Raw genomic sequence first — 144,179 nt, forward strand, 5'->3', positions numbered from 1 at the left:
CAGCGGATAGATAAGGAGGACTTCAGTTTCCAGTGCTGCTAGTCCTTTCAACATGATCAAGCCCAAATATTCACTCCAAACTGTAAACAAAATCCTTTCTAGAGGGATTCTCTGATGGTTCTGTGTGATGCAAATATAGTAAATGTGCAGAACTTCACAGAGGAGGAGAAATTTAGAACTTGTTTAAAGCTAGGAGATAAAGGATATGTTGGGGAAAATAGAGGCTGATTATGAAGTAACTGTGTTCAAAGCACCTTTTAATATTATCTTATCTTTAATAAGCTATGCTAACTGCCAATTATCATACTTTGACTTCTTTTGTTTGAAAAGTCTTCAGCCATGGAAATTGCATAGTCACCAGACTGCAGCTGTATTTCCTGGGTTAACTCACAAGTTAATGCAATTTTTGGTTGCTCGGTGGATTAATGGAAAACCCTTTCCTTCTAATAACAAAATAATAGTTAATTGAGACTATGAAGCTTCTAGCTTGTAAAAGAAAACACTGCACAAGCTGGAGAAGCACGCAGGTGAAGACTTCCACCCTCTGAATCTCAGACCCATTTATAATAAATTGCTGCCACTCTGACATATCACCTTCACATCAAAGGACCCAATTTAAGCAGCTCTTTGTGGATAATCAAAAATAAAAGGGGGGGGGGAACAGAAGCTGGAGGCATCATGATGTTGCTTTCAACAGATGTGGCATGCACTGATTATGCCTTTGTGAGGTCTTTTTTTCTGGGTAGCCCTGATTGGCAAGTTTATCTTCCCTTTGACAATCAGCAAGGCTGAAGAGCAGTCTGCTTTTCTTCTCTGAATAACTGATACGTGCACTGTTCCTGAAATGAAGTCCATGGCCACAGAGCTTCTTTCATTTCCTTATTTCACCCACCTTGCATACTTTGTGTGTGTGCTTTTAAAGTTTAACACCTCCCATGTCTTGTGGGGGTCCTGGAGATTATACCACTGCATTATCAACTGTTTTGTTGTTCTGGGAGGACGTCATTGCATATTCAGCTCGACTGGTTCCATTCTCTTCTTTTCTCAGTGGTTTCCTTGCGTGATCACAAGTTCAAGGACAAATGGGGAAGGGGAGAAGAAAGGACAGAGAAACATCTTCATTATGAATATAGACTGAAAACAAGGACATTTCAGAAATGTCCTAGGCTAATAATTAGAATGTTTTCTAGACAACAAAATGTTTCATTTTACCCCCTCAAATCAGAAATTGTTTTCCTCCAATCTTCTGCTCACCCTAGAACGTGTTGATTCAGTTACTTATGTTGTATCATAGGCTCTTTGGCTTTTCAGTCCCAATCAGTATTTAACTATGTGAGCGAATTTGCTTGCTGGAAAGACAGCCTTTGGGAAAAGAATTCATGATTTAGCTAGCAAGCAGATACATCCTGGGCAGGGGCATTGCAAGTTTTCTCAAACCCCTGCCACCACAGTGCTTCAGATTTGTCCTGGAGAGAGTGCATCTTGGGTTGAGAAAGTAGCTCTGTCTCCATGCTTGTTCAATCCTTGGCCTCTCTCTTGAAAGCACCAAGTAATGCAAACTGTGATGATGGAGAAACAGGTCCATGAGGAACTGAGTTTCAACTCATTTAACATAACCCACTGAACAGTCATAATGTAGCAGTTTTCAGTTGGTAACTAAATGGGTTAGATTTGAACCAGCGACTTGAAGGTGAAAAGTTGTGCATACTGTGAGCCGTTCCGTCTGGTCAGGCTCACAGTTGAACCTGCCATTCTTTTTACCACTGTCATTAGCTGGTAACAGTCTACAACCTTCAGCTCTGGTAGTGGCGCACTTCCAGAAATGTGCTGCAGGGGTAGAAATCTCTACCAATAAGTAACTGAAACAACCACAAAGGAAACACATCAGTGTTCTGTCTTTCAGAGGGTCCCTGCAGAGATAGACTTGAGCACAAGGTTCATATCTGAACATTTTCCATCATGTAGGATAACCATCTGTGAGGCATCCTACCTCCCCCACGAATCCTGTCCTCCCAAGTGGTATACCCTTCATGTAAATATGAATGTTAAAGGTACATCATACAGCAAGGGCAAAAGCACTAGTGGTTTTCATAAAGATGTTGGCTTTTAGCTTAAGGCACTTCTACTTGTGTTGTATGGCCAAGAAGACTAGAGGAGCAAACATAATATACCATTAAAGTATCTGGTATTGTTTTGAGATGGTTTTGCACCATCACCTCCCTATTTCTCTCTTCCTCCCTTTTTGCTTTCTGATCTCCTTCACTACCATCTCATGTTCACTATCCCCGCTCTTCCTTATTTTTTTAAGTGTGAAGCCTATATAGAGCTGGCCTATCTATCTTAAAACTTTCAATGGGAAATTCAGAAAGACCTACCTTCCAGTGGGTGAGACCTCTCCAACATCAGTTGAACAGAGAGGTCCACAGAGACACTTGATGACTAGCCCTAATACACACTTAAACGTGTTTCCAAGAGCTTGAAAATAATGGAATGGGATGGCATCAAAGTCATGATGGCTTTCTCCTGTGATGGCATCCTATTTTCCCTCATGACTGCTTTAGGGTTAACATTAGTTAACATTCAATAATTAGCTATATTATTGAATATCAATGATATAGCAATTTGAGGCTTGTATACAATTGTAGTTGATAAAATAATACTTGGTCAGTCATTTTGTTGTGAGAATAATATTTAAAAATAGTAACTGAAACCATGAATTCACACTACTGTGGGTCTTTTGGGTAACGTTGATTGCTAATTTAGCTCTTGAATCACAGAGGTCTGAGTATCCCTGTGCTATAGCACTGTTATTTACACACTGCCACCTCAGTACACTTTTCACGGGGTAGGTGCTCCAGAATTAGTGAGGGTGTAAGTGGGGAACTTTTCACACCCATGATACTCACTCACTGGCAGGAGAAACAGAAGGTTCTCTAACAAGTGGTTTGCATCCCTTTTAAAGTGCAATTTACTACACACACAACGTTGATGTGTAGCAAATCAATCAGTGTACTCATCACAGGGAACAGTGTCAAATAAAATGTACATGCAGCTCCGCATAGCTTAAAGCAGGTGACTATGGCTCCCAGTACATGCGTGCAATGATGCTTCAAAGTCAGAGTCCATAATAACCTCTCCACCACGTCTGCTTTAATGTGCATATATCCTAAAATTAAGAGAGCATCAGAACAGCCATTTAATGGATACACTTCACATGTTTATAGAATCTAATGTTAAATAAAAGCTTAACATTGAATGGTAAATCATGTTTGTCAGATAAATATACATCCTCTTCTGTGCTAGCTCTCTGCAACACTGAAATGCAACCACAACAATGCAATGCAAGTGGTATTTTTATGTTCTTTCTTCAGCAAATTTCTTAAAGGAAAAGCATTTGGGACACTTGATCTTAGCGAACCAGTGAAAATAGTTTGCCTGTTTTACAAAACCCTTTAGGCCAGATCCTCAGCTGGTGTGCATTTGGCATAGCTCCACTCACTGTCTTCAGCAGAGCTATCTTGATTTTATACAGTGGATAGTCTGGCCCTATTTATCTCGTTGTGACATGGTTTTGAATGGGTGTGTAAGACCTCCTGGACAAAAAGAATAAAGGATCAGTGGATTATTAATTTAAACAAGAGATTATCATGCCCTGCAATATTTGCCACAAGTAGGTTTATTAAAACTTCAAGAGGATGGGACCACCTAGAAATGGGAATAAAAGTTTAGTTCAGAATGGCAACATGTAATTAATTTACAAATTTAGGGCCCAAACTTGTGAGATGCTCAGCTGCCTGAATTCTCTGTACATTGAAGCACCTTCGGGCCCAGTGCTGAAGAGGCTCTATGTCTGGAATTCATAGCAGCTACAAGGGTCAGGCTCTAAAATTCAATATTTCCCTAATACTTCAAAAAATTTTTTTTACTGTAGAACCACAAAAATGGAGTTTTCAGGGCCTCTGTGATGTGAAAGCAGGTTTTATTTCTATTGAGTTCAGCATACAGGAGTAAAAAAAAAAAAAATGCAGTAGTATTTCAGTGTGTCACAATTCCAAAATATGGTTGCTTAAAAAACTATTTAATATGAATAGAAATATTCTCTCTCTCTTTTTTTTTTCCCCCTTTTTTTGAGAGATGTGGATAAAAGTAAGAGCCAGCATAAGTGGCTTTCTGCTACCTTGCTTCCACCCCTCCACTCAGCCCTGGAGGCAGCTGGGGGGTCACTTCAGGCCATAGAACAAATTCAAGCAACCTCAATAATGACCCATTTAGGGTCTGTTCTGTTAGCCCAGGATAGCTGAAGAAAAGCATATTTGAACCCCTATGTGGGCTTTGGGCCAGGAACTGGTGGAGTAAACCTGGCAAGGCTTTCCCTTGCCAGTGGAATCCCAAACTGTCAGCACCATGCCCTTTGTGCTCTTGGTGCTGTACAAAGGGGGCAGAGCGAAGTCGAGGATCAGGACCTTAATGAAAACTGTTGCCATGAGGAGAGAAGGGCAAGGGATCGAACATTCCTCTGCAGTGTTAGAAAACCAAGTATAGATGAGCACTGTGCTAACACATAGCAAGTAAACAGTGAAGTCTATAGACTCCCAAACCAGTCTGCTCTCAATGGCCAAAGTGAAGTGAATGGAATGGAAAAAGTAAGCAAACAGCCCCACTAGTGAAAAGTACATATGATTTTTCATTTTCTTTCAATACTAACAATAAAGGTGTTGTAAATAACACACTAATGTGCATTGGACTTAATTCTCCTCACAGCAATTTTAGGGTGGAGCTGCTAACTTCAATGAAGATACTAGCGACAGACATTGGTATAAAGGAAAGAATCAAGTCTATAATTTGTAATTTTTGCCAGGCCTCTTTAAATAAAATGATATGCCATAGGGGGAAGAAAATGGAGTAGATAAATACAAGCATGAAGAGAACGGTTCTACAGGTAGCCCATATAAACTAGAATTGGAAATCGTAATTCTGGGTTGTCTGTTTCTCCTTTGTTCCTAGTTATACATTTCTTTCTTTCTTTAAGGAATGTGTCTCCACCTTCTCATCAGAATCTCTGTGTTACCTGTCAGGCATCAAACGGAAAAGTAAGGAAAGAGACAGTATCAGGAAATTAAATGATCATTTATATACAAGCACTTCAAATAATTAAAACTTCCTGCCTGGATCTAGAGAGAGAGAGAAAAAAATGACTTTCATAGGAATTATGCAAAATAAAAGCATTCACTACTTTGACTGCTATGCTGCAAGTCTAGAGAAGCTGACAGTTTTGTTATGGGCCTGCTTTAAAAAATCCTGATTTAGCAGAAGCAGGACAGGAACGGAGGAATAAGTATTATACTATTAGTTAATTATGTTACTTTTATTGGACAATCTCTCTCATTTCATATCAGTGACCTGTACATTTATAATAAGTTTAAAGAAAACAAAAGAGAAGCCATCTAAATTTCAGCAAAGACAAACAGTTTGAGTGCTGGATGTGAAAGCAATCATCCAATGTGCATGAACTGATAATGACTGATGGTGAGAAGTGAATTTTCATAAAATCATAAAAATGATCTGTGAATTACAGGACCAGCTGATGAAAGAACTTTACTGACCAAAGACAGTTATTTTCTGTGACAACAGTAAAACCTAGAACCTTTAGCTGCAAAAATCTCAGATCTCTTCCATTACAGCTAAAGGAATTTGTGCCAGCTGTAGTAATATTAGGATGTACATGTAGGGCAACCATATTTCAATTTTTTTTTAAAAAAAGACACTTTTCTGGCAACATTTTTCAAAATTATTAAATCCTCAAGTGATCAGCATTCTGGCTTCTTCTTTTGATCTGTTTCATGGGAGTCAGAAAGCTCCATCTGGAGCAAAAGAGCAGATCCAAAAAAGACTGACCTCAGCTTCTGCATCCACACTGCACTTTCTCGCTATGCTTCTGATGACAGAGAACTGGCAAGTACCTGCTCTCTATCTCCCCCACGCCCCCAGGGGCTAGAGCAGGAGGTTTGCACCGACTTGGCTGGCTTACTAACTCACCACACTCATATTGCAATGTGTGAGCTTAGGCCTTGAATAATGGTTAGTGTGAAACACACACTTGCTATGTGATGAGCGTAAAAGAGGCTGCACAAAACATTTTATATCAGTACTATCATTCATTTGTAGTTTATAAAAAAATCTGAACATTCTGATTGAAGAAATAAAAAAAAAACAGGATATTTTAGAAATTCTTGGGCCATGATATGGAAACCTGGGACTGTGGAGTAACACTGGAAGGTATGGTCTTTTTACTTACTTGCTTTTTAGGCCTCCAGCCACTAGAGGAAAACCGCCACATATATTAGAGCCGATTTGAACTTCCTTCCAGTGGAGGGCAGTGTTGATACACAAAAGCCCATACCTTACTTTTATTGAGAACTTCATAGATTCCAAGGCCAGAAGGGACCAGTGTGATAATCTAGTCTGACCTCCAATATAACACAGGCCAGGGACCCTCCCACAACTAACTCCTTTTGTAATAGAGCATATCTTTTTCTAAAAAGACAAATCCAATACCCATTTAAATATTGCCAGAGATGGAGAATCCACCATGATTCTCGGTAAATTATCTCATTCACTTCAGGATTTGGCTCTCTTATTAGTATGTTTGGTAGCTTAGAAAGCTTTGGGAAGTCAGATTTCATCTGTGCTGCTGGAATTTCTTTTACAATATATGTCTTGATCTTGGGGCTTCAGGCATTCACTGGCATTACAGGGAGTTTCTCTTCGGAGCAGCTGATGCCAAGGAATGAGAAGGGCAGATGTACTATAATTTTACCACCTCTCTGGTGACTCTAAGACATCTTCAATGCTTCAGGCTCTGTAGAACAATCCTGGAGGTGTTATACTAGGTCTTATGCCAAAAACTTGTGATTAGGTAGATGTGGCAAGGGGATAGGGTGTTTCATGCAGAGAATTATACATTAGTGAGACAGATTTACACACACAAGTCTTCCACTAATGCAGCATTTGTAAAATGCTGGAACATGAACAGTTCCACCATGTAAAAATACTGCACTGTATATACACAGGGTTGTGTTACATGAAACTGCAGACTTTGTGAAGGTCTTTGGAGAGAAATCGAGCCAAGTGTGAAGGAGATTTTATGAAACACTAACGTCTTTTTATTAAATGTTACAGTTAATGACCACTTAGGTGTCAGCAATATGCACCCACAGATCAATAACTGAGGTCTTAAGGTGTAACAGTCATACTATTAATTACGCTTAGGAAGTGGTTACCGGCTTAATCACCTCCCACTTTCAAAGAAAATGCTCTACAATTGCCATAAAAAGCACCTGCAGCTGTGCAAGTTTCAGAAGCACGCTCAGTACTGTTCAATTTTTTGTCAATGCCCAATCTTCTGAATTTCCCAAGGCTTTTGTACATATTCCAAGCAGTTCACTTGCCCAATTAGGCAAGCCAAGATGTTCTAGAGATTTAGGATTCTGTACCTAAAAAATAATGTTGTCCCAGTATTTATCATTGCAATATATCACCCTGTTAGCTTACTCTCAAATTAGAATGAAAATAGAAAAAAAAAAAGGATGATCTATGAGGAAAGATTGAAAAAAATGGCTTTGTTTAGTCTGGAGAAGAGAAGACTGAGGGGGACATGAGAACAGTTTTCAAGTACATACAAGGTTGTTACAAGGAGGAGTTAGAAAAGTTGTTCTTGTTAACCTCTGAGGATAGGACAAGAAGCAATGGGCTTCAATTGCAGCAAGGGAGGTTTAGATTGGACATTAAGAAAAACTTCCTAAGTCGCTGGGTAGTTAAGAACTGGAACAAATTGCCTAGGGAGCTTGTGGAAACTCCATAACTGGAGATTTTAAACAGCTGGTTAGACTCACACCTGTCAAGAATGGTCTAGTTATTACATAGTCATGCCTCTAGTGTAGGGGACTGGACTAGATGACCTACTGAGCTCCTTTCCAGTCCTACAACTTCTATGATTCTATGACATTACCTGTATGATTTAGATGGGTGTACATTTCAGCTACATTCTGTTTTGGACCATGTGGCTTGAGTTCTGAGTTACTTACATTAAGGCCCCTTTACACACTCTGGCAGTGTAAAAGGGGCTTTCAAATGGGCATAAAAGTAATACACACCCACTTTAAAGCACCTTTAAACTGCCAGAATAGGGAAAAGGGGTCTTTGTGTGTAAGAGAATTTGTTTTTAATTTTATAAATTTTATCTTGTTTAAATCTGATTTCAGACGTCACCACACTTGAGTCATTAATGACGATACATTTGGCCTGATTCTCTGGTGTAATATCAGTGGAAATCAGGAGTGACTTTACTAAAGTCAGTAGAGTTACACTGGTGTAAGAGGAGAATCAGTTCCATCAATGCAATCTTAAGGAAAATGATCACATTCTCACCCTAACTAGTAAAAATCTATTACCAAAATTGGTATATGCGGTATATTCCAGCAGGTAGTTTGTAGGTAATATTTACACTGATTCTGATCTCAATTTTACAGTGTACAGTAACACCCCTATTTTACAAACTAATTGGGGATGAAGGAATTCATAAAACTGAATATCTCATAATGATGATAGGTAGGATGCATAAATTACAGTATGGTACACTGCATCACTTAATTTTTGTTCAAACCATGGCAAATCAATTTCTAATGCATCAAAGACATCAGAATGTGAAAGGATGTTGACTTGTTCTTCGCCATCACTTTTCCTATGTGACATTTTGTTCCCTCCTAAAATGTTTAATATAACTGATTGTTCGTAAGATTGATGTTTGTAAAATTGAGGTTCTGAGGACCTTCAGAATTGCATGCCCCTATTCTATTAGGCTGTGAGGAAACACATTTTCATACCATTGCAAGTCACGTTGGTATCAATGGGCTTTGGATTAGGCCCCACCTGCCTTATTTCTTAGGGCAGGCTGTTCTACTCTGTTTGAACCCTAGAGCCTTCACACATTTTCAAATCGCCAGCATTTCACACTGACCTCTGCCCTCTCTGAAGGATGTTCTTAGATGGCCAATTTCTAGGGTGAATTTTAGCAGGCCCTGAAGGCTTCTGGGCTATTTCCACTTTTGGAGGCATCACACTCTTCAGAAGTGGCCAAATCTCCCCTTCCTGTGCAAAGACTGAATATGCACCCAGAGGCTCTCTCAGGGAACAAAATACTCTTAGCTGAGCTGAGCTGCTCTTCAGCTGTTCATCAGCATTTATAAGTTCCCTGACCTTGTGTTCAAAGGTGTCAGAGAGTATAAAATGTGATTGTCTAAGCTCTTCCTTTACAGATCTACCTAGTCCAGTCCACTGAAATCAATGGGTGTGCCTGAAGGGAAGTTCTGGCCTGTTTAAATTACAAATAACATTCTGAAACCTAAAATAAATTAAAGGGATGGGGATTTTATTCTTACTCCATTGTAAATCCAGAGTAACTCCACAGACTTCAATGGAGTTGATCAGAATGTAGTGTGGTGTGACAGCACAATCTCGACCAGCCAGCCAGAGATAATTCAATCATATTCCCTACTACCACTAAGTATTCTCCCTTTAAAACTAGTGATTTAACTTCTGTTCCTTGCTTACTGTCCACAGGATACCAGCCTTTAGAAAGAAAGGAGGCATTATCATAATACTGGATTACTTAATAAAGCCAATTTCATTAAAAAAATACTCATAGCAACCCAACCTAATCCGATCCCACTCCTTTCACCTCCTAATTAAAAAAAAGCCCCTCTAAAGAGAACTCAGAAAGGAATTTCTAACTAGAGAGATTTGATATACAGCATTATACCTCAGTTGTTTTCGGTGCAGAACACATCTTTGATAGATTTTTATGACAGTAGAGACTAACTGTATGGGCCTAAGCTAAAAAATGAACTCTGTTTGTTGACCATTCCACATGGTAAAAAGTCACTAAATAAAAAAATCAGAAGTCTCTACTAAGGGAATCTGAATGAAATAAGCTTGAGCAGTGAATTATGCTACATTATGTGCCTAAGGAAGGGCAGCCTCTCTGGAACAGAAATGAAACATAAGCTTCACAAACAACACTGAAATCTAAAGGGATCCCACATTGCAATTTTATTGATCTTTTTGGAAAAGGCTGGGCAAAACCACCACTCATCACTGGGAAGAAAGATGATCTTGTGACTAGGGCACAGGATACTTGGATTCTATTCCCAGCTCTGCTATAGACTTCTGATGTGACCATGGGCAAGTCATTATTATCGCTGTATGGTAGCACCTGAACAATCTAACAATTCAAATAGACAAGACAGACCAAGAATGCAGGAAAATGTCCTAAATTTAATAAAGAAGGGACCGAGAGATTAAGGTACTTGCCCCAGGGTAGATAGGAAACGTGTGGTAAAGCAAAGAATTCAACCCAAATCTCCTGTGTCTCAGTGCAGTGCCTTAACCACAAGCTCATCCTTCTTTCTCAAATCCTTTACTCTGTCAGTTTCTTCAACTATTAATTAGTGATGATGGTTTTCATTCATGCTGGTGCAACATAGCTTGTGGCAAGTCTGACTGGAGCAGGAATGTAGTGAAGAAAACTCCCTGTAGCATCTTAACCTCAGTCTTACTGAAGCTGAGTCTCAGCTACCTAGGTCTCATCCGACCCCTAATCTCAGCCAGACATTGGATGAATCACTCAACTGCACCATCTGGATCTTACGAAATAGAGATGACTGACGTCTGCATACTGAAGACACCATCTCCCCAGTGGTCTTGCATACATGTTGAACAGGTAGCAGAAAAGAGTTTTTGGTGTTCCCCATGTGCGAGATCCCATGGGGCCGACAAGCACAAATTTGGTGTTTCATCTGCAATACTGGAGGCAGCATTGACAGCTGGGCTCACTAAAGTCGGAGCCATGGTGTACATGTAGTGGTGGAAGAGGCTTTATGAGAAAACAAGCCCAACCCCAGATTCTGATTGTGTGTACTCACTGTTTTGGACCAGGCAAGACTAGTGGCCAGTATCCCCGAGCCCAGGAAGGTCTCACTGCCATGCCCAAGCCTGTTGCTGGACACGGTTTGATTCTTCAAATATAAAACTTAGGCGAAACATCAAAATAAAAGCAGTTCCTCTGCCAATCTTGTTCTACAACTCCCAGAGGCTTTTCCCCTTGCTTATCCCAGTGCTGGAATGAGGACACACCAGCCTTGCTCCAGGGTATCCTGCTGGAACCTATCTCTCTCCTGCAGCTCTGCTCACTGGGCTCTTGTAGCCCTTAATAGGGATCACTTTACCCCTTCTTAGCTGGGGCTGATAACTGAACAGGGATGGCTGGCCCCAGACTTCCTGCCCCTTGAAGGGCAGACCACCCTGTTACACATACTCACACAACCATAGCAGGTTCCTAACTCCCTGATCTCTGCAGGCAAATGTCGGTTTTGTGGGTGCAATCAGTTGTATGCACAACAATAGGTGCACATACACACACAAGCCAACTTGAAGGTACTGACAGTTTTGCCCTACGTGTCAGTAATATGGAAACTCCATTACATTATGCGTTAGAGTGCAAGTGAGAGTGCAAAATGAGAACCCTTCTCATTCTGTTCCTGTAACATTTTCAGCCCCTTCCCTCCCGGGGTATAGATTGAACAATGGCTACTGTTATTTATTATTTAGTAATTATACAGTGCTTTTCATCTTCAAAGAGCTTTACAAACATTTACTAATTACATCTGAAAAATAAGCTTTACACAGACCATTACAACTTACCAGTATTAATTGGTGCTTTGCTCATTTCTTGGATTTATGTGGGTGGGGCACATGAAAATGTGGGTTGTACAAGCTCGGAGAACAGGCTTTTTCTGCTCAGTGAAAGTAAGCACAGTAAAGGCTATTTATAAGCACTTTGTTGTTCTTTCTTTTCTTTTTCAAAAAGGTGATTTATTTTTATTTTTGCAAGGGTGGAAGCTACAGGGAATTGTGGTCACTCTGTACAGAAAATAGTCATTAGTATTTAAGTTCCGGAGCTTTGCTCCTCTTTATGGACCAAACACATCAATTAGCTTATGGCCTGTGTTTCCCAGGCCCTGGTCCCTTCTCAGTGGGCAATGGAATGCCATGGGAGTTACATATGTGCATCCAGAGGCCTAGATCTCTCAGAAATACAGAACTAACTGATACCTCAAGGATCACAGTTGTGCTGGGAATGGGAACAAAGTGCAGTGACCAAATGGCATTGTCTGGAAGCACTATGCCTGCCTATGCTGGAAGCACTATGCCTGTGCTGCATTCCACAATCTCAGTTAGGATTGAGCTAAGGATCAGACCTTACTGTATCTTAAAAAGTATAGCACTCTGCCTTCCCCAGTTGCTGCCATCCCAGTGCTGTCTACAGGGGCAGACTCCTTCTATATCCCCATGGCCATTCAGGAATGATGGCAATGCTATGACAATGGCTGAAATCCTGAAGCCCTTATTCAGGGTTTACTCAGTCCTTCTTCAAGCAAAAATTCCCTCTGAAGTCAATAGTTTTCTTCAGGAAGGATTTAGTACAAACCAGTGCCAATCTGCAAGGAAACTAAAAACAAAAACATGGAAGGAGAAAATTTAAGCTTGTTAAATAACTCAGCCTTTCTGACCAGGAGGAATACTTGGCATTTTGGGAGCAAACTCACTCTTACACCAGCTTTACAACAGTGGAACTCCATTGACTTCCATGGAGATAGAATCATAGAACCATAGGGTTAGAAGAGACCCGTAAGGGTCATCTAGTCTAACCCCTTGCCAAGATGCAGAATTTGTTGTATCTAAACCATCCAAGACAGCTGGCTATCCAGCCTCCTTTTGAAAACCTCCAGTGAAGGAGCTTCCACAACCTCCCTAGGCAGTCTGATATAAATGAGTTACTTCTCATTTACATCAGTATAGGAAGAGAACTGGGCCCATGAATCTAGAGCCTGCTCTCACCCAGTCTGGTGTAAATCTGAAGTAACTCCTTTGGAGCCAGTGATGTAACTGAGGATTTACATCACTGTGACTGGGTGCAAAATGTAGCCTGTAGTTTAGAAAGGTTATGGGGAGTTCAAAGGATTAACAGCTAGACAATCTGTGAACTTCTAGGTTACTGGTCTGAATCCAGCCCAGGTGGGTATCAAGAGTTTGGGGCTGGCAGTCTGGCAGTTGTTTGGGGGTCTGTATAAATGAGTTGTCTTTTCAGTGCTTATACGTCTACCTCAAACCTTTTCTCTCTACTTAGACCCAGCTGAGCAGAGAGGCAGAGGACTGGATAAACATGGAGGTTTTGCTTCCATCTCACATACAGAGTTGGTTCTTTCAGATCAGGAGTAAAACACTTTGGCCGGGGGTAATGTGGTGAACCCTGCAGTTCCAATGCCCATTATTATTATTATTATTATTAATTATTTGTATAGTGTAGCATGTAGGCGCTCCAGTGTGCTAAGCACTGTACTAACACATAACAAAAACAGTCGTGGCCACAAAGAATTTATAATCTGCCATGCTGTTTCTCTGGTTGGAGAGAGCTTCAGTCTTTAAGGGATTTCAGACCAGCATTTTTCAACAGCACAAAACCCACTTAAAATGTTTATAGACAAGCATAGTAGACAATGTGTGTGGAAGAATTTGGTTGCACTCAATCATGATGCTGTTAGAATAGATACAAGTGGGGAGGGGCACAGGGTTCTTCATGTCACAGCAAATGAACAGCAAACTGGGCTTAGCTTTTTGTTATTGTTCCCTAAGAAAATGGCCATCCTTCATACCGCTGCCTCAAAAAGCAGACATCAAAGAGGGGAACTCCATTATTTCCCTATCTGAGCCACTTCACATGATTAGTTTATTGCAAAGGCCCAGAATGGGAAATGACCTTTTCCCCATTCTTGCCTTTTTCTGGCTAACACACAGTTGGTTCCAGAGTCTTTACTCCTTTTGTTAGCACTTTACCCCATCACAGGGATTTAGCGTGAAGTGTGGCTGTTGTGTGATATAAGGATAGTGAAGCTCCACAAATGCTTTTTGACATGGCCATTTAATACTCTTCAGAGCCATTCAAAATGGAGCTGATGCTCCAGTTGAATATACCAATGTAAATCGGGAATAAATATATGTAACTCAGTGGAGTGATACTAGTCTAAAACTGATATAAGTGTATGGAGAATCACGGCAAATGTTAGCATACTCAAGCTACCTCCATCACAACTCTGCCAATACAGCATGTCTACTCGTTTTCTCCAGGATCGCTATCAGCTGTTAGCAATACACTGTAACACTGTAAAACAGTTAGCAGTACATACTGTAGAGGGGAAGGAAGATGGGGTAACAAAAATAAGATCATGTGGCTACGTAGGTAGCTACTGTACAATTTGATGGTTGTTGTGGGTTCCAAATCATCGTAATTCCACAACCCATATAATGGCCAGGCAGAACTGCAGCCTTTGTGCTTGGGGGATCACATGGGCTCCTTTTCTCTTGGTGCTCTCAAAGGAACAGTGGGCGTGAGGTGACACTCTGGCTTCACACACCTTATGCACTGGCCAGTATAACCAGTCAGCAGCGTAGGGGGGGAGTAAAGTAAGTTGATCCTATAAAGGGATGTAACAGCAGGCCTGCAGAGGCTGTGTTCCCCGTGGGGCAGTATGGCTCCATACCACCCATTACTAGGGACTATATCTAAACAATGCCATTGGGGTCTTTATCAGCACATTTTGGTTTAAACTGGGATATGTGTAAATTAAGAGGATCCTAGTGTCCTTGCAAATATGACTCTATTCCTGCCCTTGTAAAAAGCACAGGACCTGACTGTAGTTAATAGACCTGTGCAGATGTAAAAGCAGCATCACTGAGAGGAAATTCAGACCCATGGTATTCCACAGCGTGGTCCTGATTTTCAGACCTTCTAAGCATCCACATCTTCAGTTGAAATCAGTGGGAGCTGCAGTTGCTCAGGCCCTTGAGAAATCAGGCCCCAGTGGCTTCATTCCAGATGTTCTGTACCTCTTCAGTGGCAAAAAAACCCAGCTATTAAACCAGCTTAAGTGGCTCTCTCAAGATTCCTCTGTGTAAGGGGAATCCCTGGGTGGTGGAGAACCAAAGTGGTCATTCTGTGTCATGCTCTCCCCATCTCAAGGAGTATTCCTGGGAGAAAGAAAGTATGTCTAGAGTATCCCAGCACCTCAATGATCATTGACTGCTGGAGCAGGATCCTGCCTGTAATGAAGAGTAGCTCTGAATCTGCTGTAATTATACCAGGGACTGGACTGAACCCAGGATCAGGGAAAGATCAGGCTAAACACCATCTTGGCTCTTCCTACAAACAGTGCTGAGTGCTCAACTGTGCCAGTACTCTCAACCCCAAGTGTTCAAAAATCATTGGGGCCTCAAAACGCCTGAGATTGGCTTAAAAATGAGATTATTACAAAAATAAGATACTGGGGTCTTATTTGCCTTCTGATTTTGGAGTCTTTAGGGTACACTCATGTCATGATATCAAGGTTTCTCCACAATCATGAGGGCTACAAACTTACTTTAAAAAAAAAAAAAGAAAGACCCTATTCTCATATATTAACATGACTCCTGGAGAAACACCATTTGTGGTCCCTAGGTAAAATTATGAGAGTTGGCAACACTCCCTATTATCCTCAAAACATTACTATGATCCCGAGTCTCCACTTAACTACAGTGGTGCAAACTGGGAATACAGTGGATACCACTTAATAGCAACCCTGATATTAACAGCTTCCAATTAATAGCAACGTTTTGCATGGACCCAATCCCATCCCATTGTCCTGAATGTTCATGGGATTTTGATATTGGCATCGGCATGTGGCTTATTGAAAACTTTGGTTTAGAAAAAAGGCCGCGGCTGCAGGCAAGTTTGCAGGGCTTCAGCCAGGGAAGGACGCGCTGGAATGTAAGTGCTTGGCAGCGCTTCCTGCTATTGATGCAGCTCTGCAAATTTTCTGTGCCTGGGGACCACACAGGAGGTAAGGGTCTGGTGGCTCATATCACCGCCTCACTGGGGAGCCCCAGCTGGCGTCCCAACTCCGCCGACTGGGAAGGGAGGCTGCGGTCAGGGCTGCAGGTGGGATGCCAGGGCTTTCCATGGCAAGCAAGGGTGCTCCCGGAGCCGCACGGTACCTCTTTTCACTGCTGCCCCACCCACAGTCTCCCCTCCCAGCTTGTAGGGAGCGGTACCAGGCAGCTTCGCAGGCTCCCAGTCCCTACTGCCCCCCTTCCCACAGCCTCCCCTCCCTGTGGAAAGCCCTGGCATCTGGGCTGCGGCCCCACTCCCCACTGCTGCCCTGACTGCAGGCAGGTTTGTGAGGTGCAGAGAAGCCATGTCCCAGCACTTCCTTTCCTGGCTGCAGCCCCACAAACCTGCCTTCTGCTTATCGGCAGCTGCTGGATAATAGCAACTTTTTGCTGGCAACTGCGGCATTCATAATAAGTGGAATCTACCGTGATTCCAGTGAAGCCAACATAATTACACCAGCATAGAACTAGCATAAATTGAGCATCACATCCTCATCTTGCAGTATTGGTCCTTCTGCATTTGGTCCAAGTACCATCGAGTCCTGCAGCATTTTTTATAAGGATGCTGGGTGGACACAGCATTCTGCACATGCCTGTAGTCTCATTTAATGTACAACTCCACAGTACAGTGAAAAATGTCATATTCTTTAGTGCTAATGGCACAAAGTTATCGAGCCACAGAACTGACCATAATGGTCTATAGATTTCTATTGGCTTCTCAGTCAATACGCTGTAAATTAGAAGTCAACAACTGAACAACATTTTAATGGAAAATCAATTGTGCGATATGTGGGGCATTCCTCTGATGTTACAAAAACCGGGAAAGGCTTTCTGTAATTTGCTGTCATTCTGGGTTATGGGGAAACAAAGTGACATTTTCCTTTTTATGGCAGCACTCTTTCTCCTCAACCGGATGTTTGTGTAAGTTTGTGTAATCTTAAAGGAGACAAATAGAAGATGGAACCTACTCCCCCCGCCCCCTTTACAGCTGTGCAGAAATGCAGTGTTTATACAAGTTCCAGACTGACAGTCCTGGAGGACAGAGTCCAGTGCTGATCCACAGAACAAATACTGTGTGGGCAGCAGCAGAGCCAACTTTCCCACACAGGACTGCTGATGTGCTTCAAACTCTACCATCTGTAGGGGTGAAAGGATTTTTTATTTCCTATGCCTATTCAATCCTTAATCGTCCAATGAAACTGCTAACAAGTGGTAGCAGTGATTTTTGATGAGACAGTCACTTATCCACTGGGACTCAAACTCATGTCACATAGACCATTAAACAGCCATCAGATGGTACCAACTTTCAGTACGTGCAGACTAACACCCCGTTGTGCCACTGAAGTCAATAGAATGGGTCTCATGGAGTCCAGTAGGATTTGGATTAAGCCTTTAGTGCTCAGTTATGCAACACTTACTCTCGCAAGTAATCCCATGGAAGTCATTGCACAGTAGAGCCCACAGGCTGGACCTGAACTTACAAGTTAAGAGCTAAGAAGTATTTATACCATTACCCAATGCCCTGAGATATCCAGTCCCCCTCACACACAGCTTTATGTAAATTAAGGGTTGGATTCTGCCACTCTTATTCACAGTGGAATTAATGTGTCTACATGTGAAATATGATAAACGTAGGTTAGCTTAGCAAAGATGTGGGTCCGACGTGTTTTAATAGCCAAATTTCATGGATTGCTGGAAGTAAGGATAATTTTCTTTTTAGACAATACTCAATTTTAATTCAATTTGGTTAAATTCAGGTTCAGTAAATTTTGGTCAAAATGAAATAACACAACAAGAAGTGACCCGGGGAAGAGCTCTGAGTAGCTTGAAAGCTTGTCCCTTCTGCCAGTAGAAGTTGGTCCAATAAAAGATATTACCAAAATTACCTTGTCTTTCTCACATTTCTTCACAGGTAAAAATGACACTGCATGAGGTTTCAAGCCGAGAGTAAGACTGTTGTCCAGTTGTTCAGAATATTTAGTATGTGATCAGTGGGTCCACCACAAACCTGACTCCCAGGCGCAAGAGGAGACTAAATCCATAGTGAAGTGCTTAGAAATACAAGCCAAGCAACACATCCCTTGTCCTTTTTGCTGTGAATAAAGATGGCAGAGCACTCAGCCAATCCATTTATGATGCCCATAAAATTATAGATGAACTTTGTTGTGGAAAACCCTGAGGTACTCAGGCTATAATATGTTTTCTAGGACTTACTGGTTTTTTGATTTTCTGGCCACTTCCAAATCCTTCCAAATTCCTTTTCCACTCCCTTTTCCTTCCAAATCCATCTCTGAGTCAAAGCATTACTCCCTGAGGAACTGCATTTTCTATGGGCTGACTCCCTTCCATGTTGGAGGGACCTAGTTTTGGGTCCTGGAAATGGGGTTCTGGGTGGCAGAAACTGCTTTCATAAAGGGTTTGTCTTCTGTTTGCACAATCTCCATCATCACAGTCCTATGTCCCAGTCTTCTAGCTAGATGAGTTAGCTTGAGCTTTTTCCACAGCTTGACTAATGATATTCCTGCATTGGCCACATTGTTGATTAATTGTAACCCTCTCATCAACCTACTAAAAGCTATTCTAATAGATGATACATATTTTTCCATTGCACTTTAGAATACATTCTGCCTCCAGTCTATGTCATTTACTCAGTCCAGCCCATAATAAGCCATGCTTTTCCTTTGAGTACCACTGGTTCATTTAGCTAAATGTAGAAAGGCAATTCAAGGTTCCCTTGATTATTTAGTACATCCTGAAACCACCCTGTTAGGCCTGGGTACTGCAGCATGTAAGGTATTAAATGTCATATGTTGGATATTAGACCCTCTGGAATACCTAATTTATGAATTTTCTTGTTTGTCAGTTTAAATCTGACCAGTCACTTTATTTCAACATAGTGTTTTCCTATATTAGAATATGATTTGAAGGTGAATGTGCCAGTTATTTAAGGAAATGCATATGTAAGTATTTACAGTATCTTTCCCCATGCTATGGAGCGTATATGTAACTGTTGTAGCTTAGCAAAGTTACAAGAATGAGCACAACAGCTGTTATGTGAATTTGTTAACCAACATGGGCCTGCTTTTTCCTGCTGACTTAGCAAGAGTATTTTTTGTCCGCAAACCCTTTGATATACAATTGAGATCAGAGTTATTCATCCTACCACAAATCCAGCAGACCCGAGAAGTCACTTCCCTGGGCAAAATGGGCTGCTGAAAGGTCATCTCAGAGAGTGAGGTTGTGCTGTAGATTTTTAATACAGACTTTTCACACGCAGAAAAATAATCTGAAACATCTTCTAGAAAGTCCAGTACCGGGAGCATCCAATGGCACAGAGACTTGGAATGTTCAGGTTGGCTATTCCCTTCATGTCTCAGGAGACAGCTGCTGTCTCTTAACTTTACATAAGAAGTCAACAGTACTTTTAAAAAAATTTATATAAATATCTTAGTCCTCTTATAGTGAGACAATGCCATACTAGTGAGTTACAGAATAGGATTATGTAATGCATCACCCTCCCTCCCTCATCTCATCTATTTACTTACCAAACAATATTTAATCCTCCTTACTTGTCTATTTCCCCTTTCCCCCTGCAATCTTTCTGTTGTACTATGGGCTAGGTGCTTACATTGCAAGGGAACGTAGAAATGATCTTAAGACCCAACAAGATCCTCAGATGATTTAAATGGGCATAGCTCCACTGGGTTCATTGAAGTTACATTGATTTACACCAACTGAGGATGTGGGCCACATAGTACTGCTTAGACAACAAGCTCACATTGAATATCTTGAGTTCAACCAGCAATTAGAGTAATACCAGGAGGGTCAAATGTCCATTGTCCCTCTCCCTGCATGCTAAGCTATTTACTGATTTTTCTTGGCTCATCTGCATTTACTAAACAGGATGCACCCATTCAAGGAAAAGGGAAAGAGTTATAGGACTTCCCAGAGACATACTAGAAAAATAACTACAAATGTTTTCGAATTTGAACTGTTCATTTTCTCAGATATGCTGGTACAGCTATTATAATACATTACTAATAATAACTGGCTGTGTGACTAGCTAGTCTCTTAAATGCTCCGTGCCTCAGTTTCCCCATCAGCAAAACGCATAGAATAACATCTATTACATGTATTGTTCTGAGTTCTAACTAGTGTTCTGTACATTTTTTAGAAATTCCTGGATGAAAGATGTTACAGGTTATGGCTGCTCTTGGTATGTGAGGGCCAGTCCTTAAATTTGACCAGTTCTTAAATAATTTTCATGTGCCATTGAATAATTTCAGATGATAAATATCCTTCATTAAACAAAATATCTACCGCTCTGTCACCAAGAATATAAAAAGAAACTAATAGCAACATAACATTCCTGAGGTGTCCTTTCTGTCCAAAATATGACGGTGCTGCCACAAAATATATAACTGCATTACAAGCATGACACATCAGTGCTGCTCAGTGCATGCCAACAATACGTGCATATACAGATAGCGTACTGACAGCCAGTCATTAGGTGTTGAACATCACAATTTGCATGCACAGATATAAATTTCTCAGGTGCACAACTAGGCTGTGAAAAACTCTGTGCAAGAAATCCAATCTGCACTCACAATTTTTGAGGCTGTTTTGAGGCCCCTTTGGAAATCTGTCGCATATATGTCTTTCTACGCATATAATTTATCTGGCACATCTCGGTGGTGTTCTAAGCATTAAAGCTGATTGATAGATTTTGCCATTAGATCACATATGGAAATGAAAACTGAGGAACTGATTACAATCTCCGTTACGTCAAGTTTACACCGGTGTAACTCCACTGATTTTAACGGAAGCCAAGAGGGTGAGACAGCAACGTGCAGATTTGGCTCTGGCAATAGGTTTTCACATGAAAAGCACTAATGCACTGTATTGCATGTTGTGAATTAAAAAGTTAAAACTGATGCTCTCATGAACTTCCAGCATTAAAAATAAACAAAACCAAGAGATGCAGTTTTGATCCATATTCAGTAAAAATGTTGTTGAGTTACTGCTGCACGGAGAATGGTCACTCCCCCACTTCTCCTCTCAAACACATACAGACACCAGGCTGAGTTTGATTGAATCTGGCCCTTTGAAACTACCAAATGAGATTTAAGTCTCAATACAACAGGATTTTTCTTCTTTTTTCTGCTTTAAATATGATTCTTATGAAAGTGAGGGACTAATACAGTAGAACCAAGCGCTGTGCAAATAAATCTCTGTCCAAGCTTTCCTGCATATAACTTTTAACTCTTACTGTACCTGAGACCCATCTGACTCCTGTTATTTCATTGCTCAGCTTCCTCTTAGCACCAATACTGCTAACCATGTCAAACTGCATGGTACAGACGAACACGACATAGCAACCATTGATGGTGAAGGCTGTACAACTCACTTCACTTGTGGGCCCAACCAAATGGGAGCCCAAGATTCCAGAAGGTTCTTGCAGTAAGATTACTTGGAACAATGTCCACTGGAACTGCGACACTTGTGGATCTGCCACTGACTTTTCCCTTTTTCACACTTTGAGAGAAATATAAATCTGTATTTTTAATTCATATTGGGCAGCACTGTGGCGACTGATCTCATGCCAGATAGGCTTTTTTATTAAGGAATCAGAGGTTAAATTGCTGTGGATGTTTTTTATGTAGACTTTTCTTTTTTTTCCCTGTAACTGATGGGCTAGCTAGAATTTTTTAATTTTGTTTTAATTGCACAAAACAAGGAACATATGGTGATGATGTAACCCACACACCTCCTGGGTGTGGTGTTCTGTCCCATCTAGTGGCACTGGGACCACTTAGAAAGAGAGAGAGTTAAATGAGTCTGCTGTACAGCCTTAGCTAACAGGAAGCTGGCTTTTAGCTCATGCTGTAGAGGCTTATGCACTAAGCTCCAGAGGTCCCCGGTTCAGTCCTCCCTGCTGACGACAGGCGTCTGTTGCCCTTACAATGGTAAGACTTATTAGTGTTTAATAGTAGTAGTAATCCATATTTATATTGCCGTAATACCTAGATGCCCCAATCAGGACCAAGATTCTACTCTTGCTGGTGTTGTACAAACATGAAGACATGACCCGTCTGCCAAAGAGCTAACAATCTAGGAATGCTAGAGTGCCATAAGCATGTGCAAGATTTTAAAGAACATATGAAATGATAATAATACTTGACACTTGTACCCTTCAAATACTTTAATAAGCATCAGGTAATGCATCCCCATGACACCCCCGGGAAGTAGGTAAATTTTCTTATGCCTGTTCTACAGATGAGGAAATTGAGATGTTAAAGGCCAGATTGTTCCTAGTCCCAGTCCAAGTGCACAAGGGGAAGCAGTACAAGGAGCCTCTGCTCTTCCCAACTTGACTGTAGAGGGATCAGCTACACTGTGACAGGGAACAAAAGCCATGCTCTCTCTTAGCGCTAGTACAGGCTCTAGTTGCCTGAACTGGCATGAGGAGGGAAGCCCATAACGAGGGTCACCCCGACATGCGCTGCTTAGGGTAACTTCTCCCGGTGTGCCTGGCTGCAGTGCATCCACTGCACAGCTACTCCCGTTCAACTCAGAGAGCCGACGGCTCAGCCAAGCCTACAGAGGAAGTCAGTGTCAGAGCAAGGATTGGAACATGAGTGGTTCTGATTTCTGTGCCTCTATCTGAAGAGAGCAGGTTCATACCCCAATGAATTCACAATCTAATTTAGCCACAGAAGTATAGGATACATTGGTCAAATGAGAAAGGAAGCCATGCTGCACTACTGTTGGAAGGCTTCCTGAAGACAGGTGGGTATGGGAATGAGACTGGTTGGTGCCCAAGAAGTGGGCTTCAGTTCCAGGTGTAGGCTGTGATGTTAAAGAAGGTGCCAAGTGAAGAGTAATGGAAGATGAATAATGATATATAGTGAGGAGGAAGGCTTGGAGGGACTAGCAGGTTTTGAAAGGCAAGTAGCACGTTTTTCATAACACAAAGACCAAGACAAAGCACATTTACAAAGTGTTACTAAGGACTGAAAAGACACTGCTAGGAACAGAGAACATATTAGAATGGAACCTGCCTCAGAGGGCCACCTAGGTTCATTCCCTTAAATTCCTTTTGCGTACCCAAAAATGTTGTGTTTCTCCTATCTTTCTCTGGACAGATGAGAGTAAGTGAAACAGGAACAGGAAATACAGTTGGGGATTTCTCAGACTTTCCAAAAAACAAGCTGTTCAATCATAACAGATGAGTCTCCATGTTGAAAGTAATATCTTTTATTGGACCAACTTCTGTTGGTGGAAGGGACAAGCTTTCGAGCTCCACAGAGCTCTTCTTCAGCTCATATTTTGTCTAATTTCCTAGGGCTTACCAATAAATATTCCTGAAAGAGGATCAAGGCAACAACTATTGGGGAATATTGCCAACAGTTCTAGGTCATCCATTCAACATAATTTTTACTGAAAGGATTCATTACAGACGACAAATGCTCTAGTTACTCTGAAAAATACCCAATTTCGGTTAATGAGCTTCTCTTTTATAGACCTTCATCTCCCCTTTGAGCAGTTCTCAGCTTAGTGTTTGTCAATAATGTGATCATTAACATAAGACTCAGCAGCTAAACTAGCATTTGGCTCAGAGAAATGAAAACACCTGTCAGATCTTCCTGCAACAAGATGCACATAGGCTTTCCACTGACTTCTGGAGGCACGCAGCAGCTCTGAACTCAGGTTGGTCTACACTACCAATTTATGTCAGTATAACTATGTCGCTCAGGGGTGTGGGTATGTCATCCCTGAGTGATGCAGTTATACTGACCTAACTCCCGGTGTAGATAGTGTTATGTTGATGGGAGGGCTTCTCCCGTTGACATAGCTATCGCCTCTCGGGGAGGTGGAGTACCTACGCTGATGGAGAAGCTCTACAGTTGACGTAGGTAGCATCTTCACTAAGCACTACAGAGGTGTGGCTGCACCAGAACAGCACTGTAAGTGTAGCTAAGCCTTCAGTGCCGTGAACATCTTTTCTATACCCTCCCATCCACCAGGAGATAACTGCTCTGAAGAGAGATCCCTTGCTTGGTGAATGTAGAATTGGGGAGTTGCTTCTGCCTTGAGTGTATTTTACAACCGCAGCGTTTCTGCCAGTAATCATTCACAGAATATTTAGCATTATCTAGCCCAATTAAATGGGTGTTTGTGTGACACGGACACCTTATCCACTAAAATTGGACTGAGACCACCAATGCTTTTCAAATGAAGCCACTGAGCAGTCATGAGAGACCTAATAACTTTTAATCTATTGAGGTTGGGTTAGAACGATGCAAAACTTTTTACCAATTATCAATTCCATTAGCCATCCAGTCCTCTGCAAATTCTCATTCTAAAACAGTTCAGCTATTTAAACTGGAAGTTTTAAAAGTCCTTGAAATTGATAAATATACAGGTTTTGGCTAAACTATAAAAAGAAAAGTTGATTTCTGTATACTCACTAATAAAGTAAGTTAGCTACAGAACAATCCATTCTGCCCTCTGAATCCTCCCTTTGGCTGCAAGTTGTTACATTATTCTTCATTTCCTATCCTGATCTGCTGGATAGGTTTTTGTGGATGCTCTTAAAACTTGTACAACGTTCCAACACTGAGATGTCTGTACTTGGGCTAATTTTCCATCTGTTTTTGATGGAACATTGGGTTTCTGACTAAATGAAATATCTCACAAAAGTATCTTCTTTCTGCAGAAAACTTCTATTTTTGTCAAAAAAACCCACCACTCACACACCTGAAAACTGATTTTTTTTTTCAGTTTCCATCCAAAAAAACAAAAAATTCCCATTCAGAAATGCGGCTGTAATGCTTCATGCTCCTATTATTCTCTACAGGCTGGGTCTCCCAGCCAGATCATATGTCTATGGCCAGTGACTCCACTGAGGCACCGTGATAGCTCAGTAAGAGGGAAGACTGTGGTTTTCCATGGGAGACATAATCCAGCCTGGGAGTCTAGCCCATAGAAGAAAGCAGGAGCAGGAAGAGGAAGCACCATGAAGGCATTTCTGAATCTAAATTTTTGGTTTTAAACTGGAAGGTTTTGGCCAAAAATTTTCAACTTTTGATTTTTCACCAAAAACTCCACATTTTCCTTGGAAAATGAGACAAACGTGATTTTTTGGGGGGTGGGTGAGGAGTGGTTTTTTTGTTTTCTAACTAGATCTAGTCTGTACCAGTGGCAGCTGGCATGGTAGAGACAGGTTGTACTAGTAGCAACTGAAATGACTGCTGCATACAGTGTGTACATGGAATTAAATTAGGATACCCAGTTCTGCATTTGGGTCCCAAAGTGACAATTTGGAACCTAGAATTAGGGATAGTTTAAGAGCCCCAAATGAAGTATCTTAGGGTTTGAGTTGAAGGGTACTGTATCTGTCTAAGGGATTATTATTATTAGTGTTGGACAGTAACCTCAAATCTGAACACCTTTGAATTCTGGGGAAAATCTGAACAGGACTTGGATCCAGATTTGAACATGACAGCTGGCTCCTACCTCTGTGCTGGGCCAGACCAAAACCTAGATACCTATCCCAGCACTCACACTATGGACAAAGTTCCCATTCAAATCTGAACTTCACAGATTTTAATCATCCTCAGGACTGAATAGTTGTGCTTTGAACTTCATCGGTTACATAGGAAAAGAGTCAGGTTATAAAAACTTTATAATGAAAACACAGACAGGCTATTAACGGCAGTGATGTTACAGGATGAATTAGGGAAAGAAAACCAGGACACAAGATGACAGCCAAATATCTAAAAGCACTTTGAGGAGTAGGCTCAATCAGGGTGCTCACAGTCTTACCTTTTTATGGCTTTGTAGCAAATGATGACAACTACAAAGAGGAACACTAGTGTGGTGCAGCATACTGCAATGATTATAACCAGGCCTGGCCACCAGGTTTCTTCAGTGGGGCAAAAGGTAGACTTGGGAGCTGTAAAAGATAATGTGAAAAACATACATGAGTTCCCCCGATAAGTAGTTTGTAATCAGATAGGCTTCATTCACCCTGAATATATAACTGCACCAGGACCTGAGACATGTACATAGAGGTTATTTCACATCTGGGACCAGTTTTCTGAGCAGTAAACTCTACTTGCTGTGTACTGGATGAATATTGCTTGAGAACCACATGGTGCAGCAAGTCATCAAGTGCTGGCCACAGTTCTTTGTGTTGCTCCATCATCCACCACATAGCATTCAGACACAAGGGGAAAGGCACAGCTCTGCTGCCAGAGAGCAATGTCTTTTCTCTTGGTGATTGCCCATCTATGGCAGGATCAGTTTTAGTTTTATAGAGAAACATCATGCTGATAAGTTCAGGCTTTTAAACAAAATTAGGAAAGGTTTATCTGGGAGAAGTAACAATACCTACAACCAGGGATGGAGCTGCTATCATATTAACCTTGGATGGAGGATGGTGAATTCGTTTAAAAGAACGCAGGAATTGTATTACAGTTACTAATAGCTTTTGGGGGACTTTACTCAATTTTTTTTCTACTGTACGGTCACTTTTTTAATACATTTAATTAATATCCATTAATTGATGTAGTGCTTATGAAAATGTAAATTAAAAGAAGAAAAGTGTATTGATTTCCAAGGGCTAGATTGTGCTCGCAGGCACTGCCCACAGCAAGGAGTAAACTGCACCAGGAGTAATCATGGGAGACATTTAACTCAGAGATAAAGCTCTGCGGTACATTCATTTCCCTTGTGGCTGGAGAGGATAGCAACATGCTGAAGGTCTATAGATGGGCTTGGCAGAATTTGATTTTTTTTTAAAAATAATTTTGTCAGACATCAGTGTTTATTTTTAAGCATTTTTTTTCAATTTTTATCAATGTAAATTTTCACAATGGCACAAAATTGTGGGTTTTAATCATTGTTTCTGATTTTTATCAATTTAAATTGTTCACGGGAAATTATGGGCATGTTAGACAATAACTGTTTAATTATAGTAGATGTTGAGATTCAAAAAATCAAAACATTGTGGTCATTAAAACAGAAATTGTCAACATCACATGTCAAAATATCCAAGTAAATATCCTTAAAACAAACTCTAAATTCCCAAATAGCCTTTTTCTTATTTTTCCAATCTGAAAATTTCAACCATTATCAATGGAAATATTTTTCCGACGGTTGGTGATATGTTGAAATCTGTTTTTACTGACATCTACTGATAAAAGTGTAATCCTTCAAACTATCTATAGGGCAGCAAATTATGAAATTAGGATTGGATATTTTTCTAAACGATCTGCTCTAGAAATTATTTTGGGGAAGTTTTATGGCTTGTGCTAGACAGGAGGTCAGACAAGATGTTCACAGTTGTCCTTTCTGGCTTTGGAAGCTATGTATCTATGACATCACCTGTGCCAACACAGCTGGGACTAGGAAGAGACCAGTGAACTCCTTGCACTTGTGACCTGACCAAGATTATAATTCATTTGTCCATAAATAAATATTAGCAGTGCATCAGTCAATGGGAACATCTAGGTTAAATAACAAAACATTTAACATTCAGTTAAATAACAAAACGTAGCACCAGACACTTCTTAATGTCTTTTGAACGTGCTGATTTGATCTGGTGCATTTCACTCTCTGAGCCTAATATTATATCAGCCACTGACATTTTACAAATGTGACTCAAACTCTTCCCTCAAAACTGTTGTGATCAGATTCTTTTGTAATGACATGATCTGTAGGACAGCTAGGCACATTCATCCTAAGAGGGCTGCAGAGAGATTCATAAGAAAGCCACTATGTGTAACAGAGAAATCAAAATGATAAAGTCAGCCTGGAAATCAAAGAAATGGTAAATCAAAGAAATCAAAATAATAAAGTCAGGCTGGTAACTCTACTGGTCTACAGTTCATCAACTGGTGCCACTGAGGAAGTGCTACCCTTACCACAGACAACAGATCTCCATTAATATTAATGCATAAAATTAATGGAGATCTGTTGTCTGTGGTAAGGGTAGCACTTCCTCAGTGGCATCAGTTGATGAAATACTTCACAAACATTAACTGTGAGATAAGTGAATATCATCTCTGTTTAACAGAAGAGAAAACTCAGATTTTTCTCCTCAGTTTAAGTAACTTGAAGAGCCCAGGGTTCCCAGCTCCCAGCCCAGCACTGAGTCTACTATATCATGCATCTTTCAATTTATGTCCTCAGCAGTTGAATTTCTATTTTATTACCATAAATTCTATGGAACTAGTTCTCACTAAGCAGTGAACATGGGAGTTGTTGTGTCATGAGATGGGGTGGAAGTAAGCTTAAAATATTTTAAAACTATTTTAATATTATTTATTATTTTATTGCACCCCAAAGTGGACTGGGCATTTCAAAGGAGACATTGCAAGGTCTCAGCCTGAAGGAGCTTACAATCTAAGGGCCCCATTCTGCCACCACTGTGCAGTGCTTGCTGACGTGAGTAGCCCCATAAAACTCAGTAAATGCTACACAACATGAAAAAGTGGGGCAGGATTTGGTTTTTAGACGTGACATGATGAGTGAGAGTAACAAATAATATGGAGAGGGGATCCAGCAATATGAAAATGTGGTAACAAGGCTTAGCCAAGTGCTCATCCAACACACACATCTTGGTGGTTCCACTCTAGTATTATTAATATAGAAAAATACAGAAGATGAGATGAGATAGTGAATATTACTGCCAACACCGTGAATCATCATCTTCATATATTTATCAATTATAAGAACCATAGGAATTGCCATAATGGAGAAGACCGCTGGTTCATCTAGTCAGATTCCCTTTCTATGACAGTGGCCAGCCCCAGATGATTCAGAGCAACATGCAAGAAACCCTGCAGGACATCCACAAAAGAAAGCTTCTTCCTAGTCTCTATTAGTTAGAGGTCAATTTATGCCCTGAGGCATGAGAGTTTATATCCCTTCCAAAATTCTTTGGATTTTATTTTTTTAATCCTTACTATTACAATTCTGTTTCTCTTTAGAAATGACCAATCTTTTTCTGCTAAGCTCTTGGCCACAATGGTATTGTCTGTCTAGATTAGGTATTTATATGACTCCTGTTACTGTAGCATCTAAGCACCTCACAATCTTTAATGTATTTATCCTCACTACAACCTTGTAAGGTAGAGCAGTACTCTGATCCCCAAGTAACTTGCCCAAGATCACACAAAGTCTCTGGTGGAGCAGGAAATTGAATCCAGGTCTCCAGGGTCCAAGACTAGTGTCCTACTCATCATTCCTCAGGCTGTCACAGGCTAACTGCACGTTGTTGTGTGAAAAAGTATTTAATCAGTTTTGAATTTGCCACCTTTCAATTTCATTGAATGTCTCATTCCCTTCTCTTATTATGAGGAATGCTGAATAGAAATTCCTGATCTACCTTCTCACCTAAGTTTCCTCCAGGCGATCAAAGGCTGTGCAGATGAGGAGAGGCGCCTCTCCCTCAGCCCCAGTTCTAGCCCTGGAGCTGCGGCGGCCTGAGAGAGGCATCTCTCTCCCGGCCCTGGGCTGCTGCTGTGAGACACGGCTGGCAGGAGTCTTCTCTCCCTGCTGCAGCCCTGGGGCAGCCTGCACCCCAAACCTCTCATCCCCAGCCCCACCCCAGAGCCCACACCTCCTCCCGCACCCCAACCCCTCATTCCTGGCCCCACCCCAGAACCTGCACCCCCAGCCAGAGCCCTCACCCCCCTCACCTCAACCCACTGCCTAGCCCTGAGCCCCATCCCACACTCCCAACCCCTTGGCCCCATCCCCACCCCACATCACCTGCATATTGGTGCTCATAACAAAATTCATTCTGCACATGGATGTAAAAAATGAGAGAGAACATTCATTATTTTGTATCTCTTTATCATGGCGCCCTCTTATTTGTCTCCTTCCTAAGGTAAGCAGTCCCAATCTTTACAGTGTCTCTTCATGACAGAGTTATTTTCCATGTCTCTAATCATTCTCATTGTTCATTTCTGAATGGCCTTTGCTGTTTGTGCTATATCCTTTTTGAGATGGGGCGAACAGAACTGAACGCAGCATTCCAGATGAGAACATGCTTATTGATTCATGTAATTACACTGTACTGTTTTCACTATTATTCTGCATCTCATTCCTTATGTGTTTGAGGTTTTTGTTTGAGGAAAGGTCTTCATTGAGCAAAGGTCTTTTTTCTGAGCTGTTACAGTTAGTTTAGAACCCAGTAAGGTATATGATTACTTCAAATTATTGCTATCTAATTCCTACCAGCACTTTCAAATTAATCATAAAAATAAGCAATGGCTATTATTTGAACTCACATATGTTTTATTTTGTCATTAAAAGAATCAGTGAGCCAGATGCTGTTCTCACACTGGTGCATATGTGAAAAGACTCCGTGGGACTCAGTACAGTCTGTTCACATTTACACCGCTCTAACTGGGAGCTGAATCTGGCCAAATATTAGAGGTAGTCTGAACAAAAACTTGGAGCCAAATACCCTAAAACTGTGAGAAAGGTGCCTGAGTAGGATCCCATAGGGCACGTCTACACAGTGAGCTGCAGCCCGCAGCAGTGAGTCTCGGAGCCCGGGTCAACAGACTTGGGCTTCTGCTACCACGCTAACAATAGCTGCAAAGATGTTGAGGCTCTGGCTGGAGCTCAGGCACTGAAACTGAGGGAGAGGGGTGAGCTCCAGCCTGAGTTGCAGCACCTACACAGCTATCTTTAGTGCAGCAGCTTGAGCCCCCATGAGCCCAAGTTGGGCCGCCTGGACTCTGTGACTTGCTGCCATGGCTTGACACTCGTTGTGTAGACGTACCCATATTGGTCTCACGCTGATGGACCCCATTAACTACAGGGGAATTTATGGGCCTGATTCTCCTCTCATATCATTTTACATTAAATCAGAATCAGGATCCTAACTTTGTTGGTCCCAAAAGCTCAGGTCCAAAGACCTGAAAGTTTGGAACTGAATCTGCATCTGGACTTTGTGGCTCAGGCTCATCTCTAATTAATATTACACTCAAAATCTCCGCAGTATCCTTGATTCTTAAGTGGACAGGGAATCACTTTCAATTATATAAAGTGGCTCAGTCCTATTATCCAGAATTAGCTAAAACACACATTGCGGTAGGTCTTGCCATTCACCAATGCAAAATAAGTCAAGAAACTTGTGCTACTCTCCCAAGTTGTATTCAATCATTCTGCACATTGGACCTGATTCTCCTCATAGTCCCAACAGTGTGAATTAGTCATTGGAGTCATACTGGTGTGAAAGAGGAACCAGACCCATCATCTGTGGGTTGGATCATCAGCTGTGAATGACAACTGCCTTAGTCATTCAAACCACAAATCATCAGTTGGAAAGTGCCCACCCAGCACTCTGGGGTGGGGAGGGGTGCTGCATGCTACGCACCTGGCACTATGGGGCTGCGGGGGGTGGGGGAGGGGTGTGCACTGCCCGCTCAGGGCTGTGTGGCTGGAGGCGCTCAGGCAGCCCAGGTTTGGGGGGAGGGGGACCTCTGGGCTTCGGCGGGGGAGGGAAGAGGGAGGGGAGGGGCCTCAGGTGGAAGTGGCGGGCTGGGCCGGGGGCTAGCCTCCCCGTGCCCGTGGTTCACCCAGGGGTACAGGCAAACAAGTTGTGTTTCAATATAGTCAATTGTAAAGTCACACATCTAGGAACAAAGAATATAAGTCATACCTACAGGATGGTGGGCTCTACCTTGGGAAGCAGTGACTACAAGAAGGATGTGGAAAAATTGGAAAACGTCCAGCGGAGGGCAACAAAAATGATTAGGGGACTGGAACACATGACTTATGAGGAGAGGCTGAGGGAACTGGGACTGTTTAGTCTGTGGAAGAGAAGAATGAGGGGGGATTTGATAGCTGCTTTCAACTCCCTGAAAGGGGGTTCCAAAGAGGATGGATCTAGACTGTTCTCAGTGGTAGCAGATGACAGAACAAGGAGTAATGGTCTCAAGTTGTAGTGGGGGAGGTTTAGGTTGGATATTAGGAAAACCTTTTTCACTAGGAGGGTGGTGAAACACTGGAATGCGTTACCTAGGGAGGTGGTGGAATCTCTTTCCTTAGAAGTTTTTAAGGTCAGGCTTGACAAAGCCCTGGCTGGGATGATTTAGTGGGGATTGGTCCTGCTTTGAGCAGGGGGTTGGACTAAATGAGCTCCTGAGGTCCCTTCCAACCCTGATATTCTATGATTCTACGATTCTATGACTCTTGACTTGGGGGTCATGATGGATAATCATCTGAACATGAGATCCCAGTGCAAAGCTGTGGCTAAAAGGGTTAACATGATCCCTAGATGGATAAACAGGAATATCGAGTAGGAGTAGGGAGGTTATATTACCTCTGTATCTGGCACGGATGTAATGGCTACTGGAATACTATGTCCAGTTGCGTGACCACAATTCAAGAAAGATATTGAAAACTTAGAGAGGGTTCAGAGAAGAGTCTTGAGAATTATTAAAGGAATAGAAAACATGCCTTATAGGGAGAGATTCAAGGAATTCCATCTGTTTAGCTTAGCAAAGAGAAGATTAAGGAGCAATTTGATCACAGTCTATAAGTACCTACATTGGAACAAGACATTTTTAAGAGGACGTGTCCAATTTATCAGATGAAGGTATAATAAAATCCAGTGGGTGGAAGGTGAAGCTAGATGAACTCAGACTAGAAATAAGACAGAAATGTTTAACAGTGGGGGTAGTTAACCTTTGGAACAACTTGCCATGGCTTCTCCATCACTGGAAATTTTTAAACCAAGATTGGGTGTTTTTCTAAAATATATGCTTTAGTTCAACCATAGCTATAGGACTTGAAGCAGGAATTAATTCAATGAAGTCCTGTGGCCTGTGGTCACACTAGCTCAAGGGTGGGCAAACTTTTTGGCCCGAGAGCCACATCTGGGTATGGAAATTGTATGGTGGGCCATGAATGCTCATGAAATTGGGGTTTGGGGGGGGTGGGAGGGCTCCAGCTGGGGGGGCAGCCTCCGGGGTGGGCCTGGGGATGAGGGTTTGGGAGTGCAGGAGGGTGCTCTGGGCTGGGACCAAAGGGTTCGGGGGGGGGATCAGGGCTGGGGCAGGGGGTTGGGGCATGGGAGGGGGTCAGGCTCCAGGTGGCACTTATCTTAAGCAGCTCCCAGAAACAGTGGCATGTGCCCCAACTCCAGCTCCTACATGGAGGTGCGGCCAGGCGGGTCTGCGCACTGCCCTGTCCGTAGGCACCACCCCTGTGGTTCCCAGCCAATGGGAGCTGTGGAGGGCGGCGCTTGGGGTGGGGGCAGCGTGTAGAGCCCCCTGGCCGCCCCTATGCATAGGAGCTGGAGGAGGCGATGTGCTGCTGCTTCTAGGAGCCACGCGGAGTGGGGCAAGACCCCGACCCAACTCCCCAGCTGGAGCGGGGCCAACCCCAGACCCTGCTTCCTGGTGGGAGCTTGAGAGCCAGATTAAAATGTCTGGAGGGCCGGATGTGGCCCTTGGGCCATAGTTTGCCAACCTCTTCACTAGATGATAACAAAGATCCCTTATGGCTTTAAAATCTATGAATCTATGAAATACAAAGTATTATTAGGTTTATTCTTCATGGCCAAATTCTGTTCTCAGTTACAGCAGCATAAATCCAAAGTAAACACACTGACTCAGTGGTATTACCTCAGATTTACATTGGTGTAACTGGATCGGGCCTTATGAAAACAAGCTTATAAAAATAAGTACAATTAGATCAAAGGAACTGTGCAAAATAGTTCACTGTCAGAAAAAGCACACACAAGTTCTTTGCTTGACCAAATTATCCTTGCAACTCCTTTTGTAGATCACTGCAAGGAAACGTTCCAAGCCTCAGCTCCAGTTCTAATTTTATACTCCCAGCCAGTGAGTATTTGTATTCATTTGGCTGCCACCAAAAATTAACACACCATGGAAGAATAACCCAGCTACAAAATGTTAGTATGAATGGTCAGTCTCAAACTCTTCTGTGATTATTAGAAGTTGCAGGTTGTCTTTGGAAAGGAAATTTCCACAGAATCACCATGAAGTTTCAATTTTTACTTAACAAACCTCAGAGTTGATTTATGACCTCAAATTCTTCCTAAACAGCTAGGAGCAGAAAGTCCCACCACAGCGTTGGAACAGTTTGTAGACGTGTCTTCTGGGTCAGAGTTAAAGTCATAGTGTATGAGGTAAATTGTTACATGCCAATACTGTCCCTAATGGAATGTAGGTAGTTGTGAGGCTAATGGAATATTTATAAAAATTACCCTGACTGGTCATTACTATGCTTTATAATGCTTAGATTTTGTAACTCTAATGCTCCTGTTATTTGTTTTGCATGAGGGTTATACTGTATTCACTGTTACAACACTGACTATAAGCTAATTATGTTTGAGTGTGGGAATGTGCACTAAATGTGAATGTAATGTAATCAAACTTTAAGGAGGGAAGGAATACTATGTTCCCTGCGATGCAGAGGAGTACATGACTTTGAAGCTGTGCTCCATTCCAGGACTGCACAACTGTCATCAGTCTACTCATATACAAGACTAATGGAGGCAGTCACAGAATCAGAACACTGCTTATTCTCTGCCTGTCCGTTCTATTGCTCATGTTCTGAGGACACACCTATCCCAATAAAACAAAAGATGGGTCTGATCCTGAAAACAGATCCACATACCCAAACATCATGCCCACACAGAGTCCCATGAGATGCTCTCAGGACTACAGGTGTGAGCATATGGATCTTTTTACAGGATCAGACCCAAACAACTGGCAGGTGTGCACTGACATGACGTATAAAGGATGAATGTAGCCTCTTTTACCTCTTTACAACAAAAATGACTCCATGCCTTAAAGAGGAAGAATGCTTTCAGTGTAAATCAGAACTGATTGTTGTTTTAGTCTTGCTTTTATTTTGCTCTTACAGAAAAGTCAAGAGTGCTAGAATAGTCATCTCCAAGGAACATTTGCATATTTTTAGCAGTGTACATTCACTATGGGCTGAATCAGACAGTCTTTATGCCTGCAGAACTTCTATTGCCTGAGTAAGGATGGCCAGGTTTGGTCATATGCTTTCAATTAATATGCTTTGAATTATACTGTGTATATTTTGTTTAAAAGGCACTTTCATTTGCCTCTAAGGAACTGGAACATTTTCTTAGGCAGGTTGGAACTGAAAGGACCTGGTGTGGGATGATTTAGTTGGGGATTGGTCCTGCTTTGAGCAGGGGGTTGGACTAGATGACCTCCTGAGGTCCCTTCCAACTCTGATATTCTATGATATTCTATGATTCTATGATTTCCCCGTTGCCAATACAGAGCAGGGGTTTGAAATCCCTTGTTGGTTTTTCTGCCGTATTGCCAAATAGCCTTGGTCAATTCACATAATCTGTCTGTTCCTTGGTATCCCTGTCTGTGAAGTGGGGATAAACAGTACCTTACAACAGGGATTGTCTGAATGTGATGGACTGAAGGTCAGATAACTGATGAATGCGATAATTGAGGGAGTTTTAAATATGACTGACAGATCCTGACGTGTCAGAATCTATGAGCCTGAGTCAAATCACAGGGATGTTAGGAGAAGTGATGTACAGAAAGGTGGATTTTGAACACTGAAATTCGGGACTGTTCTGAGTGGGGGGGGGGGAAGGGAGTTGGTTCATCTCATGATAGTGAAACGGAACAACTGCGAAAGTGGAATCCTGGTTTGAATTCAGAACGCCCTTTCCCAATCTAAAATTTGGGGAGGGGAAGGGAGTTTGTGTCCTTAGATTTAGCTCTGGCTCATCATACCCCCCTCTTGTATTCCACAGGGGTGTTCGAACTAAAGATATGACAGAGCCACAACATTCAGATCTGATGTTTGGGGAAGTTTAAGAGGTCAGGGACAAAGGGTCCAGGGTTCTAGTTTAGACTTCTCTCTAATTGTGAGGGTTATTTATAAAGCACAACTTCGATTCGGACAAAATGAGCCATATGAGTGCAAAATAACGTGTATAAATACATAGACACCAACAACAATACCCGTCCCTTGAAATACAATGATGAGTTTAGCCCATACTGTACATGGTCAAAGCCTTAAACTCTGTATCATCTTGACCTCAGATATACTAATGGATATGCATTGTGGTTCCATCACTAATGCAGCTCTCTACATAATTTACAAAATATTGGCAGGCTGACACTGCTGCTCAGTAAGAACAATTTAGAATCCTAGTGAGTGTCCGTATCTTCTCAAGTCTGAATTACTGTCATTTTTTTACTTTGTGTATCTTCTGATCATATTAGCTCAAGGATTCTGTTTATCTAGAATGTCACAATTCATATCTTTATAGGTGTGCCAGGCTGGCTCAGTGAATCAGTTTCTCTCTAAACTCCTTACACTGGCTTCCTATAAAGTTTAGTCTTGAACAGGCTGGAAGAACTTCCACTGACTTTCAGATCCTTGAATAGACATAGGCCAGCATATATAAATGATGCCTTCTCATCATACACTCTTATGTACTCAGTAAAACTATGGTCAATTGGTTATTTAATCTGACCGGATTATAATCTCATGACAGTGGATGCCATACTTCTCTGTTAAATTGCTCTTTGTTGCACTTTTCTGTTAATTTGCACTTCCTATTACCTTTCAAAATGTTCAAGCCATGCTGGCATTTAAAACTAGTTTAAAGGAACAACATTTGCTAATGTTTATACCTGTTTAATTGCTGATCATTTTATAGGGTTGCACTCTTAACCAGCTGCATGGTGATTGGGTGGTCCCATTTGTATACATGCAGCAGACTGCACCAACCAAATGTGTGCACACCATTTTGCATGTGTGCAAATCCCACATATCTGCATACAAATTGTTCATTTGTCTACCCAGCTGTCCTGTTGGCAGAGGTATGAAAGTTGCATACACAAAACTGGTCTCATGAAATCAGAAACCAGAGCAGCAAATGTCAGCCTTAGTGTTTATCCTATGGTTTCCTGACACACTTTCCAAATTTCTGCTCCCAGTTTGTTTGTTTTTAGCTACACTGCACATCTGCTGTAATTCCGTATATGTGAATGGGATTACTTTGATGTATGCTGATGTGAATGAATACCGAACTTGCCCTGGTGGTGTTATATTTAATAAAACTGGGGTGAGATCAGGATTAAATTGTAAGAGCCTGAACCATGGAGTGCAATGGAAAGACTCCCATTGATTTAAGTGGGCTTTGGGATCTAGGTCCTATAAATGTAATTTGTTGATATAAGAAAGCACAAAAGAGAAGGAGAACTCCCCTGGGTAAGTGTTTACAATTCAAATTCTGCTGTTAAAAAAGCTGAATTCAGGACCAAGTCCGATTCTCATTTATACTTATGGTATAAAGTGATACAGAGGCACTGTTTCCAGGGGCAACACATGGGGCGGGCATGCAGGGTCATGTGGCTCCCCAGATTTCTGCCAGGGTTTGCTGGCTGGGCTCCCTCCCTATGTGGCAGCTCCTGGAACTGGCAAGCTGCATGCTGTGGTGGTGGGGAGAGGCAGCAGCAAACAGCTGGGAGCTGCAGGGATGGGCTACTGAGGGTAAGGGGAACGGCATTCCTGGGGTGTGTGACTCAAGCTGTTGGAGGGGCAAACCTTTAAATCGTGCCCCACCACTATCAGCAGGTACCAGTCATCTCTGGCTGCTGCTCCAGTGCAGCTGTGCTGCAGTAGCGTTTCCCTGCAGACACTCCCTATGCCAAAAGGAGGGGTTCTCCTGTTGGTGTTGATAATCTACCTCCCTGAGAGGTGGTAGCTAGCACTGTCTACATTGCGGTTAGATTGGTATAGCTATGTCTCTCGCTCCCCTGAGAGAAGTAGTTATACTGATGTAAATTCCTAGTGTCGACGAGGCCTTAGATTGCTGCATACCACTCGAGCAGTATAAAATAGCCTTAAGTAGGCCTCGGTAAATTAGCCTAGGTATAAATGAGAGTTAGGCCCCGAGTGTCTAAGAATAAAAGGCCTGATCCTCAGCTGGTGTAAACTGGCATAGCTCCATTAAGCCATACTGACTTATATCAGCTGAGGATCAGACCCAGACTATTTCATATTTCCATCTGTGGTGTATAAACATTTGCAGAACTGGTTCCAAGGTGCAAAGTTCAGCTCTGGATCTAAACCTGAACTTCCTCGAAGTTCTGGGCTGTTCAGATTCAGGTTTTTTATTTGGGTTTATTTAACCTCTTGTAATAATGGCAATGTTATAATATGTTCTGTGACTCAATGTTAGCTCAAGAGTCCTTGAGTTGTTTATTGTATTTTGTTATATGGAAACCTTTAGAAATGTGTTTGGAAAGTTAACGTAATAAGAACATGTAGTATGTATCCAAATTTGCTGTTACAGAGAAAGTCAGCCAACACGGGGGGAAAAAAAAGTTTTACAAAGTGCACTGGAATGAAATTTGTTGCAATTATAGATCTTCAAGTGTTACTTTTTAAAATAATGTGTGACAGCAGGAATATTACCCATGTTTTGCTTTGGAACCCATGAGCCTAAACTGTTTAGTTCATAAAATCTCACATTCCTTTCAAAGAAGGATTATACTGGGCTAAATCAAAGCTCAAGTAAACATTCACTTCCAAACCGAAAGCAGGCCATGGAAAACAATGCTAAAACTTTTCAAAATATACATATATATCTATATGTTTTAAGGCTAACCTCCTCCAAACACACACAAACAGAGTGGACTCCATTGTTCCTTCAACAAACAAATAAAAAGCCTATTAATCTTAGAGTTAAGTGTGCTCATTGAGGGGAACATTCCCCCCCCCCCCATTGTGTGTGTGTGTATCCAACTACTGTCAATAGTTTTGTAGCTTCTGTGTCATTCTGAATGACTCCAGAGGATTTAGTAAGGTTTTGTCCTACCTACAGTATATTTGAGAGGTACTTTCTCTTTCTCCTTTTTTAATTTTTCTTTTCTTGCCAAAAGTGTTTTTATGTGGGCTGAAAAGTTGAAGAAAAATATTTCAGATATAAGCATTTAAATAAGATTATCCATTTTTAAGATACGAGTAATAAAATATTAATGGTTGTGCTTCAGTGTCTCTCTGGCAGGTCCAGGATGTCACCTCATCAACTTCGCTTCACAGTTCTTTCCCCCTTAGAATTCATCAGGCGACACTTGATCTGCTGAGAGAGACATGCAGAATCACCTCAGACTGAATACTAAAGGTGATGCTGATAATGGCACAAAGTTCTCAGCCAGGTTTGTTAGATTCCAGTCCTCTTCACAGCCTGGCAGGTGACTGCCCTTGTATACAATTTGCAAATGGCAATAATAACCCATAGTATTTCTCTTCAAACCATTTTGAAAACACTGGCTAATTAATCCTAATGATATCAGTATGAGGCAGATAGTATCAATCCCCATTTTACATATGGGGAAACTGAGGGAAGAGATATTTAAATGACAAGTCTGAGTTCAAAAGGGGAGTGAGTGGAAGTCAGGACTATGGGGTGTCAAGAGTCAGGATTAGATCTCTTCTGTTCCTAGTGTTCAGCTTACTGTTCTCACTCTAAGAAACAGAATCATAGCAAAAGACAGCTCTGAATACTACAATAATATTAAGGGATGCCTCAAGGGCAATGGGCTCAATAAAATATGAAATTTTTGAAAGACCTTTGACTGCAAGAGAATCTGCTCCCCTGAATCAAATGATAAAATATCCCCAATACAGAGAGATGGGCAAGTTGTGCAGACAAAAGACAGAATTCAAACAAAAAGCCATTCTTGAGTGTCTGTCATTATTAACATGAAGGACTGATTTGATGCGCCTGGCACAGGAATATAAAGTAGGTTTGGATGTAAGGGTGAATAAAAGACAATAAAATAAAAGTCCACACCAGACAGGTTCATATCCACTGAACCATGTCCAAACATCATGGCAAGGATTTCGGCAATTGTGAATCCTCAACATCATAGTGTCATAACTCTGCTCCACTTGAGCCCACTCCCCAAGATTATATGATCAAGAACGTAGCAGTTGGGGAAGCAGCCAGCCCAGAGGAATCCTGCAAACCAGAAATATCACCATGCCATCAACATCCTGCCAGCTGTGCTCATCTCTGGGGTATGGATGCTACTGGGTGAGCTTAGCAACAAACAGGTTCAGATAAAATAAGAAGCAAACTACACTTGTCCCAAAATTAGAACCCAACCAAAGCCAAACTGTTGTGAGATTCAAAAAAGTTCATTTTTCTTTCTTTACTTTATCACACACCTCTGAACTTTCTGTAGATTTGGACTGAAGCCAAATCAGAAATCCCATGAGATAGACTATTCATACTATATATCCAACCCAACCATAGCCAGGAAGTAGCAGCAAGTTCACCAGAAAGTCTGCCCTGGTGAGATTTACAGCCTGATTTCTTGACCAGGAAATGTCCTGGTAATGCTTGTTTAAATACAGCTGGTGGAAATTTGCAGGAGATACTTCTGTTTGTTACACTGTGCTTAGAGTTGCCACTTTTCTAATTGCTGGTAACTGGACGCCCAATGCCCTGCCCTTTCCCCGCCTCTTCCCCCAAGGGCCTTGCCCCTGTCCCGTCTCTTTCCGTAAGGCCCCCGCTCCACCTTTTCCCTTGAGGCTCTCCCACTCCTCTGCCTCTTCCCCCAGTCCCTGCCCCATTCTCCACCTCTTCCCCCAAGATCCCACCCATGTCGCTCGCTCCTCTCCCCCCTTCCCTGTTGCTTGCTGGACTGCCTTTAGGAGCCTGCCTGCAGGTAGGAGGCATCCCTGGATGAGCAGGGGCCAGCGTGGGTTAGTGACCCGGTGCCTCCACCCACCCAGCGGTAACCAGACTTTTGGTCTGGGTGCCATTTAGGGTTGCCAGGTTCCCTTTTAGACTGGACTTTCTGGTAAAAAACAGGCACTTGGCAACACTAAATGGCACCCGGACACAGAAGCCAAAAACGAGACTGTCTGGGTAAAACCCTGATGGGTGGCAACCCTATCTGTGCTGTAGAGACCTCTATACCCTGCAAGTGCTGCTACTGTTTTAAAGGGATACTGCAATCACTAAGCAGTGGGATCTTCTGCTGTAATGAAAACATGTATGGGATGATGCTTGAGAAAGTCCTGTCCCCAGACTTTGAACTGTAGATGTTTTTCTACATGGTCCATTTTCCCTTTTTTCTTTTTCTTTTATTTTTCCTTTCTAAAAGTATGTTCAGGTGAGGAACATGCTTGGAGCTTGCAAGCGGGGTCTGAAAGGAGTGGTTCTGCAGAAGTATTGCAAACAGCAAGGAAGGGGGTGAATGGTTCAGCATAAGATTGGAAGAAGTGGGACTGTAAGTGTTGGGTGAAGAGTGGCAGATGCATGTAGTAGCTGGAATGTGGAGAGTGCAGACATGGAAAGTAGTAAAAACTGTATTCTAGAGGTTGACGAATCCCAAAGCTGTTTGGGTTCAGGTTTAACCACAAATTTCAGTAAACCCTCATTATGCTGTGATATATGGTTAGCTCTTGTATAGCGCTTTTCATCTGTAGATCTGAAAGCCCTCTACAAATGAAGGTTAAGGATTATTAGCCCCATTTTACAGAGGAGATAACTGAGGCACAGAGAGGTGAAGTGACTTGCCCAAAGTCATACAGCAGGTTAGAAGCAAAATAAGGAAACAGATCCAATGTCTTCTGACTCACAGCCAGTGTCCTATATTCTGAACCTCGCTGCATCCCCTTGTCATTGAGATGCAAACATTGTATTTATCCATAATTACATTACAGGAGTGGAGGCAGAAAACTTCTACTGACCTGGGGCTTAGATGCCAGGTTTCTGATCCAAATAGGGACTCTGATACCATGACAGTGATCACAGTATAAAAGCCTAGACCAGACAGAAAGAAATAATGTGTTGTCTTGCCTCGTGCAGGGTGGGTCTGGTGCTAGGCAACTATGGTGACTATTTAATCTGGTTTAGAATTACTGGAGAGATTTATTTCAGTTCAGATTATTTTTTGTCCTTAACTTTAGCCCCCAAGTTTGAAAATGCAAATTTTAATCTCTCTTTACTTAGGCAGCATGGCCTAGTGGATAGAGTACTGGACTCAAGTTACCTGGGTTCTATTTCCAGTGCTGCCTCTCTGTGTCTCAGTTTCCCCATCTGTAAAATGGAGATAATGATACTTATCTCTGCTGTAGACTGCTTTGAGAGCTACTGATCAAAGGTACGATAGACAAGGTAGGTATTGTTATTATTTTCCTCATTTGTAAAATGAGGATAAATGATGTTCACCCCACTGTGTAAGTGTTTTCTATTGATCTATGTACCTGCCTCGGTTAAGTATTATTACTCTTAATAAACTCTTTTTTCCTTATTTTTCTGACTTTTCTGGCACTTAACTATTAGGTAAACACAACAGTTGGGTAACAGTATTAATGCAGAAGAACAGTTACAAACTGCTGACCCAGGGACAGTAATTCTCAGTGCTTTAGAACAGTAAAGCAGCTGAGATGTAGTTCATGAGGTAGCACATACAGTGCCATCCACTTCATTGCACGCATACACATTCTCACATTTAAATGGCAAGTCACATACTAGGAAAATGCATATACCCCTCTTCACAACTGAGAATCAATGGATGGTATTATCCTGTGATCCCATCAAACTATGGGCATTGTTCATGCCACAGAAGTGAGAAGAGCATACTGAAAAAGAGCCATTAAGACACAAGACCTTCTAACTAAGCATTATTGTAATTTTGTCTCTTTGCTTCCTAAAAATGTATTAAACATGTTACCAGAAGTCACTGTTCAGCAAACAGTTGCATTTCTATATTTTCCCAGTTCTATTTTTGTCAGCACAAGTCCCCTAGGCAGGATCTAAAAATAAACACAACGATACATGGAGGTGCACTCACAATTTTTTAAAGGATAAATTTAATGCATGTGAAAGGTGCCAGACTGACAGCCTGGGAGGCTGATCCTCACTGTTCACAGAACCAGTACTGCATGGGTAGCTGTAGTTCAAGTTTCCTACGTTGTCCTGACAGTACACTCCAGCTCTGCCTGGGGATCACCTCTGTGAGAGGATAGTTCAATCTCCCTGCTATTTTAGTCCTTGGCCTCTCTGGTGAGACTAACAAGGGTAAAAATTAGTGCCAGCTGTTTTGGTCGTTTCCACGGCATGCCGCCTGCTCACTGTGAATTGAACTGAGACCTCACACAACTCATTATAGACAGGAACAATTTTAAGACAGGAAGTGGCTTTTTAGAAGTAGGCTTACGGAAACAAATCAATTGTGTGGAGACATATTTTTAGACTGCAGGTAAGCTCCTTGGGGAAGGGTCTCTGTCTTCTGCACAGCACTAGACACAGTGGCACTTAACAAATATGAAAGAATAAGAACAAGGATGGAAGAGACAGAGCTCTATCTCCAAATTAGAGATCACTGCTACTCTGAAAGCTGACACAAAAGGTGCTTTCCTACAGATCTTTCCCACTTCAGCACGTATCCGTATTACCCCCCACATATCCATTTACATCTATACATAGACTAGAGATTAGACCTCTGGAAGTTTTTAAAGACCTGCATCACTTGCTGTAATTCAATGATGTCTTTGTTTTTCTTACACTGTATAGCGGTACCAGAAATCAGCACTCTACACTACAGACCCAATTCAGTGCCCAATTATGATGCAAAAGCAATTGCATAACCAGGACGCTGGGGCTTTGTGTACAATGTACTGTAGCAAAACAGCAGGAAGGTCTGAAGTGGAGCTCTGCATTCCCTCTTCAGGGGCAACTGAGCTTTGCTGTGCAGATAGCAAAAGGCCTGGGTGAAGATAGTAGGCCTCTTGCTCCCGGTATCATGCAATCAGGTGTTCACAATGGCTACTCTAGCCCAGAACACTTACTTCAGACTCTGCATTGCAGTAACAGGCATTGCTCAGTAATGAACAACCTCCAAAACACATTGCTGTATTCAAGTGGTTTACACGCTAGCCTGGGACTTTGAAAACCCAGGTCTCTGTGTTGCCACAGACCTCCTGTATGACCTTGGACAAATCATGTAGGGCCAGCTTTTAAGTTTATTAGTTGCCTAAAGATTCACTTAGGCACTTAGTGTAATTTTCAAAAGCACCTGAGGTCCTCACTCCCATTGGTTTCAAAATCCCTTTGAAAATCCCACTATCTGCATTGTTAGGTGTCTAAATACCTTTAAAAGTTGGCCTTAGTCTCTCTATGCCTCAATTCCCTATCTATAAAATGGGGAGAATAGCACTTTCCTACCTCACAGACTTGTTGTAAGGATAAATACCAGATGCCCCCCGATGTACATTAAAGATTATGAGGTGCTCAAATACTATGGTAATTGGGGCTATATAAGTATCTTAGATAAATACAGTGACATCCCTTCCAGTTTTCTAATCCCCATGCCCTCTGATGCACGCTCCTCTCCCTGCCAGGTGCTATGGGAAGATGTGACCTCCGGTTGCCTTGACACTACACATCATTATTGCAATTGTCTGTACAAAGTGTTCCTGTACAAACTACCAGCAGGTGATTGGCTGTCTCTGCATCGTATGTAGAAGGAACTGACCATAACCACAAGCTGAAGGTCTCCTTCCCCAGGAAGTCCAAATGCCACATCCTCTTTCTTGCTACATGTCTATGTGACCTGCATTTTGATACTAAATATTAGTCTGAATAGTCAGTGCATTGTGTGCCAGCTACTCCTTGTTTTTGGCAAAAGCGCCGGATTGAGCCCTATAATACCAACCTTTAGTCCTTGTCATCCATATGTCTCAGAACAAAAGTGGATAAATATCCCTGTTTTACAGATGGGAAAGCAGTCACAGAGAGGTTAAATAACTTGTCCAGGATCATACAGCAAGGCAGTGGCAGAACCAAATACAGGACCCAAGTCTCCTGACTCCTAGTGTACTATACTGCCTCTCCTTTATATGAGTCATCATAAATCACAGTGAATTATTTAGAAAGCCTAACAGTCTTTGGGCTCTGGCTCAGAACTGTAGAGAAGTCAATAGCCTTTCAAAAGAGGGATGACATAAGCTGAAAGGGAAACAACTAAAAATGACATTGTGAGCCCCTATACCCATCCTCTGATGTTCAGAACTTTTCGCACTGAATGATTAATTAACCCCTCCTAAGGGGAGTTTAGCCTTGTTGAATCAGACATCTCTGTATTTTGTTGGGAAAGTTTTCAATATAAAGAACACTGAGGGCCCAATTCAGCAACCCATACTCAGGTTGAGTAACATTCACATGTATTGTTCCATCAAAGTCACTGGGACTACTGAATGTAAGGATTTCAGGGATTTCAATGATACTAACCTGATTAAGATGTTACCTCTGAAATATTAAACAACTTCTTTTGGGAACATACAGAATCCCCAGCTACTACCAAAGATGAGCCAAGCTTCAAAGTTTGAAATATAATTTTTCTCAAAAGTCAGGTGCTCAGCGGTGTTCAGATCTGGGACTTGGTTCAGCCAATTTTAAACTAAGAACTAAGAAGCTCATAACTTTCTAACATTTGGGAATACTTGGATCTGGGATTTTGGTTTGGGTGCATCTCTAGCAAAGGAATTGTTTATATTATGGGGCATTTAGAGACTATGGGTGATGATGGGCTTAGTATAAAATAGCAGATGGATTAGATTGATAATCACAGGCAATTTTAAAGTGTTAATTTTAGAAAGAAAAACCTGGAAATCTATTTACTTAAAATTGCTTAGCAAAAATTGACACACAATATATCAGGAAATATGTCTGTAATTCACAATATTGCCAGTTAACGGTGTAGCATCTATCTCTGTTAGTTTACAGCAACTACATAAAATAATCCCTTTTAATAGTATTTATCATTATCCTCTAAAAATATAATAGGTCAATATTTGCTGAAAGTAAGACCTCCATTTGTCATCTTAAAAGTATCTCTAAAACTGGCCAATTCACAACGCCAATGCATAGCACATTCAAGATACTTTTTTAAAGTGCATTCAGGTACCAACTAAAGTAATTTTTCTATACCTTAGCTACAGAAGAGAAGTACAACTAAATGAGAAACCAGCTGCAGTGAAATGTAGGTGAAACCTGAAATGTTCAGTGAACCAGAGATGTAATTAAGCCTAATAGTATTACATTGTATTTCCATGGCACTGTCTACTAATGGTTTCATATGCAAAGTCCATAAAACCCAGTATAGTTAAAACAGCAATTGAATCATATTAAAATATCAAGCTATTGCACCAGGCCAAAAGCCCCGATATAAAGTCTTTATTCTCCATTTAAAAGTAGCTACCTTCATGAACATTTTAAGGTTGAGAAACTGAGTACTGCATAGCCCCAGGGTTGCCGAAGAAAGAATATAGGCAGTGACTGCTCTATCTCTGCATACCCCCAGGACTCCCACCAACCATTCTTATCTAAAAACCAGAGCATCTTCAAGCATCTGAGAGCTTTCTTAGAGGTGCTGGTCACCCTTACCTCCCACTGAAATCAATAGGAATTGAAGAGAATCAGCACATTGCAGGATCAAGCCCTAAAAGGCTGAGCTATTGTACAGTGTCCAAAGCCTGCCAAGATAAACTAAGAGTCTGACCTTTACTTTGCTCCACTGATAAAGTCATTTCCTTAAATATGGGCTATAAAATAAGATTAAATATTGCTTCTGGACTGAAAGGAAGGTGTCCAATGTAACCCCAGTGGCAGTACAATAGAATTTACTCCACTGACTCCCTGGTAAATGCCCTGCTTAATAGCAGTGTTTTCCAAGGAATAGATTCAGTGTAAAGCATTTCTAACCCATGGATTGATGAAACACTAGTTCATTTTAAAGCTGCACTTCAGAGATGGTAAAATACTGCACTGTTTAATGGCTCATTATTACTTGCCAGGATTTATATTTAATTATAACGTGATATTTACTAGTATAAATACTAAGTTAATAGTGACAGCAATAATTGTAATTGTCATAAATTATTGTTATTGGATATATTGTTATTGGAGATATTAAGTTGATATTATTATTAGAGCTTCCCTGCTCTACGATAGCTGCTTAAAAATTACCCTTATCTAGTTATTTTAAATACATGCTCTTTAGCATTTTTTAAAAAAATAATGCTTTCCTGAGGGCGGTGGTCCTGTGAACAGAACAGTTGCTTCTTTTCTTTTTCCACAGGGGTTGGTGCCAATTAAGAAGTGTCTCATGAATTGTCGAAATGAGGCACTCCATTGCTGGCCTTGTTAGATAACCTAGGGATTACTCATCAATAACTTCACTGAAGAGTTTTAATTTCTTAATCAGTAGAGTGAAATATGTGCACAAATGGACTGTCATTCATACAGGGGAACAAACAGCTTCCGCTTAGCTAGCTTTAATAAAAAGAGAGGCATTCGATCCAAGCCACTGAAATATATACCTCAAAGCAGAAAGAGGAGTGTTCCAGTATAGAATCAGTTTAATACTTGAGATGCCCTCTGTCAGAGTTATTCAATCTCAAAATGGTGTAAGACTGCACCTTCTGCCATTGATAAGAGAACTCCCATTGACCTTAGTGGTGCACAATCAGGCCCTATGTTCTTACCTCCAAAATAAAGTAAAATTTATAAAAAGCTGCATTTTCAAGATAAAAGAAGTTTTAAGAATATGGATTTAGCAGCTACCAAAGATTTTAAAAAATCATCTGTAAGATCCTGATAACTGTAATGGAGGGGGCAACTTATCACTTGACTAATTGTAAACTGGACTGGACAAAACACTTCAAAATCTACTGTACCAAACAATCCTGAACAGGGAAGGTGATGGGCAACATGACCTAACAAGGCTTTTAGACAGATAGACAGTTAGATAGGATTACACACACCCCATAAATGTGGAAATGTTTGCCACATGATCAATTGCAGAACCACATGATAAATGTATTGTCATGTACCTTTCATGGCCTCATCTGCTGCCTGCCCACTAATCCATCTCCCTAGGGTTCAGTAGACAATCCCAAACTCCTGAACAGTTCAAGCTGCTGCCTTTTATTCTGAATCCACCTGCCTGAGAAATCTTTCCTCTTTCCCCACCAACTAAGGAATTTCCTCCTGCTGTGGTGAGGATTAGTCGCATTCAGTCCTGGGCCTGACCACTGTTCTATACATAAAATGTCATGATTTTTAAAGTCTAATATCTTATAGCCCTGCAAGGATAGAAAGGGAGCCTTACGCTACGGAGGGGAAAACTTCGCATCTTCCAAATGAGACCCAACTTCTAGCCCTGGAAGATCCTCACATAAAGGACTTTGAATTCATGGCATTTTTATGTATGAAAAAGCCGTTATGGGTCAACTTTAGAGGTTTTTATAACTTCTTCTGTGTTCTATACAATTGGACTCACAGTAACTAAGGCACCTGCCTTTACAGGTGGAAGGATACCAAAGTCTGATGCTAATAACATTTTTTAAAACTCTAAAACACTTGTAAAATAGTTTTTTTCTGTAATACATGAGACCCAAATACATGGTGGTGCTAAGGTTTTATTTAAAATGCCATTTTTGGTTGACATTCTCAGGCCTCTGTACCAGACTTTCCATAGACTGATCTGTATCACTGCCTGTTTGCAGTAAAGAGCAACCTTCAGTCTAGTAAAAAGAAAAGGAGTACTTGTGGCACCTTAGAGACTAACCAATTTATTTGAGCATGAGCTTTCGTGAGCTACAGCTCACTTCATCGGATGCATACCGTGGAAACTGCAGCAGACTTTATATACACACAGAGATCATGAAACAATACCTCCTCCCACCCCACTGTCCTGCTGGTAATAGCTTATCTAAAGTGATCATCAAGTTGGGCCATTTCCAGCACAAATCCAGGTTTTCTCACCCTCCACCCCCCCCACACACAAACTCACTCTCCTGCTGGTAATAGCCCATCCAAAGTGATAACTCTCTACACAATGTGCATGATAATCAAGTTGGGCCATTTCCTGCACAAATCCAGGTTCTCTCACCCCCTCACCCCCCTCCAAAAAACACACACACAAACTCACTATCCTACCAATTTATTTGAGCATGAGCTTTCGTGAGCTACAGCTCACTTCATCGGATGCATACCAATTTATTTGAGCATGAGCTTTCGTGAGCAGTGTTTCCAGTTTTAGGCTGAACCCAAAGAAAAGCCTGAAGACAAAAGTTTCCACTCTGTTTATACCAGTGTAAATCCACACCAAATCTACTCCAACTTCAGTGATGTGATTCTGAGTGTATTCCAGTACGAGATATTCTGCATTCACACCCCTGTAAGTGAGAGAAGAATTTGAATCTGAACATTCTGAGGGCTTTTTGTATGGAAAAAGAATTCCCACTATCCTTTGCTATTTTAAAGGCACACTCCATATTTTTAATACTGTTCACCTGGGATTTTTTCAAATTATATAGTTGTATTCTCTGCTTTTTCTATCATCCACCATACTCCTAAGATCAATAATGCTGTAAATAATGATGTTTTTTTCACCCAAGTAAAAAAATTGACAAGTTTTTGACCCAGGGCTTGTCTATATGAACAAGTAATACATGGGAAACTGGGGTATAAACCTACCCTGTGCTAGCCTACTGTACACTAACTGTCCATGTGGATCCTGCTGCCACGCACTAGAAGGTCCCCTGGTGTGCTTTGATCTACGCTGCTTTGAAACAGAAGTAGATCAAGGCATACTAGGGAACCTTCAGTGCATTGCAGCAGGATCCACACAGGCAGTTAGTGTGTGACAGGCTAGTACAAGGTGGATTTATACCCCAGTTTGTCGCGCACTAATTGTTCACCTAGACAAACTCACAACTGAATCTAAAGCTGAACCGTAACATGTGTCAACCAAACTTCAATCACTAGCCTAAACCTGAACCAGATCTAGAACCAGATGCCAATGCAATCACCTAGGACCATCTCTAGCTATAAGTATAATTTGCAAAAGACAAATATTCAGTGTTAAGTGAATTTAGTGCTGGTGGAAGCGGACAGGTTGAAAGCCCTAGAGACCAAAGTATTCCACACTCATAACAGTTATAGCGTGCAAGTTGCCTCACAAAGTGCCTTGTCAGTATGTCCTGGAGAGATCATCTCTAGGAAGTCAGAGACTAGGGGCCAGACTTCATGGGAGTTATGCACCTAACCTGCTTAGGTGCTTTTGAAAATCTCACTGCATGCCTATTTTCATCTTTCAGGATCTAAATTAGCTTTACAAATCTGGCCCTAGGACCTTACACAGGGAGTAAGGCTCCCCTATTGTGGCATCCTCATGTCAGGTGCTTGAACCCTTCATGACGGTGCAAAGAAATAACTGCTGAATTACACTAGCAGCTGGCTCTTATTTGCTCCAACCAGGATATCAGCAGGCCTAGAGCCTCTCTCTCTCTCTGTAGGAAGAGAAAAGTAGGGTCTGGGACAGAGAGGTCTCATACAGAAAACCACTGAAAAAAACCCCCAAGTTTAGGAATAAATCTTAACGTGAAGCTTATGTTTGGTTGTAATCTGAATTTCCAATAATACCAAACATCAGGAAGGGGGCCAGTCTGGGCTAAATACTGGGGGGTTAGATTCTGTTTAGAATTGGGATAGAACCACATATGGTTACAAGGAGTTTGGCCTCTTTTGCCTATTCAATCTTTATCATCTCTGCTGGCTCTGCCATCAAGGGCAGAACTTAGTGCCAATGGACATGGTGGTTTCTGTCATATGGAAACCTGATCCACGGCTCCTGGTTTAAGGTCACCAAGCTAATTGCACCATATTCTGTGAGTGCTGTTTCCTGGGCTGGGTTTTAGCTAGATGTTAAAGTCTCTGAATCCTGTTACCATTTCCTGGAGCTGTCAATCCCCAGAATAAAGAAAATATATTCTGGAGAAAATAGGATGTTAATTTTGTTTTGTAAAATACAAACACCACTCATCAACACAAGTCTATAATTCACAGCTGTGTTACCCAAAGTGAAATGGCTTTTTGAGTTCAGCATTCTGCTTGTACTTAAAAACCTTAATAATCTTCTCGTTAGAGCAGCCTTTGGCAAAATATATTCTGTCAATTTAATTATCCCTACCAGGACTTTCTAGTGGCATGAGTTTATGTTGACCCACCCATCCTTCCTGCTATGCCACAGTTCTCCACCATGAAGTCTCACTTCAGAAGTCTTATCAGATGGCAGATGTGTTCATCTCTGCAATGCCGGGCGCAAGGTGAAAGAATAACATCATCATCCCTCTATTAAAGTAACAATGTATTTGCTTGAAATTCTTGTGAAGGTCAGTCTCTGCTAAAATGTAAATCTGAGATTTCCCTGATACATGCTTTTATATCAAATTAGCCTCTAGCTCAAAACTGCTTAAAATTGTTCATTAAAATCCGAATTTTGCTGGGCAAGGTTTCCTATTTTAATGACACTACTCAAAACAATATCGTTATGGTCAGAATAGCTATGGAGTCAGATTCACCCAAGCTGCGTAGGGAGATGCAATTCCCCTGCATCCCAGAGGGATTCTCCCTAGGAGATGATGGACAGTGGGACCTTGGTGTTTTACTGGGCAAAGGAAGCTTTAGTTGAAAGTCAAGGCTCTGTAGGTGGCTGCTCAGGGCATATGCTGGAGCATTATTTACTTGACTGCCTAAGCAGGCCTTTTCACTCCGCAGCCAGAGGTGGCAGGTTTGGATAATTTTTGGTGGTGCCCAGAATGGGTCCAAGTCCTGCCCCCCTGTGACGCAGCAGGGAGGGGGGAGTGTTGACCTGGGAATGTGGCAGGGGAGTTTCAATGGGAGACCTGAGAGCCTGTAACCTGAGCCAGGAGGGGGAGGGGGAGGTGACACCTCTGCCCAGGAATGTGAACAGAGGCTGCAGAAGGGAGCCTGCAGGGGAGGGTTTAGTTTCAGTTTTGGGCTGGGTGATGGAACGCAGGGAACCCCAAGGCTGGGGTCTAAGCTCCCTGCTCCCCAGGAAAGGACTTGACTGAGGGGTTCTGGTTGTACCCACAAGCTCTGTTTGAGACTGTGGTCCAATAAACCTTCCATTTTACTGGCTGGCTGAGAGTCTCAGTGAATCCCAGGAAGAGGGGTGCAGGGCCTGGACTCCCCCACACTCCGTGACACCCCCCCCCACATCCCGTCTAAGGCTCTGGGAGGGTGTTTGGGTGCGGGAGATGGTTTGAGCTCTGGGAGGGAGTTAGGGTGCTAGGTGCAGGCTCTGGGCCGGGGCAGGGTTTGGGGTACATGGGGGGTGCAGGCTCTGGGAGGGAGTTTGGGTGCAGGAGGCGTGAGGGGTTGGGCTCTGGGAGGGAGTTTGGGTGTGGGGTGCGGGCTCTGGGATGAGGCGGGGGTTGGGGTGCAAGAGGGGGTTGGGGGGGTCGGTGCTTACCTCAGGTGGTGCCAGCTTCCGAAAGTGACCCGCACACCCCTCTGGCAACTGCTCGGTGCTCGGGCAGTGCATGGAGGCACCCCCCCGGGGCCGCAGGGACGTGCCAGCCGCTTCTTGGAGCGGCGCAGAGCGGGCGAGCAGGAAGCCGCCTTAGGCTGTGTCTACACTGCCACTTTCAGCCCTAACACTGTAGTCATTGGGGGGGTGTGAAAAACACCTCCCTGAGCAACAAAAGTTTTAGCGCTGAAAAGCGCCAGGATAGGCAGCGCTTTATCGCCGGGCGTGCAGCTACCACTCCTCGTTTGGGGTGGTTATTTTTTATCGCCGGGAGAGCTCTCCTGCAGCGATAAAGCGTGACTACACTGCCCACGTTACAGTGCTGCTGTGGCCATGCTGTAACGTGGGCAGTCCCACTGTGCTGCTGGTGGTGGCAGTTGCGGGCCCCTGGGCCCTTTCAAATAGCCCAGGGGCAGCAGGAGGGGCCAGGAACACGTGGGGGTGGCAGGCAGAGCCGGGGGAGAGACCCGGCCCGAAACATTGGTGTAGCTGGGCCCCCAGACCCTGAATATTCATGAAGCCCAGGCACCACCGGCCCATACAACTCGCCGCCCTGGTCCACAGCACCTCCTGCTTTGTAGGTGGAGGAGTCCACACTGGGTCCTCCAGCAGGGAGGAGATTGAACTTGTTTCTGCAACTGCAATATCCCTCCCACCCCACAGAGGACTATCTCCCATCAGAGGCCTTTGCGAGGACTTAGGTAGGTGGAAAAGCATAAACCCAAACTGTTCCTCAGTCTTTTGCCTCACAGTAATTTAGATTTCATCTTGCATTTTTTTTCTACAGGAAAAGACTAGTAAGAAGGATTATCCTATAAATGACTGAACAGCCCAAACGATAACATTTAGCTGTAGCTCTGAATTGAAACTTCCCCCCACGCTGGAGGGGGTTCAGCCTGAGTTGCCCTTCAGATCCACCTTGTCTACAAATCCATACTGTGACAATCTATACTGATGTGGCCAACTCTATTTAGCCTTCCCAAAGGCCCACTGAACAAACCATGCAAGCTTTCACAAACTGAACTATATGTTCGGCCTGACACACACGCGAAAATGCTGCTCCATTTCTAGAAGGGTTTGTGGTTGGTTTGGGGGTTTTTTTTTTAGCATTTTCACTAGCTCAGCTCATTAGTAAATTAGGCCCATTACTGTGGCCGAAATTCAACTCCAGGAGTTTCAGAGAGAAAGGAAAAGATTTCCTGTTGAAAAACAAAATAGTGCAATTATAGCCTAGAGATGTGGAGTCCCCTGCAATGATGTAATTCATTTTGGCTTTGCACTGAATTGATGGTATTGTTATCTCAACTGAGAGCTTGGGACAGACTTTTCATGAGTTGTAAAGAGCTAACCATTTATGCACATGCAAGTGTCAACAAATCAATCGCTGGTATACATGGCTTCAGTTCACACACTAGCAATTATTTCAGCTAATTGTAAACTAGTGAGTGTTTAACTAACTGAACGTCAGCCAAACCAATACACTCCCCTATAGGGCGGTCTGGCTCTACTGCTGGGGCAGGTGAGGTGGTGATACCATGCCAGGCCTTTTGGGAGTAGCTAGAGGAGAGACAGCAGATGTTGCTGATGCTGAATAAGGGGTGCAAGCAGAACAAACAGCCTTTTTGCCCCCTTTCTCCTCCTTGCACGCTCTTGCAGGAGTCAATCACAATGTGAACCTTGCTTTTTAGAGAAACAAGGTGGGTGAGATAATATCTTTTATTGGACCAACTTCTGTTGTGAGAGAAACAAGCTTCCAAGCTACACAGAGCTCTTCTCCAAACATGAACACAAGCTCTGTGTAAGCTCGAAAGCTTATCTCTCTCACCAACAGAAGTTGGTCCAATAAAAGATATCTCTCTCATCCACCTTGTCTCCCTAATATCCTGGGACCGCCCTGACTACTACAACAACCTTGTTTTTTAGTCAGTTTTACTCAAGAAAAACTCCCATTGACTTCACTGAGCATATTGTAGCAGCTGGGACTTAAAGCCTTGATTCCCGATTTCTGAATTCTTCCCCCAGCATCTCAAATGAAGTGTTATCTTTGCAGCAATGCATCACTGAGAATCTTCCATGCTCCCACAATATTCAAGGACTGCCGAAAGGTGTGTTTTAGTTTCTGCTCAGTGAACATTATCTGAATTATCTTAACTCTTTGGGTCTGTAAAGCTGTGCTAGAAACCTTGCCCTGATTTTCTGTAGAGGGAATTAGCTGATCATTACTCCATCAGAGAAAATACAACATTTGCCTGTAATTATGTCTGACATGTGGTCACTACGTTTAACTATAGGTTTTGTGCAGTCGATTTGTAATGTAATTATTCAATAAGAAAATAGTAGATGGAGCTCAACATTTGCCACATTGATCTGATACCCAAATGTCTCAACAGACACTCAATGCAATCTAATGCTCACATCATCCCCTCAAATACTCCTATTATTAACCATAATAAGGACATTCAAGGCCCACAATAACTGGATGTACAAAGAACTTAGTACTTACTGAACTTTCACAATTAGTCTCAAACCACAACAGCAATTTTGGAATGATCTGGGAGTTATTTAAACCTCTAGCAACTAATAGTTCTACAGCAAAGTGCTTTTAAGAATTGTGTCTAGCAGTTTGTGGCCTTTGCTTGGGAAGCTTGACAAAGAGTTTTGAGAATCAGGACTTAAATCTTTTCGAAGTGCCTCAGGGTTCAGACTCGTTATCTTGTAAACATAAAGATCTTGTAATCTCCCTAGGCTGATGCTTCTTGCTGAGGCCTCTCTAGTCTTTCAACTTTAATGATTTCACAGTGATTGCACAGTGTGCAATTCTAGCATCAACCATTTAATAACAACCTGTCCTGTCCCTACACTGGCCTCTCCCCTGAATGCAGTTTAGAGGAAATATCCATAACACGGATATTTAACAAGAATATTTGCACACTGTTGCAGAAGAGGGATTGCTGGAAACTCACATTAATTCGTGGCACTTACGGTTTTGCTAGTCTAAAATTTACTAGGGAATGGGACGTGCAATTTATTTTTTTGATACATTTAAAACACAATAACTTGTTAAAAAATTAGTCATTTGGGGTTAGATCACTTGGCTGTGTAAGGCTGGACTAGAATCTTGCCATCCAGTCTGAGTAAGGCTATCCCAGCAGCAGACCTGGGAGTCACAATTTGTTTTAAGAACAGGAGTGTTTGTGGCACCTTAGAGACTAACAACTTTATTTGAGGATAAGCTTTCATGGGCTACAGCCCACTTCATCGGATGCATAGAATGGAACATATAGTAAGATAGATAGATAGATATATACATACAGATAAGTTGGAAGTTGCCATACAAACTGTGAGAGGCTAATTAATTAAGATGAGCTATTATCAGCAGGAGAAAAAAACTTTTGTAGTGATAATCAGGATGACCCATTTAGACAGTTGACAAGAAGGTGAGAGGATACTTAACATAGGGAAATAGATTCAATATGTGTAATGACCCAGCCACACCCAGTCTCTATTCAAACCCAAGTTAATGGTATCTAGTTTGCATATTGATTCAAGATCAGCAGTTTCTCCGTGGAGTTTGTTTTTGAAGGACTTTTCTGTTGCAAAATTGCCACCCTTAAATCTTTTACTGAGTGGCCAGAGAGGTTTAAATGTTCTTCTACTGGTTTTTGAATAAAGAAAAGGAGGACTTGTGGCACCTTAGAGACTAACCAATTTATTTGAGCATGAGCTTTCGTGAGCTACAGCTCACTTCATCGGATGTTGTAGCTCACGAAAGCTCATGCTCAAATAAATTGGTTCGTCTCTAAGGTGCCACAAGTACTCCTTTTCTTTTTGCGAATACAGACTAACACGGCTGTTACTCTGAAACCTGGTTTTTGAATGTTATGTCAGATGTGTGTCCATTTATTCTTTTGCGTAGTCACTGTCCGTTTTGGCCAATGTGCATGGCAGAGGGGCATATATCTGGCTGGTAGCTGGCACATGATGGCATATATCCCATTGGTAGATGTGCAGGTGAACGAGCCCCTGATGGCGTGGCTCATGTGATTAGGTCCTATGATGGTGTCACTTGAATAAATATGTGGACAATTTGTTTTCTGCTTCCCCCTTGTAATCTGTACCAGCCTCTTTCCTGGCACAGTTCAGTCCCACTTTGCACCAGCTCAGCTGTATTGGCCAATATGTTGACAGATGGAACCACAATTCCACCTACTCCCACCCACCCGTGTGGGAAGGGGCGTAGCAACACAACAGCAGCTGTTTGCTCTCCTGTGCAGTTTGGCAATGCAGGTAGCCCACACAGGAGAGCTCCTTACATCCCTCCCTCCTTTGTGCAAGTATGCAGCCAGGCTCATGGTTGAGGCCTTGGTGTACAAACCTATCAGGTCAGGGTTCAAATCTCAATTAAGGTCACAACATGATCAAAAATGAGTTTGCTCGTATGACTCTCTGTCATAAATATAAAGGGAAGGGTAAACCCCTTTGAAATCCCTCCTGGCCAGGGGAAAGCTCCTCTCACCTGTAAAGGGTTAAGAAGCTAAAGGTAACCTCGCTGGCACCTGACCAAAATGACCAATGAGGAGACAAGATACTTTCAAAAGCTGGGAGGAGGGAGAGAAACAAAGGGTCTGTGTCTGTCTGTATGCTGCTCTGGCCAGGGATAGACCAGGAATGGAGCCTTAGAACTTTTAGTAAGTAATCTAGCTAGGTATGTGTTAGATTATGATTTCTTTAAATGGCTGAGAAAAGAATTGTGCTGAATAGAATAACTATTTCTGTCTGTGTATCTTTTTTGTAACTTAAGGTTTTGCCTAGAGGGGTTCTCTATGTTTTTGAATCTAATTACCCTGTAAGATATCTACCATCCTGATTTTACAGGGGGGATTTCTTTATTTCTATTTACTTCTATTTTTTATTAAAAGTCTTCTTGTAAAAAACTGAATGCTTTTTCATTGTTCTCAGATCCAAGGGTTTGGGTCTGTGGTCACCTATGCAAATTGGTGAGGCTTTTTATCCAACATTTCCCAGGAAAGGGGGGGTGCAAGTGTTGGGAGGATTGTTCATTGTTCTTACGATCCAAGGGTCTGGGTCTGTAGTCACCTAGGCAAATTGGTGAGGCTTTTTACCAAACCTTGTCCAGGAAGTGGGGTGCAGGGTTTTGGGAAGTATTTTGGGGGGAAAGACGTTTCCAAACAGCTCTTCCCCAGTAACCAGTATTAGTTTGGTGGTGGTAGCGGCCAGTCCAAGGACAACGGGGGGGAATATTTTGTACCTTGGGGAAGTTTTGACCTAAGCTGGTAAAGATAAGCTTAGGAGGTTTTTTCATGCAGGTCCCCACATCTGTACCCTAGAGTTCAGAGTGGGGGAGGAACCTTGACACTCTTCTCTGAAGAGATCACCACCAACCACCTCCATCTCTCTTCAAGAGAGGCCTGAGAGTAGAAAGCAGGGTTCTGTTCTCTTCAAAAGATGCCTACCAGGTGTCTTTGGGCCAAGTTTATCAGGGTGTGATCAATGGAATTCTTGAAGCAGGTCAGGTGCATGTATATTTTTGGCTGGCTCCCGTGAACGACCATAACCCTCCCAATCAACAGAGTACTTGAGCTTTCCTCAAGAGAATTTTGGAGTCCAAGATCTGCTTCACTAGATATTCCTCAGGCCCTTGGACTATGATGGGTGGAGATGGCAGTTGTTCTCATCCGAGGAAGGAGTTGTCAGTGTAATTTTTCCGCAAGTAGATGTAGTATACTGGGTGCATTTTCATCGCTCTAGGCAGTTGGAGTTTGAAGGCCACAGGGCTGATCGGCTGGATCAGCCAGAATTGGACAAGATATCGATAATCTAACTTCCTTGAAGGCTGGGTAGAGTCAAGGTATTGTGCTGGAGCCATACTTTATTTCCAACTGCAATTTGAGGGGTTGCCCACTGATGAAGTTCACTGTAATGCTTGTAATCTCTTTTGGCTGACTCTAGGTAGGTTTTTGGTTCTTCCTGGATGCAGTGAAGGTGTTTGAGAAGGTTGGAAACTGCAAGTACATAGGAGGCTTATGGCATGGATGGGTGAAACCAAGGGTGGAAACTGTATTTGTCATAAAAAGGACTCTGGCAGGTTGATCAATGGTCAAAATTATTGTGTGTGAATTTGGTGAAGGGAAGGAGGGCATCGGCAGTGGAATCAGAGCACCAATAGGCTAGTGTGGGGGAATCTTCATCTGAGCAAAAAAATCATGGGAGTCAATGTAGGACTTAATGTACACATGTAGTTTTGGCCACCAGAAATATCGGGAGAACAGCCTCAATATTTTCCAATGGTTAGCCAGGGGCAAATTGTAGCAGAGCTGGAGTATTGCTGAACGTGGTTCATCATCAGGGACATAGATCCAGTCCCTAAACATGAGAAACCCATTCTTGGCAGAGAATTTTGAGTCAGGAGCTAAGTCTTTACAGGTTGACATAAAAGATTGACATTTACTACAAATGGATCATGAGCTAGGAAGGGCTTCACAAGAGAAAGCAAGTCAATGTTCACCATCACATGGGTGAAATGGCAGGGTTTCAGTACTCTGGCAGGTTCAGAACCCTTATTTTTCTTGTCCAAGTACTCACCCTTTCAGGACAAGCAGCAAAGAGTCCTGTGGCACCTTATAGACTAAGACATATTGGAGCATAAGCTTTTGTGGGTGAATACCCACTTAGTCGGATGCATGTTGTGGAAGTTCCCAGAGGCAGGTATAAATATGCAAGCAAGAATCAGGCTAGGGATAATGAGGTTAGTTCAATCAGGGAGGATGAGGCCCTTTTCTAGCAGTTGAGCTGTGAACACCAAGGGAGGAAAAACTGCTTTTGTAGTTGGCTAGCCTTTCACAGTCTTTGTTTAATCCTTTCAGGACAGTTTATCTGGTTTACCATTCTGGGTATATGGGTGACAGTTCAGGGTTAATCTGAACCTGAATTAAAAAAAGGAACCATTGGATGCTGGTTGAGAACCCTTGAAGTTCACGGGTACTCCAAGTTCTTGTTGTCTGTATATATCTGGACCAGGAAATGTGAATCTTCCAGGTGGTGATGCCATTCCTCAAAAGCAACCTTGATGGCCACTAGTTCTTTGTCACAGAATTCATAGTTTTCTTCCATGGCCATCAGTTTCTGGGAATAAAATGCACAAGAGAGGAGCACATTCTGGTGCCTGTGCTGTTGTGACAACACTGCTCTGATCACATAATCGGAGGTGTCTGCTTCAGGTCCAAATGTACCAAGATTAGTGCTGATGTAAATGCTTCCTTTGATCTATTAAAGGCAAATTGGGCTTCATGAATCCAAGTAAATGAGGTATTCTTCTGGAGCAGCAGGGTAATTGGGGTCACTGCCTTCAAAATGTCCTTGATAACTTTTTGGTAAAAATTGGCAAACCCCAGGAAGCACAGGACATCATAGACATTCCTTGGGGCTGCCCAATCCACAATTGTGAACATGTGGCAGGGATCCATACCTATTCCATCAGAGGAAATTACATAGCCTAAGAAGTCAAGAGAAGAGCTGTCCAACTCACACTTCTTGGGTTTTCCATGCAGGCTGTACACTTGTTGTTGGTCATGAAGGGTTTGACTTTCCAAGAAGATGAAGAAATCATTTAGGTAGATCCCACGGTCTAAAACATTCCTGAAAATATCATTGACAAAGTGCAGGAATGTGGCTAGGGCATTGGAGAGACCGAAAGGCATAACTAGATATTCAAAATGACCATCATGGGTGCGAAATGCTGTTTTTCATTTGTTGCTCTCCCAGATATAGACTAGGCTGTAAACCCATGAAGAGTGAGTTTGTTAAATATCTTGGTGGAACTGATCCTTTCTAACAGCTCGTTGATCAATGGCAAAGCCTACTTGTTCAAGTTATGATAGTCCACATAAAGGTACAAGGAGCCATCCTTTTTCACAAACAAAACTGGGGCCTCAGCAGGAGATGTGGTTGGACAGATGAAGTTCTTTACAGAATTCTTGTCAAGGTATTCTCATAGGGCCCTGAGTTCTGGTTCTGATAAGGAGTAAATCCAGCCAAATGGAATTTTAGCCCCTCGGTGGAGATAGATGGGACAATCGTAGGGTGTGGGCAGGGCCAAAATATCAGCATTCCTTGAATCAAATATGTCAGCAAACTCTTGATATTTCACAGGGATTAATGAGCTGTTGGTTCCTTGAATCTGCTGGGCACAGAAGGCAGTTGGCTTCTCAGCACTTGTTCTTGTTTCATTTGCCCCTGACTCACCTAGACATGATTGTCCACAGTAGCTCAACTCAACTCATATCTTAAGCTTCTTCCATGAGATGAGTGGATCATGCACTGAGAACTAAGGAATACTAACCATGATCAGAAAGCATGGTGACATAATTAAATTGAACTGCAGAGTCTCTTCGTGATCTCAGATTTCAACCTAGATCCAGAGTGGGCTGAGCCACACAGAAATGTGAAGTTATGTATGTTTCTGGTGATTCCATTTCCCTCTGCCACTGTTCTCTCACGAACAGTTCCTGTCATAGCATTATCCTCCATAATGGCAACTATGGCATCATCTATCTTCCCAATTTGGTGTTTGATAGGTTTTATCGCCTCCACTTGACTTTCCCATCGTGTGGCACTCAGTGGTTTCAGTGTCAGAGAGGATGTTCTCAGATGTTCCTTCAAAATTTGCCATCGATGAGTTGATGCAGAAAAAAACAGATGCTTTGAATTACATAAAAATATGTAAGCAGCCTCACTAGAAGCTGATGCTGCATCACTGACCACCAAGTTCAGTGAATGAGAACTGCATGGGACAAAAAAAGCTTGAGGGTTTAACTCTTGGATCCGTGTCTGCACTCCTCTGCTCTTTTCTCTCATGTTGGCGCCATTATGGTAGCCCTGACCTCTCATGTCATCTATTGCAATTCCCATATCTTCCAGCTTTTTAAGAAGCACATTTGTCATGCCAGCTCCTGTAGTATCATCAATGTCAATAAATTCTAGAAAATGCTCTCTGACAGTCACCATTAAAGAGACATTTTCACTAGGTTCTGTTGTTGTTACAAAATACACTTTTAAAGTCATTTGTTCCATGTGGCTAATGTCAGGTGTGCAGTCCAGAATAACAGAGTAATATCTTGCTGACTTCAGATCTGCCACATCTTCCACTTCACATCTGCCACAAACAAATCTTCTGTTTGACTTTTGTTGCCAGTAACTGCATGATCTCATTTTGACTTGTTTTTCCAAGGTAGTGGTGTGTGTACAGTTCTTTGGTGGTGACTCTTCTTAGATGCTCCTGCAGTACAGCATCAAACTCAGCCATCAGCTCTGCAATTTTAAGGATGTTTCCATTGTTTGGCACATACAGCTGATCTGAAGTGCCATGCAGTGCTAGCTTTTGGGTAGCAAGCATTCTCACAATGGCAATGAGCCTTTTCATAACATTTTGCCAGTAAAGAGACTCTGATGCAATCTTCTCTTGATGCTGATCATCTATGGTGGCCTTTAACCTTAGTCTCATCTCAAGCTCTTTCCACCTATGGAATGCTCTCTGGTGATTTGCTGCCTTCTCATGGCATGCCAGATTTCTAGCCAGATTTTTTCAGTCCTTTGTTCCTGTAGAACCCAATGTGGCTGGAACATTAGACTGGAAGAGCTGGCAACAAAAACAGTATGCAGCATTCTGGGTTTTTGAGTACATAAGCCATGGCCTCTTCACTTTGTCACCACTGGGGATTTCACGCCAGTAATGTGTTGGATAGAAACTTCTATTTTCATTGTCTTTGGGGAACATGAAGTTTTTCACTTGCTGTGGCCCATGCAGTACAAGGAAGTCCCTCAGGCTACTGCTCAAGTGGGTCCACAGTCCTGGATCATCTAGACTTAAGGAACTAAACTCAGCAGCAGCTGTTTCTTGCACCTCCACCTCACTCTTCTCTGATCTACACTTTTCTTCAGGAATGTGCATGGTTACATCCATTTGAGATGAGATACGGATGCTGCAGTAGTTGCCAGGTCACCTGCACACTGATTAACTGGAAGATCAGGCATCTCCTCACCACTCCATCCTCACTGGGGCCAGAAGGCTCACTGTGAACATTTGTGTCTATGTATTTCAGGAGAGCTCCTTCCTGCTTAGAAAAACTTTCTTTGCTTTCTTTTTTTCCTGAATGCTGCCCCAGAAGGGCGTTTTCTTCTTTCACTCATGACTGCTGCTCTGTGCCAGCTATAGTGGATCTCAACACTCAGTTGAAGGGGACACATAAGCAGGCTGGTAGCAGGGCCTGAGTGAGGGAAGATATCAAAGTCTTAAGGGCCTAACTGGTTCCTACTACTTCAGTTGACTGCCTGTTCTCCTCAAGTGGGTTCAGGGAAGCAGCAGGAAACAGGAAGCTCCCTGAGAAGCTGGTGTTAATCAGTCCAGGCTCCTGGGGGTGCTAGAGAGGTACATAAGAGGCTCCTCCTCATCTCTCTCCCTGCAGCTCCTGCTGCTTTCTGTTATTCCCTCTCACCTTTTCTCCTGCCTGCCTGTTATGTCTCTTGTGCCCTTCTTTCTCCAGCATAGCACTCCACCATCTCTGTGCATCTAGAGCAGAGAGAATACATATGCACCAGCAGTGGACACAATTTTGTACACTCTGGGTCCTGGTTGTGCTCCCCCCACAGTCTGGCACCTTAGGCAGCCGCCTCTGTTCACCTCATGGTAAGGCCAGCCCTGAGGGCTTCAGCAGTCAATAAACTGATAATAAGCCCCAGCTTGGTCTGATCATCAGGATAGATTGCAGGATGCATCAGGAACAAAAGGCAGAACTGGTTCTGAAAACCACAGAACTTTTGGTGGTTCCAGTCAAATCTTTCTGGCAGTGGAACCTTCAGGTACCATAGCTGGCTGTACTAGGGTTACTGTGGCTGCCAGGATCTGTGAACAGAGGGAGGCATTCTCCAGATGCAACTGGGCAACTTGACCCCGAAGGCTCTGGACCAACTCTGTCATCTCTGGAGCATTGTCAGCAGGTGGAGGGAAGTGATTATTCCCCTCTATTCTGCACTGGTGAGGCTGCATCTGGAGTATTGTGTCCAGTTTTGGGCCCTCCACTATAGAAAGGATGTGGACAAAATGGAGAAAGTCCAGCAGAGGGCAGTGAAAATTATTAGAGTGCTGGGGCACATGACTTACGAGGAGAGGCTGAGGGAACTGGGCTTATTTGGTCTGCAGAAGAGAAGAGTGAGGGGAGATTTGATAGCAGCCTTCAACTACCTGAAGGGGGGTTCCAAAGAGGATGGAGCTCGGCTGTTCTCAGTGGTTAAAGATGACAGAACAAGGAGCAATGGTCTTAAGTTGCAATGGGGGAGGTCTAGGTTGGATATTAGGAAAAACTGTTTTACTAGGAGGGTGGTAAAGCACTGGAATGGGTTACCTAGGGAGGTGGTGGAAACTCCATCCTTAGAGGTTTTTAAGGTCCACTTGACAAAGCCCTGGCTGGGATGATTTAGTTGGAGTTGGTCCTGCTTTGAGCAAGGGGTTGGACTAGATGACCTCCTGAGGTCTCTTCCAACCCTAATCTTCTATTATTCTATCTCAGTGATGAGCATTCCAGGGGTCTCCATCTCAGCTTCTGGAGGCAGGCACAAAAGGAAGCAGTCTGCACAAACTGTCAGAAACTGAGAAGTGGATGGTTATGTCTAGTGGTTGAGGCAACAGTGATCAGGTCTAGTGGTTGGAGCAGCAGCTGTCAGGCCTAGTGGTCAGGCTCTGGACTGGAGCCAAGGGTCAGAGCAGAAATCAAGAACCAAGAGATGGGTTGCAACAAGGCTGGAGCAGGAGCAGACACAGGCTGGGACTGAGCCAGACTGTCAGGACCACCAAGCAGCTGCTCAATGGTAGCGACGTTGAGCAGACTTGGAATGGCTTCTCTCATTGGAAGCCTGTATCCCTAGCCTTGAGATCACCAGGTTAGACCTTCATCTATTGGCTGAGCTCTGGTTGATTGATGTGGAGCCCTCAAGTAATCAGGCTGAGGGATGACTCGTTACATGAGGGTGTGTGAGGGGAGTTCCGCAGCACAGAAATGATTCATCCAAAAATTAAACTCAGTTAAAAGTTAGATTCAGTTCCTATTAAATATTATTGTGGAACCTTTGCAGGGTTAGTAGAGGTGCCCCAGCCTTAGGTATGCCATCACCTGCCCTACCCTCTCGCTCAACCTCATGTTGTCTGGAGATCAGGAGTTCACAGAGGCAGCATTCTCCATTTTCACACCTCCTGGCTGGGGATCCGCATTGTTTTCATTCCCTCTGCTTGACCACCTTATTCCTGGCAATGTAAGACTCCCAAAACAGTGGAAACAACACATTTCTACTGTCCTATGGCGCAAGCTGTAGAGACCATTTCAGAGATTCACACTCCATACTCTAGAAAAATCTCTTTGTGGGAGTGCAGAAGCAATTTGGTATGGGTGGGCTGAGCTATTGTGTTCTTTCATGGTATGGGCCCAGCGGTCCACAAACCTGTATGTGATGGGAGAAGTGGCCTCCAACTACTACGCCTGCCTAAAGCTTGTGATAGCAATGGCATAATGGGCGTGCATGAGCAAAATTTCACTGGGCCTAGGGCAAACTCATAACACAAGCCTCCATCCCAGCCCACACAGATAGAAAAAAAGGTAAAAACATACTCACCGAGATTATATAAATAACATTTAGTCGAACTCAAACATCCAAAATTTAGCCTGATTTTTCCCCTCTCACAGTGATGGCCTTGTGACTGGGGCCTGGTAAATTGTACCCATTTCCCCCCATTTACTTGGAGTTTGTGTGCACCAGTTGGGTGGTGTTGGGAATATGCATTTTGTGCCTCCACGCTTCATATATATATATGGCTGAAAGCACAGTCTGCTTGCTTGGGCTTTTCACTCCTGACATGTCTCTCACCGTTACTGTACTTTTAAATAATCAAGTTACAAATAACAGACCAGGCCGACAACTGGCATAGCTCTATTGACTTCAACTGAGCAAAAACTAACTCCAGTCATATTGTTTATCTTTTAGGTTATTCATGGAGACTGGTTTGTTTGTGGTGTACATAAGGGAAGGTACATAAAGATCTCTAAGCTGCAGACCCAGTAACGAGTGAGTCGTAAAATATTTTAAAATGATCAAGCAAATCAGGGAAAAATATAGAAGACAAGGTGGGGAATACATTCCCTGAGGCTAGGTCATTAGTGAGTCATTTAGCGCAAGGGAACACAAAGCTTAATGAGGGGAAGGATTTTCTCTGGCTCCTCTACAAAAACAGAACATTATTAATTGATCAGCAATATGTTTCTCCCTTTACCAAGAACTTTTTTTCCCCATTCACTAAGTGAAAAATTACAACCAAGTTTAATTGTGCCCTCTCGCACTTTTTCACTTTCCATCTGTCCAAATGCCCCCTGTTGTCCACCCCTCCCTCTGATATATGGCAGTAGTACCAATCTTTACTTACTTGGGACCACAAGCAACCTAGGAGGTGGTGGGGGTGGTGGAGGTGGGGGTAATGGAGGAGGTGGTCTACACTGGCAGATTTGCTGGCAACTCTCCGTAACCTTCTCTGCTACAGACTTGGAACATGACTTCTGGGGTTCACCTTGAATGATCTGTAAAGAAAAATATGAATTATTTCCTAGAAACTTATCTCAAATTAAAGAGAGCTAATAAACATTACAAGATGCTTAGGGCCAAATTCTGCCCTCAGGTACACACATACAACCCCATTAACTTCTGTGGGGAGAATTAGGGTCCTTTTCCTTACGGCAGAAGTAGGTAAAAAAAAGTACAAGCAAATTTGTGAGATCTGATGAGGTGACTTAGCATCTGTGGGAAGAGAATGTCATTGATAGAAGAGCTCTGTAATGGAACGGAAAACTGCATTCAAGTTAATGGCATGCACATTGCATGGTTTCCTATCTCCTCGGGAGTTCGGCAAGGCTGCAGTCTGTCACCATTGTTGTTCAATATCGATACCAAGTGATTGATGGAAAGCTTCAGATGACAGCTGTCTGTGGCATTGAGCTGAACGCCATTCTGCTTCAATTGTCTTGTTGGTTTAGTTTGGTGAGATCACTGCAGCTGATGGCTGATCTGGTTGGTTATTAATCCAGATAAAACTAAGTCCCTGGCTATTACCATCAAGAAGCCTATATCTCCATTACAATCACCTCAGTATTAACCTGTTCGGCTGGGACTTTGAACAGATGGCAACTGTCAAATATTTGGGCAGCATCACAGACAGTGCTAGAGAATGCTTGAAATATTTGGACACTTGTATATCAGCAGCTGCTGCCATGTGTAAGCGGGGGAATAGTCCCGCTATTGTGGGGAACTTTCCTGGCTTCTGCACTACCCCGGTGAAGTGGGCTAGCAAAAGGATCTGAGTCCTCGCTCCCACTTTTCCTTTACCCAGTGGCCTCCCTGCCCTTGAGGACTCCCCTTCCACTCTCCTGTCTGGCAGAGTCCTCGTAACCCCAACAAGGCTGGGCCCAGGATTCCTGGGGGGCTCGACCCCCAACCCTGCTGTGGTCACCTAGGACAGGGGCTAGGGTGTCCCCATTCCAGGGTACTCTCTCTGCACTGGGCGCTTCTCTGACCCACTGGCCATTACATACAATTTAAAGCAAATGCAAGTTATTTAATCAACAATTAATTTTAAAAACAATAAGGAAAATGGGAAAGGTTAAAGGACACACATCAACCCACTCTGAGGCAGGGAACATCACAAACAGTGTCTCTGGAATGTCAGGGCAGTTCACAGTCTGTTCATTGTAAGTCCCAGGCCTCCTTCTCAGGCTCTGGCTGTGCTGCAGGGATGCTGTGAGTTGGACACTTGCTCTGGTGGTGACCACACGCTTTCAGGCTCAAAGTGGTAGGACCTTTCTTCCCAGTGTTGGCCCCGCCCTGTCAGGGTTATGATCCAAGCCTGGCCTACAGAGCCTCTTGGCTGAGGTGTCTCCCTGTGCTAAGCCAGCTGCCCAGGGTCCCCCTCGCTCTCCCCAGCTGCTCACCGCACCCAGCTCCGGACTGCTCCAGCCCCAGCTCCACCACTCTGACTCTGTTGCTCTGCCTCCAGCTCTCTGGGCTGCTTCTTTGGCCCCTCTGCCTCTGGTTGCTACAGCTCTGCTCCCAGGACAGGTCTGCTCTGCAGGCTGCTTCTCTGACTCTGCTCCCAGCACTGACCAGCTTTGTGGGCTGCTTTTCTGGCCCCTCTGGCTCTGGTTGCTGCAGCTCTCCTCCCAGGGCAAGTCTGCTCTCTCTGGGCTGTGCCTCTGGCTTTGGGGCTGCAGCTCTGCTCCCAGGACAGGGTTTGCTCTCTCTGGATCTGGCACAGCTCTGCTCCCCAGCTCAGCTTGGGCCCCTGCTTTCTCCCTAGCTGGGCCCCACTCTGTCTGACCCAGGCAATTCCAGCTCACATGGAGGATGGGACCTCCCTGGCCTCCTGACTCCCTGATTAGCCTGCCCACCCTGTCATGCAGGCTGACCTGGAGCATTGGCCTCTCCCCATTGTTGCTGGGGGCTGTTTCACTGTTTCAGTTTTGGCAGCTTTCTTGGTATGGGCATATTATAAGAATGGAAAACCAAAGCATTCCTAAGTGTGTATACCAAGGAACGCTGCTACTCAGCCAGCAAACACATGGGCATCTAAAGCTTTGGTGGCATGACAAGATATTGCCAGTGGTGGACATAGCAGGTAATTTGAATATACAATCACACCACCTTAGGCACCTTGCCAGAGATTGATCCAGATGGTGGTCAATTTGCCAGGAGGCCAAGTCCCGTTGGGATTTGCCAGGATGGTGATGATGGTGATTTATGGGAGAACTGAGGGCCAAATTAGATCTCTTTTCTATACTATGAAAACTACCTTTTCTTTATGTCCAGAATCTATTGAGTGATCCCTTTCACTTCTGGCTATTGTAAACATAAGACAAAAGGGCCCAAACTTTGTCCATCTGAGGACCACATGAATCACACACTCATTTCAATCAAGGTGGAATACCACATGCTGTGACCTATAGCCTGTGTGACATGCACTCTGTGCTAATGATAAAGGTGGCTATGGGCCTTTGTAGGATCCTGTAGGCACCATTTGCCTCATGTTTTTAATCTGGTGACCGCTGGTATAAAATATACTCAGCATCTTCATACAGTCAGGACAACTAGTTCTTACTCACATTTTTAGCATTACAATAGGAGTATAATATTTACACAATTATCAACTTTAAAAATATCGAAGAACCCTAAAATGACTCACCTGAGACCACAGAAAATGTAGAAAGATTAAGCAAGAGAGGTGAACCTCTGGGAAAAGTGAAATTATGCAAGCATCCCAATAGCTTTCAATGAGTATTTAGTTCTAGAGGTCAACTTCTTTTGCAATTAATTTAAACTCATATTTAAAATAAGAATCTATGCAAGTTCCTATTTTGAGGCGATAAGACTCAGAAATTAAGAAAAAGAATGTCTAACATGCATTTTTAGACCTTGATTTGGGAGAGCACTTAAGTACATACTCAAGTCCCTGTGAAGTAAATGGGACGTAAGCATGTACATAAGTGTAGTCTTGAATAGGAGTGCTTTATTTAACCGGGGCTTTATAGAGGATACTGTGTGGCAGTAATATTAGTCTATCTAGTAATTTAGTAATTTAGAAATTAGTCTATCTAGTAATTTTTGATTAACGGTCATTTGATTATAATAAAATGCATTGATCCTTCCAAAGGGAAAGTGTAGTTTATGCCATCTTCTGGCCATATTAAAGTTACATTATATTCACATATTTCTGGCCAAATAAAAAACTGCAGTTTTAACAAATGTACCACTGGTGCACCCAGTACAGTTCACATGCACTGTATACCTAAATACACCTTGTGGCTTTGGTTGTTTGGAAATAGTATTTTGTAGCTCAAACAGCAGAGAGTGCAAAGGGGAAAAGAAAAAGTGATGAGTTGGAGAGAGGCTCCAAACAGCATGCCTCAGAAGATTCAGTATCTTAAACAGTTTATCAAAATCTATTACCAAATATAGGAAAACCCAAATTTAATCACAAATACTTTCCAACTGTCTCCCTTACAATCAGGTAATAATGAACAGACTATAGACCATCCCAAAAAGTTTCCAGGAACTTACATGGACTCTTTGAATACTCTAATGAATCAAAGTGACTCAACTGTATAATCCTCCAGAGCTGCTGATAAATCTGATTGATAAGCAGGCTTCTTTTTCTCTTTAAATTGAGCTCCCAGAGCTCACAAGCCTCAGAAGAATCTATGTCATGTTCATTATTCTTACACTGCTTATATATAGTGTGACAAAGCTCTGTCCTTGCCTCCGTGGGTCCCAGTTTCCTGGCAGATTTCACTAGCCTCAGAGGCTCACTGTGACCCTCCACGTAACCCTTCTCTCTCTAGAGACAAGGGTCACAGTCTACTGAGCCATTTTCATCATAAGCCAGCAAGGGAGGTGAGGAGAAATTATCCTTCCTTGCACAGTCTCTGTTGTCTCCCAGTCTCAGTGATTAATCAGGGAGCAAAGGTGGGGGTGGGCCCGGTGGGCCCACCCTCTACTCCAGGCTCCAGCCCAGGGACCCTAATAGTATCAGCTATGGTAGCTGACCTTTTAGAAACATGACATGTACAATTCCCTGGGCTGCTTCCCACACAGCAGCCCTCACTTCCCCAAGCTCCACTTCACCCTTACCTCAGGGTCTTCTTCCTTGTGCCTGATATGGTGTGTACTGCTCAGTCTCTCCAACAGCACAACTTCCTCCCACAGCTCCTGACATGCACACCCACCTGACTGACTGGGAGGCTTTTAACTAGTTTCAGCCAGTCCCTGATTGGCTTCAGGTGTCCCAATCAATCTAGCATTCTCCCTGCCTTCTGGAAAGTTCTTAATTGGCCCCAGGTGTCTTAATTGACCTGGAGCAGCTTCCATTTCACTTAACCTGGCACCAGGGATTTGTTTAGCCTGGAGCTAATATATCTATCTCCCACTACTTTTCTATAGCCATCTGGCCTTGCCCCGTCACAATAGTATTGTTGTGTTAATGATTGTTTCAGTGATAGCTCAATAGTTAAAACACTAGCTTGCTATAATGCTGAACTCTAGTGACCTGTGCTGGGCTGTGACCTGGGGTCTTTCATGGCTTTGGTTGGTAGTGATAAAATTTATACTCATCACGGTGGTTGTGGGGCAATATCATTCCAATGCACACTGGCAACTAACTAAGGAAGCTATCAACTCATAGCTTGTCCTGGTATTCAATTTGGTGGTTACTTTAGGTCACTAAAATTACTTGGGAGCCAGGGTAAATGGAGGTGACTAGTCATGGGATGGAATAACACTGGAGGGATTTGGAGCAAACTCTTCATTTACAGCCTAGAATAAGTTTTGTGTATAAACATACAATGATAGTGATGGTATGGGAAGGCTAGATTGACTTATTACTCTAATTTAATATCAGCCAAGGCCAAAAGGCTCTGTCTATTTTTAGAACTATTGAATGCCTTTTAAATCCTCAGAGGCTGTCTTACCGTGGACTGGTAATAGCATGTCTTCAGAATCCAGTGGACATTTTTCTCAATTATTTTGCAGACAAGATTAACCCTATATGTGTCCAGCCATACTCCAGTGGTGCATCCTATTTGTGTTTTGTTTTGGGGGTATTTTTTTGATGCCTTAGTCCACATTGGCAATATTTCCTCACACTGATTTATTCTCAGCAAATGGCTGAGATTCAAAACTGTGGGCTTTCACTCCCTTGCCTGCTTTGTCACACAGCAGAGCATCTGGACATTTTCAGTAATTATGAACATTGTAGATTTCATCCTTACTCAAGGGGTTGTCTTAAAGGGAAAGATTTTTAAAAACACTAAAGATGTATAGGTTAACTGAAAGAGGACTAACGTGGGACTGGAATGAAGGCCTCATAGAGGGAGAGGATTAGTTAAATATTGTTACAAGGCGATTAACTAGGAGTAATGAGATAGAATTAGGAAAAGGAATATGAAAAATGTTGGCTTATTCTCAGGAAAATCTTTCCTTCTGATGATGTCTATTAGTCTTCTGATGAAAGGCCATTACTTGAGTCTTTTAAAGTACTGTAGGGAGCAATCCTGCACTGGCAGAGACTGATGAAACACATGACTTAATAGATCTTTTTCTATATCTAATGTGTATAATTCAAGGTCAGCTGCCTTTACAGAAGATGACAGGAGTGAAAGGTATGTTGAAAAAGTCTAGACCTTTTATGGAAGATTACTGCTAATTATGGACCTGTCTCAAACTTTACTGTTTGTTCATTTTGTCAAATGTTAACTTAGCTACAGAAAAACTTCAGAAGCACTTCATAAACAAGGAATTATCAGACTATATCAGTATGGCTTCCATTCAGTTTATTGCCCAAAGATTGTCTTTGCAAGGGGTCACTAGTGATCTGTAGATAACTTTTGACCAGGATTTGTTTCCTTGTCTTTTGAGCTTTCAGTGACACTTTCTATTGTTGGACATGGCTGTGAAGTTTTGTCTCATTGGCCTGCCTAAAAAAATTAACTCTTTGTTTTGAATCTGGTTTTCTCAATACATTCAGTAATTTGTCAGGTCAGCCTCTCACGTTGCCTGGACTTAGAGCTAGGTGAACTATCAGTAGCAAAGAATTTATCCTTTTTCTGTTTTCAAATTACCTATGGACAGAGCTGATTTTTATTAATGTTTTCATTATTCATAATTGTTTGAACAATTTATGTGAATGTATTTTGCATAAAGGTCAGACATTTCCTAATACTCAGGCAAAGAAAAATCTGTTTGCACAAACGTTCATAGAAAAGCAAACAAAAAGTGGTATAAATATATTCAAATTGGAAAGCAATCGCTTGCTTGTGTAGTCAGTTATATAAAGTCCATGTCTGTGAGGTTGTTTCTTTTTAATCAAGGATTTTCTACAGAAAGTCTGTCCGAAGTCCTCCATTACATAGCACGTGGGTGCAAAGGTGCACCTGTGCAGAGCCCCACTGACTTCAATGGGACAACACGTGATCGCAGCAGTTCATCTGCATGCTACATGACACAGGATGGATTCCACGTTTGAGAATAGAGGATTACATGCAGTCCCCAATTGATGGTCTCTATGAGACATTCTGAATCAAGTGCAAGGATGATAGTGTGACCAAAAAAAAAGGGCTATCGACTAATAGAGAATCAAGAACTCTTACTGCCTACTTGATGTGACAATAACTTTCTGTCATGACAGTTGTCTAGCGGTCTGATATCATTTCCATTGGTGTAAATCCAAAATAACTCCACTGAAGTCACAACAGAGTCACTCCAAATTTACATCAGTGAAACTGAGATAAGATTTCCCCCCCATTAATTTATGATGCCATTTATTATTTTTAATTATTTGTATATGGTGGCCCTCAAAGGCCTCAAGCAGAACTGGGGCCCAATGGCGCTAGGTTCTATACAAATACATAGAACAATATGGTCACTGCCCTGACAAGCTTATAATCTGATTTAAGACCAGTCCCAACAATTGAGCAAAGCGAACAACAGGAAGCTAAGGGGAGAGAGGACGAGGGCAGCAGTAATAATTAATGCAAATAGATGGGCCAGCAAAGTGTACAGCTTGATGCTTCCAAATCATTTAATAGTATTGTGAGGTTTGGTGGTTTTTGTTTTATTTTGTTTATTAAAATAAGTTAACATCAACTGCTCCTCACCTAGCCACCCTTATCTGGCTCATTTCTTGAAATAGGTCTTGGGGAGGGAATGAGAAGAGGTGATACCCTGACAGATTAGTTTAGGTAAAGTAGTCCAGGTGCAAGGAGCAGCATGCAAGGAAGAGCAAAGAGAGTGGTGGGAACAGAAGATAAATGAGAAAGTCAGGTGGGTATCATTTACAGAACGAAGAGGGTAAGGGGGCACGACAGTGAGAGAACAGTGGTTAAGTAGGGTGAGAGATAGCTTTGAAGGGCCTTGAAGATAAGGACAAGGAGTTTGAACCTGATGTGATGGAAAAAGAGACAATGAAGAGATTCAGATTCAAAGGTGACGCAGTTACAGAGACAGGCAAGGAAGTTCATTTTAGCAGCTGTGTTTTACATGGCTCTGAGGAGGGCAATGTGGGGGTCAGGAAGGCCAGAGGTGGACGATACAGTAATCAACATAGGACCTGGTGAGGGCCTGGAAAAGATTTTTAGCTGTGTAGACCGCATAAAAAGGTTAAGTTTGGAAAATGCTATAGGGGAAAAAGAAGCTGCATTTGGACTTGGACTGGACCTGAACCACTGCAATTCACTATTTCTGGCAACTCTGCCACTTTCCTCAGTTGTGGGTAACCTAACTGGAACAGTATTGACAAATGCTCATGGAACCCAGGGTCTCTGGGCATGTCCTACTTTTTTCCCTGAGAGTGCGTCATAAACTTCCTGAGAAACAGAAAAGTCGCTAGAGAATTATTCTGGTTAGTCTGGGCAAAGTTATGAGGCTTGGCTTATTTAGCTAAAGATTATGGATCAAATTCATCCCTTCTTAGTAAATGAAGTTACAGCAGGGTTGAATATAACCCAAAATCTTGGCCCATTTACTTCTAAGAACTTGCACCTGGGATGATTTTCCCTTTGAGTCTAATCTGTGATGGAAGGGAATTCTTATTTGTAAAAGAGCTAGGATCATATATGGATAATTGCACGGCTCAGTTTAAGGTTTAATACAAAGAATGTTCAAACTTCATGCCTCATTAAGGACACTCTTGGCTATTCCACACATGACCTTTGCATTATTATATGCATATGCGATCCGTATATTTTTATCATGGGGCGGGGAAGGCAAATAAAAACTCTAATATGAGCAGATTGATTGACCGGACTCACACAAGACACTAAAAATGTTGCAGTTATAAATCAAGAATCAGGAGAACTTCTAAACTATTGCAGAGGGAGGCTGAGCAACTCTGGTTTGCCTTTTTCACAACCTATTTAAATTATTATTGACTTATTTTTAATTAAATCACCTGAGTGACTTGTGTGAAGGGTGCTTATGCAAATTTTGTCGACTGCCTGATCTTTTGAAGGAGATGGTTTTCAAAATGTTGCTCTTTTCACATCATTGCATTTTCCTTAAAGGTGCACGCTTTCACTTACAGAAACTAGTTTAGCCATCTCAATTCTAGAGCAGGACAGTCAGCAGAATGAATACATGATTTATTGCAGTTGGAGAACTCACAAATCTTATAAGAGACGTTAAATGTTAAAACAAATAAAAAAATCTCAGTGTAATCTTTCGGAGTCCACTAAGTTTAGAACAGAGAGTAAAGGACATTAAGTCTTTGCTATGTTTTCTCCAAAAAAGAAACTGCAGTTGCTCTGTGCTGAAACAGTACTCAACTAGCTCATCAATTACTGCTTTGAAGACATATATTATAAATAAAGTGTAAAATATCAAAGGGATGTATTTTAGTTAGCTTTGCTGGTTTCCTGGTTGCCTGAATTGGAAGATCACTGTCCATTTTAGTCTGCTGTTTTTTCCGAGTCCATCTGCAGAAAGGTCACTGGTCACCCCACATTACAATCAAGGTCACACCACATAACAGTCAGAGGCTGAGACTGGACAAAGCTGATTCAGCTTTTATTCAGTGAATTCTCAGTTCAGAGACACTTCAGACACCATGCCAAAACGTTACCAGAATGAGGCTTTCAGCACTTCCCCAATGTGTTCCTTGTTTTGTACATATTGCCACCTATAATAATTACACTCTAAACCCTCTCACTGTCAACATGTTTAAAAAGGTCAACCACATCTTGCTCAGAAAGAACAACTTGAGTTCTACAGACACAAGGCTCACTAGGGTGTTGATCACTTAGACTCCCTAGAAAAGCCTCTATGTCTCTGTAATCAGCAGTAATCAAAAGGAATTGAAATTATATCTAGGCAAGCAAAAGCTACATATATTGGGCTATTCCTCCCTGCTTCGTGGACAACTGTCAGTTTTCAAAGTCAACAATTTTCAAAAATTAAAATCTGAACAATTCTCTGTGTGTACATACCTAGTCTATTTTATACACACAGAAATCCTGGCCCTGTGGAAATGAGTGTGAGTTGTTCCCATTGACTTAACTGGGGCCAGGATTTCACCCATCATATAAAATACATGCACATGTGCATTTTAGCGCTCTCTCTCTCTCTATATATATGTATATCATTTTAATATTTATTATTAAGATAGCTCCAACAGTGTGATAGTTTCTTTGCAGACAGAGATGGACACAAGGTATGTCCCTGGATGAGTTTACACATCGCAGTAAGTAACGAATGACAGTATTGGTTTTTGCAGTGTTGTTGTAGCCGTGTTGGTCCCAGGGTATTAGAGAGACAAGGTGGGTGAGGCAATATCTTGTATTGGAGCAACTTCTGTCTGTGAGGTGAGCTGAAGAGCTCTGTGTAAGCTCAAAAGCATGTCTCTTTCAACAACAGAAGTTGATCCAATAAAAGATATTACCTAACCACCTTGTCTCTCTAGTATTGTTATTTAACATTTGTACATATCACCATGTGCATGCTGTGCAAGTCCATCTGAACTGTTTGAGAGGTCACTGAAGTTCTCTGTAGCACATTCAAATATTCAGAAGTATATGAAAATAAGGAAACAATTTAAAAGTGGGTACCTCTGAGATGCCAAAAATATAAAAAGCCATTTAAAACCACCCACTTTGGAGTCAAACCCATGCAATTAGAAGTTGTTCTAAACGCACCATTTTGATCTGTAAACTAAAAACCATCTTCAGCAGTGATGACAGACTTTAAAGGTGTCAGGAGTGCAGCATTCGGAGATCTGAATGGCACTCTGGATTTCACAGGAAGTCTCAGAGTCTCTTTCTCGGGCTCTGTGTGACAGTGATCTCCAATTTCATCTTTTTTCACTGTAAAGGAATATGTATCTGTCTCTAAACACTCTCCTAAGCCAGGAGATGAAGCTATCAAACGCCACTTCTTCCCACACCCCACCAGGAGAGTATGGGGCAGGAAGCCCCAGGACCCCAACCAGCAGTGATTATTTTCAGCTCAAGAGAGTCCTCTCCCTTCTCCCACTCCAGGCTAGGGCCACAGGGCATCAGTAACTGACGCCAGATGTTCATTTGTGCTGCCTGCCCCCTCCGACCCAACTTCTGAGTTAGAAGTGCCTGGGGCAAGGTTGGGGTTACCTGAATGAAGCCCCAGAGGGGGTGGAGGGCACAGGGCAGCAGCAGGGAAGGCCAGCAGCAGGGGAGGAGCAGCAGCAGCTCTCTGATCAGCATCACTCCTCTGGGCCAAGGGGCTCGTCAGCTCACGACCTGTGTACCTGAACGGGGAGAGCGCACAGCAAAGGCGTTTGATCGCACTCCCATCCCCAAAGCGCGGTGCCTCCCCTCCCCGAGATCTTCCCAACTTTATTTCTGAAGGGGTGGGTGGGGAAGGGGCTTTTGGAAAGCTTCGCAGCTACAGGCAAGTCCTGGCTTCCCCGGTCACCAACTCCGCGCCGCCCCCCGGCCCTCCCGCCCTCGCTTCCCCTTCTCCCCTCCCCTTCGGACATGCCAGCGGCGGGGACCCCCCTCCCCAAGAGAACGGGGGTTGGTGATGCTCTTAGCGCAGCTCCTGCCATTCAGGGCAAGCACCCAGACCGCTCGCTGTTGTTTTCCTCCTTACCCTGGGGGCGGGCGGGGGGCTGGGCTCTGGGTCTCAGGTGAAGCAGGACGCTGCTGGCGCTTCCTTTACATGCTCTGGCGGGGCACTGGGTGCGGGTAGAAAAGTTTGCAGCAGGATCAGTAGCAGCTGCTGCACCGCCTGGCTCCCCCTTGGCTCTGCCTCCGCTCGCTGCTGAGCCGGATCCCTGGCGCCCAGCAGCCTCTCATCGGGGTGCGCGGGGGGAGGAGGTGAGGGGCTCCTTGCTCAGAACAGGAGCTTGCCCAGCAAAAGAAAGAAAAAAAGAAAAAAAGAAAACGCCCGGTCAGTCCTGTGTGTGTTTCTCGGGCTCCGAGGAGGGAGGGCAAGGGAGGAAATAAAACAGCCCACCCCACACCCCAGAGGTCCAGGCTGCAAAATGCCACTTGCTCTCAATGGCTGTAGGTAGGATGCGAAGCCCCAGAGGATAGTCCAAGTCTCGGAGCAATCCCTCCCTCTTTCTCTCTGCAATTGCAACCGAACCGCAGGCTCCCCCAAGAAAAAGTGCCAGACAAGGTGCCCAGGAGCCCCAGCGAAATCAGCTGTGAAATCCGCTCCCCTCAGTCCCTCTGCTCTCCAAAAGCGAAGAGATCAGCTGCTCCCGTCCGCACAGCGCTCCCTTCCTGCAAGTAGCAGGCTTGGTGTCTAGTGCCTTGCCAGTTCCTTTGGGTACCAGATCCTCAGCTGTCCATCATCAGAGCCCCAAGAACCAGCAGAACAGAGAGAGAGAGAGGTGGGCTATGCGGAGCCCATGGGGAGGGAGCAGGGAGGACAACAGGGCTAGAGAGACGCTGCACATGCAAAAAGGAAGGGGGTGTATGTGTGTGTGTGTGTGTGGAGAATATGAGAGCAAAGCCAGAGGCTCCTGGCTCGCCTGTGAATTTAATCTCTCCCCTGCCTGCTGCTGCTGCAGTGATTTTTCATGCCCATCTAGCGAGCCCATTGTGTGTCTGGCACTTGGCTCGGTGCTTTTTCTTCCCTCCCTGATGACACTCGATCGGGGATTTCTTCTTGGGAGGCTCGGGGGTTTTCTCCCACACTCATTAAATCATTAGATCATTGCAGGTTGGAAACTGACAAGCTTCCCCTCTCCTCCCTCCCCCCCTCCCGCCCCCATTGCTGCTCGAGGCGAGTGTGGTTTTGCAAAGAAACCCCCCCTCCCTCCCATGGGGCACCTCAGTGGAATAAGTGAAGCCCAGGAACACTTGCAGGTTTAATTGTTTTACTCATTTCTATGCAAGTGGCTACTATAGGAGACACAGTTATAGAAAATACAATCAATTAGTATGAATGTTTCTACAGCACCTACCATCTGAGGATCTCAAAGCACTTTACAGTATTAATGGATTTAGCCCCAGCAGGGTCAGGAAAGTATCATCATCCCTGTTTTAAAGAGAGGGAAACAGGACGAGAGAGGTTTATGGCCTGATTTTCAAAGGCGCTAAGCACTTGCTGCTCCTGTTGCAATCAAAGGGAGCTATTGGGTGCTCAGCATATCTGAAAGTCAGGCCCTAAGTGACATGTTGATGGTCCCACAGCAAGTGTGTGACAACTGTGGTTGTAGAACCCCAGGCTGGGCCTTCCCTATCAGAGATTAAAGCACATTAATAAAACCAAATATCGTAACAAAGACAACCAAGAGGGATAAAAAAAAAGCCACTCAAACCTTAAACATAGTCAGCGGGCCTCAATGCGTGCCCTCATGGCCATGCGACTTGGAGCCCTGAAGGTTTGATGGGCCACAAAGGGTACAAATGTCAGTCAGATGCCTTCTGCTGGGAAGCGACATTTCTTTCAACCTGGCATGTGGGATTATCCTGTCATGTGAGTGAATTATTTGCTGTATGGTTTTTTTTTTTTTTTTTTTTGGTGTTTCGTGAGATGTAATAATGAAAGACGCTTTGAGACATTCATTTCTATTGTGTTTCTATGTGATAATGAAGCACACTGGAACATTTAAGAGCGCGTGCAGGGAAGTGAATAAAGATTCCTTTATTGTAAGGGTGGCACAGTCTTGCCTCTTTGCAAAGAAGAAATAGAGTGGAAAGATCAAAAAGCAAAATGGGTCTAGTTTTTTAGTGAGCCTGTTAATGAGCAAAGCTGCGGGAGGGCCTGTGAATAGTGGCTGTTTCTGTAAGTTAAATTTATCATATGTCAACATGCTAATAAATATTTTTGCTGCGTCGAGAGCTTGAGTCAATTTTTAGTGTCACACTCTGTTTCTAATTACGTAGAGAGATGGGCCTAAATCAAAATGTCTTATCTGAACACATCCCAGACTGTGGGGGTGTTTGAAATCCAAATCTGGATCCAGAGCCAAATTTTGCAAATGGTCACTGTCTTTTGAAGGGACAAAGCAAAATCCTGTAGCTGAACATCTCAAATATTGCAGTGTTTGGGCTCCAGATGTGAAGTCTTAAGCCCAGCTCTAGTTATATATTTTATATACAGGTTTGAATGAGGGAGCGCGGAGATGCTAAATTAATTTTTTTCTCTACGTTTCTGGCACAAATTGAGCCTAGTTAAGCAAAATTACTATTTCATGACTCTGCTTTGAGAAGCAAGGATAAAAATATGTCAATGTGTTGCAAATAAGGGCTAGAATTTTTCTCTTACACCACTATTACATTAATGTAACGCCGCTGATTTCAGTGAACTTACCCCTGATTTACACTAGTGTAAGTGTGAAGGGAATCAAGCTCAGCAATGTCTTATAAATGTAAACAATCCAGGTGAACTTAGTGGACCAGGATGAATTTGTTCCAATAGGACTATGTATTTATTTGTAAATGTGTGTGTGTGAGAGAGAGAGAAAGAGAGAGAGAGAGGGCAGAATAGAGAGAGATGCATAGCTGATGACCTTGGATGCAGTCAGTAATTGTACAATAAATATATTTTCTGTAATAATGCTGAAAAAGCTGCTCTCCTTTTCCATAGGTCTACTGTGTAACATACAGTGCTTAATATATTGTCCTTGTTCAATTACAGTTTTACCGAACTGGAGTCTCAAGAGACTGCAAGCTTTTCAGGCTTTCTGGTGATTTCCTGAAGGTATTTCAGCACTTGATCGCAGTACAGAAGATAATAAATTGCATCATCTGTATACATAGTTCTTGGTTCCTGACAGAATGAGAGATAAGGCTTAAGGCATTGTAAGCCAAAAAATACAACACAGATTTCTTTTCTTTCCGTGTTTACAGTGACTTAATGTCAAAAGAACTGTGGATTCTCCTGCCCTTAGCAATTCTTCAAGTACGAGCTCTAAGTGTTGTTCCTTTGCCCCAAAGACACACCAGGGAACTAAGGGCACAGTGGACCAAACTCTACTCCCAGTTCCATGAGAGCAGCCACAGCTGGAGTTGCAGCACTGGTGTAACTAAGAGCCAACTTTGGCCTACCTGACTGGCACCTTTTCTGCTTTGGGGTGGTAATTTGGCATTAATGAAACCACTGGACTGTAAATATTTTAAATCAAATGTTGAACTGTGGGTCAAATCCTGCAGTCTATATTCAGGCAAATCTCCCATTAAAGAGAAAGGGAGTTTAGCATGTGTAAGTGCTGAGTATGGACCCTTTGCTCCTCCACATATGATACCAGTGTCCTCCATTAACTCCAGGGGGATTTACTGGTTTTCTACAGAGGGAGAATAGGGCCCCAGAATTTTAATCTCTGTGAGAAAGATAAATGATATGATTAGGTCATTAAATAATTATAGGCCCTGATTTAGCAGAGCTTAAGAAAATGCTTAACTTTAAGTGTGTAAAGTTAAGTACATGCTTAAGTGCTTTTCTGAATTGTGACCTCATCAAAGGACAAAAGCACATGTTTAAAGTTAAGTTAAATTAATTTTAAGCACATGCTTAAACCCTTTTGTTTAATGTTAAGCACATATTTAAGTGTTTTGTTGAATCAGAGCCAAAATTAAAAAGGACCGCATGATTTTCTGTGGTAGAGATACTATACGTATACTGAGAGACAGGCATAGCTGAGTGGTTTGATCCCAGGACCAGTAACCCAAGAATTCTTGAATTGTAATCTCAGTTCTAACAATGACATCTTCTGTGCCCTTGGTCAAATAACTTAAACTCCCTGCCTCAGTCTTCTTATCTGTTAAATGGCGGTGTAAAAACCCAGCTATCTGAGAGTGGTGTTTTGAGGTTGAATTAGTTAATGAGTCCTGTCCTGCAAGGTGTGCTTAGCACAGTGCAATGTTGGGCATTATGAACCTATAAAACAACATTGCTCCAGATTCTGGCTCGGTGTTGGCAAAATGAGCCTGAAAAGTGCCATGGAAATGCGGTTTGAATTCTAAACAAGATTTGTTTGAAAAAAGTTTAATCTCTTTCAGGAAAATGCTGTTTGCACTGTATTACTCAAATGATCTAGCAAAAGTAACACACAAACCAACACCAATATTTTACTCTTGGGGTACACCCAAGTAAATTGGCAACAACTTCAGGTAAACAGTTACTCCATATTTACACCAGAGTAAGAGAAGAATGTGACCCTGAATGGCTGTTCTGTGGGATATTTACTTAGGTCCTTGGTTTGATTAGCATTGATCAGACTAGTTTATCTTGTTGGGGTTTTTTAAACATTTAGTGATAAACAATACAGTCATGATAACATTCTGCTTTTCTGACTATTCAGGGAACATTACAATAACTGGAACACTGATTAGCAATAAGAATAATGATTGCTATTCTTATATTCCAGGTAGCCATTCTGGTTATGATTATCCATAAGAATACATTTATTTTTTCAGTATAGACTGATTTTATGATATTATTAAAGTGCTTTGGAGACTTGGACCAAGAGTCTTGTTCACAGTTGCAATGCTCTAAATCTGGAGTAATATCATGGAAATCATGAAAGTTACTATGGATTTACCCCCATGTGACTTTGTCCCCACCTCTTCTGACATAGCTAGCAGGCTTTTAGCTGGAGTGGAGACTGAATCAAAGAAAATGAAGGTTACCACATCTCAAGGAAGGGCTTTGTGGTCAGTCAAGGCTTGGAAGCTGCCATTTAACATTCTACTGTTTGCCAATGATATTTCTGGACATATGCCAATGAACTTAAGAAGAATTTAGTTAGCTTCTTCCTGAACCAACTGAGATACCTAATCTTCTACCTGGGGAAAAAAAATTAAAGAATACACACGCAAACAAAGAAAATTATGATTGATATTTCAAAGCCTTGTCATACCCAATAGCATATTCTCTCCATCAGTCTTACTTTGTCTTCTCCTTTTTCAAGAATATCATTGCCCCCTTTCAAGCCGAGAAGCTAGTTCTGCACTCATGGGAGATTCACAAAGGGGGGCACTAGCTAAAGGGGGGACATGTGACCTCCCCACGTGATCTCCCATGTGACTCCTCCCCACCCCATCCCCAGCCCGGGGCCCACATGTTCTCCCCATTCCCTTCCCATGATCTATCCCACACTACCTGAGGGGCGGAGGCTTTGTTCTCCTCCCGCTGTGCCGGAGGCTTCTGAACTACAGGGCTCTCCAGAACCACCTCGGCGAAAGAGCAGAACATGAGGCCGCGAGGTGGCCCCACCCTGGCAGCTCCTCCGGCACAGCTGTATTGCCACCAGCCCTGTCCCGTCCTCCGGCGGGGCTGCTGTACACATCCGAGGCAGGAGATGCAGCTGCGTGGAAGGGCTAGAGACAGGGCTGGGGGTGATGCAACTGCACCGGAGGAGCTGCCAGCGTGGGGTCACCCAGCGGCCCCATGTTCTGCTCCTCCTGTGTCTTTCTGGCATGGAGTACCGGCGATAAATATCTTACCGGTATGACGTACCGGATTATCCTACCATACTTACACCACTACCTCTCTCAAACACACACACCTCAATACTCAGCAAAAGCCTCCATCCACTCTGTCCAAACGCCTGTGCGGGTACACAACCGCTTTTGTCTTAGGTGGACTTTCACCTAAAGGATCCCAAAGTATTTTACTGCCTGTGTCCAAAAATATAGATAAAAGGATGCCTAAAGTTAGACTCCTGAGTCATATTTAGGCAGCTAAATAAATGGTTTTTTTCAAAAGTTCTGAGCATTCAGTAGCTCCCCTTGGCTCAGATGTATAGGGATAAGATCCCCAAAGTTGTAAGGATCTTTATTAAAATTTTAAAACAGCTGATTGTTGTATTTTCATAGTTTTAAATTAATAGTTAATGGAATATTTGAACTGGAGTTTGATTTTTAACACAAGGGGTTTCAATTAAACCTCTCATGGGTTTCCCCCTACATAAGTCCTGGGGCATCATGATATTAATGGAAATCAAAGAAGCTACACTGGTTTGAGTCAGAATAAAAACAGGACCTATGTATGAAGCTACATGACATAATCTATAGCTCGTGTTCATATGTGTGTTCTTTTCTGTGTGGGTATGTTAAATCAAAGACACTGCACGTGTATGTTCACGGTGAAAAATGTACTGTACGATGACTACACTGCATGTAAGTGTGGGCTTGCATTTTCAGATTTCTTGTTATGAAATGCTGCTTGGTTAAGTGCAAAAACACGCACTGTAGTCCTCTTTCTGTAGTTTGTCATGATTTGTTGTCTTCAGCAAATGGATCCGATTAGAGCATCATTGCTCTTTATTTATTAAAGGGAAAATATTGTGCCATTAATTATTAAAAGCACCCAAAGAAGTCCCGATATCTTGAATTACTGCCAAACCAGAGGATAATGTATAGTGCAATACTGTCTTTCTTTTCCGTGTGTTAGTTACTACCCAACTTGTGGCCTGGTTTTACTTTCTAGGATTTAATACCCCCCATTTGCACTTGTAAACGATTGTACACATATACTGCTTACACACACCACACTCTCTACCTGCAGTTCCCTTGCTAAGATCTGACTTCAGATAAAAGTAACATAGGGCTAGACCATGTCATTCATTTTCAGGCAGAACTCCTAATCAATTACATTGCAGACTTCTGCTTTAAAAATTGATAGTACATAATGGCCCGTACATATTCCTCTGGGCTATGAACATTCTGTAATTAGCAGATAACTTACTAAACATCAGTTAGCTAAATCTTTCCCAACCCTAAGTAAAAATACCTATTTTTTTATTTTGCATCACGCTGTTAAAGCTTTCATTTGTCTATTATATTTAAGGCTTTTATAAGTGAAAAATAAAAATAGGATGGTTATTGGCTATATTATTATTGAAACTGATAGGGTCTAAGACTGAGTAAGCTTAATCATGTGACAGTGCTAATAGAACTGTCCAGACATTGAGCATGAACAGGGAATCACCTTTCCCAGAGGAATGGATAATGATCTATGCGGCTCCTTTTTGAGAGACAAAGTGGGTGAGGTCATATCTTTTATTGGACCAACTTCTGTTGGTGAGAGAGAGAGAAGCTTTCAAGCTACACTGAGCTCTTCCTCAGGTCTGGGAAAGGTTCGACCTTGTATTTAGCTGTGGTGCTCTGAGTACCTTTCGCAGACCCGAGGAAGAGCTGTGTGTAGCTCGAAAGCTTGTCTCTCTCACCAACAGCAGTTGGTCCAATAAAAGATATGACCTCACCCACCTTGTCGCTTTAGGGACCGACACAGCCCAGCAACACTGGCTCCTTTTTATTTGGTTTCACTTGCACGCATCACGTATGAAGCTCTGCACATTTGATTGAGGATGCTGCAGGTGTAGAACTCGTTAAAAGGAAATGAAAATCTCTAGTTTTACTTTTCAATAAAATCCTTTTCCTGGCTGTCTCTTCAATGAACCCCTAGGAGTCAGAATCCTCTCTAAAACAAGCCAGGGGGCTTTCTATCAACAGCATGTATATGATTGAGCTACTTGAGATGGTTCCTTTCATATTGCTATGAGTGGTTTTTCTAGAATCTAGTGGAGAATTCAGCCTAAAGGCTATTAATGTGACATGACAGCAGCACCGAGGGCCTAATCCAATTCTTATTGAAGGAATGTGGCTCAGGCCCTAAATTCCTAGGATCTAACTCTCTCAACTGGAGCTCAACATGCATTGGATGAAAAAGTGAAAGTGATGCCCTGTCCTCTCAAAAGACAGCAAATTACCTGGTACTCTATGTTCCTGCCATTAGCTAGAGGGGAGATTACTTGGCTTGATCACTTTTCAGCTGTGTTGCAGAAATAATGGCCATGGCCTTTGAAAAAGTAGGAGTAGCAAGGCCAAAGCCCTCCTCCCATGATGAGCTGCCCTCTAAAGACAATGGAGGAACCAAAAGGGGAACAAGTTAAACACATCTGTCCCTTGCACATTCATATACTTCCAGGAAATAGAACAACATTTCCTCATTACTATGTTTTAAAGACAATCCATTTCATAATTCAGTTCTTTCCCTTTCTGTCCATGTCTTCTTTACACGTTACTTCTATTTTTATTAGACCTGGGGCCCAACCTGTAAAGTTAGAACCCAGATTTTAAATATCCTACCCTTCTGCAAAGCTCAGGGATAAATAGTTCAGCCCATCATTGTGATTGGGGCCAGCTAAACATCTGGATTCATAGCCAGATTCCAAAATGTATTGGGGTATTTGGCTCTGGGTGCTCAGATAAAATGATGAGGGTCCTGGAATAAAATCCTGTAAAGATACAGAGAGAGAGAGAGTGAGGAGGGGTTTTGTTTGTATCTATGTATGTCTGATTTATACTGCATTTTATTATATACCATTCTCCTGCTAAGCAAAGTTAGGAGAACTATTGGGAATAACCCAGGAAGAGTTGTTCAGACAGGAGTGGGCCAAACACAAATAAACAAGAAAAATAATAGCCAGTGAAATAGAGGTTCAACACACAAAAGAAAGACTCCCTTTCTGCCTACATACATCCATACCATTTATAGAGGTGGCAGGAACACACTGTGGTGGCTGATTGATTCCAGGTTTGGGTTTTTTTTGATGATACCATAAACTATAGGAAAAGCTTGAATAATGTATGAAATTATTCAATAATTAATAAAAGTAATCAGAAACACTCAACTGAAAGGCAGCTTTGCAAATTATTTCTCACCATTCTTCGTTTGTTTCATTTCACAGCATATGCTTGAAACCAGGGGACAGCAATCCTTGCATTTTGATACCTAGTTCTGTGTATCTCTGTGTGTTAGAGAAGAGATGGGAGGACTCCACTTATTGCTGGGGAATTGTTACTTCTGTTACAGGTGTGCAGAAAGCAGCTGAAATCTATTCCAGAAAACCAAACCAACTGCTTCGAGAGGAAGTAATTTGCTACAGGATGGAAGAAGGAAAGGACTATTGTGTTCCGTAAGGCTCTGGCTACACTAGAGAGCTTACAGTGGCACAGCTGCATTGGTGCACTTAAATTGGCATAAATTATGTGGCGCAAGGTGGTGGGTGGCTAATTTATACCTCTGAGGAACATAATATATGTCGACTTAAGCTGTAGTGTAGCCTAAGACAGTGGTCCCCAAACTTTTCATGATCGCAACCCCCTTACCCATGTCTGCGCCCCTCCCCTGTGGGAATTGGGGGCTGGGAGCTGGGGCCATGGCTGGGGGCAGGGGCTAGAGCAGAACTGGGGCGGAGTGGGGCTGGGTGGTGTTCCCACCCTGCCCCCAGTGGGGACTGGCCTGGGTCCTGCTATGCCCCGCTGCACGTTCCTCCGCGCCCCAGCAGTGTTGTTTCCTCGAACACATTCTTGTCTGCTGTGTCCCACTTAGTTCTAAAAGTCTCAAGTGAAGGATTCTGGCTATTAGAGCTCACAGCCAAGATGTTTGCCCTGCCATTAACTCTAGTTTTTACTTTTCTGACTCTCATCCCATTACTGCACTCCTTGTTACTACCCAAAACTGACTCTTTCTTCTTACGACTCAGTTTTACCATTCTTCCTCCTACTGAGTAGTATCTTGTGAAACAATTCTTCCCACTGACTTCACTAGAGCTGGATATGGAGGAAGGTGCTATGCAGGGAGATTAGGACTGTAGCCTTTTCTATACAGGGAATTTTATCAAATAGTTCCCCCTGTTGTTAATACCAGCCTACTGTAGACATGGCTTTTGTGTCTACTCTACTTTATGCAACTATCACGTCTCCATCACTTCCTCATTTGTCACTTAGCCCAGATGTACACATCAAAGGCCAAATTCTGCCACTCTTACCCACACTGAGTAGTATCTTGCTTTGTGACTATCCTCACTGATTCCAATGGGACTACTCATGGAGTAAGGTACTATTCACTGTGAGAAAGGGTGGCAGAATCAAGCCCTAAGTTAGTCTCTCTTCATATAGCCACAGAATCCACAGTGTATTTTTGTTTAGACAGTGGCATCAGCTCTCATTATGTTGCTTCCATTATGACCAACCAAAATTACATCTGATGTAGTCAGTGATGACATTATATACAGCTTGATATTAGTTAATGGCAGAAAAATAAATACAAGTTTGATCCTGTCTCCGAGCTAGAACTATGGTTAATACTTTACATGGATCAAAGGTGAGAGTTAAGAGCTACATGTCCAAACGGCTGGAGTCATATGTCATTACAAGCTTAGAAAAGGCTATTGATCTGTTATTACTGCATAGCTAACAGGAAGATATTACAAAGCTAATGCTAGGCCACTGTTGGCAGCACAGCTCATTACCAAGCCATGCTGCAAGGGGGTAGAGGTGGGAGAAGTGTGGAGGAGACTAGCACAATATTTGGAATTCCAAGATCCTAAGCAACTGTCCTGTGTATTTTTGGTCTGTATGTGGTTAGCAGGCCAAAGACACAAACCTACCTACTGCTCTGTTCCCTCCGTCCACATGGCTGCTAGTCCCTTCCTCAAGAAGATAAATGCATCAGGAACCACACTGAGTTTACTGAGTCACTTTTCCCCCTTCCACAAATTTTGGCGTGGAAGGGGATATTTCTCTATAATCTGATATCATCAATCTCTTAGCACCAAATTCAGCTCTATGTAACCAGACACAACTTCCACTGATTTCAGAGGCAATTGTGCCAACTTGCTGTAGCCAGGCTGCATTTGATCCTTAGAGCTGGCATTCCCTTTGTCTTTTGTCTCAGAAATATCTAGCACTTCTGTTCCATTCAGAAAATATATTACAGCTCTGGCTGCATTCTGGAAGGGAGACCCATCTGTTTTCCAGCTGTTAGTAATGGAAGCTGTCACAAGGTGTTACCTCTCTATAAGTCATTACATGATATATGATTGAAGGTGCTGATGTCAACACAACAGAATGTTTTTCAATACAGTTGGCCACTATCAACATTTCAAGGGTATTTTCTCAGAGTCTGTGTGTTTATCTCAAGAGAAAGGAGAGAGATACCAAAGATTTTCCAGCACACAGAAGGCTATATTTGGCCATATCTCAGTGTTTCCCTTTTGTCCTGCCCCTTCTCTCAGTATATAAACTATCTTTCATGCCTGTCTAATCTGTTACATTTCTGTTAGTAGCGAGAACCCAATCACTACTGCTTCACTCAGGGGAAGTCATGCCAGTAGCATTTCAGAAATAAAATTCTTTATGGACTAATCTGACTTTTATAAAATCATGCGGATGCACACACGCACACACTGAGTCACCTGACCTCTTTCTCCACGTTTCTCTGTCTGTGACATGGATCTAAATAATTACCTACCTCAGGTGTGATTTCCTTCATCAGTGTTTGTAAAGCACTTTGAGGTCCCTGGATGAAAGCTGCTACAGAAGTTCAAAGCATTGTTATGTTATAAAATATTATAAATATTTAACTAGTGGTGGAGAAGTGAAAGGTTCTTTCTCCCACTGCCAAATGCCTGAGCAATCTGGGTCCCCAGACCTGATCCAAAGCCCATTGAATGTATGTGAGTTCTATGCTTACTCTAACAGATGGGCACAGAGGCTGAAAGTTAAGACAAACAGCCAGCCTTATATAAGGATTCCATTGCTTTTGTTCTTTTTGTTCAAGCCAGATGTTTCCTATAGCTTTTAGGTTCACCTCTCACCCGTCAGATAAATTGCACTTGCACTCCCCAGTGCATGTACACATGATACAGTGTGCCCATCACCAATTACGTTCTCGACTAGGCTTGACGACAGTGTGTTTGGAAATGTAGAAGTGTAAGAAAAAAAGCAAAGATACTGAAATGCTTTACACTGGGTCCCTGTTACGGATGTTCTCATGCACCAAGACATAAATTACACAGACTGAAACATCATTTGTATCACACGTTGTCACAGTATCTCAAAATCACTTTCAGGACTGTACCTCATGGAAGTAGGTATGTAAATAGTAGGATCTTCCCACTTCAAGTCTCTCTCCATCAATGAGAATTCATCATCCCACAGTTTTGACACACTATTGGCTTTGATCCCTGCACCAGCCATTGGAGTCGTCTGCATGTTAAAATATATCTTCTGCTAGAAGAAGCTAAGCCTCCAATCTTCAACGTTTTAAAGCAGTTCAGTTCAATCTGCTCCCTACTGTGGTATTAATTTTTTGAACGTTCAGATCCTGCTCTGTTCCTTTCCCTGTGTTATCTTAACAAATTAATATGTTTGGCGGAAGAGAGAAACAACTTATATAGGGATAGACTGAGCTTTTTGGATAAGCCCTGAATAGGTAATTGTGTGTAACAGCTCCACCCCAAGACCAGACACCTCAGAGAATCACAGTTCCTCCTTATACACTGTGAGAAAGAGGGGAAGGCAAATACTGCAGCTCTTAAAAGGGTGCAGCTTCCTTCCCTCCTCACACATGGGCATCTTCACCCACACTACCCCCTACCTGCCCACTTGCTCAGAGTGGTGAGTATGCAGAGAGTCAGGGCTGTGCTTTGCTATAGTCTCGGACTGAAGATGTGGGTAGGCAGAGCAATGGGATTACCTGTGGAGTAAGGTACTCACTCCTCAGTGTGAGTGAAGGTGTCAGAATCTAGCTCTTACATTGTAAGATCTTTGGGCAGGGATTGTCTTTTACTCGGGGCAAGATTGTGCACCCCTTATTCACAGGGCTGAGCATCACAGAAATAGTCACAAGTGAGGTCAGCAGGACTACCCATAGGAATAACTGCTCATCAGTGTAAAAGGTTCACAGTCCAGCTCAATGTGTTTGTACAATGCCTAACTCTAGGGGTTACTGTGATACAAATACATAAAATAAAATAATAATAATTAATAAGGGTAAAGGTAGCAGAATCTGGTCCTATAATTACTCAGGGATTAAGGTGCTACTAAATGAGAGTAAAAGCAGCAGCATCTGGGCCTTATTAAGGAGAATCTATTATATTTTACATATGCCACCCAAAAACACACAAACTTTGAAGTGTAATCTTGGAATGTTCTCTAGCACAGAGATAATGATCTAGCGGATTGCTCATCTTTATATTGCTTACTTTCCCTCACAGAGAGTTTAAACTGTTCCCATCTTTCAAAATCCAATTTTATTTTATTGATCACCAGACCTAGCTTTACTTTTATCATGCCCCTTAGGTTATTTCTTCTTTTAATTCCCAGATGCGTCACCCAACCCTCAGCTGCCGATTTGAGTTTGATGCTGTACAATACACCTTGAAGCACCCTTCTGAAACTGCCATTATTCTGAATTCATCCCAGTATGTGCTAAGCACTTGGAGAGCCTCTGATGAAAAGGTGTTAAATAAATGCAAAGCATTATATTGTCAGCACTTTAAATCATGACAGATTTATCAGGTTTGGAATGTGAATACATGTTTTTGTGACTCAGCCATGAATAATCTACATTTGCATATAATATTTCTCTGTAGTCAACACACCTTCCTTCTGGTTTAATCCTTTTGACTTTTGCTGCTGTAATGGAATCTAAAACTAAATTATAGAAGTGATTATGGACTAGTTTGCTGAGTACTTGGTGAGGATATACATGGATTCATCTATAGACATGGATGCATACCCTTGGGATATACATGGATGTATCTATAGACATGGATGGCCCCTAGTCATTTTTAGCAAGTTGGCACAAAAACCGTTCACCAAAGCTAATCTTTCCCCCATCTACAAACAGATGCTTCCAATTTGCTTTCTCGGAATCCAGAGTTAACATGGCAACTTTATGTGCCCTTCTAATATTGTTAATTGCGTTTATTACAATAGTGCTGAGGGACCAAACAAGATTGGAGCCTCATTCTGCTTGGCACTGTACAAACAGAAAATAATAGATAGTCTCTGCCCCAAGAGCCTACAGTCTAAACAGACAAGACAGACAATAGGAGAGGAAAGGGATATAACATACCAGCAGTAATTAGTATTAATAAGATCTATAAGTTGTCATAAATATAAAGGGAAGGGGAAACACCTTTAAAATCCCTCCTGGCCAGAGGAAAAAACCCTTTCACCTGTAAAGGGTTAAGAAGCTAGGATAACCTCGCTGGCACCTGACCAAAATGACCAATGAGGAGACAAGATACTTTCAAAAGCTAGGGGGAGGGAGAAACAAAGCCTCTCTCTTGGTCTTTGTGATGCTTTTGCTGGGGACAGAACAGGAATAGAGTCTTAGAACTTAGTAAGTAATCTAGCTAGATATGCGTTAGATTCTGATTCCTTTAAATGGCTGAGAAAATAAGCTGTGCTGAATGGAATGTAGATTCCTGTTTTTGTGTCTTTTTGTAACTTAAGGTTTTGCCTAGAGGGATTCTCTATGTTTTGAATCTAATTACCCTGTAAGGTATTTACCATCCTGATTTTACAGAGGTGATTCTTTTTACTTTTTCTTTTCTTTTAAGAATCTGAATGCTTTTTTCATTGTTCTTAAGATCCAAGGGTTTGGGTCTGTGTTCACCTATGCAAATTGGTGAGGATTTTTATCAAACCTTCCCCAGGAAAGGGGGTGTAACGTTCGGGAGAATTTTGGGGGGAAAGACGTTTCCAAACGGACTCTTTCCCAGTAATATACTGGTTAGACGTTTGGTGGTGGCAGTGATAAAGTCCCAGGGCAAAAGGTAAAATAGTTGTACCTTGGGGAAGTTTTAACCTAAGCTGGTAAAAGTAAGCTTAGGAGGTTTTCATGCAGGTCTCCACATCTGTACCCTAGAGTTCAGGGTGGGGAAGGAACCTTGACATAAGTAATCTTATGTCAGAATAGCTTTCCTTGGAAAAGTCAGCCTAATTTGGCTCGGAGATTATGCTGCTTGTCTAGACGTCACTTGAGCAATTATTTTACAGTTCACATTAAGTAAACAGAATGATAATGACAGCAACACAGCATCTAGGTTTTGAAATGACTGACATAAATGTATTTCTTTATGCCTATAGAAACTTTATTGAGTATATTAGAAATCCTGGGCTTGATTCTCCACTGTTGCACCAGTTTTTCAACAGGATGAATCCGTTATTGTAAATCTGGCATAGCGGAGTGGAGACAACTGGTTCCCTGAATGCCTTTTTAAACTAGATCTGTGAACCTGACCATAGCTGGGACCTGATATTGGAATGAACTCTCCCAAGGCAGACCCCTGCACACAAGCACAGTCCCATTTCTTTCAGTGGGACTCCATGGAAGCACTTGGGGCTGCCACATTGAGCTGTTTGCAGGGTCTCTTCCCTTTGGGAGGGTATCTTAGACTAATAGCCATTCTAGTGCACAGTGTTCCCTGTGCTTCATTTTCATTGTGGGAGGTCTTAGTCACACAAAGAGTGGTTAATTTCCTGCTTTGTGGGTGATTACTTTCAGAGCATATAACTGAATAGAATAATCACAGTAACTCAGAGATGTCCTTACCAGAACACCAATGTCCTTACTGTATCCTGATCCTGCACTTGAATACTGTAAATGCTGTTTTTGTGTTGTTTTGAGTTGGCAAAACTTCGCAGTAAATCTGCTCAGAAACTCAGAGGAAACTAATGTTCAGAATGCATGTTACTCCTGCCTAACCATATCATGTTAATACTACACTTTCCTATATGTCCTGGAGAAGAAGTGGACAGAGAGAGAGCGGCACTGTTTTCTGTATATAAAGATCTTGTTCTTTCATTTTATACTTTTGAACCATGATTACAGATCAGATAAATTTAGCCACTAGAGTCCTCAACCCTCGCCGCTCTTCAAAAGTATTTTAATGATCATGATTCACTGGTTTCAATGAGGCAATTCATGTGTGATAGGTTACATTTATGTATAGGTGTTTGCAGGACGCAGTGTTTTCGCTTTCCCTTAATGATTAATTTAAGCAGTTCATCACATTTTAAACTCATTTCTATAACCACCTAAAAATTGACTCAACGTATACTAGTTTTACACTCATGTGACTTCGCTGACTTCAATTAAATTGCTCCAGATTTACACCAATGTGAAAGGAGATCTCCATCATTGTGACATGAGGTCCTATACTCTATCATTTGTATAGCACAGATCTTTTCTGTCAGTAATTTGAATTTCATCCAATCTTCCAGACAGGCGGAACTTTTGTGTTTAAAACCCATCTCCCATTCCTCTGTAATAATATGCTTTAATGCACATTTCTTATATCAACCTGCACCACTGTAAGATCTCTTGTGTAGCTGCTCTATGCCAATGGGAGAGAGCTCTCCCATCAGCATAATTAATCCATCCCAACGAGGGGCAGTAGCTATAGCGGCAGGAGAAGCTCTCCCACCAACATGGCGCTGTCCACACCGGTGCTTGTGTCAGTGTAATTTATGTCACTCAGAGGGGTGCAAAGGATCGGTTCCCACAACCACCAATAAAAATGAATAGCCCACTGAATTTGGCCACACCTGATTTGATTGTGTTGGCCTCGTTCCTTTGTCTGTAGAAAATCTGCTTATCAACGTCCCCTGACATGCCTGGTTTAAACACATTTTAGTTATAATTTCAGCACAACTGCATACTCCTTTGTGGGTTGTCCGTACATCCATCACACCATAATTTTTCCTATGACACCTTTTTGACACATATGTGATGGAGTAGGGAGTTTTAACCTGGTAATCTTGCATGGGAGTTTTACTAGTTTACTGTCTGCATTGATACTAGATGGTTATGGGAAATAAGGGTGTGACTTCACTGAGGGATGACACTTGATGGCCAGCAAATAAAGGATTGCAGCTGCCCTTCATAACCTAGGCCCAGGAGGGGGTTGGGGCCAGGTGACACCTTCTGCCTGGGAAACTGGACAAAGGCTGGAGGAAGAGCTGGGGGGTGTGGCTAGATGAGGCTGCTGGAGGGAGTTTCAATTTGGAGCTCGCTGGGGAGACCGGGGAGAAGGGGGCAGAACCTGGGTCTGGGCTCCCCACCCCCCAGGAGGGACCTGACTTGAGGGGTCCTGTTTTCTGTACCTACAAGCTCTGTTTTAGACTGTGTTCCTGTTGTCTAATAAACCTTCTGTTTTACTGGCTGGCTGAGAGTCACAGTGAATTGCAGGAAGTGGGGCGTGCAGGGCCCTGACTCCCTCACACTCCTTGACAACAGATTACAACAATAGTGAGTTGGGGTACACTGAGCAGGTCAGGCTAGCCCAAACTCACTGCTACATACCAGGGACCCCCTTGTCTTCTGGCATAGGGATGCTCTTAGAGTCATAACATGCTTATGTACTTTGCTGAAAGGGGGACTCATTCAATAAATACTTTTGAGTTAAGTACAGCAAGGTGATGTCACCATGTTTTATAATCTAATATAAAAATAATTACTAAAGAGCTCTAGAATATCAGTGTATTCTCCATTCCTTCTCCTTCCTATCTTTGCATCCCCCCCGCCCCAATCTTAGAGCTAAATTGGGCTTTTGCTTATACCAATGCAAATCCATCAACTACACTGGGGTTGTGCTGGTTTTAAAGAAAGTCAGATTTAGCCCTACCCGTCTAGCTATGCTGGAGGTTCTTTGGGCTAAACAGAAGATTCATCCTCAGCAGAACAATATTGACCTTTTACCCAAAGGAGGAGACTTAGTGCCAGTTATTTATAGAAGACTTAAATCATGTAATTCTCCCAAAAGGCTGACTGCATAAAGCTAGAGCTAGCATAACTCATACATACCATAAACATATCCATGACTCATTACAGCAGACAGTGGATGAACTTACTGGGTTTTATTGAACTGTAAGGACTTAGAGTAAATCCACTGCTCCTTTCTCCATGTTCCACTTCCCTCCCTGCAGTGACTTACTTTTTTGCCCCACGGTGACAAAAGGGTTGAGTTTTACTACAAATCTCCTCAGAGTGGAAGATGTTGATAGTTATTCTCCACAGTTGCTTCCCAGCAGGCACTGCCAGCAGAACCCTGAAGTTTTATGTTGTACCAGTTAAATGTGACCTAACTGAGAATATTCTCCAGGGCTTTTTAATTTCTGAACATGAACAATGTTGTGACAGTTGGCCAAGTGCATGTCCTTTGTGATGGAGTGGTTGTTTTCAAAGTCTCTCAGCTCTGATTCACTTTTGTTCAATTTATTGTTGTCTCTAGTAGTTGAGATTAATGTGGATTTTATTTTATAAGTGAATATGAAGTTCATTTGCGGTTCATATCTCGAGCAACACAGCAGAGATAAATCTTTTAGAAACAAAATGTCCTACTGCTTGCTCTGGGTTCATTAAGTTTGTCTAAACACTTAAGAAGTTCACTTTTAGTCTCTGCCTAGCATCAATTCCCGTGAAGTTAGGACTTAAAAAGTAAAGTGCATTGAGCACAGTATGTTGAGATGTGATATCCCCAGAAACCTGGTCATGTAGTCTCCTCACCTATTATTAACAAAAGAAGCTTGTATCTGTGCAGGGCCTTGTGCACTTTTTCATTCAATACCACCAACATTTTAGGTGGAAGGGTAGGTATATGTAAGCAGGTACTTTTCCCAACATGCTCTGCAGCCATTGTCACAATATGTCAAGTTCAAAATCACTGAGGTTATTTTTGTGAGGTTTGGCATTATTACAAAGAATAACAACAATAAAATAAGATAAGAAACAGTTTAAAGTTCTCCCCAAGACTGGTTGCTCCTACAGGTCCTCCTTTAGGAGTGCTCACCCCACACCTAAAATCTTCTCACCACTGAAAGCCACTTCACCTCCCCTATATTAAGATATGGTAATGAATCACTTATGCCAGTGAGTCAGCAGAAACAACTTAACCCTTTCCCCGCAGGATCAACAGGGTAAACACAGAATGGCTACAGTTCTCTAGTGTAAGAAACTTGGAATGCTGGTCACACTGCTCTAAGAGTGATCTTCCATATGTCTGTGTCTGATACATTAGGGCCAATTTTTTCAAAAGCAACTAGTGATTTGGGGTTCCTCCATTTTTGAGTGCCCAACCGGAGACAACTTAAAAGTGCCTGATTTTCAGAAAGTGCGGAGAACCTGCCCTCTGAAAATTAGGCTCAGGTTGAAAACCCAAAAATGGAGGAACTAGTCACTTGGGAAAATCTTAGCCTATCTGTATAGAATTTTACTTGACATTTTATGTCCTGTGTGTAATCTGCAGAGTTGAAACTAGAAAGATAATTCTGAACATATAACTAGACCTACAGCACAGTCATGCCAGTTTCAAAATGCCATGTGACCGGGGGCTATCTATAACACCCAGGTCACTGAGGTTGCTGCAGCACTGGGAGATTTGCAGGTTTAACTGAAGTCAATTAATCAGTTTCTGTTGGGATCACTGATACTTGGGTGGCAATTGCTGGGCTAATGAGGCAATTGGCTCAATAATTGGGAGGAACTGGGAGGTAAAGAGTGGTCTTAGAGAGAGAACGGGGAAGAGGAGAGAGAGAGAGTTGTGCGGAAGTCTCTGTCTGCTGTATACCTAGGGTTCCTTCTTTACAGTGTTGTAGCCGTGTTGGTCCCAGGATATTAGAGAGACAAGGTGGGTGTGGTTCTTTCTTTCGTGCTTGGAAACCGAAGATTAAAAGCACACTTTATGAAAGGGAAATGGCCTGTGTGTGTTGGTGGCTAGGAGACCACAAGAACAGGCTAGTCAGCGGCCCTATGGCATGCAAATATTTAGGACTACCTTTATTTTTCATTAGTAATAATATATTTGTTCTGAGGCTCCTGAAATTTTACCTTGTGCCATTGTGTTCTCACAAAACACAAGCTCTTGGAGTATGTAGTTTTATAAAAGACTTTAATACAAATACTTAGGCCTTGTCTACACTATGGGGGGAGATTGATCTAAGTTACGCAACTTCAGCTATGTGAATAATGTAGCTGAATTTAACGTACTTAGATCTACTTACCGCAGGGTCCACACTATGCTATGTTGATGGGAGATGCTCTCCCACCATCTCCCCTTGTGCTTCCCATGCAGGTGGAATACAGGAGTCAACAGGAGAGTGATCTGCGGTCGATTTAGTGGGTCTTCACTAGACCCGCTAAATCGACCACCAATGCATCAATTGCCACAAATTGTTCCTCCAGTAAGTGTAGACAAGCCCTTATTTTTAAGTTAATAAATTATTTTTTCTAACTCTACAGTATGAGAGATGCTCAGGCACTCAGGTTCTATGTGGATGGGTGTAGTAAAACACCACCACCACCCTACTGGCTATATGTCTTAATGTATAGATAATATTTAAGGCCCCAATCCTGAAAAGACACATGCTTAATTTGATGCATTATGAGTGGTCTCATTGAAGTTAATGGGATCTATATCAGGGTGAGGTATTATCCTTAATGCATCTTATTCCATTAAACCCTACATAAAGTTATTTTAGGATATCCTTTATGTCCTGTTTAGTAGACAAGTTATACACCTGTTTGATCATGTGCATTTGCAGACTTTTCTGTAACCCAAGCACATATGGAGCTTCCCATTCCACTATTTCACTGTGTGCTGTGTGGTATCTGTCCTTAAACACACATGCCAGTCTGGCTTTGCTACATGAATAATCTTAATATTTTTTACTTTACTATTAGACAGTCACTAATAGTATTGCATATGTTTATTATGGTTATGTTACACTCACCTCTAGTATCTGTTTTGAAATTCACTCTGTGCTAACTTATTTCTATTGCCACAAACTAATCTGTTGTAGAAACTGCATTCTCATCAGAGTTTTGTCCTCTAGCTGCATGTTTATGAATGTATTTTGCTTTTGCATTTTTTTCTGGTTTGAACAGCTAGGGACTTGCTTTTGCAAAATGGCTGCTTTTAGTGTATGTGTGACATTCACCAACTCCAGGGGCTGCTGTTATATCTAATGTGCAAGTCTTTCTACCAGTGGTTCTTAACCTGTGGTCTGTGGGCCACTTGCAGCCCATTCAGCACAGAGCTGCAGCCCATGTGACATCCTCAGGGCCTTAGATGTGGACTGAGAACAGGTTGAGAACCACTGCTTTAAGAACATAAGAATGGCCATACTGGGTAAAACCAAAGATCCATCTAGCCCAGTATCCTGTCTTCTGACAGTGGCCAATGCCAGGTGCCCCAGAGGGAATGAACAGAACAGGTAATCATCAAGTGATCCATCCCCTGTCGCTCATTCCCAGCTTCTGGCAAACAGAGGCTAGGGACACCATCCCTGCCCATCCTGGCTAATAGCCATTGATGTGCCTATCCGCCATGAATTTATCTAGTTCTTTTTGAACCCTGTTGTAATCTTTACACAAAAGCTGAAGGGATCAAAGGGATCTGCAGCTTTTGAATATACTATGTTGCTTCCTATTAGACTGCTACATATAAACAAGTTTTCAATACAACTTAACTGATCACTTCCACTTGGAGGCAGGATATGATGGAAACCTGCTGGCTCGTAACTTCCTAAACTTGTCATGTCTCCCGTCTTGACTATTGAAATACTGAAGACATATTGGTTTTATCCTTAGACATACATTTTATTCAACTGCTTTTGATGAATATTCCAAAATGGTATGTTTCATTTTGTTTTAAGACACTTACATAGAAAGCTGTCTAGTCCTGGAGACCTGTTGGGATTAAGTTAATTAGCCATTACATGAAAGATCTGTTTCACTGCAAGTTAGCAAATCTTCTCTTCTCTTGCAGAGACTCCTCTTGCAGCTTGTCAGGAAAGAATTAGTCTGTGTGCTAGGGTTGTGTGTACGTGTACATATACACAGGGGTGCTGAAACAGTTTTTATAGTGCGGGTGCTGAGAGCCATTGAACCAAACTGTAAACCCTGTATATAATGGAAACCATGTCAAGACAGTGGGTGCAGCAGCATTCCCAGCACCCCTAGTTCCAGCACTTATGCATATACATATTATACACATACAGAGAATAGGAGCCTGTAGCCTTAGTTGTTCATCACCTAAGTATTTGTGATTTCAGCTCATTTTTGTTCAGCAGAATGATTGGAAATGTCTCCTGGATCATCAGATGGCAAAAAGACACTGATAAACATATGATCTGATAAACATGGGTTCAGGTTGGTTCCAGCTCCAAGATGTGCTTAGGGTAAAAGCAAGAAGATAAAGGCCTCCCTCTAAAATAAAACTACCAGGAAAACAGAATAAGCATGAGCTGAAGTGATAAATTATAGAGGATGTCATGTGGCGAAATCAAATAAATCTCTCCAAATATTTTTAGCTTGCTCAGTTTCCATTAGCTCAACAGGAGGTTCTGCAGTCTCACCTGGCAGCTTATTAATACTCTACTGATTGGTAAAAATGTAGGAAGTTAACTACATGGGCATTTTGGTTAATCAGATCCTTTAGAAAGTTATGAAAAGTGACACAGGAGACACTACATGAAATTGGGGTTTATATACTGCTACAAAATAGGATCTCTTTTTTCAGGCTCAGTAGTCTGAAAGACTAGGGGACCATAAATCCAGCACTGTTACATGAGAAGAGAGTCCTCTCACAAAGGGTTCCAATGATAAACATTGTATTTCTGCATCTAGGTTCACATTACAAATCACCCTTGCTGCAAAAGGAAAGATGGACTCTTTCCTGTACTCGAGTGTATGGGGTTGGGGGGGGTGTTGTTTTTTGTTTTTTTGAGAAAATCTTGTCTTGCTTTCATTTCATTAATGGCTCTTACCTGAACTTTTGTTTGGATCCAACTATTTTAGAAGAATATTTTTGATCAATACTATCTTTTTCAACTTTTAGCATTTTCTTGACTTTTGAACAAAAAGTCTATTTCATATGTAACTCCCATGGCAAATTTCCTTTTAGTGAACAATTTGGATTTTTCTTTGCTGATGGTACTTTATTTTTCCTTTCCAATTCTCTTTAAACTGTTGACACTAATGCTCTATAAAACTTGTTGAAGGCCCTGCTCTATGTCTAGTATATATTCAGGATTAGGGAGAATTTATTACCATGTGGCAGGAAAGCAGCTTTCTTATTAATCTTGAGTGTACTATCTAATCAGGTGAGCTCTGACTATATATCATAGGCAAAAAAAAAAAAAGTTAAAATAGAACTAAGGATGGAAAAAAGGCCATCACTCTGTATATACTCTTAAAAGAACTCTGTAGCTCTTTTCAAAAGCACAAATATTGGCCTGCACATCCAAAGTGGAATCTTAACTGAAAGGGCCCAATTGTCTGTTATGTTATGGCAGTGGAAAGGGGCTGTATTCTGGCAAACTTGGCCACCAGTGAATGCTTCTGTCATAGAAGGTAGCACAGAACTGACATAATTGGTATATGCCATCATACCTTTCATGGCACCTTGTGGGCAGTGTGACTACAGTAAAAGGTATGTGTCCAGACTGGTCCCTTGGAACCATAAACAATCAAGTTTTAAGAGAAATCAGACCTGAGGCTGCTGTAATTTATGCTAGATGCCAGATCTAGACTAGGAAATGCACAAAGGTGATAAACGTCCCTCTGCAACACCCTCCCCCCACCCCCAAGATCCTATGCTGTGTTTAGTTTGGATGGAACTGAGAGTTGAGCCCAAGTTCATCTTAACAGCCTTATCTCTGTGCCCATGTCACCTCCCAGCTAGCCGCAAAGCATGAAGGGACACTGGAATCTTCTAAGAACACACAATGTTAATGATTCAAATAATGGAAAGATCTCTTAGTTATACAGTGAACATATACACAGTTTGCAGCAGTGTCATCTTCTGCTGTGATGTGATCCTTGTATACCTCACAGATTAAGCAGGGATGCAAGGTTGGGCTTTGTTAGTATTTGGATGAACGACCTGCCTGGAAAAACCAGGCTGCTGCAGAAAATGCTCCTGGTATTCAATAGGTAACTCTCTTCCCCCTGAATCATCTGAGGACCAATGCCCCAGGAAATCAGTAGGGGAGCTGGAGGTTTAACAACTCTCAGATACATGTAAATCTAAATACTATCCGTCACCAGAGTTTAGGGGTGTTCAATCTGGTGTTTTGGTTCAGTTCAAGATAAGAAGGAAAGAGATGTGATATTTAGGTCAGGATCCAGATTCCTATTCTTGAATCCCACACAATTCAGGAGTGTTTGGTTCTGGGGTTTCAGTTCAGGCCCAGCTCTAGTCTGAGTGTGAGTGTATTTTTATAACTTCTATACAGTGTATATGCAGACTGTCCACATAAATACATACATTATAATTGGAGAGCCCAACTTGTTGAGCACCCATTCTCTGAAAATCAGACCCCTCTAAGGCACCAACAAGTGAGGCACCCAGAATTACTTATCAAATCTTGGCCATGGAATTTGTGCTGTTTCCAGAAGAAGGATTACAGAAGAGAACTCCGCTGATACTAAGGGGTCTTTCATACCGTACAGTTAAAGTGATTTCAAAATCATTCTTTTCAGAAAATGAATACACCAGTTACACAATCTCTTAATGAGCTATAAAATATGAGTGCCATGAAGGCTGAATCTCACAGATTAAAGTGGCAGGGTCCTGGGAACAGATAAATTCATTACCAGTAAAAAACAGAAGGATCATCCTAAGTATTGACATTTTGAAATTGGTATGGCTGTGCTGAAGGTCTAGCTATTTGTTCAGAATTTATAACGTGTATAACTCCAATGCCAGCAAAATGTATGTAAGTAGATCAATTTTTTTAATATGTGTAACTGCAAATCTGACAGAGAGAAACGCTCCGATGAATCACAGGTTAAACCTCTTGTTTGATGTTGACAGTCATTTAATTAGATTTGACTTTGAAAAAAATCTCGCAATGACGTAACATTATAAATTATGAACTCCCATTTAAATTTCTCACTGAAAACATGTAATTAAATACAAGAGCAGTCAGATGCATATGGCCTGTATATTTTACAAGTTACACTGGATTACCAAGAGATGCTTTCATACTGGGAAATATCACAATTACATGTTGGTGTGATCTAGTGGTTAAAGCAGGAGATAGAACCTAGGAGTAACCACTCATTCCAAAGCCTGGATGGTTGGACACTGAGCAAAACAAAGTCTTTGCTTTGTTTCTTCCCTTATAAAATGGGGTTAATACTTAGTCATCATCTCTCTTATGGGGGTTGAATTTATTAAAGTTTGCAAAGCACTTTGACAGCCTCAGATGAATAGGTGCCAGAGAAGTGTGAAGTGTTATTACTTTACAGATGTTCTTTGCAATTCTCTTTAAAATAAGGGCCCAGAGCCACAGCCTAGATGCGGTCCTTTTGTGCTACTTCTGTGGTGCAAAAGGACTATAAATCTGCCCTTCTAGGCCAGCTTGGAGGAATTCTTGTGCAGTGTAAAGCTGACAATTTTTTCTGTTTGTTTCTGCTCCCGTCAGGTCCACACAGACATATTCAACTCACTTTTTTCCCTTAAACTTCAGAAGAAGAGACATGTAACGAAAGGAGTTAAGAATAAAACAGCAGTAGGAAAACTACAGTCTCACCTTCCTTGTATAAATCAACCTCCATGTGTATCATCACACTAACTGTTTTAACCAACACTTTGTCAGTAGCTTGGCTCACTCCTATTCCATTATGAAAGCACAGACTTGTTAATTTTCTGGGTGCTTTCTTAAGTCTTTGAATTTAGTAACTGGCATTAATGACTCTGCCACTGGCTGTCTTGTTAGCTGACTTTCACTTTCTGCTTATGCTGACAACCTTGAAAAGCATTTCAACGTTTTTAACATGTTCCCCCTTCCCAGCCTTTCAGACACCAGCTGTAATTCCCTTTCCTGATTGTGCTCAGCAAAATTTCCACCTTAAATGTTGTTTCTCTGAAGCCAAATTGCTGTAGATGTCATCTGCTGGCAGTGGAAAGCCTTGTGTAGTATTTAGCTTCACTTAAAAAAAAATTAGCATTGGGTTATCTTTGCACATCTCTAAACATGAGGCTCAGAGTACCAACCTGCAAACACTTGCTACCAGACGTGCTTATTATCCAGAGTAATCTCACTGACAGTACTGGGCTTACTCACAGCTCTATGCCTGGCAGTAAATCTTTGCACAATGCATAGGGCTGGATTCACCACTGACTTAAATATAGTTATATTGGAGTAAAATCATGGTGGGTCAAGCCTATTGATTTCAATGGACTCTTCAAGGTAGGAAGAGTTTGGGGATTAGGCCCTTAATTTGTACATCTTTAAGTTCATTAGAGAGAAGTTGTTTTTAAAGAGGGATGGGTCCGGTCGTACAGGCAAGCGTATATGATTTTTAAATAACAGGTACTTGATTCTGCTCTCACCCATGTACACTGGTGAAAATCCAGAGTAGCTCTACTGTTATAAATGGAGTTTAAAACTCATACAAGTGAGTGACAGGACAGTCCAGACTCATGTGTGCCTCTCTCATGCAACCCAGCTTGCATTCCTCTGGAAAAGAGTCACAATAAACATTAGCACAGCCTGCTAATACAGGTTTCACTGTGGGTTTGGTTTTTAGATCCCTGGGTTGGTCTTTGCAAGTGCTTCAGGGTAACGGACTATTGCAATCACAGTGGCATTTCCACATGTATGTATGACAGCTGACTCATCCTTTTCACCCTCCAGTCCCATTTCTATATCCAGTTATGTTCCGAGGAAGGTTCATGTCTCTGGGAAGCAGTCTTTCTCCTTCGCAGGCCTCTGAGAACTCGAACCTCTGTAATGGGAGCTTAGACTCCTGTTTTAGTGTTGACAAGGAAGAGATCAAATCAGTCTTAGGAAGCTTGGTGCTCCCAGACATTCTGTGGTAGATTCATTGTGACTTCAGGCACGTCCCTGAGAAAGGAGTGGTTCAATTGCATTGGGGGCATGGTGACAGAGTCATAATCCTTGCCCTGATTCCTCCTTGCTTCAGGTAAGAGGCTGGGGTGTGGGTGGGCAGGGTGGGGGAGGGAAGAATTAGTAATTTTCTCACCTAGTGTATACCAGCAAAAAAATTACAACACCCCCTCACACCGGCTCGTTTGTACTGGCCAGGGAATAGGGAGATGATGCCAAGGCTCCGTCTATTCCCTTCCCCTCCCTGCCCACCTGCTTCAGAGGTGGGAGCAGGGAATGTAAGCGTGTATGCAGCTATTGCTTACCCCTGGGCTCCCAGGCCCAAGGTCTGGCTGGCCCGTGTGAAAGGGGAGTTCTCAGTCCTTACTTCCTTGTGTGATCCAAGTTTCACTCTAGTCCTTTGAACTTTGCTAGGTTTCAGGAAACTTTTTGCACTATCTATAGCCTGTACTTTATCATTTATTTTTTTCAGAGAATTAGCAGCACGTTATAAATAAGAAATCCTGCTGTGCTTAGTCAGTGCTGACCTTAATGAAGCAATCTGGTAGGTCTTATGCTTTCATTCTGTCACCTCTTTTCTTTTTCCAATCATAAAAGACCTTTCAGCAAGGAAAAATTAATGGCAAGTCATCGCTGAAATGTAGGCTAACTCCCATTACATAATTGTAACCTCTATCTCGGGGAGTTATTAGCTGCGATGACACGCTTTGCATTTATTTATCTTTCCAGTGGCAGCTAGAACTTCAAAGAGCACAGATCCTTATGGGACCATCCTATCTAATTCTTAATTGGTGTAGTTATTAGTTGCTACCACAGGCCTCTTACAGCTGACTGTAAAAATGTGCCTTGTTTAGTGTGATTCTGGAATTCAGCAAAGTGACTGGCAAAAACTTATCTTTAACTCATTGTCCCAAGGGTTCTGGGATAAGATATATAACATAAACATGGCTTAGTACCCACTCTAACCAGCTCTTACAGAGCTGCAATGCCAATAAGGCCTAGGATCTGGATCTAAGTGTCAGATTAGGATGAAGTTTTGTATTGTATATACAAAAGAGCAACCAAAATTAGGTCTCCTCTTATAGAAATGAATGCTCCTTCTTCCACTCTTGCTTGAGACATACTGTCAGCACATTCTATGGATCTATTTCAGCATAATCCTGCATGGAAAATATCTATGACAGAAATCTCTTACCAAAATACGATGTGTCTCTAGGGGCTTTCATCACTCTTGCAATGAAACAAGTCATGCTTTGTAGCCTCTGAGCTTCAGGCTCGCTCTCATTTCAATGAACTGTCAGACTCTTAGCAATGTAAATACATTCTCTGAGCAGAATGTGGTGTCTGCATTTGAGATGGTGGCTTTATAGTCTAGGGTTAAAAACATGTCTGAAGAAAGTGGAGAGAAAGGGTCCAAATTCTTTGAACTCCTCCAAACACTACTGAAGACAGGAACAAATATTGCCCATTGAATATCTAAGACTTTTAAAAGATCAGAGTGAACAAGGCTTTCATCATAAGTTCCAGATGCTTTTATTGAAAGGTGACCTGCAGCGGGAATAAAAACATTGGGCTTGTGCTCTTTTTTCCTTCTTTATGCTCTAGGAAGGGGTTTTATTTTTATTATTTCTAATTATAAAAAAAGCTTTATTTCTTGTTGCACCACTGTGATTATGAAACATTCTCCATGCAGGTTAATATGTGGAGTGATCGGCTGAGACATTAAAGTCCGCACACAGCTAGGGTGAGCATATTTCCCAAAGGGAAAACAGTATACTGTGTGGGGCTAGCCCGAGTCCCCCCTTCCGCCACTTGCAGGCCTAGCGTCTCTGCTTGCCTGAGCCTTGCCTGCCCCCTGCGCAAGGCTGGAGCTGGTATCGCTGCTCGCCCAAGCCCTGCCTCCCCCTGCGTGGGGCTGGCGTTGCCGCTCGCCCCCCAAAACGTTCCTCTGCATCCCACTGTTTTGACAAAAGTGGGCATTTGTTCCATTTGCCCCAACTATTCAAGTTGACAAGAGCAAACGGGACAAATGCCCACCTTTGCCAAAAAAGTTGGGACGGCCAGGACCGGGCTTAAAAAAGGGACTGTCTGGGCCAAAACGGGATGTATGGTCACCCTACACACAGCAGAAAGATTTTTTAAAGTATCCATCACATTTTGTGAAAAATGCCTGTGTCCTTACCCAAAGTTGCCCCTATGCAACATGTTGTGTATTGGCTGATAGCTGCACCCTGGTGGTCCCTGCATTTCAACAGCCTTGTATTATTGCAACTAAAGTGCTCTGGGAAAAGCAATGTACAAATATAAAGAACTGCTATTAAAAATATCGGGGGTGATCCCAGGTTGTTTTAAATATACTAGCTTTGTATTGTTCTGTTTCCCTTTTCAATGATGCTTATGTCCGCGTCTTCATCCCTTCTCCTTCCCTGATCTCTACAAGAGCCACAGTTGAGGTGTTAAGTATTCTAACTGGTCACTTTCATCTCAGGTCGCTGTTCTGTCCTCTCCTAGATGCCATGCCAGGTTTTCCTAGAGTGCAACTGAAATCTGAGCCCAGATCAGAGACAATTTAATGAAACAATGAGGTCAGGTGGGAAGTCCAAGTTAATAATTTTAAAAGAAAAATATGTGCAGCATTAACAGTATAACAAGCCTCACTGTCTCCGTGCTGTTGATTGTCTGAGGGAAGGAGAGCAAATTAAGGGCTAAATCCTGACGGCAACAGGCAAGAAATCCCCATAAGGCTGTGTAAATCAGCTGCACACTGACCCAAAGATAGCTAAACTGAAGCCATGATTCCAAGCACATTGAAGTCAATGGGAGTTCTTCTATTAACTTCAACTGGCTTTGGATTGGGTCCTAAATATGAAAGAAGGAGCTGAGACCCATGCTTCTCTGGAGCTGCTCAGGTGCCACAAGTACTCCTTTTCTTTTTGCGGATACAGACTAACATGGCTGCTACTCTGAAACCTGTCAGATGGTAGGAAATTCATAAATGAGCTCGTTTAAGCATCCCTGCATGCACCCTCTCTCTGCAGCCTCTGCTGAGCTCACAGAAGAGTTACTGCATGCCTGCTGTTTTCTGTATCACCTTGTCTATTGTGACATTACCCAGGGGACAATCTGGACCACTGAACAGCTGTGACCTGTCTGTTCTCCACCCTGGGATACCTTTTACACTGCTTTGCTGTGAGAGCTACCACTCCTGGTCTGCTCTCACACAGCCTCCAGCATGTAAGTTACTCCCCGTTATATTGTACGAGTCCTGTAGCCAGCCACTCATGAATTGCGCTGCAGAGTAACACCAGCAAATTCCCAGTCCCAGACTTTCCCCAAGAAATGTATGTCTTGTACTACCCGGCTCTCTCCTGGACAATACAAGCTCATATGAAGTCTGTCATTTTATTAATAGAAAATGATATGCACAAATCCTGTTATCTCAAATGGAGTTCCCCAAACACTTCAGTCCAAACACACTGTTTTAGATAAAACAATAAACAAGTTTATTAACTATGGAAGGATAGTTTTTTTTTAAGTCACTACAAGTAATGAGACATAAGAATCCAAATTGGTTACAAGAAAATAAAAATAAAATGCAACTAATGCCTATCTTAACAAGCTAAGTGAAATCAAAGCGAAGGTCTCTCTCACCACATGTTACAGGCAATCATATTGGCTGAATTTCTTTCAGTCAGGATCCCTCCCCTAGTCTAAAAATGCTTCCTTTGTTCATCAAGTGTTGATGCCATGAGTAGAGAGAAAGGGGGAGATAATTTGGGAGTCTGCTTCCCCTTTTTGTAGTTAATCTCAAAGAAGAGAAAGCATCTCCAGCTGAGGTTCAGGAGACAAAGTCTGTGTGGACTGGAACCCCGAGCTGTATTTCTCAATATGTGCATTTATCCCTCACACCCTCTTTCCTGCCAAAGAATGGCCACTTAACCAGATGATGGTCTATTTGATTTTGTTGACACCTGGCTGAGGCGTTGGCTAGCCTTTTGTCCTGGGAGCTGGTTTGTGACTGCTCCCCAGATTTGGAACCTGTCTTAGGCTATGGCTCCACTTGCAGCTGTAGAGCGCTTTGGGTTAAACCAGCCTTCGGAGAGCGCACTAGGGAAAGCGCTGCAGTCTGTCCACACTGACAGCTTCAAGCGCACTGGCGTGGCCACATTTGCAGCACTTGCAGTGGCATTGGGAGTGGTGCATTATGGGCAGCGCGCCCAGTGTTCAAGTGGCTGCAACGTGCTTTTCAAATGAGGGAGGTGGGGTGGAGTGTGCCGTGTGTATGGGGGGGGGCGGGAGACACGGGTTTCTGGGGTGCTGAGAGTGTGTCAGCACGGTGTCTGTTAAGTTCAGCTCCCCCAATCCCCTCTGCCTCTCACTCACTCACTCACTCACTCACTCACTCACTCACTCACTCACTCAAAGCAAACAGTAAATGTTTGTCCGATCAGATAAGCAGATAAGCAGCCGCTGTCTGAAACAGAGCTTTGAAATGCAATTCTGCATTTCTGCAGTGATTTCACAACAAAGGGAAGAGTGACCACTTGTCTTAAGGGGATTATGGGATGTTTCCGGAGATCAATCACAGCCCAGTAACTTAACTCCTCGTTCACACTGACCCTGGGGCGTCTCAGCCAATACGCAACAGCCGTTATCCCTCTCGCCAAGGTGGAGTACCAGGAGCGCTCCAGCCAGGGAGTCAGAGCATTCTACGGGCCTTGCCTGTGTGGACGGGGAGTAAGGTAGAGCGCTCTGGGCAGCTTTATTGTGGTATAAAGTACAAGTGTAGCTAAGCCCCAAGTAACATCATAGAGTGGAATCTTATAACTTTACACACAATGATGCCACACATTTTACCAGGACAATAATGATCAGCAAGTTATGAGTTTTCAGATGATCCCTCATAAGGCATATTTTGTATGAAATTTATCATAGTCCTGTAAAAGGGATGAACATAGGGGTACAGGCAGTCACATATGTAATCATCCTTTCTTGAGCAGGAGAATAAGGTGAAGCAGCCTCAGTGCTAATTAGCATTCTCTGTGTCCCACAATCCCTTCAGCCTGGCTTTAGATCTGGGTGTAGCCAGATCAATGATCCCTCTGACAATGGACAAAGATCAAGTGTCCATATTGATTCTTCTACATGTATCAGCTGCCTTTGGTGCTTTACCCTTTGAGGTGGGTCTGATAAAGTTTTGGACTCTTACAGAGATAGATATTTGAAATGGGTCCACTGATTTCTCTCTGTAAACACTCAGAATGGCAGAAAAAGGATGGAATACTTGTGGCACCTTAGAGACTAACCAATTTATTTGAGCATGAGCTTTCGTGAGCTACAGCTCACTTCATCGGATGCATGCCGTGGAAACTGCAGCAGACTTTATATATACACAGAGAATATGAAAAAATACCTCCTCCCACCCCACTGTCCAGCTGGTAATAGCTTATCTAAAGTGATCATCAGGTGGGCCATTTCCAGCACAAATCCAGGTTTTCTCACCCTCCACTCCCCCACACAAATTCACTCTCCTGCTGGTGATAGCCCATCACCATCACTTTGAGCTCATGCTCAAATAAATTGGTTAGTCTCTAAGGTGCCACAAGTACTCCTTTTCTTTTTGCGAATACAGACTAACACGGCTGTTACTCTGAAACCAGAAAAAGGATGATTGGTCATCTGTCCAGAATGCTCTATCACTTGTCATTATTATTAAGACTGCAGTAGCACCCTCAGTGGGGTCGTGCAGAGTTCTTCTGTCACTCCTCAATGCCTCTGTGACATGGCTAGAGGAGATAGTGAGATGTCTTGGGGGGGGGGGGTACAGAGCTACCAGTATGCTGATAACACTCAGCTCTACATCAATCCCTGACCATGTGTCTGGCATGCTTTCTCAGTGTTAGGCTAAGATCAGGATTTGCATGGGAATGGCCAAATTGGTCCATCCAGCCCAGTATCCTGTCTTTTGACAGTGACCAGTGCCAAATACTTCAGAGGGAATGAATAGAAAAGGCAATTAATGAGTGATGCATCCCTGTTCTTCAGTCCCAGCTTCTGGTAGTTGACAATTCAGGGACACCCAGAGCAAAGGGTTGCATCCCTGACCATCTTGGCTAATAGCCATTGATGGTCTGATCCTCCATGGACTTATATGGATTTTTCTTGGAACTCAGTTGTACTGTTGGCCTTCACAACATCCCATGGCAATGAGTTCCACAGATTGACTGTGCATTGTGTGAAGATATACTTCGCTATGTATGTTTTGAACCTGCTGTCTAATTTAATTGGGTGACCCTTCATTCTTGTCTTATGTAAAGAGATAAATAACACTTCCCTATTCACTTTCTCCACACCATTCATGATTTTTATAAACCTCTGTCATATCCCCCCCCATCTCTTTTCTAAGCTGAAAAGTCCCAGTCTTTTTCATCCCTCCTTATATTCAAACCATTCCATAGCCCTTTCCCTTCTCTGCACATTTTCCAATTCAAATACATCTTTTTTCAACCACAACTGCACAAAGTATTTAAGGTGAGGGCCTACCATAGATTTATATAGAAGCATTATGATATTTTCTGTTTTATTATCTATCCCTTTCCTAATAGTTCCTACCATTCTGTTTGCTTTTTTGACTGCCGCTGCTATTGAGTGGATATTTTCAGGGAACTATGACTCCAACTATGATCTTTCTTGAGTGGTAACATCTAATTTAGACCTCATGATTGTGTATGTATAGATGGGATTATGTTTTCCCGTGCGTATTACTTTGCACTTATCAACTTTGACTTTCATCTACCACTCTGTCACCCAGTCACCCAGTTTAATGAGATCCTTTTGCAACTCTTCACAGTCAGCTTTGGACTTAACTATCTGGAGTAATGTTGTATAGTTGGCAAATTTTTGCCTCCTTGCTGTTCACCCCCTTTTCCAGACAATTTATCAATATATTGGACAACACAGGTCCCAGTACAGATCCTGGGGAGGGGGAGGGATTCCTGCTATTTACCCTTCTTTTGTGAAAACCAACCATTTCTTCCTACCCTTTGTTTCCTAACCTCTAACCAGTTACTGATCCATGAAAGGACCTTCCCTCTTATCCCATGACTGCTTAGTTTGCTTAAGATTCTTTGAGGGACCTTGTAAAATGCTTTCTGAAAGTCCAAGTACACTGATGACTGAATCACTCTTGTTCACATGTATATTGACCCCCTCAAAGAATTCTAATAGATTATTGAAGCATGATTTCCCTTTACAAAAGCTGTGTTGACTCTCCCTAAAATATCATGTTCATCTATGTTTCTGATAACTTGCTTCTTTACTTTAAACCAATTTACCTGGTACTGAAATTAGGCTTACTGTCTGTAATTGCCAGGATCACCTTTAGAACCTTTTTAAAAGAGTCATTACAATAGCTGTCCTCCAGTCATCTGGTACAGAGGCTGATTTAAGTGATAGGTTACATACCACAGTTAGTAATTCTGCTGTTTCATATCTGAGTTCCTTCAGAACTCTTGGGTGAATACCATCTGTCCTGGGGACTTACTACCAGGGGGCGGAGAGAGGCACAAGTGGCGGGTGGGGAGGTTCCTTGTGGGAGGGGGAGAGAGGTGCAAGCGGTGAGTTGGGGGCCCCTTTGAAAGAGGCGGGAGAGAGGCACGGGTGAGCAGAGGGGCTCCCTGGGGGGCCAAGTGGGACCAGGGCCTGAGGGCAGAGTGGGGGTGGAGTATGGGCGTGGCCTTGGGGGAGGAGGCTGCGCGTGGGCAGGTGTTGGGGTGGAGTAGGGGGTGGGGCCATGGTCCAGGCACAGCTGCCCCCTCCCACTTCTAGAGAGCTTCTGACACTCAGGCCCAGCCTCCCCAAATGTGGGAGACACGCGACACTCCTGGGCACCACTGACTGATTGCTTGGCAGGTGTCCTGCTTCTAATGTAATTAAAAAAAAGTCTTGTCTTTTTTGCTAGTTGCTTTTCAAATTCTTTCTTAAATAAGCTCTCACTGGCTGAGGTTTAACCCGGACACACTACTTCCTTTCCCCCAAATGATCTCTACTCTATCTGGTGTGTCCACCTTTTGATGAGAAAGTTTGCAATCTAGGGGTCACGTTAGATCCATGACACCTTCTTGCTGCCCTAACAGCAGCAGTAGCCAAGAGTGCTTTTTTCCATCTTCACCTGGCTGGGAGGTTGCAGCTGTTCTCTGTGAGGCAGACCTAGCCTTTGTCACCTCTAGATTAGATCACAGCTGTGCACTCTGCTTGGAACTGCATTTGAATACCTTCCAGAAACCTCCACATAGGATAAAATGTTCACAGCTGCCCACTTACTTAGGAGGGTCCCAAACATGGGGTAAGCCTTCTGTTTTAATCAGATGACCCCTATATGTTACCATCCCTGACCATTTCTAGAAAGTGGTACCACATTTTTCTGTGTGTTTTTATTTGTTTTGTTGTTTAACTGAAATGTATTCTGCATTGCTGTGGAGCACCACAAGGGCTAGCCAGTGGTGATGGGGAGTTACTTTTTAATGATGATGATGATTATTAAATGTCACATTGTACAACAATAGCCCTTTAATTTGACTTCATTAAGCATCCTGTATTATAAATCTTTAATTCATTAACCTCAGCATTGTCAGCATGTTGCCAATCAGATTCAAAGTGTTCTGAAATGATAGATAAGGACACACTTCACACTGGGTTGTCTTCTAATGCACCTTTTAACCGCCTGTTAAATGCAATAACCTGCTCTTCCAAATCTTATTTAGCAAAGAAAGGACACTTCACATGCTGAAAAAAGAAACACATACATGTGTAAATACAAAATACATTGCACACTGCTCCTGATCCTGCAAGGCGCTCTGGATGGGTGAAAGGAAGCCAACTGCATGAAGCCCACTGCAGATTCAGGCCTAATACAGATAACTGTGCATACATTATTGTGTGCTTAAAAAGATGAGGAGCAGCGTTAACCCTGGACTGTTATCAATAATTCATTGTCTATCTGTGGACTAATCTAATGCCCTTTGAAGTCAGTGGAAAGCCTCCCATTAACTTCTTTGGGCTCTGGATCAAGCCAACATTCTTAGAGGAAGGAGGATTTGATTTTCTTAAAGGTCCATTTCATCTCTAGCTACTATGATCCTATTTTCTCAGAAGAGGAGATAATTTATAACCCCGTTTGTTACAAGCCCTACTGTACTCTTCAAACTCAAACTTTTCAAATAATTATTGGACAATGAAAAGAGGTATAAATAGCATCAGAATAGGAATCCATAAAACCTCTTACGTTTCTTAGGTAGCACATTTTAGCCCTTTGATATGTAAAAGTTCCAACTACTTCAGGGCAACAAAAGAAAACAAAGGAATGAATTCTGCATTGTGGACAAGCTTTGGCAAAGTTTGTCAGTAACATAACTCAGATACCCATTGCCATCATCATTCTTGACCCTCTAAAGAGTAGCCAACTCAAAGAGATCCCTGTGACACGGAGTGTGGCATGCTATGGAAGCTAGCTGCCAGGAGAACAGCTGCCCAAGAAATGAGGAGGGAGTCAAAATAATTACAGCAACCAAACATGCTTCCTCACACTACAAAGGGAAAGTGGGGGATTAAGGGTGTCTTTGGTGAATTTACAGTATTTTCAAACAGGGTAATAGAAAAAGAATGAGTTATCCAGACCTCCTCTTAGCAAGCTGCCTTTGTTTATAATGCATGTATTACTTACAACCAGCAGGCCTGATGCTAGTGTAACCCATCTGCCCGTCAGAGTGGGCAGCAACAAGGGCCGGGTTCAATATCTAGGGGATCCATTCCAATAACACGATGCAAAACCGGCTCGAGCCCCCACCCAGTGACCTGGGACAAATATATACCACCCCCGCTGGGCGCCTCCAAGAGGCAACACTTCCCCTCCCGCAAGCACAGAGTTTAAGTGTAGCAAAAAGCCTTTTAATAACAGAGAGAAACAATGTGGCTGTAGAGTGACCGTGCCTAATCAGGCACAGAATGTGAGCGAGGCCAAAGAGCAAAAATGAAGATGTTTGTAACCAATGCGAGGAGCCCAGGTAACAAAATGGAGGAACTAGAGCTACTGGTGCAGGAAGTGGAACCAGATATTGTAGGGAGAACAGAAACATGGTGGAATAGTCGTCACGACTGGACTACAGATATTGAGGGGTCTGGGCTGTTTAGGAAAGACCGAAATAAAGGTAAAGGTGGTGGAGCAGCGTTGTCTATCAATGGTGAGGTAGAATGTAAAGAAATAAGAAGCGATGGAATGGATAAGACAGAGTCCGTCTGGGCAAAAATTATATTGGGGAAGAAAACTACTGGAGCCTCCCCTGGGATAGTGCTTGGGGTGTGCTACACACCGCCGGGATCTAATCTGGATATGCATAGAGCCCTCTAATATTTTTAATGAAGTAAATACTAATGGAAACTGTGTGATCATGGGAGACTTTAACTTCCCAGATATAGACTGGTGAACGAGTGCTAGTAATAATAGGGCTCCGATTTTCCGAGATGCAATAGCTGATGGATTCCTTCGTCCAGTAGTTGCTGAACCAACTGGAGGGGATGCCATTTTAGATTTGGTTTTGGTGAGTAGTGAGGACCTCATAGAAGAAATGGCTGAAGGGGACAATCTTGGTTCCAGTGATCATGAGCTAATTCAGTTCAAACTGAATGGAAGGATTAACAAAAATAAATCTGCAACTAGGGTTTTTGATTTCAAAAGGGCTGACTTTCAAAAATTAAGGAAATTAGTTAGGGAAGTGGATTGGACTGAAGAATTTATGGATCTAAAGGCAGAGGAGGCCTGGGATTATTTTAAATCAAAGCTGCAGAAGCTATCGGAAGCCTGCATCCCAAGAAAGGGGGGAAAATTCATAGGCAGGAGTTGTAGACCAAGCTGGATGAGCAAGCATCTCAGAGAGGTGATTAAGAAAAAGCAGAAAGCCTACAAGGAGTGGAAGATGGGTGGGATCAGCAAGGAAAGCTACCTTATTGAGGTCAGAACATGTAGGGATAAAGTGAGACAGGCTAAAAGCCAAGTAGAGTTGGACCTTGCAAAGAGAATTAAAACCAATAGTAAAAGGTTCTATAGCCATATAAATAAGAAGAAAACAAAGAAAGAAGTGGGACCGCTAAACACTGAGGATGGAGTGGAGGTCAAGGATAATCTAGGCATGGCCCAATATCTAAACAAATACTTTGCCTCAGTCTTTAATAAGGCTAATGAGGATCTTAGGCATAATGGTAGCATGACGAATGGGAATGAGGAAGATATTACCATATCTGAGGTAGAAGCGAAACTCAAACAGCTTAATGGCACTAAATCGGGGGGCCCAGATAATTTTTATCCAAGAATATTAAAGGAATTGGCACCTGAAATTGCAAGCCCATTAGCAAGAATTTTTAATGAATCTGTAAACTCAGGGGTTGTATCGTGTGATTGGAGAATTGCTAACATAGTTCCTATTTTTAAGAAAGGGAAAAAGTGTGATCTGGGTAACTACAGGCCTGTTAGTTTGACATCTGAAGTATGCAAGGTCTTGGAAAAAATTTTGAAGGAGAAAGTAGTTAAGGACATTGAGGTCAATGGTAAATGGGACAAAATACAACAAGGTTTTACAAAAGGTAGATCGTGCCAAACCAACCTGATCTCTTTCTTTGAGAAAGTAACAGATTTTTTAGACAAAGGAGACACAGTGGATCTAATTTACCTAGATTTCAGTAAGGCATTTGATACCATGCCACATGGGGAATTATTAGTTAAACTGGAAAAGATGGGGATCAATATGAAAATTGAAAGGTGGATAAGGAATTGGTTAAAGGGGAGACTACAACGGGTCCTACTGAAATGTGAACTGTCAGGCTGGAGGGAGGTTACCAGTGGAGTTCCTCGAGGATTGGTTTTGGGACCAATCTTATTTAATCTTTTTATTACTGACCTCAGCACAAAAAGTGGGAGTGTGTTAATAAAGTTTGCGGATGATACAAAGCTGGGAGGTATTGCCAATTTAGAGAAGGACAGGGATATCATACAGGAGGATCTGGATGACCTTGTAAACTGGAGTAATAGTAATAGGATGAAATTTAATAGTGGGAAGTGTAAGGTCATGCATTTAGGGATTAATAACAAGAATTTTAGTTATAAGCTGGGGACGAATCAATTAGAAGTAATGGAGGAGGAGAAGGACTTTGGAGTATTGGTTGATCACAGGATGACTATGAGCTGCCAATGTGATATGGCCATGAAAAAAGCTAATGCGGTCTTGGGATGCATCAGACGAGGTATTTCCAGTAGAGATAAGGAGGTTTTAGTACCGTTATACAAGGCACTGGTGAGACCTCACCTGGAATACTGTGTGCAGTTCTGGTCTCCCATGTTTAAGAAGGATGAATTCAAACTGGAACAGGTACAGAGAAGGGCTACTAGGATGCTCCGAGGAATGGAAAACTTGTCTTATGAAGGGAGACTCAAGGAGCTTGGCTTGTTTAGCCTAACTAAAAGATGGTTGAGGGGAGCTATGATTGCTCTCTATAAATATATCAGAGGGATAAATATTGGAGTCGGAAGGAATTATTTAAGCTCAGTACCAATGTGGACACAAGAACAAATGGATATAAACTGGCCACCAGGAAGTTTAGACTTGAAATTAGATGAAGGTTTCTAACAATCAGAGGAGTGAAGTTTTGCAATAGCCTTCCAAGGGAAGCAGTGGGGGCAAAAGATCTATCTGGCTTTAAGATTAAACTCGATAAGTTTATGGAGGAGATGGTATGATGGGATAACATGGTTTTGATAATTAAATATTCATGGTAAATAGGCCTAATGGCCTGTGATGGGATGTTAGATGGGGTGGGATCTGAGTTACCCAAGAAAGAATTTTCTGTAGCATCTGGCTGGCGAATCTTGCTCATATGCTCAGGGTTTAGCTGATCGCCATATTTGGGGTTGGGAAGGAATTTTTCTCCAGGGCAGATTGGAAGAGGCCCTGGAGGTTTTTTGCCTTCCTCTGTAGCATGGGGCGCGGGTCACTTGCTGGAGAATTCTCTGCTCCTTGAAGTCTTTAAACCACGGTTTGAGGACTTCAATAGCTCAGACAGAGGTGAGAGGTTTTTCGCAGGAGTGGATGGGTGAAATTCTGTGGCCTGTGTTGTGCAGGAGGTCAGACTAGATGATCATAATGGTCCCTTCTGACCTTAGTATCTATGAATCTATGTTGGGGAAACACCACCAACAGGATTCATAACTCAACCCATGAGCAAAAAACCCACCCCAAGCACACTGGGGCGTGTCCTTTCCCTTTGGTTCTTCAGTCCAGCAACCCAAAATCACCCAAAGTCCCAAAAGTCCAATGACCCAAAAGTCTCTGTCTCTGGTCAGGGCAGCCCCAGAGTTCAAAAGTTCATCTGCAGAGTTTTACCTCCCAATCTGGGTGGAGATGGGGGGGGGGTTAAGGGGCACCTTACATGGTCCAAAGCTGATTGCCCCACCTCTCTATGGGGCTCCGCTCTGCCAGCCACCCCCATGAGCTGTTCCAGGCATCCAACAAGCCGCTCTGCTCTGCCAGCCGTCCCGCAAATTGCTCTGCTCCACCAGCTGCTCTGCCAGCCGTCCCGCAAACTGCTCCGCAATAGATCTTCAGGCTCCCCCACTACTTAACACAACACTCAGTGATTTCAGCTCTTAGTAAGTTTAGCTCTTTTGTGATTTCAGCTTGTAGTAGGGGAGTCCCATTAGCCCAAAGTGAATTCAGCTTAGCAGCCTGTAACTAGACTCCTAATAGAATCAAAATTAGCTCTGATATTCAACACTTGGAGAGGAGGAAGTGCAACTAGCATGTAAGGCCCTCACCAGGGGGTCCATGCCACCAAGTATTAATACCTATCCCCAGCCTCTCTCTATTCACTGGGTTTTGGAACCCATGACCCTTGCCTAGCGAATGTTGCTTAGCTGATGGTGAGTCCCTCCATCATAACAAAAGGCCAAGTACAGTTCCACTGTCCTTGATTCACATAATCAGGATAATAACAGTTTATTCCTGCCCCAATAACAGAGAAACTGGGGCTCCTACAGCAGCCAAAGTGACCATCTAGGCAGGAAGAACTTGTGGCACCTTAGAGACTAACAATGAAATGAGCTGTAGCTCACGAAAGCTTATGCTCAAATAAATTGGTTAGTCTCTAAGGTGCCACAAGTCCTCCTTTTCTTTTTGCGAATACAGACTAACATGGCTGCTACTCTGAAACCTGTCATCTAGGCAGGGTGGGTGTGCCTATGCAAATGAGATCAGCCCCTGAAGTTCTTTTCCACAACCCACCATGACTTGCCACCAGATGTCAGGGTAGAGCTCATCCTGACTCTGCTTACACTAGTAGAAGATGAGCACCAGCCATTCCCATTGCACTCAGTAAGAGCTGTGAGTCCTTGGTGCCTCTCATGATGAGGCTCAATTAAATGTCCCATGACAATTTAGCAGTGATCATGTTTTACGTGTTACGTTGTGTGTTTCTTTAGGTACTTCTCCATTCATATCAGGGGGATTGAGTGTGTGGATCTGTGTGATTGAGTGTGTGGTTCCAGGTCACATCAGTTTGAACCTGATAGCAGTACATCTTTTATGAAGATGTATGCTGGGGTCATACCTGATTTTTCTACCAGCTTTGGGCTAAGTGAACACAAGGTGTCACAGTGTTCAGTGTTAATCAATCTCTCTTGACAGCCAATACCTTCCATGCAGGTGGGAACACTGCATGCTTGGGAGCATGTCAGAGTGGGGTGGAACTACTCTAAGTGGAAACAGCCTGGTCTTGTCTATAGGTTGGGATGTACTAATGAGAGAAAAAATGGGGAGTCCTTGTGGCACCTTAGAGACTAACACATTTATTTGGGCATAAGATTTCCTGGGCTAGAACCCACTTCATCAGCTGAGAGAGAAAGTCAGTTACAACCTGGGCATGTGAAGGCGAGAAAAGGCTGTGAATAATATTCCGCACTTGCACCCCCATGCATTTTGTGGGTGTGATTTCAGCCCCTTTCACCCCACCGCCTGACAAGCCAAGAAGGGTACGCGGAGCAGGTCGATGCTTAAAGAGCTGCAGTGGTGCAGCTGTGCTGTTGTAGTGCTTCAGTGAAGACACGACTATGCCCACGGGAGAGCTTCTCCGAGAGCCCTCCCTTTGACCTAGTGCTGTCTACACTGGGCGACGGGCTGGATTTTCCCCACCTCTGAGTGAGTTACAGATGTAAGTTTGTAGTGTACACCTGGCCTTAGTTTATGCCTTTACTGACAGGGGATTAATTGTGTTTAATTAGTAAAAAGGTTTGTATTTGGTTTCAGAAGTCCTTGCCTCTCCAGAAGTGATGATTTTTGTCAGCAGTACGTAACAGACATGAAGACATCAGTACCCCCCGCACCTACCCACACTTACATTTTGATCCCCAAACTGTTCTCTATCCAAGATACACACAGAGAAATGAATAGCTGCCTGTTACAATATCATGTTAAAAGAGGATCAACAAGTTAAAAAAACAATGACTTTACTGGTTGGTGCTAAGAGGCATCCATTGGGATGCCCACTCAACAGATTTCATTAACTCTAATCACTGCCAGGCAAGAAATGTGTGAAGGGCTCTCCTTCTAAGTATGCATTAACTCTTAATTCTAATTTAAAATTATGCCCTATTGCAGCTATCAAGGTATTAAATGATGGTCTAACGATTTAATATAAATTTGCACAATATGAATTATAAAACTGTAACATATCAATGATAAACAGCTCAAGTATTGGGCCAATAGAGGATTGGGCCAAAAGAAATCTGATGAGATTCAACAAGGACAAGTGCAGAGTCCTGTACTTAGGACGGAAGAATCCCATGCACCGCTACAGACTAGGTACTGAATGGCTAGGCAGCAGTCTTGCAGAAAAGGACCGAGGGGTTACAGTGGACGAGAAGCTGGATATGAGTCAACAGTGTGCCCTTGTTGACAAGAAGGCTAACAGCATTTTGGGCTGCATAAGTAGGGGCATTGCCAGCAGATCAAGGATGATCGTTCCCCTCTATTCGACATTGGTGAGGCCTCATCTGGAGTACTGCGTCCAGTTTTGGGCCCCACACTACAAGAAAGATGTGGAAAAATTGGAAAGAGTCCAGCGGAGGGCAACAAAAATGATTAGGGGACTGGAACACATGACTTATGAGGAGAGGCTGAGGGAACTGGGATTGTTTAGTCTGCAGAAGAGAAGAATGAGGGGGGATTTGATAGCTGCTTTCAACTACCTGAAAGGGGGTTCCAAAGAAGATGGATCTAGATTGTTCTCAGTAGTGGCAGATGACAGAACAAGGAGTAATGGTCTCAAGTTGCAGTGGGAGAGGTTTAGGTTGGATATTAGGAAAAACTTTTTCACTAGGAGGGTGGTGAAGCACTGGAATGCATTACCTAGGGAGGTGGTGGAATCTCCTTCCTTTGAGGTTTTTAAGGTCAGGCTTGACAAAGCCCTGGCTGGGATGATTTAGTCGGGGATTGGTCCTGCTTTGAGCAGGGGGTTGGACTAGATGACCTCCTGAGGTCCCTTCCAACCCTGATATTCTATGATTCTATCAAGTATTTACAGCTATCAGTAATGCGCCTGACTCTGACCTTACTCCCTGTAGTGTAACTCCGCTGGCTTAAGCAGAATAACTCTAGAATATATAAGATCAGAACCACACACTCAATCCCCCTGCACCACTTACCTACAGCCCCATTGATTGACTCCAGGTTAAATCAGCTGAAGCTCTGGCTTAAGTGTTTTTTAGGTGAATAAAAGGTTGCCCCTGCTCCCCTGAAATCACTAGCAAAACACTCATTAAATCAATGGGAACAGGATTAGGCCATTTGGGGACTCTCTAGTTATACAGGGCCTGATTCTTTTCTCCCTTACTCCAGTTTTACACCAACATAGCACATTTAGTTCAAAAAAGTCACTTCAAATTTACAACCACGTAAACAAGAGGAAAACCAGACTCTAGAGTAGGAAGTAGAGGGTTACTGAGGGGGTTTCTTTGAGGAAGGTTATGGAAGGCAGAGAGCTTTCTAAGGTGACAAATTTTTATTCTAATCCTTGTTTGGCAGCTTCACATCTCGGCTTCTCATCAGCTTCTTCCCTGGTGTTTAAATACACCTCTTTCTAATATTCCTAATACCAGTAAAAACAAACAAAAACCCCTCAAGCTAAAGCCCAAGATAAATAGCAAATACACAAGGGCATCTTGGGAAGAATGAATGATGTGAGCAGAGCCATCATGAATGGGACTATGGGAGACAACAGGAGACTGAGTAATGAGTGCCACATGCAACTCAACCAGTATTGGAGGTAGGGCTCTGTTGCTATTGCCAACAACTAGACCTAGCAATCCCAGAAAGAATATCTAACCTTTTCCTTATTTTTCCCACAAACAGATGACATTGGTCTTGATAAATCTGTTTTCCTCTAAAATGTATCAGGCCAAAAATGTATCCCCGGTTGTAATAGACTCTATGCCAGTGGTTCTCAACCCATGTCCCACGGGCCGCTTGTGGCCCAATCAGCACACAGCTGCAGCCCATGTGACATCCTCAGGGCCATATGGGTAGCATATATATTGTGTGGATGCAGCCCATATAACACACAGAGAGCTGCATATGCAGCCAATAATGGTAAATAGTTTGAGAGCCACTGCCTCTATACTGTGGCATCCTCAGTAACTCCTTTTTTAAACTGGCTCATCTGACATATATCCTCAAAATCCATTTCCCACAACAATTGTAAAAAATTTCTATATAGCTATAGAAAACACTTATTACTGAGAGTGTTTATGAACAAGTGATTAGGATTGTATAACCTAAGGCATCAAATGCTTTGTTTCAAACAAACAAAATAACACTGTTGCAAAAAAAGCAAACATTTCCTGGGATGTATTAGCAGGAGTGTTGTAAGCAAGACATGAGAAGTATTTTTTCCGCTCTACTCTGCAGTGATTAGGCCTCAACTGGAGTATTGTGTCCAGTTCTGGGTGCCACATTTCAGGAAGGATGTGGACAAATTGGAGAAAGTCCAGAGAAGAGCAACAAAAACGATTAAAAGTCTAGACCTGTGCTTCTCAAGCTTTCTGATGTGGGGGACTGGCAATTTTTTTTCCAATGTGCGTGCAGACCGGCAGCCAATGGCTCGTGGACTGGCACTGGTCCGCGGACCACCACTTTGAGTAGCACTGGTCTAGAAAACATGACCTATGAGGGAAGATTGAAAAAATTGGCTTTGTTTAGCGTGGAGAAGAGAAGACTGAGGGGGGACATGATAACAGTTTTCAAGTACATAAAAGGTTGTTACAGGGAGAAGGGAGAAAAACTTGTTCTCCTTAACCTCTGAGGAAAGGACAAGAAGCAATGAGCTTACATTATACCAAGGGCAGTTTAGGTTGGACATGAGGAAAAAATTCCTAACCGTTCAGGGTAGTTAAGCACTGGAATAAATTGCCTAGGGAGGTTGTGGAATCTCCATCATTGGATATTTTTAAAAGCAGATTAGACAAACACCTGTCAGGGATGGTCTAGATAATACTTAGTCCTGCCATGAGTGCAGGGGCCTGGACTAGATGAGTTCTGGAGGTCCCTTTCAGTCTGACAATTCTATGATACAAACAGCCTTGTATAGGAAGAACTGTAGAGAGAAAGCATAGACTAGTGGTTGTGGCAAGACTGGTAACCATGTGGTTTGATATGTTTGTTGCTCTTCCATACACTAATTGTGGTACCTTGTACTAATTACTTCTTTCTGTGCCCCAGTCTTCCCATCTGCACAATATGGATACTAATACATGCAGAAGAAGCCATTAAAAAGTCAGCACTTGGCAGCCAATATCCCCTGTTATTAACATAGCAATAACACTGCATGGAAATTGTTGACAAATGTTGACTCCCTAATAGGGACGACTGTACCTAGTTCACAGGGGTGTTGAGTCTGGATCTGTTAAATGTCAAAGCACTAGGCTGACATTTCATCTGGAAAGTGCTTCTGAAATGGAGAGTACTGGTATTTTTTAGCAATTCAGCTCATGTGCCTTGGTGTCTTTTTGCTGACTTAGCTCTCATGAAACATTACAATCTGATTTCAATCTAGGGATCTGGGTAGTGTATGTTGAATTATCTTGATGGAGCTCTGAGGCATGTGCTTTTAGTTCTTCTAACAAAATTTATTTTTCTTGCATTAGCTCTGTTATTGATAATATTGGATCAGACGTTCAGCTGTTGTAAATCAGTGAGGTGCCATTGGCTTCAATGGAGCTATGCCAATTTACACCAGCCACCTAATCACCATAATAAAATGTGTAACATAATAAGCAAAGTGTTTAGAAACCATATGAGTTAAACCAGTGTGAGAGGAGAATGAGGTCTCCTACTGCTCAACAATGCTTGGTATCTAGCTCAGCAATTCCCCAGCCACATCTTCAGCTGTGAGCTTGTTCTGAGAATTGAGTATTGCAGATGTTCTCCGAAAATCTCATAAATGAGACTTCTGCATGACTTTGAAAAAGGAAGCTTGTATTATGGTCTGCATCTGTTTCTGCTGATAGGCTCTGTGGATTCAAAGGGCCTGATTCTCCCCTGTGGTGCATTTTGGGTAGTCATTTACATCTGTGGAAAGGGAGTGCCAAGTGGCTGGAAATCACTAAAAAATCAGAGTGGTTGCATTTTACATCTAATTTGCACAGGTGTGACTCCAGAAAATGCAAAGCAGTGAAGAATCAGGTCCAAGATACCTTTCTAGTGTCTTCTCTCCCACCATCCCCCTCCTGAGAGGTTATGGTATCAAGACGACTGGTGCATCCCCATACTGGGGGAGCACATGCTAAAGGGGAGGACATGTGACCTCCCCACGGTCTCTCCACCCCAGATTACCTGTGTGGGATGGGGCTCTGTTCTCCTGCTGCACTGCCCCTCCCCCACCCCCTCCCCGGCACATTCGGCTGCTCTCCCTGGCAGCCAGACCCAGGCGGGGAGCGGGATGGAGCTGCTCTGAGTTGCTGCTCTGTGCAGCGCAGCCAGCTGCATTGGAGAGAGCCTGATTGGGGAGGGGCAGCCAGTGGCAGGGGGAGGGAGGGCTCTAACTCGCTTGGCCACTGTCCCTGGAAGCCGAGCCTGGGCAGGAGTCAGCCCACTGCTGCGGCAACCAGGCTCTCTCCTAGGCAGCTGCTGCACTGGACTGAGCAGTATCACAGCCGGTGGAAGAGGCTCTGGCCCTGTCCCTTGTGCTCTGACTCTGGCTACGCCTCTTCTGCTCCCCGGCTGCTGGGAGGGGCATTTGTCCCTGCATGCCCCCCCCCCCCCCGCAATGCGTTGCCATACTATCATAGAATCATAGAAGATTAGGGTTGGAAGAGACCTCAGGAGGTCATCTAGTCCAACCCCCTGCTCAAAGCAGGACCAATCCCCAATTAAATCATCCCAGCCAGGGCTTTGTCATGCCTGGCCTTAAAAACCTCTAAGGATGGAAATCCCACCACTTCCCTAGGTAACCCATTCCAGTGCTTCACCACCCTCCTAGTGAAATAGTTTTTCCTAATATCCAACCTAGACCTTCCCCCTGCAATTTGAGACCATTACTCCTTGTTCTGTCATCTGCCACCATTGAGAACAGCCAAGCTCCATCCTCTTTGGAGCCCCCCTTGCAGGTAGTTGAAGGCTGCTATCAAATCTCCCCTCACTCTTCTCTTCTGCAGACTAAATAACCCCAGTTCCCTCAGCCTCTCATTGTAAGTCATGTGCCCCAGCCCCCTAATCAATTTTGTTGCTCTCTGCTGGACTCCCTCCAATTTGTCCACAATCCTTTCTGTAGTGGGGGCCCCAAAACTGGAGGCAATACTCCAGATGTGGCCTCACCAGTGCTAAATAGAGGGGAATAATCACTTTCCTCGATCTGCTGGCAATGCTCCTACTAATGCAGCCCAATATGCCGTTAGCCTTCTTGGCAACAAGGGCAAACTGCTGACTCGTATCCAGCTTATCATCCACTGTAATCCTCAGGTCCTTTTCTGCAGAACTGCAGTTTAGCCAGTCGGTCCCCAGCAGGTAGCGGTGCATGAGATTCTTCTGTCCTAAGTGCAGGACTCTGTACTTGTCCTTGTTGAACCTCATTAGATTTATTTTGGCCCAATCCTCCAATTTGTCTAGGTCACTCTGGACCCTATTCCTACCCTCCAGCATATCTACCTCTCCCCCAAGCTTTGTGTCATCTGCAAATTTACTGAGGGAGCAAACCATCCCATCATCCAGATCATTAATGAAGATGTGGAACAAAATAGGCCCCAGGACTGACCCTTGGGGCACTCCACTTGATACCAGCTGCCAACTAGACAGTGAGCCGTTGACCACTACATGTTGAGCCTGATGATCTAGCCAGCTTTCTGTCCACCTTATAGTCCATGCATCCAATCCATATTTTTTTAACTTGCTGGCAACAATACTGTAGGAGACCATATCTAAAGGTTTGCTAAAGTCAAGATATATCATGTCCACCTCTTTCCCCATATCCACAGAGCCCGTTATCTCATCATAGAAGGCAATTAGGTTGGTCAGGCATGACTTTTCCTTGGTGAATCCATGTTGATTGTTCCTGATCACCTTCCTCTCCTCCAAGTACTTCAAAATGGATTCCTTGAGGACCTGCTCCATGATTTTTCCAGGGACTGAGTTGAGGCTGACTGGTCTGTAGTTCCCCGGATTCTCCTTCTTCCCTTTTTTAAAGATTGGCACTATATTTGCCTTTTTCCAATTGTCTGGGACCTCCCCTGATCACCATAAGTTTTCAAAGATAATGGCCAATGGCTCTGCAATCACATCAGCCAACTCCCTCAGCACCCTCAGATGCATTGCATCCAGCCCCATGGACTTGTGCATGTCCAGCTTTTGTAAATAGTCCTTACTCTGTTCTTTCACCACTGAGGGCTTCTCACCTCCTCTCTATACTGTGCTGCCCAGTACAGCAGTCTAGGAGCTGACCTTGTCTGTGAAGACCAAGGCAAAAAAAGCATTGAGTACTTCAGCTTTTTCCACATCATCTGTCACTAGGTTGCCTCCCCCATTCAGTAAGGATCCCACACTTTGCCTGACCTTCTTCTTGTTGATAACATACCTGTAGAAACCCTTCTTGTTACACTTCACATCCCTTGCTAGCTGCAGCTTCAATTGTGCTTTGGCCTTCCTAATTACACCCCTGCATGCTTGAGCAATATTTTTATACTCCTTCCTAGTCATCCGTCCAAGTTTCCACTCCTTGTAAGCTTTCTTTTTGTGTTTAAGCTCACTGAAGATTTCTCTGTTAAGCCAAGCTGGTCACCTGCCATATTTGCTATTCTTTCTCCACATCAGGATGGTTTGTTCCTGCATCATCAATAAGGCTTCTTTAAAATACAGCCAGCTATCCTAGATTCCTTTCCTCCTGATGTTCGCCTCCCAGGGGATCCAGCCCATCAGTTCCCTGAGGGAGTCAAAGTCTGCTTTTCTGAAGTCCAGGGTCTGTATTCTGCTGCTCTCCTTTCTTCCTTTTGTCAGGATCCTGAACTCAACCATCTCATGGTCACTGCTTCCCAGGTTGCCACCCACTTCTACTTCCTCTACCAATTCTTCCCTAACTCTTCTAACATGTTGTTCTGCTGATTGTTAATCCCCACCCAGTGCAGTTGGCCAAATACACCCAGTTACACCAATTGGCAGAAATTGCCCCGGGGAATTTAACCATTTAGTGGTGGCTGTACATTGCATTGTACTCTGGTTGCAAACACAGTCCTATTAATAATTATGTAAAATAGCTGAACAAAGTTAAATAAGCACACTCCATATTAAGTAGTGCAACTCTTAAGAATTCTCTAAACAACTGTGCTAAAAATAGCTTAAACAAGCTTCCTTTGCCCTACGCAATGTATTTATTATTATAATAGTATCAGATGTATACTAGGCACTTCACAGATGAGGTCTGTTCTGAGTAGGTTACAGTGTAAGACCCCACTTCCTGCAACTGGATCCTCACAAGTTGACCCTTGTACCTAGAACTGGTTGGAAACTGAGCCAGAATTCTTTTTCATTGAAAAATGCAACTTGTAAAAGCCAAAACCTTTTGTGAAAACATATTGATTTTGACAAATCAGTCAACAGGAAGGATTTTCATGTTCAGGGTGGACTGTCAGAGAGGGCGCAAAAACCTCAGCTTTCTGATCCAAAAGGGGATGTTTGGCACAATTCAGTTTCATGAAAATATTCTGATGTGGAACAAAAACATTTCATTACCTCAAAAGTGGTCACGCAATGGAATTGTTGTTCTCCAGCCAGCTCTACTTGTACCCACATAGAGCCTCACTGATCCAATCTGGGACCTTGTTTGGGGGGGGGGGGGGGGCGTGTAGTTCAAATCTGGCTACACTGCCCAGTGGCAAGTCAACAGCAATGTTGCCCAGTGGTGAGGAAAAATGGTTGAGGGTAGGGGAACCCAGGCCCTCCCTGCTCCGCCGAATTCCAAACCAGGGCCCTGTGAGTAATAGTTCAACAGTGCAGCCAGGGAGAGGGTGCCCCTACGCCAGCTGCCTGGGCCACGTTCTATCCCAGCTTCAGTTTCTACACTGGCACCACTGGTCTGCATCTGGATTCCCCCTGGAATCCCATGATCATGCTCCAGAGGGTTTTCCTCTCTGTTGTGGCTCGTTGCTCCCAGCCCCCATAGGTGAAGAGCCTGTGGTGGCATTGTGGTGGGGCCTGTTCCGGCCACATGAAGCCTCAGTGGTTTCTCTACGAGAGCTTGCAGCACATGACTGCTCCCCTGCTCGGTCCACTTAGACTTCGCTGAGCTGCTGCGTTTTGAACTCAGCCTCCACTGTGAGCATGCCCAGCAGGTGTGGCATGCTTTCTGGGCCCAGAGCTGCTCACTGACCCTTAGTTCACCAGTGTGGGGCTTGTGCACCCCATCATACCTTCCCCCTCAGGCTAGGACCTGGCAGTGCCTCTTCCTCCTGCTGTTCTTCTCCAACCTGAGGGGGAAAAGTTGGTGTTTACCTGTGCCCTTCCTGGGGGTACCTGGAAGTCGAAAGGCTGCAGGGAGAGGTTCCATTTCATGATCCAGGCATTGGTGTTCTTCATAGAGTTTAGCCAATGAAGGGGGGGGGCATGGTCTGTGATGAGTAAGAAGGAGTTGTCTATTAGACAATAGTGTAGGGCCTCTATGCCCCATTTTATAGCCAGGGCTGCCTCCTCTATTGTTGAGTAATTCACCTCCCATGGGAACAGCTTTCTACTCAGAAAATATCAGATGTTCCTCACCTTCCACCTCTTGGGATAACGTGGTCTTGAGACCCACTGTTCCAACACGTTTGTCTGAAGAATGAAAGGCTTTGAAAAGTCAGAGTGGAAGAGAACTGACCCAACTTAGCTGGTTCTTCAGTGTTCTGAAGGCCTTGTCACTTGCCTTAGCCCTTTGCACCTTCCTGGGACAAGTGCCTTTCTCCAGGTTGGTAAGGTGGGATGGCTATTGTGACAGTCAGGTACAAACTGCCTGTCATAGCTGGCAAGTCCCAGGGAACATAGCAGCTACTTCTTGGTTGATGGGATCGGGCAATTGATTAGTGCCTGGACCTTATCCACAAGGGGGTGTAGTTGGCCTAGTCCTATGTGTACCCAAGGTACATCACTTCTCTCTGCCCAAAGTGGCAGTTGGCAGGATTTCCGGTAAGCCCCTCCTCCTCCTCTTGGATTTGGACGACTGTGGTGACATGCTGTATATGGTCTTCGCAGCTGTGGCTATAGATGATTGTCATCAATGTCGGTGGCTCCATACTGGTCATGGGGCTGCAGCTACTGCTCCATCACTTGCTGAAAGGTGGGCCCATGTAGGCTGACAGGCATGGTTACAAACTAAAAGGCTGAAAAAGTAGGGAAGGTTGTCTTTTCCCAGGATACCCTCGCCAGGGTGATTTGCCAGTATTCTTTGGTTAAATCCAGTATGGAAATATACTCAGTGTTCCCTAGTCTCTCTAATAGCTCATCCACCCAGGGCATCAGGTATGTGTTGAACCTCAACATAGTGTTGACCCTTCTAAAGTCTATGCAGAACCTCATTGAGCCATCTGTTTTTGTCACCAGCATGATAGGACTCCTCCACTCACTGTGGGACTCTTTGACACCCCTCTCCCCTGGTTCAACATAGTTTGGACCATCTCACATGCCTTTTTTTTTGTGGCAGGGTCAGTGATTCTTGTGTATCCTCTGTCCAGGCATCGTTGCAATGTGGTGGTAGGTGAGGTGTGTCCTCTCTGGAAGAGCCAAGAACACTGTGGGGAAGGCTGAGTCAGCTGCAATATTTGAATTTCCTGCATCAGGCTGAGCTCTGACCTCATTGACATGGGGGCCAGGTCCAGAGGTGTCATGCCTTGAGGGTACAGGACGGTCAGAAGGCCCTTCTGAACTTTCTCGGCCTTCAGGAAGTTGACATGACAAATTTGCATCTTATTTTGTTTCCTGGGCTGAAAGATCTCATACTCAACAGGCCCAACCCTTCTTACCACTTCAAACAGCACCTGCCACCAGGCCAATAGTTTTGACTTGGACATCAGGAGTAATGGCAACATCCAGTCACCTGGTTCAAAAGTTTGCAACAGTACCCCTTTGCTGTGCATATGTTCTTGGACTTGCTGGGCTTTCAAAAGGTTTTCCTTAGCTAAACCCCTTAGCGTTTTCAGCCGTTCCCATAGTTGGAGAACATAGGGCACTGAGCCTATGAGCTGGGGTTCCTGAAATATCCAGGAAGCCTGGGAAGAGGTTTGAAATCCCCTGGGGCTGTCTCCCATATAGAAGCTCAAAGCTGAGAACCCTGTGGAGGCTTCGGGGACCTCCAGTATAGTGAATAGCAATGATAGCAGCACTTGGTCCCAAAGCTGTGGGTCTGTGTTGATAAATTTCCTCAGCACGGCCTTCAGGGTCCCATTGAACCACTCCACCAATACCTCTGTCAATGGATGGTAAATGGGGGTCTTGAGGGCTTTGATCATCAGCAATTTGCAAAATTCTTGCATTAGTTTGGATGAGAACTTGGATCTCCAGTCTGTCAGTATTTCCCTTGGTATTCTGACCCCTGCAAAGACCTTCATGAGTTCATTGCTATGGTGGGTGCATTTGTTATGCACAGCAGGACGGCTTTGGGGTACCATGTGGCATATTTTACTGTCACCAATATGTGATGGTACTCCAATGCGCTCTTCTTGAGGGGCCCCACTAGATCCATTCCTCCCTGTTCTACAGGTTTGCCCACCACTGGGAGTGGAAGCAGGGGGGCCTTTGGCATCCCTTTGGGCCCTGCTAACTGGCATTCTGGGTAAGAGGCACAGAAATCACACACCTATTTGTGGTTCCCTGGCCAAAAGAACTTTTCCAGCATCTTTTCTTTCCCCAAGTGCCTGGCATTTAGCACCAAGTGGGCTAGGTGGAGAAGCCTCCAATGGAACTTTCTTGGACTTGGAGTCAAGGCACCTGGGGTTCTGTTCTTAGCTCTGCTGCAGACTTCCTGTGTGACTTTTGTCAAGTCACATAATCAGTCTGTGCTTCATTTTCCCATCTTTATATTGCGACGATTGTTGAATATTTGCCTTGATTTCAATACAATTACTCCTGATGGACACTAGAATAAATGAGGGGAAGGACACTCAAGCTCATAAAGCCTCCAGGAGAGACCATCGTGTCTGTACACAGGAAAATCGTATAGCTACATACACCACATTTTTGAAACTGGGAGTGAATCTGCAATGAGGGAGGACTAGAAAGGGACGTCCTTCTCAAACTTTGGATTCAGTCTTAGAAATGAACTTTCCCAAAGTTCAGGGGTGTTTGGATTCAATGTTGAATGCATCTGTATCAGAACTCCTCCACAGTTTAGGGGTTGAATCCATTTTTCCAGACTGGAACAAAACTCTAAGCCTAATAAAAGGGTGAGCAAGTCTCCAAGAACAGCAAACCAAAATGGCAGGACACTTGCAGCATTTTCTAACACAGATTTGAGTACAGGAAATGTTAAATTTCTGACTTAGGGTCTACTCAATTGCATAATTGAGCTCTGCTTGGTTTTGAGCCAGCCTTTAATTCACCGTGGTCTTGTTTAAAACTGACAACATTTTACTGAGAATGGATAAGCCAGACATTTTTATAGGTATTTGAAAGCCATTGAATTGGTTATGCTGGTTGCAAAATGGCTCTTCACTACATTATAGAGCAAGATATATTTTTGTAAATGCTCAGTGCTTGCTGCTGCTGTTTCTGAAAGCCTTATGGTTCAGCAAGACTAATGCCTGATAAATACATTGTCCCTAAACTTTGGCCAGACCCCAAAGATCTCTGCACTTGAAGGCTTTTAATGCAGTTTTCTCCAGTTCTTGATCACTTTACTTTCCACTGTCTAGTATTCTTGGACTTGTTCCCCCTGCAGTTCATTCTGGCATTGAAATTCTCCCATGCGGGGCTTTTTGTTTTTTGTTTTTTTCCAAGCAGTAATGCTTAAAAATCATGGCAAGGAGTGTGATCAAGAGGTAATCACCCCCCTGTGGAGATATGAAATACAAGGTGCAGATGAATATCTCAGATTCCTGGCGTGGTGTTATCCGGCAATAACCACTCTCCCGGAGACATCTCAGAGTTATTGTGAAATGTCTTATTTAGAAAAATAAATTACCATGACGGCTGGAAACCACCAGTTGATTTTCTGTATAACTTAAATGAATGGTACAGGGAGAGCGAGAGCATTTCAGCATTTCCCATCAAGCCATGTTCCATTAGTGTGGGCTGATATAAAATTGTATTAATTATATGAAGGATTTTTTTGTTGGGGAGGGGCAAGGATTGAGAAAAGGACATTGAAATCCTTAGAGCAGGGCCAGAGCTATCCCAAGTGCCATAGCTAGGCCACTGGACAACAATGCTACCGGCAGCCACATCCTACATACTAAATGCTTTGTCTTGATCGGAGTGTTCTCTGAGATGGGCTGTCACATGCTGGGTTCCAAGGTCCCTGCATTAATGATCATGGTGATGGCAATCTGATCTATTTTTAAGCAATGTGTGTGTAGCCCTCCAACTTCCAGTATATTGGTAATGCAGAACGTTCCCACCCCCACCTCCCCTAGGTAAGAGTTGCCACCACTGTATTTTTAAAATACAGGGCAGACTTCAGAAGTCCCCAAGCTTCTCTCTGTCTCCAGCTCTGAGCACTGCATGCCAGATGGAGCAGTGACCTGGCCAAAGCTGAGTGGTATTGTGACCCAGTGCAAGGAAGAGGGATGACTGGGCCAAATTTGAATGGTGTTTTGACCCCATGCACCAGGTTGCAATGCCACTCAAATTTGGCCCAGCCACCTCTCTGGCCCAGATGCTCCTCCATTGTGCCAGACAAACTTGAGTGGCATTGTGATGCGTTGGCCAGGCCAAGTGGCCAACCAGTAGCACTTTGTCAAATGAAGTGCTAGAGCACGATTCAGTCCCGGACTTCAGGTGCTGGAGCAATGGTCTGGAAACTCCTGGCCGAAACTAGGCATAAAAGGCAACCCAGACTGATTTAGTGTGGGACTGGGCATTTTTTAATTAAATAAGGACCATCCCTTATAATACTGGACTGTTGGCAACAGATGCCTCTGTGGTTGGGCAAAGTTTTAAAGCAGGGGGCCGTTTTAGGTTAAAGAGCCTTTGTTGCCAAATTTGGTTGGAATTAAAGGTTTTAGGCTTGTGTTTGTTAGGAGTAGGTTGTAGTATCTCTGTCCGGGCCAGCATTATTTCTTTTGTCAGTCCCTAGCATCAGAGCTTAGAGTTTAGGCTTGTGTTTGTTAGGAGTAGGTTGTAGTATCTCTGTCCGGGCCAGCATTATTTCTTTTGTCAGTCCCTAGCATCAGAGCTTAGAGTCCACATTTAGCTTTGAATAAGAAGCACTGGAGATTGATTTATGACTGATCTCTTTGCCTTTCTGTAAACTTTGTGCTACCAGTCTGTGCACTCCTGTTAGCATTTGTAATGTACAAAAAGAATGTACAAAGTTGACAAAAAGACAGAGAATTATTTTGATACTATTTTAGTTTAAAGAACTGAAAGATTTAAGTCTCATCAGTTGAGGCTGGAGAGAGATTCACTGTGTTTGAGCTCAACTTTTTCTCCAGGTTATTTAGAGATAGGCACAAGTCACAAACGTTGGATATGGTACTGGATTCTGAATGCCTCAGAGTTCAGGGGCGTTTAGAGCTGGGGATTAGATCTAGGCGTATAGTCTCTAATACTAGTACCTAAATATTTAGTACTTATGAACATGACTCATGATTTATGGCTGCTATGAATCATATTTCATTCCATTTTTCAGTAACTGTTATTAGTGGGTCTCTACAAAATCCATGCTTCATTCTTATGAAATAAAGGAGGGATTTATGTAACCAGAAATGCCTCTGGAAAGACAGTGTTGTTAATAAACATTGCAGTGAACCTGCGGGCTCATTCCTGGGCAATCTGTTACCACTCAATATGACATCCATCCAATAGAGGGTGTCAAAAATCCCTTCAGCATAGGAAAGGGAGATACTGCTGGAGACCAGGAGGAATCCTGGCTCAGGCAGGGGTTAAAAAGAGGCTGTGTGTAAGCTGGAGCAGCAGGCTGGAAGCAGCTAGATAGCTGGGGCTACAGGGCCTGAGAGCTCAGCTGAAACATACCTTGTTACAGGCAGGGGACAGCAGTAGCCACAGCAGGAGGACACAGGGCTGCAGCCTATAGGCAGGAGGACAATGCAAAAGGGCCTAATATGCAGTAGAACAGGTTTTATTCTGTTCAGCAGAGTGTAGTGTTACACATTGGCCCACTCATTACAGTACATGAATCTGACAGAATGATTTAATACAAGATATCAAACCAATTTATAGTTATAAGTATCAGTAAGCATCATGAGCTTACCTTATCATGAGTACCTGTGAGCTATTAGCATGCAAAACATCATGGCACTTACCACTGACATGCAGACACCTCTGGGGAGGAACAAAGAAGCTATTTAGCAATGCATAGCAATAGCACCCAAGATTTTGGGGGCAAGAAATAAGGAGGACTGAATCCAGCTAGGAAATAATACTGTGCCGAATAAATTCCTGAGTTGGACAAGCCACCAGGGCTAACACACCTGCCCTTGTCAAAAGAGTGTGGGGACCGCAAATGAACAGGATGTTTTATTGTACACCTCATCGGAAAGAGATCCCTTCCAGCAGCACATTGTTTTCTAACACCGTAGCGAGATGCTGGTAAATTATTGACTCAGAGGGAAGAGTGTCACAGATTAAACTACGAACATTATGCCTGGAACACATACTTGTTTGTCAGCAGTCTCCCACTAAAATGCTAATAAAGCAAAAAGCAAAATTCAAAACAAAGCACAAACTACTATTAGCCACATTTCATAGAATGGCTGTTTTCAAGCCATTAGGAACTTAAGAGTTGCCATGGAAGAGACCAATGGTCCCTTTCATCCTGTAACTTGCCTGTGTGCTGCAGGGGAATAACTACTGCTGGATTTGCTATATTGCCATCTAAATGTCTCACTAAGGAATCTGTAGTCCTGGGGGCTCTTCTAGTTAAATGGGAATTTAGTTATAAAACTCTTGGTCCGATTCCCTCTTATTTACCCTGCTGTAAATCAAGAGTAACTCCAGGGAGGTCAGTGAAGTTCAGAATCAGGCCCATGATGTTTACACATTGAGCTTGAGATCTAACCAGCTAGTTTTGATGATCCTGGGCTATAAACTGTGCTACAAACTGGCATCTGTGGATATAATTTTCGATTGTCAATGCCTGAGAAACACTGCATTTGTGAACTCAGCAGGATACTAATTTTAAATGATTAGGGTGGTCTTGGTGAGGGGAATTCATTGTTTGTGCTGGGAGCGATCCCCACCCGACTGAACTCTCCTGGAGTGCAAACATGAGTTTTCATAACACGAGCTGATTGAGATTTCATGTTCTGATTCACTGCTCTGGGGGTATAAGAAAGGCTTGTGTTGGACCTGCTGTGGCCACAACCTTCCTGTGTTTGGTTTCCATTTGTAAAGAAAGGAGAGTCAGAAGCAGAGCCTGAATCTCCTCTCACCCCAGTTTTAGGTCCCTTGGCTTGGGTGGCAGAGACTCATGGGTTTGGTAGCTGAAGGTTCAGGGTAGTAGCCCCAGTTTTCCAGGGGCAAGTGTAAGTCTTTGTGCCATTAAGAATAATGGTGTTTGTGCTTCGCAGATCACAGTTCTTTACGGAAGGGTGTGTCCACTGAGACTTCAGCTGATTTGAGCCTAAGGGCTGGGCCTTGTTCTTGGTAAAAGAAAACCCTTTTTGAGTGACAGATTTTGTTTACTTTTTGTTACGTTAATAAACTATTCTTATTTGAGACAGAACAACTGTGATCTCAGGACTCTGTTAATGACCAGGGCAGTCTACACATGTTCTCCGAGAACCATTCTTTTGTTAGCAAGCTGCCAATTTAGTACTTTAGTACACAGCCACAGATGTTTTTGTTGGGTTTGGATTATGCACTTAGCAAACACCTCTGTGCCTTTTGGCCCTATTACCTTTTCATTGACAATTAGAACAAAAGGTTATTAGCGCATAGAGAGCCTTATGTACTATAGTGCTCTGGGGAGCATTAAACTGATCCATCAAGCTATAGTCATAGCAGAGGTAACCAGTCTGTTGCCAAAGACTGTGCACAAAGGGAGCACAGATCATACCATACTTACAAATGTGTTCTTATTTGAAATAAGATTTGATGAAGATCTTAAGTTGAGATGTTCAGAAAAGTAAGGGTAAGAGGTGGAGATACTCTGGTGGTTTACTGGCTGGCTGTTTATATTTCTGTGCGGTAGGAGTTGAGGTTGATCTGTTTTTGGAGGTACTGTGCTTTTGCTAATTGTCATGGTACCCAGAGCTTGGGATATATTTAAAAATCAAAAGAAATAGCAACAGTAAATAAAAATGAATGGAAACAGTCTGCATATACAGCCTGATTCTCCAGAGGTTCCTGCCATAGTGCTGGCTACAATAGTGCACACATATACTTTTCATACAGACTAGTGATAATGTGTGTGTGTGTATACATGCAACATGCAAGTAAAATTCTATTGCCCGTGCATGCGGGTGATGTGTGCATATTTCTTTGTGCACCAGCAAGGAAAGACCAGGTTGCAGCCCCATGGAAAATCAGGTCCATTGTCCACAACTATCACTGGTGACTGTTTGTTTTTACATTTCTCATAGCTCAGTGTACCAAAGAAACCTTCCATCCATAGGTGCTGACTCCCTGGGTGCCCCATGGCTGGAGCACCCCCAGGGAAAAAAATAGTGGGTGCTCAGCACCCACCGGTGGCCCTGCCGATCAGCGCCTCTCCACTCCCCTCAGCGCCTCCCAGAGCGAGGGCAGGGTGTGCTCAGGGGAGGGGTCAGAATGGGGCGGAAAGAGACAGGGTGGGTGGGGGTGGGGCCCTGGGGAAGGGGTGGAGTGGGGGCCGGCCCTTGGGAGGAGTGGGGATCGAGCACCCTCCGGGGAAATTAGAAAGTCGGCGCCATCAGCCAAAGTGAACCATATATTGTTCTGTTCTCGTTCTATGGGGATCCATCGATAGATGGATGAATACATGGATTGAGATGTGGGGCGAAGAAGCCTTTTTTCTCTCCTGTTTTAGAACATACTGTAGATTATCTGGGTGGAAAAGCCCCAAGGGCTGAAGGAGTGTAAAGGTTGCTTAGTCAGCAGTCTTGCTGAGAGCACAGTTTAGAAAGCCATATCCTTCTGTCCTGCCAAAGACGAGTGAGAAAATTACATTAAAAAAGAGAATGAAAGTGAAAAATAAAATCTTGTTCTCCATTCTGTGTTGCACCTCTTTGTCTGCACACTGTGTTTTTAGACTGGACTAAGTGCTTCAGAGGAGGAAAAACCTACATTATTTGAATTTTATTTTTAATATATTTTGGGTCAAGATTATGCCTTGTTTGATTATCTCACAGGGAATTAAGAGGGCTTAAGGTATCTCCTTTCTCTTCTGCATGGGCTAGGTGCCTGGCAGTCCCAGCATGGGGCAGGTGGAAGCAACCTCTGTGTAGCCCCTACTTCCCTTCCTCCACAGATAGGTGGGGAGTGGGCTGGTAGGGGCAAGGAATAGGCAAAGCCTTGGCTACTGCCCAACAATGCACCAGCCTACACAGCTGAGCCAGCCTGGTGGGGATGTAACATTACTGGTATAGAATCATAGAAATGTAGGGCGGAAAGGGACCTAGAAAAGTCAAGTCCAGCCCCCTGCACTGAGGCAGAACAAAATAAGCCTAGATCATCCCTGACAGGTGTTTCTCCAACCTGTTCTTAAAAACCATCTTTTTTAACCAGGTAACAAGCCTTGTGGATGGAATGGAAGCAGTAGATGTGATATATCTCAACTTTAGTAAGACATTTGATACTGTCTCACGTGAACTTTTCATAAGCAAACTAGGGAAATATATCCTAGACAAACCTAGTATAAAGTGGGTGAACAACTGTTTGGAAAAGTGTACTCAGTAGTTATCAGTGGCTCACAATCAAGCTGGAAGAGCATATTGAGTGGAGTCCTGCAGAGATCTGTCCTGCATCTGGTTCTATTCTATATATTTCAAAATGATTTGGATAATGGCAGAGAGTACACTTATAAATAAGGCCCTACCAAATTCACAGCTGTGAAATCTGGTCTCACCTATGAAATCTGGCTAGTTTAGGGGAGGAGCAGGCCTGGGGGCTCTTACCATGCACTGGTCTCCAGATGTTCATCCTGGCTGGGCTTGGGAGGGACAGGACTTATTCTTCTCCTGCCGGGGCTGCTTCTGGGGCCAGGTCAGACCCATCTCTAAGAACCTCCCCTGGCTGCAGGTAGCTCCATGGCTGCTGCCTGGGAGCCTAGGTCTGAAGGCAACACAGTAGCCAGCAACAGCACAGAAGTAAGGGTGGCAATACCACAATCCCCCTACTATAGACTTGCGACATCCCCACAGCCCATTTTTGGGTTGGGACCCCCCACAGTTACAATGCGGTGAAATTTCAGATTTTAATATCTGAAACTGTGAAATTTATGATTTTTAAAATCCTATGACCAAATTGATCAAAATGGACTATGAATTTGGTGGGCCCATACTTATAAAATTTGTAGACAATACCAAGTGCTTTGGAGGACAGGATTAAATTCAAAATGATCTTGGCAAACTGGAGAAATGGTCTGAAATAAACAGGGTGAAATTCAGCAAGGATAAATGAAAAGTACGAAGCAAGAAATAATCAATTGCACATACAAAACGGGAAATGACTGCCTAGGAAAGAGTACTGCAGAAAAGGATCTGGGGGTTTCAGTAGATCACAAAATAAATGTGAGTCAACAATGTAATACTCTTGGGGGTGAGGACAGAAGCAAACATCATTCTGGGATGTATTAGTAGGACTCTTGTAAGGAAGACATGAGAGGTTATTGCGGGCACCATGCTTCAGAAAAGATGTGGACAAATTGAAGAAAGTCCAGAGGAGAGCAACAAAAATGACTGAACGTCTGAAAAACATGACTTATGAGGAAAGATTAAAAAGAACTGGGCACAGTTAGTCTTGAGAAGAGAAAAGGGGGGTGAGGAGGGACATAAGTCTTGAAGTATGTAAAAGACTGTCATAAAGAAGAGGGTGACATATTCTTCTCCTTACCTTCTGAGGACCGGACAAGAAGCAATGGGCTTAAACTTCAGCAAGGAAGATTTAGGTTGGACCTTAGAAAAAACTTTCTAACTGTAAGGGTAGTTAAGCACTGGAACAAATTACCTAGGAAGGCTGTGGAATTTCTGTCACTGGAGGTTTTTTAAGAACTAGTTAGACAAATACTTGTCAGGGATGTATAGATAATACTTAGGCCTGCCTCAGTACAGGGGACTGGACTAGATGACATAACAAGGTCCCTTCTAGTCCTACATTACCACGAGTCTATGATGGGGATTCCACCCCCTCAAGCCTATTTCAGAGCTTAACAGTTAGAGAGTTTTGTCCTAATATCTAACCTACATCTCCCTTGCTGCAGATGAAGCCCACTACTTATTGTCCTACCTTCAGTGACCATGGAGAACAATAGATCACCATCTTCTTTATAACGGCCCTCAACATATTAGAAGACTTATCAGGTCTTTTCTCAAGTCTAACAGGCCCAGGGTTGTTGTTGTTTTTTTTAAACCTTTCCTCCCAGGTCAGATTTTTCTAAACCTTTTATCACTTTTGTTGCTCTCCTCTGGACCCTCCAGTTTGTCTACTTCTTTCTTAAAGTGTGGCACTCAGAAATGGACACAGCATTCAGATGAGGCCTCACCAGGATAACTATCTCCCTTGTCTGTCTTAAAACACTCCTGTTAATACACTCCAGAATATTAGCCTTTTTCACAACTCATAGACTTTAAGGCCAGAAGGGACTATCATGATCATCTAGTCTGACTTCCTGCACATTGCAGGCCATAGAACCTCACGCACCCACTTCTGTAATAGACCCATAGCTGCTGGCTGAGTTACTGAAGTCCTCAAATAATGATTTAAAGACTTCAAGTTAAAGAGAATCCACCATTTACACTAGTTTAAACCTGCAAGTGACCTATGCCCCATGCTGTAGAAGAAGGCAAACAAACAAACAAAAAAACAGACTCTCTGCCAATCTGACCCAAGGGAAAATTCCTCCCTGACCCCAAATATGGCAATCAGTTAGACTCTGAGAATGTTGGCAAGACTACACTACATTGTTGACTCATTCAATTTGTGATCCATTGTAATTCCCAGATCCTTTTTAGTCATAGTGCTGCCTAGTCAGTTATTCCTCAGTTTGTAGTTGGGCATTTGATTTTTTTCTCTAAGTGAAGTACTTTGCACCTATCTTTACTGAATTTCATCTTGTTAAATTCAGATCAATTCTCCAATTTGTCACGGTCCTTTTGAATTCTAATCCTGTCCTCCAAAGTGTTTGAAGCCCCTTGCAGCTTGATGTCACCTGCACATTTAATGAGCATATTTCCCATTATCCAAGTCTTGAATGAAAACATTGGAATAGTACCAGACCTAGGACTGAGCAGGTTGGACCCCATTAGATACATCCTCCCAGTTTGACAGCAAACTACTAATGATTGTTCCTTTAAGTACAATCTTTAAACCACTTGTGTGCCCACCTTCTAGTAAAAAAATGTTCAAAGGCGCCTAAGGGGCGTAGGAGCCCAAGTCCCACTTTCAGAAGTAATTAGGCACTTAGGAGCCTGCATCATGTTCAAAAGTGGCTTTTAATGAGACTTCAAACTTAATTGCCTAATCCCTTCTGAAGAATGAGCCTTAGGCTCCTATGTCCCCTAGGCACCTTTGAAACATTTACTCTAGCAGGGGAGGCAGGGATTGAAGTGAATATTGAGAAACCCAGTGTCACACCCTGGTTTCTCTATAAATAGACTGAGACTTATTCAGTCCTTCCTCAGGCAAAAGGCCCTACTGACTTTAACATGTTATCTGAGTGAGGACTTCACAGTACGGCCCATTGAGAAATCTCTCCCTGTGCATCGGCACTCCATTTCCCCAGTGTATGCCTTGGTTATTCTCATGTAATCTGTGCAATTTACAAAGGACCATATCCTGGTCTCACTATGGGGGTGTATCTGTAGTAACTTCATTAAAGCCAGTGGACATACTCTTAATTTACAGTAGTGTAAATCAGATTGTCCCTAAATAATTTACTGCTTGACTCACACAGTGAAACGGATGACAGTGCTAATTTAAGACTTAAGAAGAATAGAGTATTAATGCATTTAATTGATGTGGGGTAGTAGCTTGGAATGCGTCGTGATCTCAAAGCACTTCAAACACTAGCTCTGAAACTAGCGCATTAGCTCATATTAGACTGGTACTTCCATCATAAATATAAAGGGAAGGGTAACAACCTTTATGTATGTATGGAGTAATATAAAATCCCTCTTGGCCAGAAGTACAGAATCCCCTTACCTGTAAGGGGTTAATCAGTTCAATTAACCTAGTTGGCACCTGACCAGAAGGACCAATGGGGAAAGAAGATACTTTCAAATCTGGGGGTGGGGGAAGGCTTTGTTTTTGTGCTCTGTGTGTGTTCTCTTGGGAGACAAAGAGAGAGACCAAGCAAGTAATCCAGCTCCTACTGAATGATACATCTAAAATTACAGAAATAGTAAGTAATAGCAAGGAAATGCGTTAGAGTATCTTTTGTTTTAGCTTGTGAATTTTCCCTATGCTTAGAGGGAGGTTTATCCCTGTTTTTTGTAACTTTAAAGTTTTGCCTAGAGGGGAATCCTCTATGTTTTGAATCTGATTACCCTGTAAAATTACCTTCCATCCTGATTTTACAGAGGTGCTTTTTTTTTTACTTTTTTTTTCTTTATAATAAAGTTCTGTTTTTTTTTTTAAGAATCTGATTGGTTTTAGTGTTGTAAAACCCCAGGGATTTGGTCTGTGCTTACCTGTACCAATTGGTGTGGATATTATTCTCAAGCCTCCCCAGGAAAGTGGGTGAAGGGGCTTGGGGGGAATATTTTGGGGAACAGGAACTCCAAGTGGTTCTTTTCCTTGAATCTTTGTCTAACTCACTTGGTGGTGGCAGCAAATACCGTCCAAGGACAAGAAGGGATTTGTGCCTTGGAGAAGTTTTAAGCTAAGCTGGTAGAAATAATTTTAGGGAGTCTTTCATGTGGGTCCCCACCTTTGTACCCCACAGTTCAGAGTGGGGAGGGAACTCTGACAACTTCTATAGCTATCTATTTAATGGTCTGAATAAAGAAACTTTCTTTTGCTGGATTTTTCCACAGTGCACAGTTTACAGCTGCAAATCCCTAGTTTTTTTGTGGATGTACTTTACAAGGAGGTACAAAAACAGAGCAGACTGCAATAAAAATATCTTCAACCTAATTTTACTCTCAGTTGCAGGTCCATAATTTTCCTCGGGGTTTCCAATCTACCACATATATTAAAAGCAAACTCTGTCCTGGCTTAGAGCCCAATGCTACCTACTGTATTATTTCATTATTTATTAGTAATACAGTTGTATTACCACAGCACCTAAGAGCTCCTATTATGCTGAATGGAAAATGGTAACCTCTCTGTAGGTTCATAGATTTTAAGGGCAGAAAGGACCACTCTGGTAATCCGGCGTGACTATCCGATATACTCCAACTTCTTGGTTTGTTTGATTTGTTTTAAAATCATCCTGTAGAATTTAATAGAATTTGTTATCCTTGCTGCTACTTTAATGAAATGGCCAACAAAGGAGCCAGGAGCAATGTGTAGATTGTACCTCAAGGAACTGGAATTGGACCACATTGTTTTCTGAGATACAGCCAGCAATGGAAGTTGACTCCTTCCTTCTCTTTACTGGGACCCCTGGGTTTATGAAAATGAGTCTCCAGAGTTTTGTCTCCATCCACTTGCCTCTTTATGCAGGGACATAACCATCCTCTCCTTCAGCTGTTTACTGTATGTTGTGCACCTACAAATGGGAGAACAAGTGTGAGAGTTTTAGCGGATTTTGAAACAAATCCTCCTGGCTAGATGCACAGTATTGTCTCCATAAACTCTTACCTGGAGATGAATTACACCCATATGTTCTTGTAAAGCCATGCTAATGAATGACTTTAACAACCTTGACTCAATGATCCTCTGCATCTCACTCGGGGTGCAGCTTATAGATTTGGGTCCAAATTTCAAATCTGCCCCCATCCCCCAAAGAAAAAATATGGGGATTAACTTCAGCCCATTGGCGATGAGGGTTGTTTGCAAATCTTAGACTTCAGACTCTCACAGTGGGTGAAAATCACCCTTGGGCAGAAGGCTGGCACAACACCTATTTTGACAGGTTTCAGAGTAACAGCCATGTTAGTCTGTATTCGCAAAAAGAAAAGGAGTACTTGTGGCACCTTAGAGACTAACCAATTTATTTGAGTATAAGCTTTCATGAGCTACAGTTCACTTCATGACAGGTTTCAGAGTAACAGCCATGTTAGTCTGTATTCGCAAAAAGAAAAGGAGGACTTGTGGCACCTTAGAGACTAACCAATTTATTTGAGCATAAGCTTTCGTGAGCTACAGCTCACTTCATCGGATGCATCCGATGAAGTGAGCTGTAGCTCACGAAAGCTTATGCTCAAATAAATTGGTTAGTCTCTAAGGTGCCACAAGTCCTCCTTTTCTTTTCACCTATTTTGAGGGTCACATAAGCTATCAGTCTAGATGCTTATATGGCTCTCACTGCCATGGTGACTGAGCAACTCAGATCATTAATCGGGTTTTTAGCCTCATAACACTCTTGTGAGGTCGGGAAGAATTATCCCCATTTTACAGATGGGAAACGGTGCAGGACGATAGATTGACTTGCCCAATGTCACATGGCATGGCTTGCCCAATGTCACAGCTGTGCAAATAACTGACGTTTGTTTGTTTGTTTGTTCACTCGAAATTGTGAAAAATGGCTTTGGGTCAAACTGGAAAATTGGGGGATTTTTGACAAATCAAAAAGTAAAAAACATAGCCTGTTTTGGTGTGAATAATGTTTTTTCAATTTTGAGCAATTAAAAATATTGAAGGAAATTTTAAAAGTCACTTTTAAATTGATTGGTTTTTTTTTTCTGGACATGAACAATTTGGCAAAACTAACATAGGTTCACAAAATGTTTTGGGGTTGCCAAATCTGCATTTTTCACTGAAAAACTTCATCCAAAAATGTTGGCTCAGCTCTACTCCTGAGTCATAAGCCAATGCCCTCGCTACTAGACCAGGGGTGGTCAAACCGTGGCTCGTGAGCCACATGTGGCTCTTTTACAATTTGCAGCTTGTGGAGCCCTCCATGTCTCTCCCCTCATTCTCTGCCAACCAGACTGGGGGTGGGGGAGGTT

General features: G+C 42.9%; 1 protein-coding gene across 1 annotated transcript; it reads right to left on the reverse strand.

Moving 5' to 3' along the window:
• Positions 1-548: 548 nt before the first annotated feature.
• Positions 549-77,457, reverse strand: PRIMA1 (proline rich membrane anchor 1). Its single transcript, XM_073350705.1, has 5 exons — positions 77,178-77,457; positions 76,697-76,833; positions 65,950-66,100; positions 25,867-25,996; positions 549-1,055 (listed from the first exon to the last, which is right to left on the reverse strand). The coding sequence occupies exons 2-5, from the start codon at positions 76,787-76,789 to the stop codon at positions 959-961; spliced, it is 471 nt and encodes a 156-aa protein (XP_073206806.1). The 5' UTR covers positions 76,790-76,833; positions 77,178-77,457; the 3' UTR covers positions 549-958.
• Positions 77,458-144,179: the final 66,722 nt, after the last annotated feature.

This window comes from Lepidochelys kempii, chromosome 6, assembly GCF_965140265.1.
Source record: "Lepidochelys kempii isolate rLepKem1 chromosome 6, rLepKem1.hap2, whole genome shotgun sequence".
NCBI classification, from domain to species: domain Eukaryota; kingdom Metazoa; phylum Chordata; order Testudines; family Cheloniidae; genus Lepidochelys; species Lepidochelys kempii.

Excerpts from the sequence above, each read along its gene's own strand:
- PRIMA1 (XM_073350705.1), bottom strand. The coding sequence starts at position 76,789 with ATGCTGATCAGAGAGCTGCTGCTGCTCCTCCCCTGCTGCTGGCCTTCC. Across the intron at positions 66,101-76,696 it reads CCCTCTGGGGCTTCATTCAG|ATCATTCAAGGTGAACCCCA; the intron begins GTAACCCCAACC and ends TTTTCTTTACAG. Across the intron at positions 1,056-25,866 it reads TGCTACAAAGCCATAAAAAG|GAAACCACTGAGAAAAGAAG; the intron begins GTAAGACTGTGA and ends TGATCACGCAAG.